This window comes from Schistocerca gregaria, chromosome 3 (assembly GCF_023897955.1).
Source record: "Schistocerca gregaria isolate iqSchGreg1 chromosome 3, iqSchGreg1.2, whole genome shotgun sequence".
NCBI lineage: Eukaryota > Metazoa > Arthropoda > Insecta > Orthoptera > Acrididae > Schistocerca > Schistocerca gregaria.
In genome coordinates, this window is record NC_064922.1 from 852,642,475 (window position 1) to 852,786,653 (window position 144,179).

General features: G+C 42.5%; 1 protein-coding gene across 2 annotated transcripts; it reads left to right on the forward strand.

Moving 5' to 3' along the window:
* Positions 1-8,661: 8,661 nt before the first annotated feature.
* LOC126354800 (uncharacterized) lies at positions 8,662-97,577 on the forward strand. 2 transcript variants are annotated; one of them, XM_050004716.1, is made up of 3 exons: positions 8,662-8,722; positions 76,102-76,271; positions 96,099-97,577. In XM_050004716.1, exons 2-3 carry the CDS (start codon positions 76,110-76,112, stop codon positions 97,056-97,058), a joined length of 1,122 nt encoding a protein of 373 aa, XP_049860673.1. In that variant the 5' UTR covers positions 8,662-8,722; positions 76,102-76,109; the 3' UTR covers positions 97,059-97,577. The 2 variants fall into 2 exon arrangements, with proteins under 2 accessions (XP_049860673.1, XP_049860672.1); XM_050004715.1 differs by having other exon boundaries at positions 8,696-8,722; positions 76,008-76,271.
* Positions 97,578-144,179: the final 46,602 nt, after the last annotated feature.

Here is a 144,179-nt window from a genome sequence, read left to right on the forward strand (position 1 = left end):
AATTTTTTTGTTTTGTTCTTTAATCTCACGCATTTGTCTCGTGGTTTCCGCATTCTGAATTTTAATTTGTTTCGCAACTTCTTTATTTTGCCTTGTCATGGTTTCCGTAATTTGTTGTAATAATTCTGCCAGATTGGTGGGTCCTATTGCGTTTTCTTCCGACGTCCTACGCTTTGTGTTTTCGCCCAAGTGTTGGTTCGCAACCGATTGCATTGACCTCTGCTGTGACACGTTTCTGCTCGCATTCCTTGTACTCTGTGGTGAGGGAGCTCTGATTACTTGTACTATGGGTTCTACATATTCAAGATGCAAGTTAGAATCCTCATCGACTGTCTCTCTACTTTCCTGCTCCTCTGTCGTATGCTGACCTAGATTTTCTGTGCCTTGGCGTACATTATCCTCGTTATGGTGCGTTATATGTCCTATTTCTCGCGATGCTGCATCGTCTGTTGTACTGTCCTCTATCCTCTGTCCATTTTCGAACTGGGTCTCTACCTCAATTCTGTAAAGGTCACGATCTGCCATTGTTAAACTTTCCGGATCCCTTATTTTCTGTTTTAAAAGCAATTCACGCGCCCTACTTCGCGTCAAAATGCGCTCATACGATCTCACGCGTTTCATCTATTTTTTTTTTTTTTTTTTCACAAGACTTGACACTACCAAGACTGACAATCCATTCACTTACTTGTTGGCTCAGAACCAACTTGTCAACGATGTATCCGCCACCTGCGCGCTTGCATTGGATAGAAACCTTAATTCTAACAATTTTCAAAATTCATAACTTAATTATGCTATTGTCTCTGCTAGACTAATTTCTGTTTAATACTTTTACTATCCATCGGTGCAGCTACTGTTTTTGACTATGTATAATTTAGAAAATTTTTTTTTACTACGAAAATTTTTTTAGCAGGATTTTTTTCTGACCTAGTTAGGTATGTGGTCGACCTACAATCATGGTATTTTACCATCCTGGTAGGGTCGCCATTTTCTAAACATTCATGGTGGTGTCTAATTGTACTATATCGTGTCTCCCTACCACTTTCGCGCAACGACGCTCTGAGCGTGTTTTTTTTAGGGCATTAACTAGTGTGAACCTGGGACCTGTTGCTGGTAAGGAGACGCCAGACCACACATGACATGTAGAATTCAGAAGAGTTCAGTGAGACTAGCGATGATATAACCAAATACTAAATGATCTCAGCATCAGCTCCACTGCACTCCCTGTAAAAGAATCTTAATACTAACTAAATTTAGTGGAAAGGGTTCAAGGCTTTCCTATGTTTAGTTAACTGGTAAAATAATGTCGATAAAGCAGTTAAGTTTACCATTGGAAATTTATTCTAATCACAAAACATCGTTTATAAATTGCACTATTGATAAAAGGAAATGTTTTAATACAGGATGGTAAAAACCAACTGCGTTCAACAAAAATGTGAACGAATATTCCCTGAATGGGTTTCCAAGTTCTACAATCGATCGAAGGATGATCTATGCCATATCACATCTATAATATAGGTTTAAATTAAGTTTCACGAAAGAGAAAACTATCAAAATGGTCTACAGTGACCCTCAATTATCTTTAATTACTTATCTAACCTGTCGTAAATTACAGTGGCTGATGTGGCTTTTCAATAACTATAAAATAGAAAAATCATCGCGTTTCAGATCTTTACTTCAAGTAGCAAATGTGAACACCATGAGTTTTAATTACGATCGACACTAGTATTACGCAAAAAGGATTTGTATCAGATGAGACTTCTGCAGTTCTGAGTGAAGCCTTATGCGCTCAAAAATGCGGCATCGCGTGCGTTCATTACCTTGTCGATGTTTAAGCAGCGTCAGGGCGGCAGCGGCCGGCGCTGCAGCCATTCAGCCCGCCGTCTCGGAACCAACTCTTCCTAACTTCTCCTTACTACAATCTACCGAAGTTAGTTTTAAAAAAACTATCTTGCTGTGTTTTTATCTGACCAATCAGGGTCTCAATGTTAACCTTAAGCTCCGCCTACAAAAATTCTGTCCATCCAATGAGAAACGTTATACTTTTCGTGGTGGGGCAATGTTTTTAAAGTTTGCAACGTAACAGAGACGCTAAAAAGTCTCACGCTAAAACGTGCGGGTGGTGAGCCCTAGTGGTTAGTTGGAGACGTGGGTGTCCATCCGTTATCGTAGGGCCTTCTAGCTTAACACGGTTCTGCTCTCGGCTTCTGTCCTCGTTTCTCCCCTCGGAACTGCGTCTGCCTCACAGTGGGAAGGTACGACATGCATTTAGGCATTCTTGTGTTAGTCTGTGGTATTCCATTTGCTCACTCGTTACTCGTATTACTTTGGTTAATTTAATGTCACGATTTATTCGGAGCTATGTTACATACTAGTAGATTTGCTTATTATGTCAGGGTTTTCATGGAAGGTGTTGGATTTGCCTGACACCTTACAAAGTAAAGAAACTTTCAATTTTTTGTGAGTCGTTTAGTGATCAAAACAAGAACTACTCTGTGTTTAGACTGCTACACTAGATTGTACATGTTTTCATGGAAGGTGTTGGATTTGCCTGACACCTTACAAAGTAAAGAAACTTTCAATTTTTTGTGTGTCGTTTAGTGATCAAAACAAGAACTACTCTGTGTTTAGACTGCTACACTAGATTGTACATAACACCAAACGACTAGATACAGTAAAAAAGCTTTTTCCAAGAAGGGGATATTCGTATTTAGAATGCGATAAAAACATGGGTTTAGTTAACCAGAAGTCTGTGGTTGAAGTTCCGTTTGAGTGGGACGAAGTTCTCCGAAACTCGAGAAACAAACCAAGATCATTTAAAGTCATTTCTTGTGACAATCAAGAAATATTCATATCGTATCCACCTTTCTTTCCCCCCCATATATAAAACAATGTACCTTTGAAACACGTCCAGCGAGGAAACTATCATTTAATGGACCTATACCTGCTCCAAAAGCAAAGTTTGATGACCTTCAGCACCTGAAAAAATTTTGTTCTGTCAAAACCCAAACATTTTATGCACTACTCCCTAATTTGTGAAGTATAATGTGTATTTAAGAAGCCTAGTATAAGTTTCAGGTAACGATGTAGGCCAATTTATATCAAGTGACATTTTAAGTGTTTCATAAATTACCACACAAACAATATATTCATAGATTTCACAACAAATGAATGATCAGTCATCCTTTTTGGCTACATTTTTGTGACATGAATCAATTATAAAGTTATTTTTATGTACTACATTAACGCAAAAAGTCTATCTACATAATTAAAATATGCCAGATACGTTATTTATCAGTGTAATATCACAATAATTATTGTTTTTGTTTAGGATTTAGTTGTTTCGTTTTAAAATTAAAAGCGCTGTTTTGTCAAAATTTTGTTTACTGGACCCTCATCCTTTTTCCCCTGGACTCTTCACACACACACACACACAAACACACACACACACACACACACACACACACACACACACACATACACATATATATACAGGGTGTTTCAAAAATGACCGGTATATTTGAAACGGCAATAAAAACTAAACGAGCAGCGATAGAAATACACCGTTTGTTGCAATATGCTTGGGACAACAGTACATTTTCAGGCGGACAAACTTTCGAAATTACAGTAGTTACAATTTTCAACAACAGATGGCGCTGCAAGTGATGTGAAAGATATAGAAGACAACGCAGTCTGTGGGTGCGCCATTCTGTACGTCGTCTTCCTGCTGTAAGCGTGTGCTGTTCACAACGTGCAAGTGTGCTGTGGACAACATAGTTTATTCCTTAGAACAGAGGATTTTCTGGTGTTGGAATTCCACCGCCTAGAACACAGTGTTGTTGCAACAAGACGAAGTTTTCAACGGAAGTTTAATGTAACCAAAGGACCGAAAAGCGATACAATAAAGGAACTGTTTGAAAAATTTCAACGGACTGGAAACGTGATGGATGAACGTGCTGAAAAGGTAGGGCGACCGCGTATGGCAACCACAGAGGGCAACGCGCAACTAGTACAGCAGGTGATCCAACAGCGGCCTCGGGTTTCTGTTCGCCGTGTTGCAGCTGCGGTCCAAATGACGCCAACGTCCACGTATCGTCTCATGCGCCAGAGTTTACACCTCTATCCATACAAAATTCAAACGCTGCAACCCCTCAGCGCCGCTACCATTGCTGCACGAGAGACATTCGCTAACGATAGAGTGCACAGGATTGATGACGGCGATATGCATGTGGGCAGCATTTGGTTTACTGACGAAGCTTATTTTTACCTGGACGGCTTCGTCAATAAACAGAACTGGCGCATATGGGGAACCGAAAAGCCCCATGTTGCAGTCCCATCGTCCCTGCATCCTCAAAAAGTACTGGACTGGGCCGCCATTTCTTCCAAGGGAATCATTGGCCCATTTTTCAGATACGAAACGATTACTGCATCACGCTATCTGGACATTCTTCGTGAATTTGTGGCGGTACAAATTGCCTTAGACGACACTGCGAACACCTCGTGGTTTATGCAAGATGGTGCCCGGCCACATCGCACGGCCGACGTCTTTAATTTCCTGAACGAATATTTCGATGATCGTGTGATTGCTTTGGGCTATCCGAAACATACAGGAGGCGGCGTGGATTGGCCTCCCTATTCGCCAGACATGAACCCCTGTGACTTCTTTCTGTGGGGACACTTGAAAGACCAGGTGTACCGCCAGAATCCAGAAACAATTGAACAGCTGAAGCAGTACATCTCATCTGCATGTGAAGCCATTCCGCCAGACACGTTGTCAAAGGTTTCGGGTAATTTCATTCAGAGACTACGCCATATTATTGCTACGCATGGCGGATATGTGGAAAATATCGTACTATAGAGTTTCCCAGACCGTAGCGCCATCTGTTGTTGACAATTGTAACTACTGTAATTTCGAAAGTTTGTCTGCCTAAAAATATACTGTTGTCCCAAGCATATTGCAACAAACGGTGTATTTCTATCGCTGCTCGTTTTGTTTGTATTGCCGTTTCAAATATACCGGTCATTTTTGAAACACCCTATATATATATATATATATATATATATATATATATATATATATATATATATATATATATTACGTTTCAATGAAAATGAGTGTATTACTATATGTGATTCATTTATAAGAAACCTGAGTATATTAATATATTTAAATAGAATATTAGTATGCTTACCGGATTGTTACTAGCAGCTTTTCTTCAGGATCTATACGTGAACGCAAGTTTGTTGTCATTCCAGTGGAAGAAAGATGTCGACGTTCTGGGGTAGTTAAAAAACTTATCCTCGTATTTTCTTAACTCCTCGTACAATGCGACGAAAGTTCCGCTGGTATTTCTTTTCCACAGGCAAAGGTGCATCCAGTATATGTGTTTTCTGCTTCTGCAGTGTGTTTCCTTCTTTAAACGGCGTACCCTGATCCAAATGGCCGCAGCACCTTCGAGAGGCACTTCCACATTGGTTTATTGTTTCCTTCAATCCGAATATACAAACACCGTCCGCCCGCCGTATTCAGATCGGAACGACTAGCAGAGCAAGTGAACTGAACAAACGGTGATTCCAGGTAAGTGGCCTAAAAGACATAGCACAAAATACAGTTAAATGAGACGAAATTTAATACATATACAGTTTAAAGTTTTGTTGAAAAATGTTGGTGACGGTTCGTATGGCATTCTTGGGGACTGGAGCACAAACAATACTGTTATGAAGCAGCTACGTGTTTGTATTTTTTTATTTCTCTGGAAACAAAGGGTGTGTAGTTTCTACATTTCTAAAACTATTAGAGTCTGATTCAGATGATGCAAAAACAATTGTTGAAGCTGTGAAAGCTGTATTAACTGACTCTGAACTGAATTTGTAGGAAATGCGTGTATAGGCACAGCTAACACATCTGTCGGCAAAGATAATGGCATTTATATGCTACTTAGTGGGAAATTCCACATCTAATCCTCATGCCACGTTCTTGTCACTCCATTCAGTTGGCCCGTTTGGTTTCACTGCTCCTCGATTAGGCAGGACGCCTATAATGATCTGCGTAATACATTCTCTGATGAGGATAGCTTGAAGATACTACAAAGCAATGGAACATGATAAATCACAATTGAGCCCGTCTGTGAACGCGTACTTGACCAGTGGGAGGCTATAACAGAGTACTTCAGGGAAGCTTCAATGAATGAAAAGTGCTACACCGCTCTGACACTATACAAAATGTATAAAGACAATAACAACAATTTTTTCGTATTTCTACGACCAGTTGCGCGAATTTGCAGTAAGGTGCTCCAGTCTAGATCTGCTGACCTTTCCAAGCTGCGGCAAGATCTCACCATTTTAATCAAAACACTTGTCCAAATAGTAAAAGTTTGTCAACAAGATCTGGTTTTTGTATATGCTAAGAATTTCCTTCATCCCAAGCCACATTTGGTTTCATCGTTTGAAAAGCAAGTAGTAACTTTGTGCAGCAGCGGCAGAATGACTGTGGATACTGAAATAGGAAATAACAAAATTTGCAGTAACTTTATTCTTCGCCTTGTCAGTGAGATCCGGTCCCGTCTTCCGAGGAATGTTTCAGTTCTCTGCAGTGTATCACCTATAGCATCAGAAAAGTATTTACGAAGAGTAAAGGACAATATTACATCATTACCTTTGTATGTCGTGGAACCCCAGTTGCGGGAAATCAAGTTTGTGGAGTGGGAGAATGTGACAGTCAAGGCTTTGTTTTGGTCTGAAGTATCAAAATATGCGGATTCAAGTAGACTGAAGCCCTTTGGTGAATTATCCAAATTCGGTAAGGTACTTCTAATGCTGCCTTGATCAAATGCAGATGTAGAGAGGTGCTTCAGTGAAATAAATATTGCCAAACGTTCGTGTAGGAGCAGAATGGGTAAGGCCATGCTCAATACTACTCTGATGATTCATGCTTGACTTCGGCGCCTCGGAATGTGCTGTCACGAATTTCAACTTGCAGATGCAGCTCTGAAGAAAATAGGTAAGACTCAAAATAATTGAATAACCATATAAATGTATAAATAGTTCGAGTTTTCTACATTATCATGCTAAAACTAAAACTAAACTACGCCTGAACTGGCGATAAAGTCCCAACGGTCCCGACCGGCCGCCGTGTCATCCTCAACCGACAGGCGTCATTAGATGCGGATTTGGAGGGGTCAGCACACCACTCTCCCGGCCGTATGTCTGTTTACGAGACTGGAGCAGCTACTTCTTAAGCCTCATAAGCACACCGCTTGTCAACAGCAGTCGGCAGTTTGGATGGTCACCCATCCAAATGCTAGCCCGGTCCCACAGCGCTTAAATTTGGTGATCTGACGGGAACCAATATTACCACTGCGGCAAGGTCTTTGGCAGATTACCATGCTTCACAAAATAAATATTGATTGTTTCATAGGCACCATTCAAGCCTACGACAAGATTAGTGGTGTTGGTGATGATAACATAGGACACTCAACATTAACGCTATTCGTGGAAGAAGTGGATGACCCTGCAGTATCTGTTCTACATATAAGTGAATTTAATATTTTTTCCTGGCCGATTTCTAGGAGATTTTTACAGTTGGGTAGCGAAATACGTGTCACAAAGTTGACAACACTGGTTCAAACACCGCATTTATCACTATGGTACAGGCCAGCCCCAGACGCGAAGCTACGAGGACCTCGCTCCAGATCACGATTATGTCAGATTCGCGTAGCCGCTAATTTGGGCAGTAGCCGTCACATTTTGGACAGGTAGTTAAGACTGTGCCCACCTCTGAGGTCCCTGTGATATTCTTCTCTAGCAAGAAGCTGAGCTATCTCAATACAGATAGTGTTCGATTCTTGCCCAGGCCATCAAGTTCTCCTGATTTCTCACCCACTGAAAAGTCTAGTCATGGGTTCCCGAGGGATTCGCACGCCGCCATTCACCAGCCGACTCTAGCGTAGAATTGTAGCACTATTGAATGACATACCTCCACCTGTCATTAAAGCTTTATGTCCAAACATGTTAAAGATGTCGTTGCCTCCACACTTTCCAGGTCTGTGTACAAAAAAAAAAAAAAAAAATGGTTCAAATAGCCCTGAGCACTATGGGACTTAACTTCTGAGGTCATCAGTCCACTAGAACTTAGAACTACTTAAACCTAACTAACCTAAGGACATCACACACATCCATTCCAGAGGCAGGATTCGAACCTGCGACCGTAGCGGTCGCTCGGTTCCAGACTGTAGCGCCTAGAACCGCTCGGCCACCCCTGTCGGCTCTCTGTGTACAAAAGTTGGCACCCTGTACACCACCAACGCTTCCAACTACGCTCCAAAAGCGCATGAACCAATGTTGTTTCCTATCCTCCCTGGCTTGGCACTTTTGATGGCAAGCAGTATATTGTTTGGGCAATAGCTACCAGCAATTCCTCTCGCAAATGCCGGTTAGAAGTGTTTTCGCGTGAACGAAGGCCGACACCAGATAAAAAAGTAATCCTCTTATGTTTACAACTCGTCTACAGGAGGGCGAGAAGATCACACAATTGACGGATCGGTTGAGATTGTGACAGCTCGATACGGAACTACACGTGCGTCAGCCGACGCGTGACACGCCACAAACTATGCGCAGATCTCCGTGTGCTGATAAGATACACCGGTCAATCAGTGCGTAACAGGACGGACAGATCGAGTGGCCAGTACTGCCTTCCGCTCTGGACCGTGCTGAGCTGTGACCAGAGGTAGGTACCAGCGGGTGGTACGTCTCCATGTCGTCAACGTTTCTGAATAACAACTCTACCTCGCGAGTTTGGACCACCAGGTATGCCGTGGAGAGACATGGTCGACCCTCGTTTTCAAGCGAATTCTATGTCCAGTGCCCAAAGATACAAACTGGATCTTCTTACGTGTGGCCATAAACATTTACTCAGTCTGTACCGTTTGCCATTGTCTGGCAGAGCAGGTTGGATAACATTTTCACCACAAAAGGGAAATATCATTTGGCGCCCCCACCCGTCAGGCATTACGGCATTAAAATGTCGAATCAAAACACCTTCAGCCGTCTAAATTTCCATTTATTTTATTTTATTTGAGCAACCAGTTTCAGCGCTACATTACGCCTTCTTCAGATCCCCTGACCGACTTGTAGGAAGAATCCCACCTCTGGTCCAGTCAGAATAGGGGCCAGCATTCAGTCACTGGTATCCGTAGATTTCTTCTTAACACAGCGATCCCTGAAGATGGAACTTTAGGGGTTGGGTTGCGTTGTTTGGGGAAGGAGACCAGACAGCGATGTCATGGGTCTCATCGGATTAGGGAAGGAAGTCGGCCGTGCCCTTTCAGAGGAACCAGCCCGGCATTTGCCTGGATTGATTGTGGCAAATCACGGAAAGCCTAAATCAGGATGACCGGACGCAGGATTGAAGCGTCGTTCTCCCGAATGCGAGTCCAGTGTCTAACCACTGTGCCACCTCGCTCGGTGGAAATATAGGCGGTTGAAGGTGTTTCAATTTTACATTTTGTACTGAACACTCAACGTCCCGCAGCCATGTGTATAGAAGTGGACTTAGAGGTTAGGGCATTAGTTCCTTTTTACATCTATACCTGCATACGTACTCCGCAAGCCACAGTATGGTGCGTGGCGGAGGGTACCCTGTACCCGCCACTAGACATTTCCTTTCCTGTTCCATTCCGAAATAGAGCGGGGAAAAACGACTGTCTTATGCCCTAATTTCTCTACCTTATCTCCGTGGCTCTTACCCGTAATGTATACTGGTAGCAGTAGAACCGTTCTACAGTCAGCTTCAAATGCCGGTTGTCTAAATTTTCTCAACGCTGCTCCACCAAAGGTTGTCGTCTTCCCTTCAGGGATTCCCAGCTGAGTTCATGAACTATCTCCGCAACACTCGTGTGTTGGTCGAACCTACCGGTAACGAATCTAGCAGCCTGCTTCTCAACTGCTGCTTCCTTTAACACGATCTGGTGGGGATCCCAAACACTCGAGCAGTACTCAAGAATAGGGACGCACTAGTGTTCCAAACACGGCCTCCTTTACAGATGAACAACACTTTTCTAAAATTCCCCAACCAAACGAAGTCGACCCTACTACGGACCTAAGTGTTTGTTCCACTTCATATAGCTTCGCAACGCTACGCGTAGATAACTAATCGACGTGACTACGTAAAGCCGAACATTACTAGTGCTATACTCGAACTTGACGGGATTTGTTTTCTGCTTGTCTGCATCAACACACACTTTTCCACATTTAGAGCTGGCTATCATTAACTAGAAACTTGTCTACGTCATCTTATATCCTCCTACAGTCACTCAACAACGAGACCTTCCCTTACACCACAGCTTCATCGGCAAACAGCGGCATATTGCTGCCCACCCTGTCCGTCAGGTCATTTATGTATATACGGAATAAGAGCGGTTCTATCACACTACCCTGAAGCACTTTTGATGACTCACTTACCTCCGTACCTCCATGAGATTCATAGCGCCGTAAACAACGGCGCTTAGGTTGACGCCGTGTTCCTTGACCAAAGGAAGGCGTTAGACACTTTCCCCCCGTGGCACTTAGAAAAGAAAAGTACGAGCTTGCCTACTAGATCTGCGAGTGGATTTAACAGTTCCTTGCAGACAGAACTCAATACGCCGCTCCTAACGGGACAAAATGGACAGATTCAAAGGTAATTTCGGGAGTTCCACAAGGAAGTATGATAGGACCATTTCTGTTTTCAGTGTGTTTACGTAATCTAGTAGAAAGCGTCGGAAACTTTTAAAGACTGCTCGGATATGATGCGGTTGTCTAAAAGAAAGTACCGACGCCACAAGACAGCATCGATTTGCAAAATGACCTACCGAAGACTGACGAATGGTACAGTCTCTGGTAGTTGACGCTCAACGTACATAGGAAAAGAAAGCCACTTCCGCACAACTAAACTATTGATGACAAACTACTGGAGACAGTAACTACTGTAAGGGCGACCTTAAGTGGAATGACCACACAAGCCGGCCGCGGTGGTCTCGCGGTTCTAGGCGCTCAGTCCGGAACCTCGCGACTGTTACAGTCGCAGGTTCGAATCCTGCCTTGGGCATGGATGTGTGTGATGTCCTTAGGTTAGTTAGGTTTAAGTAGTTCTAAGTTCTAGGGGACTGATGACCACAGCAGTTGAGTCACATAGTGCTCAGAGCCATTTGAACCATTTTTTTTTTTTTACCACACAAAATAAGTAGTAGGAAAAGCAGATGCCAATCTGAGATTCATAGGAAGAACCTAAGGAAATGTGACTCGTCAACGGACGAAGTGGCTTACGATGCACTTGTTCGACCGATTCTTGAGTATGGTTCGTCAGTCTGGTACCTTACCAGGTAGCACTGATAGAAGAGGTAGAGAAGATCCAACGAAGAGCGGCGCGTTACGTCACGGGATCGTTCAGTCGGCGTGAGAGCGTTATAGAAATGCTCAAACTCCTGAGGCAGACCGTACAAGAGAGACGCCGTGCATTAAGGAGTGGTTTAGCACTGAAATTTCGAGAGAGCACTTTCCGGATGGAGTCGGACAAAATATTATTTCCTCCCACATAGTGCGGCTGTCTCCGTCGGAGGTGTGTTGTCCTTAGCGTAAGTTAGTTTAAGTTAGATTAAGTAGTGTGTAAGCCTAGGGACCGACGACGTCAGCAGTTTGGTCCCATAGGAACTTACCACAAATTTACCTTCCACATACGTCTCAGGAAGCGACCAAGACAGGAAAATTCGAGAAATTAGAACTAATACAGAGGCTACCGACAATCATTTTCCCCTTCCACCATTGTGAGTGAATAGGGAAGGGGAGATCAGTTAGTGGGATTAATTTTCATGTAAGGTAATTCCTCAGAACTTTGAAAACATTCACTGACAACAGAAAGAACTAGACAACTGTTCTAGGTTCAGTAAGAACATGCTGTCTATTAAAATGAATGGTAGTATAAAATTTATGTGATTTTTCTTGTTTAATAACGGATTTTGTTAATTATGTAATTTAAGAACTACTCCACTTTCCATCGGAAGAAGTGTGACAAAAACAATAAATTCATATAATTTTATATTGACATGGTAAACATAAGACACTGTTTGACTGCATAACTGTTACATGTGAAGAAAACTTAACAGTAACTACTTAAATTTTAGCACATTTGCCTTGAAAGCAGTTGAAAATGATTCATAATAGCAAGTGGTTGCTGACTTCCTGCGTGTTTAAAATAAGTGCAATGGCTGCCGTGTTATAACTACAACTGGTATTCACTAATCATGTTGCTTGAGAGATATAGATTTGGTATATATATTTTGTCCTGAGACGTACATTTCACAATAACCCAACTCGCTCTGTCCGTCCAAGAAATCCAAAAATAAGTAGATACCAGTGTCCAGGTACACACCATGTTCCTTGCCTTTCCAAAGGCGATCGAAAGAGGTCCGCTCTGCCGCCTAATGAAAAGAATATAATAGCGAACGGAATATCAGATCAGTTGCAATGACTAGCTTACGAGTTTCTAGCAAACTGGACACAGCATGTCATTTTGATCGGAAAGAAGTATTCAGACGCAAAAGTAACTTCAGGCATGTCCCAGGGGAGAGGACCATTAAAAAAAAATGGTTCAAATGGCTCTGAGCACTATGGGACTCAACTGCTGCGGTCATTAGTCCCCTAGAACTTAGAACTACTTAAACCTAACTAACCTAAGGACATCACACACATCCATGCCCGAGGCAGGATTCGAACCTGCGACCGTAGCAGTCGCACGGTTCCGGACTGCGCGCCTAGAACCGCGAGACCACCGCGGCCGGCAGAGGACCATTACTTTTCGCAATATATGCAAGTGACCTAGCAGAAAACATCAGAAGTTCCGCTAGGCTTTTCACAAATGATACTGCTGTATACAGAGAAATGGCGCCGCTAGATAATTGTAGCGAAATGCAGGAAGATTTTCAGAGGAAGGTGCAGGAAGCGGCAATTGACCCTCTAAATAAAATAATTAAACGCATTGCGAATACGCACACAGAAAGACCCTTTATCGTATGATTACAAAATTTCACATCAGTCACTGGAAACAGTTACTTCCGTAGAATATCTTGGAGCATGTTCACTTCATGATTTGAAGCGGAACGACGACGCAAAATTAACCACGAGTAAAGCAGATGACAGACTGAGTTTCATCCGAAGAATCCTCCATCAACAAAGGAGATAATTTACAAAACACTCGTTCGACCAATACCTGAATATTGATCATCCGTCTGGGGTCCGTACGAGATAGGATTGATGGAGAAAATGGGAAAGATCCGGAGAAGAGTAGCGCGTTGCGTTACAGGTTCACTTAGTAAGTGCGAAAACGTTATCAGATGTTCATCCAAGTCTAGCAGCATACGCTGCAAGAGAGGTGTTCTGCATCGACAGCTGGTTTCGTGTTAAAGTGTTGAGAGCGTATGTTCCTAGAAGAAGCAACTAATATATCACTTTCTCCTCCCCGTGAACGTGAACTCAACAGATATCTTTCTTCCCGCGAAGTACTCGCGACTGGATCAAGCTCAGGGAAAGCTAACAATTGTACACAAAGAACTCCCCGCGACACAGCGTAAGTTAACTTGCGAAGTACGAGATGTACGGGGGTTGGACAGAACTAGGCAAACAATAATTGAATATAAATGCAGTTGCTAGCCAACGTGGGCAGATTGCTGGTGCGCGTATGGTGGGTCTTTGCGTAAGCAAGGGAGCCGACGTGTCTGGTGTTTGAATAGGCACCGTATTGAAGATCTGCAACGCATACACCGAAAGCAGAAAAACATCATCCGATAAGTCACAGCGCGGACGAAAATGTGTGTTGACTGATGGGGCGGAAAGTCACTGACGCGAACCCTGTCAGCGTCAAAACAACACGGAGCAGGCTCCATAAAGAGGGAACTGCAGGGCGAGTTGGAATTATTGTAAAATCACTCATCAGTGATGCAAATGCCTGTAACAGGAAAGTGTGCTGCCGAAGCCAATGAAACCTGGGCTATGCAGCAATGGAAGGAAGTAATTTGGCCGGGTGAGTGTTGTTTCACGCTGTTTCCCACTCCTGGCAGACTTTACGTCCCAAGAGTGAAACATGGCGAGATTCGATGAAGATTTGGGCATACACACCCTGGTATTCTATGCACCCCATTATTATAGTGCAAAGTATCACTACTGCCAAGAATCATGTGATAATTTTGGCCCGCTGTGGCCGGGCGGTTCTAGGCGCTTCAGTCTGGAACCACTCGACAACTACGGTCGCAGGTTCGAATCCTGCCTCGGGCATGGATGTGTGTGATGTCCTTAGGTTAGTTAGGTTTAAGTAGTTCTAAGTTCTAGGGGACTGATGACCTCAGATGTTATGTCCCGTTGTACTCGGAGCCATTTGAACCATATGAGCCACTTCGCCCGTCATGTCCGTGCCATGGTACAATGTTTGTTCCCCAGTGGGTGACGCTTTATTGGAAGACGATAAGACCCATCTTCTCACAGCTTGTATGGTCCAGGACTAGTTTTGTGAGCACGGGGATGAATTGCGTACATCACATCGATACTCTGCAAATAACATTTAAGTGCCTGGCAGAGGGTTTATCGAACCACCTTCACAATAATTCTTTATTATTCCATTCTCGCACAGCGCGCGGAAAAAACGAACATCTATATCTTTCCGTGCTATCTCTGATTTCCCTTATTTTATTATGGCGGTCGTATTTTGCTATCTAGGTCAGCTTAAACTAAATATTTTCGCATTCAGAGGAGAAAGTTGGTGATTGAAATTTCGTAAGAGGATTCTGTCGCAACGAAAAACGCCTCGTTTTAATTATGTCCACCCCAAATCCTATATCATTTCAGTGACTCTCTCTCCCATATTTCGCGGTAATATGAAACTTGCTGTCCCTCTTCGAACTTTGTCGATGTACTCAGTCAATCCTACCTGGTAAGGACCCCACACGGAGCAGAAGTATTCTAAAAGAGGACGGACTAGCGTAGCGTAGACAGTCTCTTTAACAGATCTGTTGCATTTTGTGAGTGTCCTGCCAATAAAACGCAGTATTTGGTTAGCCTTCCTCAGAACATTTTCTGTGTGTTACTTCCAGTTTAAGTTGTTCGTAACTATAATTCATAGGCATTTAGCTGAATTTACGGCCTTTAGATTTGACTGACTTATCTTGTAATTTCAGTTTAACAGATTCTTTTTAGCACTCATGTGCATGACCTCGCACTTTTCGTTATTTACTGTCAACTGCCAACTTTCGCACCATACAGATATCTTTTGTAAATCGTTTTAATTTTGTTTTGATCCTCTAATGACTTTACTGGTGGATAAACGACAGCGGCATTTGCAAACAACCTAAGACGGCTGCTCAAATTGTCTCCCAAATAAAAAAAAATTTAAAAAAATGGCTCAAATGGCTCTGAGCACTATGGGACTCAACTGCTGAGGTCATAAGTCCCCTAGAACTTAGAACTACTTAAACCTAACTAACCTAAGGACAACACACACATTCATGCCTGAGGCAGGATTTGAACCTGCGTCCGTAGCGGTCGCGCGGTTACAGACTGTAGCGCCAGAACCGCTCGGCCACCAGCGGCCGGCTTTTCCTAAATCGTATATGTAGATAAGGAACAGGAAAGGGCCTGTAACACAACCTTGGGGAACGCGCGAAATCACATCTGTTTTACTCGATAACTTTCCGTCAGTTACTACGAACTGTGACCTCTCTGACAGGAAGTCACGAATCCAGTAACATAACTGAGACGATATTCCGTAAGCAAGCAATTCCACTACAAGCCGCTTGTGTGGTACAGTGTGAAAAACCTTCTGAGAATCTAGAAATTCGGAGTCAGTTGGGAACCCTTTTCAACAGCACTCAACAGTTCGTGTGATTAAAGAGCTAGTTGTGTTTCACAAGGGCAATGTTTTCTGAACCCGTGTTAAATGTGTGTCTTCGAGGTAATCCATAATGTTCGAACACAATACATGTTCCAAAATCCTGGTGCATATCGACGTTAATGATATAGGCGTGTAATTTAGTGGATCACTCCTACTACCTTTCTTGAATATCAGAGTGACATGTGCAACTTTCCAGTCTTTGGATGCGGATCTTTCGTTGAGCGAACGGTTTTCATCATTGTTAAGTATGCAACTATTACATCAGCATACTCTGAAAGGAACCTAACATGTGTACAGTGTGGACCGGAAGACTTGCTTCTGTTAAGTGATTTAAGTAGCCTTATTACTCCGAGGATATCTACTTCTCCCCTCGCCACCAGTCACTAGACCTCAGTATTACTGAGCCAATATTATTGGTGTGCTTTGGACAGAAGGGTGCTAATCGTTACTCACCTTTATCGTCGTTTGCTGAACTTGCCACTATTTTTCAGGAAGAATAGTGCAATATTCCCTTGAAAACTACAGAGGACATTGCGAGACGACTGGAAGCTGGTTCGAATGTCAGTGGGTTCTCTGTACCGTATTGCAGATGGTAACGTGCGGTGTTTTTGAGGTTTCCGTATTTCCATCTAATCCCTGTAGATGAACTGCGGGACAGAGTTTCTGTTCAGCATGACGCGGCCAAACGTCGCGACACGGAAGAGAGTAGTCTCCAGGAGACGGTAACGAAGAGTACGTTCAACCAATCTTGAAATATGTCCGCGGCTCGTGGTCTTGCGGTAGCGGGGTCCAGGGCTCGATTCCCGGCGGAGTCGGGGATTTTCTCTGCCTCGATATGACTGGGTGTTGTGTGTCTTTCATCATAATTTCATCCTCATTCACTCGCAAGTCGCCGTAGTGGCGTTAAAGAACTTGTGGAGCGGCGGCCGAACCGCCCCGTTAGGGGTCTCCCGGCCACCAATGCAGTACGCTCATTATCTTGAAGTATTATGTCTTTGCGTGCACATCCTCTTGCAATGATATGTCACACGAAAGCATCCAGTCTGCACGTGCTCACGTTTCCCGAAAAATTCCGCGACACGGCACTCGTACTCGAAAGTCAATGATGATTATAAGGTCCCATACTCCGAGGAGCGCAGGGGGCGATGCGAAAGACCCGCACCGCTAACTTGCCAAGGTCTTAGCGGAGGTGGTTTGCCATTGTCTTCCTAGGACCGTAATGGGGATGACATACCTATTTATATAACAACTCTCCCACTTATTCCAGAGCCGCGCGGGATTAGCCGAGCGGTCTATGGCGCTGCAGTCATGGACTGTGCGGCTGCTCCCGGCTGAGGTTCGAGTCCTCCCTCGGGCATAGGTGTGTGTGTGTGTGTGTGTGTGTGTGTGTGTGTGTGTGTGTGTGTGTGTCCTTAGGATGATTTAGGTTAAGTAGCGCGTAAGCTTAAGGTCTGATGACTTTAGCATTTAAGTTGCATAAGATTTCACACACATTCGAACATTTTGAACTTATTCCAGATGGAGGACATGTCTCCAATATCTCGATGTATTATTGTTCAGCAACACTGAAACCGTTTGGAAACCATTTTGCTGTTCACTAAGCACAGTCCATTAACACGTCCGAGAAGGAGTATGTCCCATCACTTAGCGGTGTAGATGAGTAGTTTGACACTCGAGGCGCACCACACACACACACACACACACACACACACACACACACACACACACACCAACGCCGCAGAACCACAATTTTTTTTTGGGAAGAGGCCGCCTGCTTAGCTGCGAGGTAACGTGCTTGCCTACCATGCAGCGGGCCCAGGTTCGATTAATGGCCGTGTAGGAGTTTTTCTCCACCCGTGGACTGTGCGGCGTGTTGTCCCCATCATCCTATCGTCGTCACCGAAGCGCAAGTCGCCCAGTGTGGCGTCACCTACAATAACACTTACAGCACTCGGCGGCCGAACTTCTACATCTACATCTACGCACATACTCAGCAATCCAACATACGGTGCCTGGCGGAGGGTACCTCGTACCACCACTAACATCTTCTCTCCCTGTTCCACTCCCAAACAGAACGAGGGAAAAATGACTGCCTATATGCCTCTGTACGAGCCCTAATCTCTCTTATCTTATTTTTGTGGTCTTTCCGCAAAATGTAAGTTGGCGGCAGTAAAATTGTACTGCAGTCAGCCTCAAAAACTGGTTCTCTAAATTTCCTCAGTACCGATTCACGAAAAGAACGCCTCCTTTCCTCCAGAGACTCCCACCCGAGTTCCTGAAGCATTTCCGTAACACTTGCGTTGTGATCAAACCTACCAGTAACAGATCTAGCAGCCCGCCTCTGAATCGCTCCTATGTCCTCCCTCAATCCGACCTGATAGGGATCCCAAACGCTAGAGCAGTACTCAAGAATAGGTCATATTAGTGTTTTCTGTGCGTTCTCCTTTACAGATGAACCACATCTTCCCAAAATTCTACCAATGAACCGAAGACGACTATCCGCCTTCCCCACAACTGTCATTACATGCTTGTCCCACTTCATATCGCTCTGCCATGTTACGCCCAAATATTTAATCGACGTGACTGTGTCAAGCGCTACACTACTAATGGAGTATTCAAACATTACGAGATTCTCTTTCCTATTCATCTGCATTAATTTATATTTATCTATATTTAGAGTTAGCTGCCATTCTTTACACCAATCACAAATCCTGTCCAAGTCATCTCGTATCCTCCTACAGTCACTCAACGACTACACCTTCCCGTACACCACAGCACCATCAGCAAACAGCCGCACATTGGTATCCACCCTATCCAAAAGATCGTTTATGTAGATAGAAAACAACAGCGGGCCTACCACACTTCCCTGGGGCACTCCAGACGATACCCTCACCTCCGATGAACACTCACCATAAAGGACAACGTACTGGGTTCTATTACTTAAGAAGTCTTCGAGGCACTCACATATTTGGGAACCAATCCCATATGCCCGTACCTTAGTTAAGAGTCTGTAGTGGGGCACCGAGTCAAACGCTTTCCAGAAGTCAAGGAATATGGCATCCGTCTGATACCCTTCATCCATGGTTCGCAAGATATCATCGGAGCCCAGTTCGAAGCGGAACTCATCACTGTAGACAGTTCTATCGAGGCAATGCATTGCAGGGTGAAGACGTGTGTGGAGAAGCTATGGGCCGTAGTCAAGTAACAACCTGGCTGTTGCCCGCCATACGGCCCCACAACCAAAAGTCTGCGGTGCCATTTCATTTCAAAGCAGGAACCCTTTGGTTGTCATCCGCGACACCTTTATAGCACACCAGTACGCCGACGATATTCTACGCGCCATTTTGATGCTCTTCATGGGAAGCCATCGCAGGCTTACGTTTCAGCAAGATAATGCCCGCCCCCACACGGCTAGTATTTCTACTGCCTGCCTTCGTGCTTGCCAAAGCCTAGTTTGGCCAGCAACGTCGTCGGTTCACTCTACAACTGAGAATGTCTGGAGCATTATAGGCAGGGCCCTCCGATCAGGTTGGGATTTTGACAATATAACGTGGAAATTTCACAGAATTTGTGCACGATATCTCTCTGCAGGACGTCCACACCTTTACCAATCGACGCCAAGCCGAACAACTGCTTGCAAAAGGGCCAGAGGTGGACCAACGCGTTGACTTGCTCAATCTCTGAAGCTTTTCCTTTTCTGAAACTGTAATCATTTGTTTGTCTGTACATCTACATCACATCTACCGATTGCCGGCCGGGGTGCTCTCGCGGTTCTAGGCGCGCAGTCCGGAACCGCGCGACTGTTACGGTCGCAGGGTTTGAATCCTGCCTCGGGCATGGATGTGTGTTATGTCTTTAGGTTAGTTAGATTTAAGTAATTCTAAGTTCTAGGGGACTGATGACCATGTATGTTAAGTCCCATAGCGCTCAGAACCATTTGAACCATTTTTTGAACCATCTACCGATTTGCATCCTATTCGGATAGTTTCTTTTGGGGAATATAGAATAAGTTCCTTACCAGCTTCTTTTTTGTCTTAGATTGTATGTACACCAAATGTGTCTCGCCAGCCTGTAGTGGTGATCTAAATGCCGTCTTATTCTGATACTTTTCTGTTTTGTGGAAAGCATAGAAATACTAGCTGGATCAAAATTGAGTTCATGCATTTGAGAAACTTCGTGTAGTCGATAACCGAGCACAGACTTTCTGTTAACCATCTCCAACCATTTTGAGCTCTAGCCGCTTTTGGGGAATATACACTGAAGCGCCAAAGAAACTGGTACAGGCATGCGTATTCAAACACAGAGATATGTAAACTGGCAGAATACGGTGCTGCTGTCGGCAACGCCTATATAAGACAAGTGTCTGACGCAGTTCTTAGCACGGTCCCTGGCGCTTCAATGGCAGGTTATCCAGATTTAAGTGAGTTTGAACGTGCTGTTATAGTCGGCGCACGAGCGATGGGATGCAGTATCTCCGAGGTAGCGATGAAGCGGGGATTTTCCCATGCTACTATTTCACGAGTGTCCCGTGATTATCAGGAATCTGATAAAACATCAAATCTCCGACATCGCTGCGGCCGGAGAAAGATCCTGCAAGGACGGAGCCAACGACGACTGAAGTGAATCGTTCACCGTGGCTGTAGTGCAACCCTTCAGCAAATTGCTGCAGCTTTCGATGCTGGACCGTCAGCAAGTCTCAGCGAGCGAATCATTCAACGAAACATCATCGATATGGACTTTCGGAGCAGAAGGCCCGCTCGCGTATCCTCGATGACTAAACGACACAAAGCTCTATGCCTCGCCTGGGGCCGTCGATACCGACATACGACTGTTGTTTACTCGAAAGATGTTGCCTGGTCGGACGAATGTCGTTTCAGATTGTATCGAGTGGATGGACATGTATGGGTACGGAGACAACCTTATGAATCCATGGACCCTGCTTGTAAGCAGGAGACTGTTCAAGCTGATGGAGGCTCTGTAATGGTGTGGGACGTGTGCAGCTGGAGTGGTATGGGACCACTGATACGTCTAGATATGACTCTGACAGGTGACACGTACGTAAGTGTCCTGTCTGATCGCTTGCATTCATTCATGTCCATTGTGCATTCCGACGGAATTGGGGAATTGAAGTAGGGCAATGCGACGCCCCACACGTCCAGAATTGCTACAGAATGACTCCAGGAACACTCTTCTGAGTTTCAACACTTCCGCTGCCCACCAAACTCCCCAGACATGTACATTATTGAGCATATCTGCGATGCCTTGCAACGTGCTGTTGAGAAGAGATCTCCACCCCTTCATACTCTTACAGATTTATCGACAGCCCTGCAGGATTCATGGTGTCAATTCCCTCCAGCACTACTTTAGACATTATTCAAGTCCATAGCACGTCGTGTTGCAACAATTCTGTGTGCTCGCGGGGGCCCTACACGATATTAGGCAGGTGTACCAGTTTCTTTGGATCTTCAGTGTAGAATAACAGCTAATCTGCTAATCAGCTTAAAAAATTGAAATATCTCTACAAAATCAGAAGGTAAAGAGGAACAGAGAAATCCTTAAAAGGCTTATTAATACAGTATGTTTCGTGGGATAACAAGAGTCGGTATTTCGAGAACATGATGAAACAACAAATTCATTTAATCAGGGAAACTATGTGAAGCTGTTGAGGTACGCTGGAGAGTATGACCTTCTTTTAGCGGAGCACATAGATACCTTTGCTGTTTCTAAAAAAATTCTAGCCGAATTCAAAGTAATCTAATACAAGTCGTAGGCTCGACCGTTTATCTCTGTATACGAAAGGTAAGACCCCAACTGACTGACGTATCATCGCCCAGCCGCAACAGCTAAGGACAGAAACTTGAAAGTTGGAGAGCGAGTTCATCTTATACTGCATGCATAATTTTACAAGGGATTTTTCGAAATTCCACTCATAGGGGGAGGGGTGATAGGCGCTCAGTCAGGAACCGCGCGACTGCTGCGGTCGCAGGTTCGAATCTTGCCTCGGGCATGGATGTGTGTGGTGTCGTTAGGTTAGTTAGGTTTAAGTAATTCTAAGTTCTAAGGGACTTATGACCAGAGATGAGTCCCATAGTGCTCAGAGCCATTTGAACCATTTTTTGGAGGGGTGATAGGGGATGAAAGATTTTTTGGAAAAAATGTCGCTATTAATGCAATTTTGAAGCTAGAACTACGAAAATTAGTATCTGTGTCTCGGTGAGAAATCGAGAAATGCGTGTTTCAGCGTTTTTGGTAGTTTAATCGTCACAGTAGGTGAAAGATTTTTTTTTGAAAACGAGATATCATTAAACAACTACTAAAGCGTTTTTAAAGCTACGAAAATTTGTATTTGACTTCCTGGTTAGAAATAAAAGAATATGTATTTCAGAGTTTTTGGGAATTCAATCCCAAAGGAACTGAGATAGGGGATGAAAAGTTGTACGAAAATATTATGAAAGCATTTTTAAAGCCAAAGCTAAGAAAATTTGTATTTGACTTCCTGATTAGAAATAAAAGAATATGTATTTCAGAGGTTTTAGGAATTCAATCCCTAAGCAAGTGAGAGAGGGGATGAAAAGTTTTACAAAAATATAATGAAAGCATTTTTAATGGTAAAGCTAAGAAAATTTGTATTTGGTTTCTAGGTTAGAAAGAAAGAAATATGGGTCAGGAGTTGAAAATTTATATGTAAGTATCACCACAAGAACTCAAAAGGCCGGAGTAACAAAAATCTCCAGGTCCAGGTATCAGAACCGCACTTTGGTCAGAAGTAAATTTCGATAAGACTGCTTCTACGGCCTTAATCAGTTTCAGAAGTTCGGGAAGTGTGGCAATTTGTAAACTAAATTGAAGAAAGCTATTTAACAGTCACAACGACAAATCGGTTATTTCGGAATTCCACAGCAAAAGAATCGGCTCTTTAGGACATTAATTTTTCAGTGGGCCTAACATAAGTTGGTACTATTATTGTTGTTGTAATTACAACGCAAACACGAGCGAAGCTACGGGTGCTAAACTAGTCATCTACAAAGCGGTAAATTGCGGATGTAGCTTCTGTAGCCGTCATAGTTGACGAAACTGGTGTGCTGCGTTATGCACATGAAACAGAGATAAAGGAAAGATTCTTGTGGTTCTGTGATAAAAGTAACAACAAACACGACCGGGATACTGCAGAGCTAATGCGGCGCTTCTTATCAGACTTCGGAAATAACGAAAATTTGATTGCACAAACGTTCGTCGGTGCGGCGACTATAGCGGATTTCTGAATGGAGTTCAAGCATTAATCAAAGTCACACGTCCTGAAGACAAATTTTTCATTCCCATGTAGTAAGGCTCGTTTTGAATTTTTAGTTCGTTAATGAACTTGCGGCCTGTTTTTTTTTTTTCAGAAATGTGTGCGAAATCTTATGGGACTTAATTGCTAAGGTCATCAGTCCCTCAGCTTACACACTACTTAATCTAAATTATCCTAAGGACGAACACACACACACCCATGCCCGAGGGAGGACTCGAACCTCCGCCGGGACCAGCCGCACAGTGCATGACTGCAGCGCCCTAGACCGCCTGGCTAATCCCGAGCGGCTTTTTTTTCTTCGAGTTATCATAAACGTGTTACATTTTGGATAAATTCTTTCAACATCGTTTTCCAAACCTATGCCCGATGAGATGGAATTAGTGTGCCGGACCGAGACTCGAACTCGGGACCTTTGCCTTTCGCGGGAAAGTGCTCTACCAACTGAGCTGCCCAAGCACTCCTCACGACCCGTCCTCACAGCTTTAATTCCGCCAGTACCTCGTCTCCTACCTTCCAAACTTCGCAGAAGCTCTCTTGCATACCTTGCAGAACTAGCACTCCTGGAAGAAAGGATATGGCGGAGACATGGCTTAGCCACAACCTGAGGGATGTTTCCAGAGTGAAATTTTCACTCTGCGAAGTTTGGAAGGTAGGAGACGAGGTACTGACGGAATTAAAGCTGTGAGGAGGGGTCGTGAGTCGTGCTTGGGTAGCTCAGTTGCCCGAGAAAGGCAAAGGTCCCGACTTCGAGTCTCTGTCCGTTACAGAGTTTTAATCTGCCAGGAAGTTTCATATCAGCGCAAACTCCGCTGCAGAGTGAAAATTTCACTCTGGAAACATCCCCCAGGCTGTGGCTAAGCTTCTGTGAAGTTTCGAAGGTAGGAGACGATGTACTGGCCGAATTAAAGCTGTGAGGACGGGGCGTGAGTCGTGCTTGGGTAGCTCAGATGGTAGAGCACTTGCCCGCGAAAGGCAAAGGTCCCGAGTTCGACTCTCGGCCCGCCACGCAGTTTTAATCAGCCAGGAAGTTTCATATGACAGCACACTCCGCTGCAGGGTGAAAATTTCATCCTGGAGATGGAATTACTTATCAACATTAATACACACTGCGTTCAGGAACAGAATTAATCTTTGTGATGTGTTTAGCGCCATGCTAAACGTCCCCAAGAAACTAATTCAAATATTTTAGCACCAATTAATGACTTTCTAGCACTTTCACAACATTTCAAATTTTTTTCTTGAACGATTTTAACAAAATACACTGATTGAAAAAAAATCGCAACACCAAGAAGGAGTTGTTTGACATAAACGAAAGTTAGTAGGCATGATTCTACATCTGATGTCTATTCAGATTTCAAACCAGTCGCGTAAGAGAAAAGTTAGTAGCGCCACTATCATGATGAAAATCAGGTTTGCTTTAAGTACACGCCGAAATGGTCGAGAGCTTTGAGATTGGAGGCGGTGAGTTGATGTTAGTCAAGAATGCCTTTAACGTGACAAAGACGCCATTATCAACACCTCACTGAGTTTGAACGAGGTCGTTTAATATGGCTGCGAGACGCTCGACGTTCCTTCTGCGATACTGCAGAAAGACTGGGCAGGAATGTAGCCACCGTACATGATTGCTGGCAGCGGTGGTCACGACAATGTACGGACGCAAAAAAAAAGTTATGGTCTGAGGTGCGATTTCGTGTGTCAGCAGGAGCACTCCCTTGGTTATCCTATGACCCCTGACTGCCACTCTGTACCTCAGTCTGGTGATTGAACCTGTTGAAATGCCATTCATGAACAGGATTCCAGTTGGTGTTTTCCAACAGGATAACGCTCGTCCACATACGGCTGTTGTGACCCATTATACTCTAGAATGTCGACATGTTGCCTTAGGCTACTCGATCACCAGATCTGTCTCCAATCGCACACATACGGGACATCATCCAACCATAACTCCAGAGTTACCCACAAACAGCATTAATCGTCCCTGTCTCGAAGACCAGGTGCCACAGGCATGAAACTCCACCCCACAAACTGACATAGGTTATCGGTACAGCACAATGTATGCACATTAGCATGCTTGCAATCAACATGCCGGCGTTTACACCGGTTATTAATGTATCAGCATTTCATATTTTCAATGGCTTGTGATCTTCCAGTCTTAATCACTTAAATATATTACCTAGACAATTCCATCCGCGAAATTTCGTTAGCTTTGGCACTGATATTTTTTAAAGTAAGTGTATTTATCTTCAGCAATGTCCTGTACAGCATTCTATACAAGCAAGGAAGTGCTATTTCGTACTGTGAACAGATGATCCAGGAAACTTGCAGCTCACTAGCCGCGCCACTTGACAACTGTGAAAAAGTAGATTAGATCAGATTAGATTAGTACTTGTTCCATAGATCATGAATACGACACTTAGTAATGATGTGGAACGTGTCAGGTTAATAAAAGGTGTCTATACAAGATGTTACATTAGACAAAATATTACATGACACTCAATTTTTCTTTTTTTTCTTTTTTTTTTTTTTTTTTTGGAGGTTGGGAAATTAACCACTTACTGTATCCAAAAATTCATCTAATGAGTAGAAGGAGTTGGCATTAAGAAATTCTTTTAATTTCCTTTTTAATGCTATATGGCTATCTGTCAGACTTTTGATGCTATTAAGTAAGTGACCAAAGACTTTTGTGGCAGCATAATTTATCCCCTTCTGAGCCAAAGTTAGATTTAACCTTGAGTAGTGAAGATCATCCTTTCTTCTAGTGTTGTAGCCATGTACACTGCTATTACTTTTGAATTCGTTCGGATTGATAATAACAAATTTCATAAGTGAATATATATATATATATATATATATATATATATATATATATATATATATATATATATATATATATATATATTTGTGAGGCTACAGTAAAGATTTCTAGCTCTTTAAATAAGTGTCTGCGGGATGATCTTGGATGAGCTCTGGCAATTATTCTGATTACACGCTTTTGTGCAATGAACAATCTTTTACTCAATGATGAGTTACCCCAGAATATGATGCCATACGAAAGCAGAGAATGAAAATAGGCGTGGTAAGCTAATTTACTCAGATGTATATCGCCAAAATTTGCAATGACCCTAATAGCATAAGTAGCTGAACTCAAACGTTCCAGCAGATCCTCAGTGTGTTTGTTCCAGTTCAATCCCTCATCAATGCATACACCTAGAAATTTTGAATATTCTACCTTAGCTACCGATTTCTGATCGAAGTCTATATTTATTAGTGGGGTCATTCCATTTACTGTGTGGAACTGTATATACTGTGTTTTGTCAAAGTTTAATGAGAGCCCATTTGCATAGAACCACTTAATGATTTTCTGAAAAACATCGTTTACAATTTCACCAGTTAATTCTTTTCTGTCGGGTGTGATAGCTATACTTGTATCATCGGCAAAAAGTACCAGCTTTGGATCTTCGTGAATATAGAATGGCAAGCCATTAATATATATTAAGAACAGCAGAGGACCCAAGACCGAACCTTGCGGCACCCCATTCTTTATTGTTCCCCAGTTTGAGAAATCACCAGTTTTTTGCATATTGTGTGAACTGCTTACTTCAACTTTCTGCACTCTTCCATTTAGGTATGATTTAAACCATTTGACACTGTCCCACTCATACCACAATACTTGAACTTATCTAGAAGTATTCCATGATTTACACAATCAAAAGCCTTTGATAGATCACAAAAAATCCCAACGGATGACTTCCGGTTACTCAGAGCATTTAAAAATTCATTAGTGAAAGTATATATAGCATTGACATCAGACGTCTTCCAGGAAGCCGTGTCTCAAGTTCAAAAATGGTTCAAATGGCTCTGAGCACTATGTGACGTTAAGTCTGAGATCATCAGTCGCTTAGAACTAATTAAACCTAACTAACCTAAGGACATCAAACACATCCATGCCCGAGGCAGGATTCGAACCTGCGTCCGTAGCGGTCGCTCGGCTCCAGACTGTAGCGCCTAGAACCGCAAGCCCACTCCGGCCGGCGTCTCAAGTAGTAGGAGGAAAAATATCGACTATAAACGTGTCTGCTGCGAAGTGTCTGATAACATTGATAGCCACTTGGTTTTAAGATTTCAAGATTATTCTAAATTGAAATTTTCAAATTTATCGTGTCATGACGACAATCGACAGTATTCTAACCAGTTTCCCGCAAGCAGCTCGCAAAGTCATTCAAATGTGTATGGGAATTTCATCGACGCAATTCGATTGAAAATGAGCCGACTGTAGTTTAGTACTGAACAGCTTAGAGATAAAACCATGGGTGAACTTGCAACATTACTGAGTTCAAACTCAAAAATAAAAGTCTATAGCGGTTTATATGTTAGTGTCATTACTGTATGCAATTCCTGTGAGTATGCAGTAGAAAAAGTAGTTGTGGAAGAGAAACAAAAGCTACTCTCTAAATTCTACCGGAGAATAGAGGCTGTCGCAGCTTGGAATTAGTTCAGTTGATGGGTGCCTACTATGAGAACGCAGAAAGAAGGTACATTTCTTTGAGGAGGTGGTCACCAAAAAAGCCAGAAAATACACTGAGGACGCAAACAAACTGGAACACCTGCCTAATATCGTGTAGGGCCCCCGCTAGCACGCACAAGTATAGCAACAGGACTTGTCATGAACTCGACTAATGTCGTATGTAGTGCTGGAGGGAACTGACACCACATATCCTGCAGGGTTGTCCTCAAATTCTGAACAGCATTATGCCAAGCATTATGGAATGCATTATGCCAAGCCTGCTCGATCTGTTCACTTAGGTAGAGTAGCAAGAGTCACTTCTCGTTCCCTCATATCTCACAAGCGCGCGACTGGAAACAAGTTCAGAGATTATGCTGGCCACGGAAGCCGTCGTACGTCTTGCAGACCACGTTGAGTTTCACAGACAGTGTGTGGGTGAGCATTATCGTGTTGGAAGAAAACACAATTTCTCTGTAGCAAGAACAGCAAAAGAACGGGGTAACGTATTACTATATTGACGACGTTTCTCATCGAGCCATACAAGTTATCTCGCATTTCTAGCTGCTTCTCTCACAGAAATAATGATAAAAATTCAGAAATTCAGGGTCGCCACCAGCCCAAGCTCTTCCTAACCATTTAGAAAAAACGAAGCTGGAAAATTATTAGTTCAATTACTTTAATAATTTAATTACAAGTATGCAAATTTCTTTAAGGAGCCAGATAAACAGCACTCCATGTCGCGCATGAAGCAACTCGATTAATTCAGGATTGCAAATCGGAGTAAGTGGGTAAGATCAACACCACAGAATTTATCATTCACGTACATTATTTATTGTATCTAAGTATTTGGTTGCATATCCTAACTACACATAACTGGTGCCTGACTAGAAATATTTAAGTAAGAATTTCGTGAGAATATAAGGGAGCACACTTTAACTACAGCAAGAAGAAACACAGAGAACGGGGGTGGGAGACAATGATACTATCATCTCCTTTGCACTCATACCATAAAAATATCTCAGTGAGATTCGCATCACGATTCTACGCATGCACTATTCTGGACAGAGGTTAACCAATGCAGGAGGTTATGCGATAATTATTCAACATACTACTGCGTCTGCTGATTGCAAACGGCCGAACTGGAGCACGTGGTGCATTCAGAATCAAACTTTTGTGCTGATTTGTAGAAAGCGCACGAAAGAAGAGATATTCTTGCGCAAATTATAGCTCATTAAACAAGGAAACTGTTAAAATAAAGCCTATTGCGGTACCATGGTGGACCAGAAGGGTCATTGATTACCAAACACGTGGCACAAAATCGACACACAAAGACGAAAGCAACTTCCACAAAATATAAGATTAAAAATCGTACTCGCTTCGACACAGTATTACACTCACGTACGGTTGAAGTGATCCTAACCAGCTTTTCATCATCAGATTTACCGTTTGAAATTCTACTTCATCGTTGTTCAAAATGAACAAAGTAACTTCCACACTTTGAATTCAAACACCCAAAAATCGCCTATTTAAAACAATATAATTACGGCACATTCAGAAAAATAACTCGCTTCACACGCTTCAGTTAAGCTGAAGTTCTTAAGTACTTCAACAGTTAAACATAACGAAGTCCTAACTCAACTTGCTTCCTATCACCTGAAACCCCCATAAAGAGCTACGACCCGTACTCATCAAGTGTTCACCGAAGAGTGCCTCTTTCTCTTTCGAGATTACCTAGCTCCCCGTGCAGCGGAAGCTACCAGAGGGGTAGCCCTCCGTCACCAACCTCACACACAAAAACAGCCTTTGACACAACCTTCGACTAAGATGGGTAAACCTCTCTGTTCAGGTATTGGAAACCTAAGTTGGTCATCCTGTGCTCTCCTTCGAACGAGATGCAACTTCGTCTGCTTCCAGCAGACTATGACCAACTCAGCGTTTCCCACAAAACAAAACCGAAACCCCACATTAAAACACACTTGTAATAATCATTAGGCCTTATCTGAGTGCTCAGTCTTTCTGGAAGAGTTCATGAATTGAGCTAAATCAGGTAGTAAGGTGAATAAATAGTACCAAATTCGACAAGCGTCTTATAAAACGACTTCAGAGACGTTTCAACGGGTCTAAAAAACATTCTGCACGCACCAAGCGCTGGTAGGTGTCGCCTCCAAGAACACCATACAGTCCAGGCTGGGGCAGTGTGTCTTGGACGAATGCACTCTACAAGACAACACTCAGCAAGTCTACGTCATATGCTCAAACGGCCATTACTTGGATGGGCAGAATCTGCTTTCATCACTGAAGACCATGGTGCGCAATTCCATCTTCCAAGCGATTCTCTGACGGCTCCAGCCAAACCATGCACTTTGATGCTTTGGGGTGAATGGAAGACGGGCATGCCGTAGTCCCATTGCTAATAGCCGGTTACAGTTCGTGTAGAGACATCTACATCCACAAGCCCTTTTATCTGTGCTGTGGTTGCTGTACGATCTACCATTGCTGCCTTACAATACGACGCCCCTCGCGGGAATCTGTGTTGCGTGTACGTCCACAACCTCATCTACGGGTGAGAGAATGTTCACGTGACCACTGATACGAGCAACGTTGCACTACTGATGCAGCACGTCCAACTTGTGTGGCAGTTCACTGAGTGGACCATCCCGCCACTCGTAAGGTCACAATTCGACTCCCTTCAAACTCACTCATTTAGCTGTAGTAAGCGCGTTGCATGGTTGCCTGCTTGCTTCACATGTCTGCGTCACACTGAAAGCATTCCCTATTAAAGGGTAGACACAGATGGTGCTCTGGTAACGTCGTCTGGAAAGACGACCAGAATAACTGCTCGCATGTGGCGCAGAGGTGGCCCAACGGGTTACTGACTTGCTCAATTTGTGACGGTCTTTCTCTTGAACAGATCACCCAATTTTTCTGAGATTGTAACCATTTGTTTGTCTTTACATGTACATCACATGGGCGTAGTGTGCATTGAACCGGGGACCTAGAAACGACGGAGAGATTCTAGATCTACATTTACACTCCGCAAGCCACCCAACGGTGTGTGGCGGAGGGCACTTTACGTGCCACTGTCATTACCTCCCTTTCCTGTTCCAGTCGCGTACGGTTCACGGGAAGAACGACTGCCGGAAAGCCTCCGTGCGCGCTCGAATCTCTCTAATTTTACATTCGTGATCTCCTGGGGAGGTATAAGTAGGGGGAAGCAATATATTCTATACCTCATCCAGAAACGCACCCTCCCGAAACCTGGACAGCAAGCAACACCGCAATGCAGAGCGCCTCTCTTGCAGAGTCTGCCACTCGAGTTTGCTGAACATCTCCGTAACGCTATCACGCTTACCAAACAACCCTGTGACGATACGCGCCGGTCTTCTTTGGGTCTTCTCTATCTCCTCCGTCAACCCGATCTGGTACGGATCCCACACTAATGAGCAATACTCAAGTATAGGTCGAAAGAGTGTTTTGTAAGCCACCTCCTTTGTTGATGGACTACATTTTCTAAGGACTCTCCCAATGAATCTCAACCTGGTACCCGCCTTACCAAGAATTAATTTTATATGATCATTCCACTTCAAATCGTTTCACACGCATACTCCCAGATATTTTACAGAAGTGACTGCTACCAGTGTTTGTTCCGCTATCATATAATCATACAATAAAGGATCCTTCTTTCTATGTTTTCGCATTACATTTGTCTATTTTAAGGGTCAGTTGCCACTCCCTGCACCAAGTGCCTATCCGCTGCAAATCTTCCTGCATTTCGTTACAATTTTCTAATGCTGCAACTTCTCTGTATACTACAGCATCATCCGCGAAAAGCCGCACGGAACTTCCAACACTAACTACTAGGTCATTTATGTATATTTCGTCCCGTCGTAGCCCTCAGTAGTTTACAACCCCACAACAGACCACAGTAGTTCACCCACCCCACTGCCACCCCACACCGAATCCAGGGTTATTGTGCGGTTCAGCCCCCAGTGGACCCTCGTGGGAACGTCTCACACCAGACGAGTGTAACCCCAAATGTTTGCGTGGTAGAGTAATGATAGTGTACGCGTACATGGAGAAACCGTTTGCGCAGCACTCGCCAACATAGTGTAACTGAGGCGGAATAAGGGGAATCAGCCTGCAATCGCCGAGGCACTGGAAAACCACCGTACAAAAAACACCCACAAACTGGCCGTCACACTGGACTCCGACACTAATCCGTCGTGCGGATTCTTGCCCGGGACGTGCACGCCTTCCCGTTCGGGAAGCAGCGCGTTAGACCGCGCGGCTAGCCGGGCGGGCCTACATCACATATACTGATTTACGTCGCATTGGGATAATTGCTTCGTGGTGCATCTTTTTTTTATTTCTTAAAGTGTATTACTGTGAAAATATCTAATCTACATCTGTATACGCATAGATACTCTGCAAATCACATTTAAGTGCCCGGCAGAGGGTTCATCGAATCACCTTCACAATAATTCTCTATTATTCCAATCTCGTTCAACACGCAAAAAAAACGAACACCGATTTCTTTCCGTGGGAGTTCTGACTTCCCTTATTTTACTATGATCGTTTCACCATATGTAGGTCGGTGCCAATAAAATATTTTCTCATTCGGAGGAAAAAAGTCGTGACTGAAATTTCGAGAGAAGATTCTGCTCCAATGAAAAACTCATTTGTTTTAAGGGTGTCCACCCACAATCCTGTATCATTTCAGTGACACTCTATCCTCTATTTCGCGATAATACACTCCTGGAAATTGAAATAAGAACACCGTGAATTCATTGTCCCAGGAAGGGGAAACTTTATTGACACATTCCTGGGGCAGATACAGACCTAAATTACAGACTAGCTTTCAAAGGAAATCACAAACGGAATTATAATAGACCAGTTTATGTGGAACAGAGAGGCTATGGCTAACAAGTTCACAACGCAACCCAGCAAGTGGCACTAACCAATACAGCAATTGGTGGGAACCGACAGCAAACAGACCATCCGGCAGTCTCCCACCTGGCATTTACGATCAACGGAATAGCAATTATGTATCCAGTGAGGGTCAAGGCCACGGAGAATTTAATTCCAGGGCAATACAGGACACGAACTGGCGAGGTCAGACCTACAACGTCCAGCTAGTTGAAGCCACTCACAATGAAGAGCCTAGCTCACCGACCAATCAGGAAAACTCGAACAGGTGGCGATAAGCCCCTTTCCGCCGACCAGTAAAAGAAGTAGGGCATGTAATTTATTAGAAATTACCTTCTCAGATATGACCAAGGAGTAGACACGAAAGAAGAACTGTGTCGCGAAGATGTAAATACACTCCTGGAAATTGAAATAAGAACACCATGAATTCATTGTCCCAGGAAGGGGAAACTTTATTGACACATTCCTGGGGTCAGATACATCACATGATCACACTGACAGAACCACAGGCACATAGACACAGGCAACAGAGCATGCACTATGTCGGCACTAGTACAGTGTATATCCTCCACCTTTAGCACCAATGCAGGCTGCTATTCTCCCATGGAGACGATCGTAGAGATGCTGGATGTAGTCCTGTGGAACGGCTTGCCATGCCATTTCCACCTGGCGCCTCAGTTGGACCAGCGTTCGTGCTGGACGTGCAGACCGCGTGAGACGACGCTTCATCCAGTCCCAAACATGCTCAATGGGGGACAGATCCGGAGATCTTGCTGGCCAGGGTAGTTGACTTACACCTTCTAGAGCACGTTGGGTGGCAAGGGATACATGCGGACGTGCATTGTCCCGTTGGAACAGCAAGTTCCCTTGCCGGTCTAGGAATGGTAGAACGATGGGTTCGATGACGGTTTGGATGTACCATGCACTATTCAGTGTCCCCTCGACGATCACCAGAGGTGTACGGCCAGTGTAGGAGATCGCTCCCACACCATGATGCCGGGTGTTGGCCCTGTGTGCCTCGGTCATATGCAGTCCTGATTGTGGCGCTCACCTGCACGGCGCCAAACACGCATACGACCATCATTGGCACCAAGGCAGAAGCGACTCTCATCGCTGAAGACGACACGTCTCCATTCGTCCCTCCATTCACGCCTGTCGCGACACCACTGGAGGCGGGCTGCACGATGTTGGGGCGTGAGCGGAAGACGGCCTAACGGTGTGTGGGACCGTAGCCCAGCTTCATGGAGACGGTTGCGAATGGTCCTCGCCGATACCCCAGGAGCAACAGTGTCCCTAATTTGCTGGGAAGTGGCGGTGCGGTCCCCTACGGCACTGCGTAGGATCCTACGGTCTTGGCGTGCATCCGTGCGTCGCTGCGGTCCGGTCCCAGGTCGACGGGCACGTGCACCTTCCGCCGACCACTGGCGACAACATCGATGTACTGTGGAGACCTCACGCCCCACGTGTTGAGCAATTCGGCGGTACGTCCACCCGGCCTCCCGCATACCCACTATACGCCCTCGCTCAAAGTCCGTCAACTGCACATACGGTTCACGTCCACGCTGTCGCGACATGCTACCAGTGTTAAAGACTGCGATGGAGCTCCGTATGCCACGGCAAACTGGCTGACACTGACGGCGGCGGTGCACAAATGCTGCGCAGCTAGCGCCATTCGACGGCCAACACCGCGGTTCCTGGTGTGTCCGCTGTGCCGTGCGTGTGATCATTGCTTGTACAGCCCTCTCGCAGTGTCCGGAGCAAGTATGGTGGGTCTGACACACCGGTGTCAATGTGTTCTTTTTTCCATTTCCAGGAGTGTACAAGACGTGCTGCCCTTCTTCGAACTTTGTTGATGTACTCCGTCAGTCCTATCTGATAAGGATCCCACACCGCGCAGCAGTATTCTGAAATAGATGGACAAGCAAAGTGTAGGCAGTTTCTTTAGTAGATCTGTTACATTATGTAAGTGTCCTGCCAAAAAAATGCAGTCTTTGGTTATCCTTCCTTACAACATTTTTTATGTGTTCCATGAAATTTAAGCTGTTCACAATTGTAATTTCTAGATATTTCGTTGATTATACGGCCTTTAGATTTGACTGATTTATCGTGTAATCGTGTGGATGACCTCACGCTTTTCATTATTTAGGGTCAATTGCAAATTTTCGCACCATACCGATATCTTTTCTAAATCGTTTTGCATTTTGTTTTGATCCTATGATGACTACTAGTCGATAAACGACAGCGTCATCTGCAAACAACCTAAGACGGCTGCTCAGATTGTCTCCTAAATCGTTTATATAGATAAGGAACAGCAAAGGGCCGAAAACACTACCCTGGGGAACGCCAGAAATCACTTGTTTTACTCTATGACTTTCCGTCAATTACTGTCGTGGCGTCTCTGGCAGGAAATCACGAATCCAGTTACATAACTGAGCCTATATTCCATAAGCAGGCTATTTCACTACAAGTCGCCTGTGTGATACAGTGTCATAAGTCTTCTGGGAATCTAGAAATACGGAATCAATTTGAAATCCCTTGTCAATAGCAGTCAATACTTCATGTGCATAAAGAGCTAGTTGTGTTTCACAGGAACGATGTTTTCTAAAGGCGTGCTGACTGTGTGTCAATAAAACCTTCTCTTCAATTCATATTGTTCGAACACAATATATGTTCCAAAATCCTACTGCATATCGACGTTAATGATATGCGCATGTTATTTAGTGGATTTCTCCTAAATCACTCCTAAATTTACTGACTTTTGAACCAACTTGGGTCGTTCTGATGTTGGCTGTCCATGTTTAATTATCTCCTGTTTTTCTGAGAAAGAATGTGTAGAAAACAGTGTCGACAAAAGGTCTTTTGTAATCCGCATATAGTTCTGTATTATATGGGTAGATGCTGTCTAACACCTTTGTGCACTTTCATGCACATTTGTCCATCCCGTATACTGGGCAATACAATACTTGCTGTTACTGATACAATCTGTTACTCTGTATTATATGCCCGTCCGACGCTAGTATCGGTTGTGGCAGAAAAGCACGCAAATGGCTCGTGGTCTTCAGAGATACGCGCGCAACTGCCTGTTTGTTCCGGTATGTGCAGGACGATTGCTCCGGCTCGGCACACAATGCTCGGTCAGTAATGTGACGTTATGAACGTATTAGTGATACGTCTTTCGAAGAAATGTGACGGTTTTATCTACAGGTATGACTGAAGTTACATAATACATCGTTACAGCTGTTGTTACCGAGGCAGTGCTTCAGTTGTGTCCCCTCAATACACTTCGCAGCTGTATATGCACTTTTGATATTGACTGAGCTTCATCGTTCGTGGTGCAAGGTCAGCGTCTTGTCTGCAGCCTTCTCTCCAGACATTTTCCCCTTCTTCTTTATAGTTTTCCTTATTTCCCACTGGAATGCCCATCTTGTCACATGCGCCCCTCATCAACATGATAATTTATAATTTCTCTTGTCTTTCAGAAAGGCATTTAGGCCTCTTATCTTAGCGATGTGTATTCCAAAGCTGTTACCAAGACATTGTCAATACTTTTGTGAATGACTATCTTCTAAGCCAACACTCCGTAAACACAAAAAACGTAAAAATGATTACAAAATGGTTAAGACTTAACTGGTAACTTCTTGACAAATTGCCTGTCGCATCCGTCTCGAGTTCTTCAATGCCAGCAACTCTTGCCGGTCAGAAAAATTATCAAACAAACGTCGGTCGAATGACTCCGAGATAAAAGGTAACAAGCAATTTGTCATAAAAATGATTGATCACGCAATGAAGACAATAAAGTTTGAGCAAGAATCTATTCCTCAGTGGCATCGATAATCGATTTAAAGCAGAGATACAAAGGCTTGACAGCTTGATAGTGAACAATCCATCGCGTGTCTCAAAGTTTGACACCAACGTTTTTCGGAAGTATCGTCGATCTGTCTGTGGAGGGTGAGTAGAACACGTTAACAGATCCTCAGGGATCCCCAAAAAAAGTCGCGCACAATGGAATTGTTGCAAAAGCGTGTAATCTGCACAGACTGAGAGACTGGCCTACATAGGGCACAAAAATTGTTGTACTTTTGTCCTCGGCAAATTATTATATACACACCATCCTGTTCAATATCTTGTGTTATGCTAATGGCTTTCTTCCCAGAGTGCTGAAAAGAGCCTAGAAATGATTCCTTTACTTCTGCTTCTCAGTCTTCAAAAACGGAACTCTTATGTGATAGCGTTGTTGTCCGTCCATCCGTTTGTCTGTCCGACTGTTAGAAACTCTTTTCCTCCAACGTATGAAGTTGAAATTTATAGCAAGTATTAAAGTCTGTGGTCCCTTGAAAATGTAAATATTTTTAGCTTCTACAAGGTGCGACAATAAAGTAATGAGACTGATTATCTTCGCAAGATGTGGCAACCCTGCAGGTTTGCGTAGGCACAATATCTTTGACCTTGGTCTATAAGCTGCTTCTAGTCCAAGTGTCACATCGATGGAACTGCTCAGTCGTGCGTTGTGCTGCAATAAGTTAAAACATGTTTGTGTCTCTCGTCACAGAAATGGAACCGCATAATATTGAGTTACAGTATGCCATTTCTTTTTGCGATAAATTGGGTAAAACGAGACGACAATTTACGGTAAGCTTCAGAAGGCTTTTGGATAGGAGGTTGTGTCAAGAAATCAAATTTTTCATTGGCATAAAATGTTTAGTGAAGGCAGAACGAATGATGAAGATGAAGACTGCAAGTGAAGTGAAATGCATGCTTTTGTCCTTCTTTGATTCCAAGGGAATTGTTCATAAAGAGCGGGTGCCTCCTGGACAAACAGTTAACCAATATCACTACAAAGAAATTTTAGAAAGACTTCGTAAAAGATTTCTTAGTGTCCGTGCCAACATTGCTGATAATTGGATTCTGCATTACGATAATGCGCCATCCCATAGTGTTCTGTCAGTACAGCGATTTTTAACCTCAAAACAAATATCAGTATTACTGCAGCCACCTTATTTCCCAGATATCCTCCCGTGCGACTCTTTTCTATTTCCAAGAGTCAAAGATTCAAAACGGCGGTCAAGGGACACCATTGTCAAACAACACAAGATGTCCAAAACGCTGTGACGAGGGTCTTGGAGAATATTACAGAAGATGAGTTCCAGAAATGTTACCATCAATGACAGAAGCGCTGTAAAAAGAGTGTGCCATCAGAAAGGAACTACTTTGAAGGCGACAACACTAAACTTGACTAAAACGGTAAGCAATATTTTTTTTCACGTCAGTCTCATTACTTTATTGTCGCACCTCGGAAGTCAGATCAATCAAAAGATGCGGCAACATAAAACTCACTCATCAAAACCTGTAGCGTACTTTCCGTTGACCTAGAATCATGAAATTTGGCAAGAAGCGGGGTTTCACATACAAGTGAAAAGAAAAATCAGAAATCGTTGATTTTTAATTATATGCACGAGAAAAATATTTCTTTTGTCATTTGTTATCCCTCTTCAAACTTGAAATTAAAACATTCTCGAAAGTCTTGGAATCTCTGCGACGATATCTTGCCTGTATCAATGTCGATAATAGGCAAAAATCGTCAATATCGGCGATTCCTGCAATGGACCAACTGTCTACATACATAATTGAGTTTGTACGGAACCCTCAGTGCGTGAGTCCTACACACGCCTGGAAATTTTTCTGGATTTGGTCTGCGTGCGAGATGTCCGGCGTGCTATCGAAGATGATACAAAAATACTTAAAATTTGTTTAAGGGTGTATCACTTAAAATGTTTCCTTAACTGTTCCGCCTTAAAAGTGAGACAAATTCATTTAGTGTCGTGGGGAATAATTACCTGTAAACCTTTTTCCCGACCGTGACTAACTGTATGTTCTTGCTAGACGAAGTGTCCTCTTAGTACAGCATCATATTTTAAACGACAATCTAATCAGGTACAGAAAATTTCTTTGTTTTCCGCCAGAATATGCTCTATGTGGGCATTGAATGGAAAACATTGTTCCATCAAAAACATAGTGACCTACAACAGTCGTTTCAAAATATCTCTCCACTTCCTCTTTTGTGTTTCAGATATTGTGAGGGTAACATTATCAACCGTTCTATTGATAATTACACTTGTTCTTAATGTTTTCCATTTTTCAAAACAACGTTGATGTTTTCTGAGGTTTCATGATTGTATAGAGTCTCTATACATTTGTATAGAGTCTCTGCTGTTTTCTAATGGTCCATTTGTATAGTCTCTATACATTTGGATAGAGTCTCTATACAAATGGACCATTAGGAAACTTAAAAGTCAACAAAATGAAGCAGACTCACACACACTGACAACATCAAAAGAAATGTCTTAATACACACCAAAAAACGCACTTGAAAATGGGAATTATTTCTCGAACGCGTCGTGCGAATAGTAAAATAAAGAAAAAATCGTGACTGGTAGCTGAAGAGCTATTTATTTATAAACAAACCTATTGTATCTACAGTCGCAGGCTTTCAAAAACCATTTATAATGGATCGAATCAGATAGGGACGGTTAATGCTGTCTGTGCATGGCGCTAGAGTTGTCGCCCAATGATGCCCTGTATGTCCTCGATTGGAGATAAATGTGATGATCGAGCAGACCAAGGAAACATGTCGACACTCTGTAGAGCATGTTGGGTTACATCAGCGGTATGTGTGCTGATGTTATAACCGACCCCACCCCCCTCCCCTAGAATGCTGTTCATGAATAGAAGCACAAGAGACCGAACTACCAGACTGATGTACAAATATGCAACCAGGGTGTTTGGCACAACCGCTAGAGTGCTCCTGCTGTCAAACGAAATCGCACCCCGGACCATAGTGCCAGGTGTACGTCCAGTGTGTCTAGCACGCAGACAGGTTTTTTGCATGAGCTCAACTGGACTCCTTCTCATCAACACACGGCCATCAGTGGCACCGAATCAGAACCAGCATCCGAAAGGAAACACAACAGAGCTCCACCCTGCCCTCCAATGGGCTCTCTCCTGACACCGCAGATGCTGGTGGCTTAGCTTCAGTGGAATGCAAGCTACAGGGCGTCGGGCTAGATTAGATTAATACTTGTTCCATAGGTCATGAATACGACACTTCGTAATGATGTGGAACGTCTCAGGTTAATAAAAGGTGTCTATACAAGATTTACATTACACAAAATATTGCATGACACTAATGTTTAAGTTGGTTTCTATCTCCTTAATTTATATCTAAAAATTCAGCCAATGAGTAGAGGGAGTTGTCATCTAGAAATTCTTTTAATTTATTTTTAAATGTTAGTTGGCTATCTGTCAGCTTTTGATGCTGTTTGGTGGGTGACCAAAGACTTTTGGGGCAGCATAATTTACCCCCTTCTGTGCCAAAGTCAGATTTAACCCTGCATAGTGAAGATAATCCTTTCTCCTGGTGTTATAGCTATGCACACTGCTATTACTTTTGAACAGGGCTGGATTATTAACAACAAATTTCATAAGTGAATATATATACTGTGAGGTTACTGTGAGGATCCCTAGATCCTTAAATAGATGTCTGCAGGATGACCGTGGGTGGGCTCCAGCAATTACTCTGATTACACGTTTTTGAGCAATGAATACTTTTCTACTCAACGATGAATTGCCCCAGAATATGATGCCATACGAAAGCAGTGAATGAAAGTAGGCATAGTAAGCTAATTTACTGAGATTCTTATCACCAAAATTTGCAATAACCCTAATAACATACGTAGCTGAACTGAGAAGTTTCAGCAGAACACCAATGTGTTGCTTCCAGTTTAACCTCTCATCAATGGACACACCTAAAAATTTTGAAAATTAGCTACAGATTTCTGTTCAAAGTCTATATTTATTACTGGAGTTGTGACATTTACTGTACGGAACTGTATATACTGTGCTTTATCAAAATTTAAAGAGAGTCCGTTTGCTGAAAACCACTTAATAATTTTGTGAAAAACATCATTTACAATTATATCACTTAGTTCTTGGTTTTTGGATGTTATTACTATACTTGTATCATCAGCAAAAAGAACTAACTTTGCATCTTCAACAATGTGAAATGGTAAGTCTTTAATGTATATCAAGAACAGTAAAGGACCTAAGACCGAATCCTGTGCGACCCCGTACTTGATAGCCCGCCAGTTTGAGGAATCAACTGTTCTTTTAACATTACATGAACCACTTATTTCAACTTTCTGCATTCTCCCAGTTAAGTATGGATTAAACCATTTGTGCACTGCCCCCCTCAAACCATATTGATTTAGCTTATCTAAAAGAATTCCATGATTTACACAATCAAAGGCCTTTGAGAGATCACAAAAAATACCAATGGGTGATGTCCGGTTATTCAGAGCATTTAATATCTGATCAGTGAAAGCGTATATAACGTTTTCTGTTGAAAAGCCTTTCTGAAAACCAGACTGACATTTTGTTAGTACTTCATTTTTACAAATGTGGGAGGCTACTTTTGAATACATTACTTTCTCAAAAATTTTGATAAGAGCTGTCAGAAGAGAGATTGGGCGGTAGTTGTTGACATCCGACGTATTCCCCTTTTTATGCAATGGTTTTTCAATGGCATATTTCAGTCTTTCAGGGAAAACACCCTGCTCCAAAGAGCTATTACATACGTGGCTGAGAATCCTACTTATCTGTGGGGAACAAGCTTTAAGTACCTTGCTGGAAATGCCATCAATTCCATAAGAGCTTTTACTTTTCGGTGAGTTTATTATTTTACTGATTTCAGAGGGAGAAGTTGGTGGAATTACAGTTGTTTCACACTGCACAGGTATGGCCTCTTCTATTAGTAGCCTTGCCTCTTCTAGTGAAGATCTAGAACCAATTTTCTCCACAACATTTAAAAAATGATTATTGTAAATACTTTCAATTTCTGATTGTTTGTTAGTACACTTGTCATTCAGTTTTATGGCACTAAAGTCTTCCTGTGCTCTTGGTTGCCCCGTTTCCCTTTCAATAATATTCTAAATTGCTTTAATTTTATTACCGAGTTACGGATCTCAGCTCGAAGCTATTGTTGAAGGAACCTATTTGTAACAGTTCGTTGTGTCACTGTGGTGCCAACTTCTGCTGAAACTGCAGCTGCAGATGCAGTACGATGTGCCAGAACCGTACACCGAACATCATGGTCTTCTTTCCTGTCTGTCGTGGGCGATTCGCCGTCCGGATCCCTATCTTATTGCGACCGTAAATTCGAATGACCATCACTGCCACCAGTGACTTACAGAGACTATATTCCTGTCAAGTGTTGCTGCAATATCGCAGAACGAACATCTAGCTTCTCGTAACCCTGTTACACGAATTCAGTGAGGTGTTAATAATAGCACTTTTGTCGCCATTCTTGGATAACATCCACACACCACATCGAATCTCAAACGTAACCAACCCTCACGACTGTTACAGCGTATATTTAAGGCGAACCCGATCTTCATCCTCATAGTGGCGCTCTATCGCCACACTTACGCGACTGTCGCGAAATTGGAATAGCCTCATCTTTCCTTCTTGGTGATGCGATTTTTTTTCGTCAGTCTATTTCTCGTCCACGTTTGATTTCCACAGGAGCATACATTCGCAACAACTACTATTGCAGCCGGCCGAAGTGGCCGGGCGGTTCTAGGCGCTTCAGTCTGGAACCGCGCGACTTCTACAGTCGCAGGTTCGAATCCTGCCTCGGGCATGGATGAGTGTGATGTCCTTAGGTTAGTTTTGTTTAAATAGTTCTAAGTTCTAGGGGACTGATGACCTCAGGTGTTGAGTCCCCTAGTGCTCAGAGCCATTTGAACCATTTTGAACTACTATTGCAAACGACTACGACTTACATTTATATTGCCAATACATTTCTCTCTTTAAGAACAGCTCCTTCTCTTGTTGCCAATGTCCATTTTTAACCTCTTTATTGCCGACGGCAGACTGTATTGTGGTGTCCAAAAGACAAAACTCGCACATTATCCTTTGCGAATCATTTCTCAATTCATTTCTTCCAATATCACCTGGTTTAAGTGGTCTACACCCCGTTGGCTTTCTTTTGTTGATTTTCCGCTTATAAACTCTTTTCGAAACACAATACATTCCGCTTAACTATTCTTCCAAGTCCTTACCGTCTCTGACCATACCGTCGTTTGTCTCTTAAGCTGTCAGATTTGTTTCCCAGCAGTAGATAACCTTTGGATCCCTGTATCTTATCCCTGATAACTTTAGAGTATTAAAGGGTTTAATACAGTCAACATTATCTACATCTACAAATGCTATAAATGTGATTGCCTCTGATCTCTCAGGTTTTCTCGGCATGATTGATTGGTAGTGAGCTCTCAGGTGTTCTGTCAAGTTGTTGTTCCCATTTTGTGCAAAATATTTCCACAGCTGATCTAGCCGTCTTCTTCGGTTGCTACCAGTTGTGCTGTTAAGTGTAGTCGTTCTCTGGACTCCAACAAGGCAGCGAGCTACGCAAGTCCCCGCTGTTTATAGCCGAGATCGGTTCCCAATGCGCCCCACTCCTTTTGGTGCTCTTTTTTTTGTTTTTCAGAGTTTTCATTGATACCACAGCCTTACGTAACAGTTTTTTGTTCGCCAAGCGCCTAGCAAGTGACTCTTCTGAGTATTCTATCGAATGAGAGCGAGTACAACAATTTATATTGATGTGTACCATAATCTTTACGATAGAGAGCGTACGTAGTGCCACAAAAATCGGCAATATGATACCACATTTGTCATTCTTTAGTTTCCTAAGTACCCTGGGAGGTATAAAACAGTACATTACAGGATAATACAGGGTGTTACAAAAAGGTACGGCCAAACTTTCAGGAAACATTCCTCACACACAAATAAAGAAAAGGTGTTATGTGGACGTGTGTCCGGAACGCTTAATTTCCATGTTAGAGCTCATTTTAGTTTCGTCAGTATGTACTGTACTTCCTCTATTCACCGCCATGATTTCATACTGGATACTCTACCAGTGCTGGTAGAACATGTGCCTTTACATGTACGACAGAACATGTGGTTCTAGCACGATGGAGTTCCTGCACATTTCAGTCGAAGTGTTCGTACGCTTCTCACAACAGATTCGGTGACCAATGTATTGGTAGGGACGGACAAATTCCATGGCCTCCACGCTCTCCTGACCTCAACCATCTTGACTTTCATTTATGGGGCCATTTGAAAGCTCTTGTCTGCGCAACCCCGGTACCAAATGTAGAGACTCTTCGTGCTCGTATTGTGGACGGCTGTGATACAATACGCCATTCTCCAGGGCTGCATCAGCGCATCAGGGATTCCATGCGACGGAGGGTGGATGCATGTATCCTCGCTAACGGAGGCCGTTTTGAACATTTCCTGTAACAAAGTGTTTGAAGTCACGCTGGTATTTTCTGTTGCTCTGTGTTTCCATTCCATGATTAATGTGATTTGAAGAGAAGTAATAAAATGAGCTCTAACATGGAAAGTAAGCGTTTCAGGACACATGTCCACATAACATATTTTCTTTCTTTGTGTGTGAGGAATGTTTCCTGAAAGTTTGGCCGTACCTTTTTGTAACACCGTGTATATTTACGATTCTCATACAGATATTTACTGAAGGGTGTCATTTTCCTAAACATTGCTAGCAAACATCAGAAGGACGGAGCTTTTGCAGAAATACGTCGCATATCTACCTAACAACGCGAAATCTTGTTCACTACACTTTCTGCCAAATCAGCGAATGTGGAATGAAGGGGTGAATGTGGAACGAAGGGGATATACCAAAACACACGCAGCTGAAGGGGAAGCCACGTAGGCGTGATAAAAACACGCCAAGAGCAATAAAACAGTTTCCCAACACAGATGAAACCAATCCCACAACTGTTACTACATCTGAGTCACAATCGGCAAGAATCTGTGGGAACGTAGAATCACTGGCTCTACCCCCCCCCCCCCCACCCGCCTATAATATCACTGCCCTACCGCAGGAAGAACAATTGTACCTTTGCCACATTAGTTCTCTGTAATACGCGCTCTATGCCAAACGCATAGAGTAAATATCTCTGGAGTGAGCATTCACATGCGTAGAACAGATTTTGTGTTGTAAACATACATTGCCGGCCTGGTCACGTGATCTCGGGACGTCGTGTGTTTCTACGTATAGCGCCCTGTATATTTAGAATGTCACTACATCCCTAGTGCAGACGGATTCTTTTCGTACGTGTCGTGAATTATTTATATATGTTGCGCAGACATTTTAACAGTATCCATTTGATACCGGGAATAAACCAGCTACGTAACTTTTAAGGGCAAGTGATATTACATTCTGCTTCTTTGCGATAGGTGTCACAGTTCAGATGCACTCGATTTTTGGTAGTTTTCGGTATGATACGGCACTTTATAGTATTACAGAACCTGGCGTACATTTTTGCAGTGATAGTCCTGCAAAACGACTTGACAGTACGCTAGTACTTTTGCAAGTGTCCGAAAAACACCGAATTTGCCACACACTAGCGGTTATATCCCTGCTAATTCGTCCTTTTTTCTTGTATTTCTGCGTATTTATTTTCTCGTTTTTGCGACCTAAAGCACAATTTTACTTACTGGTGGCACTTTGAGTTATTTATTTAACGCATTTTAAGTACTTGCTCCCAGTTTATTAAGTAAATAGTAGACTGAGTAATCTATATATATATATATATATATATATATATATATATATATATATATATATATATATATATATAATCGACAAGTCACTGATAAATGCATGGAGGATAGTATTTACTGAAACCACTAACCATTCCCTTTCCTGTTCCACTAGCAAATTTACAAGAGGAAGCGATTGTTTGTAAGCTTTTGTACGAGCTGTAATATCTGTTATGTAGTCATAAAATCGTGGCATAACAGGTCTACAGAATCAAGCCTTAATTATAAGGCGTCTCGAAATTTTTAAATATATACCGTGTCTCTTACTCGTATGATAACTATAATTAGAGCTACATGGTTTGTATCCATGAAAAGTTACTATCTCTCCTTTCACATATTTTTCTTTCATTCGTAGTAACCACAGTAATTCACCCTCGCTATTACACTATCAACAAACGGTGAAACACAACAAAAACTCTTGATGTTATAAACTTCAAACGCTGCAGAAAGCACACACGCACAACGAAGTCCCGATAACACGTGACAATTCTGGTTTAATGTTGACAACATACGCAGAACGCAATGCTCACTCCAGAGATATTTACTCTATGGCCAAAGGCTGCGAGAATGAAAGTATTCATAATTAGTGACGGGATAGCGAGTGATTATTTATCGTCGCAATTACCACGCCTGCGCTCCGCTATAGACAAATCTTCAACACATTCGCTTTTGAAGCAAAGTTAATTACATATACAATAATCTTCGTACATTAGAAAGTCGAATGATACGTAAGAATGGGTTAATCATCAGATCCACAAAAATTTTTACTTGACGAGGGAAGTGGCTATCGTAATAACAACAGGCAGCAACAGAAACATATGCTCCTCAGCATGAAATATGTGTTTATATTCTCTTCTTTTCAGCGGAGTAAGTTGCGACTATACACATTTACGAAAGTACGTCTTCATGAATAAGTTGTAGCGTATGTCACTGGTCAGTGAGATTCGGCTGTTTTCATAGTTATTTCACGATAACTCATGTCTCTTGGTACTTTATTATTGCATAGAACGCAGAAAAGTAACAATTATTTTGTTAATTAAGTAGTAAAATAATTACAAACATACAATATCCTTAGGACATATGTGACTGCCTGATTTCTCACCGCTTGGAGCGCTACTGTAACTATAGCTGTCAAACGATAACAACTTTTGCTCCAGATAGTGTCGTGACTGTATCTAAACTACTGGCCATTAAAATTGCTACACCACGAACATGACGTGCTACAGACGCGAAATTTAATCGACAGGAAGAAGATGCTGTGATACGCAAATGATTAGCTTTTCAGAGCATTCGCACAAGGTTGGCGCCGGTGGCGATAACCTACAACGTGCTGACATGAGGAAAGTTTCAACCGATTTCTCATACACAAACAGCAGTTGACCGGCGTTTGCCTGGTGAAATGTTGTTGTGATGCCTCGTGTAAGGAGGAGAAATGCGTACCTTCACATTTCCGACTTTGATAAAGGTCGGATTGTAGCCTTTCGCGATTGCGGTTTATCGTATCGCGACATTGCTGCTCGCGTTGGTCGAGATCCAATGAGTGTTAGCAGAATATGGAATCGGTGGGTTCAGGAGGGTAATAAGGAACGCCGTACTGGATCCCAACGGCCTCGTATCACTAGCAGTCGAGATGTCAGATATCATATCCTCATGGCTGTAACGGATCGTACAGTCACGTCTCGATCCCTAAGTCAACAGATGGGAACGTTTGCAAGACAACAAACATCTGCACGAACAGTTCGACGACGTTTGAGGCAGCATGGACTATTAGCTCGGAGACCATGGCTGTTTTTACCCTTGATGCTGCATCACAGACAGGAGCGCCTGCGATGGTGTACTCAACGAAGAACCTGGGCGCACAAATGGCAAAACATCATTATTTCGGGTGAATCCAGGTTCTGTTTACAGCATCATGATGGTCACATCGGTGTTTGGCGTCATCGCGGTGAACGCACATTGGAAGCGTGTATTCGTCATCGCCATACTGTCGTATCACGCGGTTTGTTTACACGTCTCGGTCACCTCTTGTTCGCATTGACGGCACTTTGAACAGTGGACGTTACATTTCAGATGTGTTACGACCCGTGGCTCTACTCTTCATTCGATCCCTGCGAAACCTTGCATTTCAACAAGACCGCATGTTGCAGGTCCTGCATGGGCCTTTCTGGATACAGAAAATGTTCGGCTGCTGCCCTGGCGAGCACATTCTCCAGATCTCTCACCAACTGAAAACGTCTGGTCAATGGTGGCCGAACAACTGGCTCGTCACTATACGTCAGTCACTGCTCTTGATGAACTGTGGTATCGCGTTGAAGCTTCATGGGCAGCTGTATCTGTACACGCCATCCAAGTTTTGTTTGACTCAATATCCAGGAGTATCAAGACTGTTATTACGGCCAGAGGTGGTTGTTCTGGGTACTGATTTCTCAGGATCTATGCACTCAAATTTCGTGAAAATGTAATCACATGTCAGTTCTAGTATAATACACTCCTGGAAATGGAAAAAAGAACACATTGACACCGGTGTGTCAGACCCACCATACTTGCTCCGGACACTGCGAGAGGGCTGTACAAGCAATGATCACACGCACGGCACAGCGGACACACCAGGAACCGCGGTGTTGGCCGTCGAATGGCGCTAGCTGCGCAGCATTTGTGCACCGCCGCCGTCAGTGTCAGCCAGTTTGCCGTGGCATACGGAGCTCCATCGCAGTCTTTAACACTGGTAGCATGCCGCGACAGCGTGGACGTGGACCGTATCTGCAGTTGACGGACTTTGAGCGAGGGCGTATGGTGGGCATGCGGGAGGCCGGGTGGACGTACCGCCGAATTGCTCAACACGTGGGGCGTGAGGTCTCCACAGTACATCGATGTTGTCGCCAGTGGTCGGCGGAAGGTGCACGTGCCCGTCGACCTGGAACCGGACCGCAGCGACGCACGGATGCACGCCAAGACCGTAGGATCCTACGCAGTGCCGTAGGGGACCGCACCGCCACTTCCCAGCAAATTAGGGACACTGTTGCTCCTGGGGTATCGGCGAGGACCATTCGCAACCGTCTCCATGAAGCTGGGCTACGGTCCCGCACACCGTTAGGCCGTCTTCCGCTCACGCCCCAACATCGTGCAGCCCGCCTCCAGTGGTGTCGCGACAGGCGTGAATGGAGGGACGAATGGAGACGTGTCGTCTTCAGCGATGAGAGTCGCTTCTGCCTTGGTGCCAATGATGGTCGTATGCGTGTTTGGCGCCGTGTAGGTGAGCGCCACAATCAGGCCTGCATACGACCGTGGCACACAGAGCCAACACCCGGCATCATTGTGTGGGGAGCGATCTCCTACACTGGCCGTACACATTGATGATCGTCGAGGGGACACTGAATGGTGCACGGTACATCCAAACCGTCATCGAACCCATCGTTCTACCATTCCTAGACCGGCAAGGGAACTTGCTGTTCCAACAGGACAATGCACGTCCGCATGTATCCCGTGCCACCCAACGAGCTCTAGAAGGCGTAGGTCAACTATCCTGGCCAGCAAGATCTCCGGATCTGTCCCCCATTGAGCATGTTTGGGACTGGATGAAGCGTCGTCTCACGCGGTCTGCACGTCCAGCACGAACGCTGGTCCAACTGAGGCGCCAGGTGGAAATGGCATGTCAAGCCATTCCACAGGACTACATCCAGCATCTCTACGATCGTCTCCATGGGAGAATAGCAGCCTGCATTGCTGCGAAAGGTGGATATACACTGTACTAGTGCCGACATTGTGCATGCTCTGTTGCCTGTGTCTATGTGCCTGTGGTTTTGTCAGTGTGATCATATGATGTATCTTACCCTAGGAATGTGTCAATAAAGTTTCCCCTTCCTGGGACAATGAATTCACGGTGTTCTTATTTCAATTTCCAGGAGTGTATATTTGTCCAATGAATACACGTTTATCATCTGCATTTCTTCTTGGTGTAGAAAGTTTAGTGGCCAGTAGTGTATATTAGACTGTCATTATACTCCGTGTAACGCAAACTCTTTGGGAGTTTTTCAAGAGTTATTTAAATTGATACCGCCGCACCTGTTCATCATGTTTTCAGGCATGTTTATTGTGGTGGACCCCTTAAATGACGTGTGGCTACGGTCTCCCGTCGGGTAAACCGGTCGCCTGATGCAAGTCTTGTTAGTTGACGCCACTTCGGCCACTTGAGTGTCGATGGGGATGAAATGATGATGAAGACAATACAACGCACAACCCCTAGCGGAGAAAATTTCCGACCAGCTGGGAATCGACCGCGGGCCTCTTTGCATGGCATTCTGCTGCGCTGACCACTCAGCTATCGAGGCATACGACCCCTTAATTACTATGGTAGAAACTTGACGTTTGCAATACGATATTGGCCTCATCGTATTTTAATTCATATAATATTCGGAGCACTGCGCGGTGACAGCTGGCTTGCATGTTTGCTTTAGCCGGAACTTTGTCCACAAACTTTTTCTACGCTTACATTTTACTTAGTGTGCATCGTCTCCTTCGAAATACTCCCCCCCCCCCCCCCCCCCCCCCCCGCCAGTTGATACACTGCTCCCAACGCCGTTTCCACTTTCGGAAGCAGTCTTAAATTACGCCTCTAGCTGGTTAGGACGAAGCGCCATCTGCGAATTTTCTTTTATCTCGTCTATCGTTGCAAATATTAGTCCTTTCAACGGGGTTTTCAACTCTGGAAACAAAAAAAATCCTCAGGTTCCAGGCCTGGACAGTGCGCAGGATGCGGCAGCACAATGATTTCGTTTGATTTGCAATAGTCGGGCACCAACAGGGATGAATGTGTGGGTGAGTTATTGTGATTCAAGAGCTATGAATTCAGGCCGTTTGCTTCTCTCAGGATTTCACGATATGATCTAACTGAAATGTTATATTCTTCTGGAATGTCTCGGACAGTCAGCCTTCGACATGAGTGTCTTCGGTAGACGTCCGAGGGTGTCCTGAACGAGTGTCATCCTTAAGTCCGATCCGGCCATTTTTGAAACGTGTGAACCATTCGTAACACAGAGTACGGCTATAGAACTCATCATTGTACGCTTCCTGCATCACTGAGTGTGTCTCTGTAAAGGTTTTCTTGAGTTTCACGCAAAATTTAATGCAGAAGCGTTGCTCCTCTAACTCTGCCATTTCGATATTCGTAAATTGTGCGACACCACGTTCTACTCAATACGGCACTGAACAGTAACTAACAGACATACAACAAAGAAACTCCCGGAAGTTACATATTAAACATGGTCGCGTGCAGGCATCCCAACGGCATGTCGCTCCACCCCACCACTGACGCGAAGTTATGAATGTTCCGGAATTTTTTGAACGGATCTCGTACACGCCACATTCGCATGGAGTGTGATACACACCCGACTTTCGGAGACCTAGATCGTCTTTAACATTACAAAGATTACATTTTATCTTCGTAGAAGGAAGCGAAATACGCTGGATCCCATGTTCCCGTAAGAGTCTACCGAACTTACCGTGCATTGGGCCAGCGTAAGGCAGATAAGCGATTCTCTTCCTAGGTCTCAGTCGCAGCCTCTTTCTCAGACGTTCTTAATGTTGACTGCATCTTTAACTTCTCTCCCTATTAAATTGAAGTTAAATTATTACATATGAATAATATCTGGTTACTTGCATGGAAACTTTGGACGAGAGAAATTGCTTCGTCAATATTTTTTACACCAATGTGTCACTTGCTCCCGGTTATTAATTTAATTCCTGTCTGAATTCTCAAGTTTATAAAGTAAAATGATTAACGGTTTGTAAAGGGCAATTAGAGTTCGTAATCATACTCCGTCTGTCTCTCGACGTCGGAGTCAGCACCTGGAATAAAATTTCTATGGCTCTGCACAATTCCGGGGGTTGTCGATTCTGAAAATTCTTAAAATAGTCAGAGGCACAATCGTACGCCGTGGGGGAGCCGTCTTGGGTGCCACGACGTACTCACTCTGCAGCGTGAGAATCAGTGTCCAGGTTGTGTATTGATTTCTACAAAAGTCCAGAAATTAATCTCTCAAAATAGAGCATACACGATCGTGGTACAGGGTTTACTGATTTCCCAAGATACAAAGCTCCGTACGAGTTACGACACACTAAATAATGTTCCGAGCCACAGATAAGGGAGAACTTAAAATAACCAAAGAATTAAACGTACCTTTTCCATTCATGAAATTATATTTTTCCATAAATGATCCTCATAGCTGCATTTCAGGATATATCATCCTCTTGTATGCCATGAAATGTTATCGTAATTAATCAAATCACATTCCGTATTCAAATGGCATCTTCCAACAACGTCGCTAATTACAGTTCAGCTGCGATGATACCATCCGATTCCTCTCCACAGCTCCTAAATCAGAAGTACGTAAGTTCATAGTACACGTAATGTTTTACACGAAGTTTTTATATCACGAGTCAGAAATAATCTCTCTCTCTCTCTCTCTCTCTCTCTTGCAGTCGTAATGAGTCTGATCTATATACACCGCTTGTACAGTTAAGACTAAACATTTGCGCTAAAGGTGAAAAAGTGACAGGACCGTTCAATTTGATGATCTGAGTAACCATTTCTTCGGAACATTATTCGTGGGCTGTTGCAAATCTTCGGCGAAGCTCTCTTTGTCTAACAGTGCCATTAGCGCCGATTTTTATTTATTTATTTATTTTTTTTTTTTTTTTTTTTTTTTTTTTTTTTTTTTTTTTTTTTGTGATGCGTGGTCACGGCTTGAAACGTGAAAATGGAAGCAACTCGTCTGAATACCTGAAAGCTCACTACATATCAACGACGCCGAGAACTAGCTGAGACATCACATCGCATCACTCTACACAAGTTGGGTAAGCTCCGCCAACAGAAAGGCTGACATAGAACGTCGACCTTCCTAAAAAGATGTCGAGACGAACAAGTTGTACTTATGCTCACTAAAGGCAAATACGAGTATTATATTGAAATGTCGGTGGCAAATAGGATTATGCACGGTGCAAACCGGGCTCCAGTGTGAGAGGGAATTGGTGACACTCAATGGTTGCTAGATGTTACTTCAAAAGAGCTTCTTCATGCCAATCCTTACATGTAGGCTAAATTGTCTGCAGGCTCTTCGGAATGAGTTGACAATACGATCTGGTCACAAAGAGAGTCAAAGCAATTGAAGATGTGTGCTCGCCAGAAAGCGAATACGATCATCTGTTCAAAAATGCGGGAGAAGATGTAAGGAGGAGTATTGTAATTAACCTCAATGACAAACACGTGGAAGAGGATGCAGTTACGAACACTGCCAAAGGGCTGAATTGCATGCCCGCTCCAAAAACGCTACCAGTAGCAGATTATCTCAGCTCCATGGAGCATGTTGTAGCTTCTCTCCAGCCACGAAACCTGCAGAGCACTTACCAAGGCGCCAATTTTAGGATCAAGTAGACAACGAGAAGCATTGAGAAGTCTACGGTAGAACAAGGAAACGGGAGTTCTGACAGCCAACATGGGCACTCTGTGGTCCTAACGTCCTACAATAGGAAGGTTTTCGATTTTTCGAATGACGTTGCGTACAGACACATAGATGTCCTCCTACGAATAACATCGAGAGGAAGATGATGGCTCTTCTCAGTGAGTCAGGCTTGCCACGTAATGCTATTAAGGGTCTTAAAACACGGGCAGCGGTGACGGCATGAGTATATAGCCGTTCTAAATTACACAAGGACAGAATTCCTGTAAGACCCATAGTTAATAATATTGACGCACCCACATACCAGCTGGCATAATACTTGAAATGCATTCTCAGTGAATATGGGGGAAGTGTGAACAACACGTCCGCAAGTACGCTGGGTCTGTACACCGCCTCAGTCAACAGCAGCTCCAGGATACGGATATTTGGTCATTTTCGATGTACCGTCCCTCTTCCACTTTCTGATTCCTTGCAGCTAATAGCAGAAAAGTTTCACCGTTCTTTCGCGGAACTTTATAGGCCCCTCCTGTTCGATGCAATATATTGTGCACAAATCGATGGCGTGGCGACGGTAGACTGTTTTCACCTGTCGTGGCGAACCGATAAATGGAACACTTTGAAGCAAGGACACAAGAATCCGCCAAGTTGAAACCAACGTATTTCCATCGATAATGGATGATACTATTGTGGTTTTGCACCATCGGGAGGAAGGGCTCCAACAGTTTGTAGAACATTTAAACCCGATCCAATGCAATACAAAATTCGGGGTACAAAAGCTCCAAAAGAACCTGGAACATTAAAACCCGATCCAATGCAATATAAAATTCATAACTCAGCTCGACAAGAGGGCCAACTGCCATTCGTAGACACGTTTGTTAAGAGAAGGACGACCAGACCTCTGGGTCACAGCGTATCTTCACTACCACTTAACATTGATGTGAACACCACCCATGTTTACGCCAACATGCAATAACCACTCACAGACGGCAGGTAGCAGCATTAGCAATGGAGGGTACACAAAGTGAATCGGACCGCGGACGGGGAGGGGAGGGGGAGGGAGGGACACGCGGAAAACAGTGCAGTCGTCGGAACGTGGAACCAGCGATTTATCTAGTGGCGGGGCGGGGTTGGTGCGCTTCTTTGTGATTTATTTATTGATGTCCACCTACCTCAGTATAGCGTTTATTCACCACCCCTTGCTCTGCATTCGCAGTGGCTATGTAGACGATGAGAAAAGCAGCGTTGAAGAAAACCACCGTCCACACTTACGATTACAAGGACCGCGTAACTCAAGTAACAAGATAAACCTGTAAATCTCTATTAATAACGGGCAAAGTGGGTGCTTCCTCCCTTCATTGAAAATGTTTGTTTGTAGATACTGATGTTTTATTACGATCCTCAACTCAAGTAACAAGTAACAAGATAAACCTGTAAATCTCTATTAATAACAGGCAAAGTGGGTGCTTCCTCCCTTCATTGAAAATGTTTGTTTGTAGATACTGATGTTTTATTACGATCCTCAACTCAAGTAACAAGTAACAAGATAAACCTGTAAATCTCTATTAATAACGGGCAAAGTGGGTGCTTCCTCCCTTCATTGAAAATGTTTGTTTGTAGATACTGATGTTTTATTACGATCCTCAACTCAAGTAACAAGTAACAAGATAAACCTGTAAATCTCTATTAATAACAGGCAAAGTGGGTGCTTCCTCCCTTCATTGAAAATGTTTGTTTGTAGATACTGATGTTTTATTACGATCCTCAACTCAAGTAACAAGTAACAAGATAAACCTGTAAATCTCTATTAATAACGGGCAAAGTGGGTGCTTCCTCCCTTCATTGAAAATGTTTGTTTGTAGATACTGATGTTTTATTACGATCCTCAACTCAAGTAACAAGTAACAAGATAAACCTGTAAATCTCTATTAATAACAGGCAAAGTGGGTGCTTCCTCCCTTCATTGAAAATGTTTGTTTGTAGATACTGATGTTTTATTACGATCCTCAACTCAAGTAACAAGTAACAAGATAAACCTGTAAATCTCTATTAATAACAAACAAAGTGGGTGCTTCCTCCCTTCATTGAAAATGTTTGTTTGTAGATACTGATGTTTTATTACGATCCTCAACTCAAGTAACAAGTAACAAGATAAACCTGTAAATCTCTATTAATAACGGGCAAAGTGGGCGGTTCCTCCCTTCATTGAAAATGTTTGTTTGTAGATACTGATGTTTTATTACGATCCTCAACTCAAGTAACAAGTAACAAGATAAACCTGTAAATCTCTATTAATAACGGGCAAAGTGGGTGCTTCCTCCCTTCATTGAAAATGTTTGTTTGTAGATACTGATGTTTTATTACGATCCTCAACTCAAGTAACAAGTAACAAGATAAACCTGTAAATCTCTATTAATAACGGGCAAAGTGGGCGGTTCCTCCCTTCATTGAAAATGTTTGTTTGTAGATACTGATGTTTTATTACGATTCTCAACTCAAGTAACAAGTAACAAGATAAACCTGTAAATCTCTATTAATAACGGGCAAAGTGGGTGCTTCCTCCCTTCATTGAAAATGTTTGTTTGTAGATAGTGATGTTTTATTACGATCCTCAACTCAAGTAACAAGTAACAAGATAAACCTGTAAATCTCTATTAATAACGGGCAAAGTTGGTGCTTCCTCCCTTCATTGAAAATGTTTGTTTGTAGATACTGATGTTTTATTACGATCCTCAACTCAAGTAACAAGATAAACCTGTAAATCTCTATTAATAACGGGCAAAGTGGGTGCTTCCTCCCTTCATTGAAAATATTTGTTTGTAGATACTGATGTTTTATTACGATCCTTTTCATTTATTGTGTCACCAATCCCACATTTACATTGGTAGTACTTCTACTACTTGTTCATGCAGCTGTATCACATGAAGACAGTCAGAAATGAGCTAAGTCCAACCCGAAATATTGCGAGATTCACACAGGCAATACACTGTTACAAAACGAGTTCACATTTGGTCCTTTTTAGTGGATTCTTCGAAAGAAGATGCTCGCCGAAATGTTCTGTAGATGCGTACGGAACACACCACGCAGAATTATACACAAACGGCGACAGTTTCACATGCAGTTTTTTCTGCAACTAACGTTCCAAAACCTCTCAAAACTTCACCGAAATGTCCATAATTGCATCTGCTAGCACGTCGATATAAACCGAGCGCGATTTAACCGTCTTTTCTTCACCTTACAAATAATGTTTTCGGACACATTTAGCATGACCTTCTCGTCCGACGTCGAGTTCACGACTGACTGAATGCCGTCGCTCACAGGGCAAATAACTCATTCAATTATCCGGAAAGACTTCTCTCCCACAGGTTAATCAATTCCTTTTGGGGCCGGCCGAGGTGGCCGAGCGGCTCTAGGCGTTACAGTCTGTAACCGTGCGACCGCTACGGTCGCAGGTTCGAATCCCGCCTCGGACATGGATGTGGGTGATGTCCTTAGGGTGGTTAGGTTTGAGTAGTTCTAAGTTCTAGGGGACTGATGACCTCAGAAGTTAAGTCCCATAGTGCTCAGAGCCATTTGAACCAATTCCTTTTGTGGCTGTATTAACGATCATGTCTACATATCCTCAACGCCAAGAATAATGGAACAGCTCACAGAATGCATCAATGCTTCCGCGACGACCATTATGATGTTTCTACATAAGATGTTGATCCATCTTGGCCACCGCTTCGACGAGTGACATGTGATCTGATGGGCGCTCATAGAAAATTCGTAGAGAGCAATATTCAAACTTGGTGATTTTGTTATTCTATTCATGCATCAATCATATTTTTGCATGTAATACTTTGAAAGATATAGAGTTTTGAAAAAGAATGAATCATTTGTGCAGGTACTATAGTTCTGGAGCACGCTGTTCAGTGTACATTGTTGAAGAGGGGCTGCGCAGTAGACAACTCCTGTGTGTTCCCTTGCTGACCTAACGACATCGTCAACTACGATTGTAGTGGATACGGAAGATCGAGATAGGACCATGGATCATTTAAAACTTGTCGCCTAGTCGGATGAATCGTATGTCCTGTTACATCATTATCGAGACCCTGCATGAGTGAAAACATCTCACCTGCTCGTATGTACCATATTTATTGTTACACCGAGTTGATGGTGTGACCATGCATCAATGAATATATCTCCCCTGGTCGGGTGAATCATATTTCTTGTAACACCAGGTTATGACCAGGATCATAGGTCAAAGAAAACGTCTCGCCTGGTTAGATGAAACGTATTTTTTGTTGATGGCAAGGACCATGGATCAATGAAAACATCTCGATCGGTCGGATGAATCGTATTTCTTGTTACGCCATATTGGTGGCCTGGACCGTGGATCAATGGAAACATCTCGCCTGGACGGATGAATTATGTTTCTTCATAGAATGAATGCTTTCAGACCGGATGACGTTGCTGCTGGTAAACCTTTCAGAGTAGAAGGTCGCTCTCTCTCTCTCTCTCCCTCCCTCCCTTTCGCTCCCTCCCCCCTTTGCGGATGCGTATGCCGAACATGGCGTGATAGGAACTGAATCAGAGGTTTCAAGAACTACTGAGTCTAGGTGAGAGTACCGCAATGCTGTGACTTAGTGGGAAACGCGGTTCGCAAAAAGCTGTCAACATTTGAAATGTGGCGCTGCAGGAGGATGTTTATCGTTAAGTGGGCAGCTAAAACACAAAGAGCGTTGGGACTAGAGGCACTTGAAGACGAAATCTCCTGTGAGATGAGGGGACAGGTCACTGAGATATCTCCTGAGGCTTCCAGGAATAGCATATGTTAGGAAACTAATATGCAGGCGCCGTAAAAAAGTAAGGATACTAAAGTATTCATGTCATACATGCAGAGATACGTGGTAACATCGAACTAGATAGACAGTTTTGACTTGAAAAACAAATTGCTTGTGAGGGAACTTTAGTGAAAGACTGTAAAGATGCGTTATAGAAACTCCTAAGAAAGTAATTAAAATTAATGAACTTGTGTTTTGCTTCACATAACTTTTGATTCTTGTTACAGACTCGAGTAGACCTGTAGCGGAAAATCACATTGCTGGCACTTAACTTTTGACTATTGAGCTGGGAACGGGTGGTGATGATCTGTTCGCTTCATTTCAAGAAAGATAAGCGAGAATATTTAGCATGTAGAATCTCCTACGAGCGCTCTATCAAATGATGAAAGGTGCTTTTCATTCGTAATGAAATTTCGATTTAATTAAGCAGTATTTATTCATTACAGACTTGTCTGAAATACACACAGAACTATGCGGTACAGGAAACCTCAAACTGAATCGAACAAAGGCTGGCTGTGTCGTCATATTGTTTACATATACATAATAATGAAGGTATTTCATAACACTGTTTCAGTTCACAGCTCATCAGACATATAATTAAAATCACGTTACAAAACTTTAAGTACAATACTATGTTACTTTAAAGGATTAAAAATATCTGACATAAGCAACTTTAAAGGATTAAAAATATCTGACATAAGCAAAACTTCGGAGCAAGATATTTTCCTGTACAAATTTGTCGAACAAACGGTTTTTAAACAATTCATTCCAAATAACAGTAAATTTCGTACTAATTACAAAATTATTTCAACTGCTACCATTTTCATAAGATCCCATGTAGGAATTGCACATTTTAGTTTAATTAGTTTCAAACCACACTGTGAAATGTTCTGTCAAAAAGAATTTATATTACGTCGTTTTTGAAACATCAGGTTTTCGTGACGTTAGCTATGGTGCGAAACATTGAGATAATTATATTTTTAACTTAAATGGCGAATATACACTCATAAAATATTAAATAACGAATGACGAAAAGCTAACTGTAGCCGAAAAGCATTCCCATAATCTCGATCTCGTATCGGGTGCTGCACTACTCGAGTGTATCGAGTGGTAAACCAAAGGCATCTCTGTCCGGTTCATTACAATTCGTTTCTAGGCGAACATTTTTCCCAACATTTGCTCAACTTCCCTTGTTCCCAACACATGCACAGCGATCTCATCTTTACAGAAATTTATGAAAATTATTCTGTCAGTTCCAGATGAAGGTAGACAACTTGTTAGTAGACAGGTCAGACACAGCACTCAAGCTCCTGATTGCCACATAATGGCGCCAAGTATTGTCTATAAGCTTTTCAAGAAACGGAAACAAACGTGACTTTCATTCAGCTCTATGGAGCGCTGGAGCAGGAGATGTGCACTGGCTTGCGATCGTGTTGCGATTTGATACCATACCTACCTCAGTCCTTTTTGTTTCTGTCTCTGCAGATCATTTGCCAAGCGCGAGTTGTAATGAACTGAGGACAAAGCATGGAAACTGAGGTGTGTTTCCACAAAGTGAGGATGTCTAGACATCTTAATTTAATTATTAAAGCTCTAATGGGAGATCTGCATTGTTGTGCCGTTGGATGATGGAGGTTGAGGTATATGTGAGAGATCGATGATAGTAAAAAAGAGCAGTGTCACTTTCCAGTTCTCGCCTAGGGCAGCAAAATACCTTGCAACGGTCCTGATACAGCACTCCTACTAGATGTGAAGAAACATGTTGCTTGGTAGTGTATGTCACAGTGATTGAAAGCACACATGCGAATGCATAAGGCAGGTGGCAATGTTCTGCTGTACTAATGTTTTAGTTTCACACTCAAGAGGGCAGTGCCCAGTGGCGGTTCGTAGGTATACATTCTGCTGGGTGTCCACAAATTTTTAAATTCAGATAAATATGAGAATGCAAAATTAATAGCACTGCTGTATAACAGCTATGCTTATCCACATATTTATACAACTTCAGCTACTATCAGTAATAATAATAATAATAATAATAATAATAGTAATAATAATATGAATAACTTATCTGAAAAAAGAAGAATTGTGTTGGTGGAATTTTGAGATGGTTCAAATGACTCTGAGCACTATGGGACTTAACATCTGAGGTCATCAGTCCCGTAGAACTTACAACTACTTAAGCCCAACAAACCTAAGGACATCACACACATCCATGCCCGAGGCAGGATTCGAACCTGCGACAGTAGCACAGTCGCGCTGTTTCGAACTGAAGAACCGCTCGGCCACAGCAGCCGGAGTGGAATTTTCATGTTTAGTAGATAATTAAGTACAGCTTATGCCAAGAACGAAATAATGTTTACGCTTCTGCTATTTCCGTTTCGCATTTCTGGTAAGTGAGAGTGTCCGTGCTTTTTTTCTTTTTTACTTTTGGACAAATGCACGAAGTCCCTAAGTCATGTTGCAGTTAACGAATTAACTTCTAGGCAGAAAATCAAGCATTCTTACGTTGCACTCACACAACTTACGCTTATCATTCACTTACATGTTACATATTCGCTTGTAGTCACACTTATATGATTTCGTCACTTTCTCAGTCAGCAAATCTGGTCTGGGAGGCCCTAGTTCCTTTGCGGCTAATTTTTCCTGCTAATTTTCCTTTCTGTAAATGCCTCCCTTGGACCGGAAGATCATGTGCCCACATTATCTTCTCTGTCCGCCCGGATAGCTGAGTGGTCAGCGTGTACGGTTGGTGTCCGACGGGTCCGGGTTCGATTCCCGGCTACGTCGGGGATTTTCTCCGGTCAGAGATAGGGTGTTGTGCTGTCTTCATAATCATTTCTTCCCCCTCCGGCGCGCACGTCGGCCAATGTAAATCTCTATTAATAACAGGCAAAGTGGGTGCTTCCTCCCTTCATTGAAAATGTTTGTTTGTAGATACTGATGTTTTATTACGATCCACAACTCAAGTAACAAGTAACAACTCAAGTAACAAGATAAACCTATAAATCTCTATTAATAACGGGCAAAGTGGTTGCTTTCTCCCTTCATTGAAAATGTTTGTTTGTAGATACTGATATTTTATTTCGATCCTCAACTCAAGTAACAAGTAACAAGATAAACCTGTAAATCTCTATTAATAAAAGGCAAAGTGGGTGCTTCCACCCTTCATTGAAAATGTTTTTTTGTAGATACTGATGTTTTATTACGATCCTCAACTCAAGTAACAAGTAACAAGATAAACCTGTAAATCTCTATTAATAATGGGCAAAGTGGGTGCTTCTTCCCTTCATTGAAAATGTTTGTTTGTAGATACTGATATTTTATTACGATCCTCAACTCAAGTAACAAGTAATCAGATAAACCTGTAAAACTCTATTAATAACGGGCAAAGTTGGTGCTTCCTCCCTTCATTGAAAATGTTTGTTTGTAGATACTGATATTTTATTAAGATCCTCAACTCAAGTAACAAGTAACAAGATAAACCTGTAAATCTCTATTAATAATGGGCAAAGTTGGTGCTTCCTCCCTTCATTGAAAATGTTTGTTTCTAGATACTGATGTTTTATTACGATCCTCAACTCAAGTAACAAGTATCAACTCAAGTAACAAGATAAACCTGTAAATCTCTATCAATAACAGGCAAAGTGGGTGCTTCCTCCCTTCATTGAAAATGTTTGTTTGTAGATACTGATGTTTTATTACGATCCTCAACTCAAGTAACAAGTAACAACTCAAGTAACAAGATAAACCTGTAAATCTCTATTAATAACAAGCAAAGTGAGTACTTCCTCCCTTCATTGAAAATGTTTGTTTGTAGATACTGATGTTTTATTACCATCCTCAACTCAAGTAACAAGTAACAACTCAAGTAACAAGATAAACCTGTAAATCTGTATTAATAACAGGCAAAGTGGGTGCTTCCTCCGTTCATTGAAAATGTTTGTTTGTAGATACTGATGTTTTATTACGGTCCTCAACTCAAGTAACAAGATAAACCTGTAAATCTCTATTAATAACGCGTATAGTGGGTGCTTCCTCCCTTCATTGAAAATGTTTGTTTGTAGATACTGATGTTTTATTACGATCCCCAACTCAAGTAATAAGTAACAACTCAAGTAACAAGATAAACCTGTAAATCTCTATTAATAACAGGCAAAGTTGGTGCTTCCACCCTTCATTGAAAATGTTTGTTTATAGATACTGATGTTTTATTACAATCTCCAACTCAAGTAACAAGATAAACCTGTAAATCTCTATTAATAACGCGCAAAGTGGGTGCTTCCTCCCTTCATTGAAAATGTTTGTTTGTAGATACAGATGTTATATTACGATCCTCAACTCAAGTAACAAGTAACAACTCAAGTAACAAGATAAACCTGTAAATCTCTATCAATAACAGGCAAAGTGGGTGCTTCCTCCCTGCATTGAAAATGTTTGTTTGTAGATACAGATGTTTTATTACGATCCTCAACTCAAGTAACAAGTAACAACTCAAGTAACAAGATAAACCTGTAAATCTCTCTTAATAACAGGCAAAGTGGGTGCTTCCTCCCTTCATTGAAAATGTTTGTTTGTAGATACTGATATTTTATTACGATCCTCAACTCAAGTAACAAGATAAACCTGTAAATCTCTATTAATAACGCGCAAAGTGGGTGCTTCCTCCCTTCATTGAAAATGTATGTTTGTAGATACTGATGTTTTATTACGATCCTGAACTCAAGTGTCAGGTAAAAACTCAAGTAACAAGATAAACCTGTAAATCTCTATTAATAACAGGCAAAGTGGGTGCTTCCTCCCTGTATTGAAAATGTTTGTTTGTAGATACTGATGTTTTATTACGATCCTCAACTCAAGTAACAAGTAACAACTCAAATAACATGTAAAACCTGTAAATCTCTATTAATAACAGGCAAAGTGTGTGCTTCCTCCCTTCATTGAAAATGTTTGTTTGTAGATACTGATATTTTATTACGATCCTCAACTCAAGTAACAAGAAAAACCTGTAAAACTCTATTAATAACGGGCAAAGTGGGTGCTTCCTCCCTTCATTGAAAATGTTTGTTTGTAGATACTGATATTTTATTGCGATCCTCAACTCAAGTAATAAGTAACAAGATAAACCTGTAAATCTCTATTAATAACAGGCAAAGTGGGTGCTTCCACCCTTCATTGAAAATGTTTGTTTGTAGATACTGATGTTTTATTACGATCCTCAACTCAAGTAACAAGATAAACCTGTAAATCTCTATTAATAACGCGCAAAGTGGGTGCTTCCTCCCTTCATTGAAAATGTTTGTTTGTAGACGCTGATGTTTTATTACGATCCTCAACTCAAGTATCAAGTAACAACTCAAGTAACAAGATAAACCTGTAAATCTCTATTAATAACAGGCAAAGTGGGTGCTTCCTCCCTTCATTGAAAATGTTTGTTTGTAGATACTGATGTTTTATTACGATCCTCAACTGAAGTAAAATGTAACAACTCAAACAACATGTAAAGCCGGTAAATCTCTATTAATAACAGGCAAAGAGGGTGCTTCCTCCCTTCATTGAAAATGTTTGTTTGTAGATGCTGATGTTTTATAACGATCCTCAACTCAAGTAACAAGTAACAACTCTGTAACAAGATAAACCTGTAAATCTCTATTAATAACAGGCCAAATGGGTGCTTCCTCCCTTCATTGAAAATGTTTGTTTGTAGATACTGATGGTTTATTACGATCCTCAACCCAAGTAACAAGTAACAACTCAAGTAACAAGATAAACCTGTAAATCTCTATTAATAACGTGCAAAGTGGGTGCTTCCTCCCTTCTTTGAAAATGTTTGTTTGTAGATACTGATGTTTTATTACGATCCTCAACTCAAGTAACAAGTAACAAGATAAACCTGTAAATCTCTATTAAAAACAGGCAAAGTGGGTGCTTCCACCCTTCATTGAAAATGTTTTTTTGTAGATACTGATGTTTTATTACGATCCTCAACTCAAGTAACAAGTAACAAGATAAACCTGTGAATCTCTATTAATAACGGGCAAAGTGGGTGCATCTTCCCTTCATTGAAAATGTTTGTTTGTAGATACTGATATTTTATTACGATCCTCAACTCAAGTAACAAGTAATCACATAAACCTGTAAAACTCTATAAATAACGGGCAAAGTTGGTGCTTCCTCCCTTCATTGAAAATGTTTGTTTGTAGATACTGATATTTTATTAAGATCCTCAACTCAAGTAACAAGTAACAAGATAAACCTGTAAATCTCTACTAATAACGGGCAAAGTTGGTGCTTCCTCCCTTCATTGAAAATGTTTGTTTGTAGATACTGATGTTTTATTACGATCCTCAACGCAAGTAACAAGTAACAACTCAAGTAACAAGATAAACCTGTAAATCTCTATTAATAACGGGCAAAGTGGGTGCTTCCTCCCTTCATTGAAAATGTTTGTTTGTAGATAGTGATATTTTATTACGATCCTCAACTCAAGTAACAAGTAACATGGTAAATCTGTAAAACTTTATTAATAACGGGCATAGTGGGTGATTCCTCCCTTCATTGAAAATGTTTGTTTGTAGATAATGATGTTTTATTACGATCCTCACCTCAAGTAACAACTCAGGTAACAAGATAAACCTGTAAATCTCTATTAACAACGGGTAAAGTGGGTGCTTCCTCCCTTCATTGAAAATGTTTGTTTGTAGATAGTGATATTTTATTACGATCCTCAACTCAAGTAACAAGTAACAAGATAAACCTGTAAAACTCTATTAATAACGTGCAAAGTGGGTGCTTCCTCCCTTCATTGAAAATGTTTGTTTCTCCATACTGATGTTTTATTACGATCCTCAACTCAAGTAACAAGTATCAACTCAAGTAACAAGATAAACCTGTAAATCTCTATCAATAACAGGCAAAGTGGGTGCTTCCTCCCTTCATTGAAAATGTTTGTTTGTAGATACTGATGTTTTATTACGATCCTCAACTCAAGTAACAAGTAACAACTCAAGTAACAAGATAAACCTGTAAATCTCTATTAATAACAAGCAAAGTGGGTGCTTCCCCCCTTCATTGAAAATGTTTGTTTGTAGATACTGATGTTTTATTACGATCCTCAACTCAAGTAATAACTCAAGTAACAAGATAAACCTGTAAATCTCTATTAATAACGGGCAAAGTGTGTGCTTCCTCCCTTCATTGAAAATGTTTGTTTGTAGATACTGATATTTTATTAAGATCCTCAACTCAAGTAACAAGTAACAAGATAAACCTGTAAATCTCTATTAATAACGGGCAAAGTTGGTGCTTCCTCCCTTCATTGAAAATGTTTGTTTGTAGATACTGATGTTTTATTACGATTCTCAACTCAAGTAACAAGTAACAACTCAAGTAGCAAGATAAACCTGTAAATCTCTATTAATAACGTGCAAAGTGGGTGCTTCCTCCCTTCATTGAAAATGTTTGTTTGTAGATAGTGATATTTTATTACGATCCTCAAGTCAAGTAACAAGTAACAAGATAAACCTGTAAATCTCTATTAAAAACAGGCAAAGTGGGTGCTTCCACCCTTCATTGAAAATGTTTTTTTGTAGATACTGATGTTTTATTACGATCCTCAACTCAAGTAACAAGTAACAAGATAAACCTGTAAATCTCTATTAATAACGGGCAAAGTGGGTGCATCTTCCCTTCATTGAAAATGTTTGTTTGTAGATACTCATATTTTATTACGATCCTCAACTCAAGTAACAAGTAATCAGATAAACCTGTAAAACTCTATTAATAACGGGCAAAGTTGGTGCTTCCTCCCTTCATTGAAAATGTTTGTTTGTAGATACTGATATTTTATTACGATCCTCAACTCAAGTAACAAGTAACAAGATAAACCTGTAAATCTCTATTAATAACGGGCAAAGTTGGTGCTTCCTCCCTTCATTGAAAATGTTTGTTTGTAGATACTGATGTTTTATTACGATCCTCAACGCAATTAACAAGTAACAACTCAAGTAACAAGATAAACCTGTAAATCTCTATTAATAACGGGCAAAGTGGGTGCTTCCTCCCTTCATTGAAAATGTTTGTTTGTAGATAGTGATATTTTATTACGATCCTCAACTCAAGTAACAAGTAACATGGTAAATCTGTAAAACTTTATTAATAACGGGCAAAGTGGGTGCTTCCTCCCTTCATTGAAAATGTTTGTTTGTAGATAATGATGTTTTATTACGATCCTCACCTCAAGTAACAACTCAGGTAACAAGATAAACCTATAAATCTCTATTAACTACGGGCAAAGTGGGTGCTTCCTCCCTTCATTGAAAATGTTTGTTTGTAGATAGTGATATTTTATTATGATCCTCAACTCAAGTAACAAGTAACAAGATAAACCTGTAAAACTCTATTAATAACGTGCAAAGTGGGTGCTTCCTCCCTTCATTGAAAATGTTTGTTTGTAGATACTGATGTTTTATTACGATCCTCAACTCAAGTAACAAGTATCAACTTAAGTAACAAGATAAACCTGTAAATCTCTATCAATAACAGGCAAAGTGGGTGCTTCCTCCCTTCATTGAAAATGTTTGTTTGTAGATACTGATGTTTTATTACGATCCTCAACTCAAGTAACAAGTAACTACTCAAGTAACAAGATAAACCTGTAAATCTCTATTAATAACAAGCAAAGTGGGTGCTTCCTCCCTTCATTGAAAATGTTTGTTTGTAGATACTGATGTTTTATTACCATCCTCAACTCAAGTAACAAGTAACAACTCAAGTAACAAGATAAACCTGTAAATCTGTATTAATAACAGGCAAAGTGGGTGCTTCCTCCCTTCATTGAAAATGTTTGTTTGTAGATACTGATGTTTTATTACGATCCTCAACTCAAGTAATAACTCAAGTAACAAGATAAACCTGTAAATCTCTATTAATAACGGGCAAAGTGGGTGCTTCCTCCCTTCATTGAAAATGTTTGTTTGTAGATACTGATATTTTATTAATATCCTCAACTCAAGTAACAAGTAACAAGATAAACCTGTAAATCTCTATTAATAACGGGCAAAGTTGGTGCTTCCTCCCTTCGTTGAAAATGTTTGTTTGTAGATACTGATGTTTTATTACGATTCTCAACTCAAGTAACAAGTAACAACTCAAGTAACAAGATAAACCTGTAAATCTCTATTAATAACGTGCAAAGTTGGTGCTTCCTCCCTTCATTGAAAATGTTTGTTTGTAGATACTGATATTTTATTACGATCCTCAACTCAAGTAACAAGTAACAAGATAAACCTGTAAATCTCTATTAATAACAGGCAAAGTGGGTGCTTCCACCCTTCATTGAAAATGTTTTTTGTAGATACTGATGTTTTATTACGATCCTCAACTCAAGTAACAAGTAACAAGATAAACCTGTAAATCTCTATTAATAACGGGCAAAGTGGGTGCTTCTTCCCTTCATTGAAAATGTTTGTTTGTACATACTGATATTTTATTACGATCCTCAACTCAAGTAACAAGTAATCAGATAAACCTGTAAAACTCTATTAATAACGGGCAAAGTTGGTGCTTCCTCCCTTCATTGAAAATGTTTGTTTGTAGATACTGATATTTTATTAAGATCCTCAACTCAAGTAACAAGTAACAAGATAAACCTGTAAATCTCTATTAATAACGGGCAAAGTTGGTGCTTCCTCCCTTCATTGAAAATGTTTGTTTCTAGATACTGATGTTTTATTACGATCCTCAACTCAAGTAACAAGTATCAACTCAAGTAACAAGATAAACCTGTAAATCTCTATCAATAACAGGCAAAGTGGGTGCTTCCTCCCTTCATTGAAAATGTTTGTTTGTAGATACTGATGTTTTATTACGATCCTCAACTCAAGTAACAAGTAACAACTCAAGTAACAAGATAAACCTGTAAATCTCTATTAATAACAAGCAAAGTGGGTGCTTCCTCCCTTCATTGAAAATGTTTGTTTGTAGATACTGATGTTTTATTACCATCCTCAACTCAAGTAACAAGTAACAACTCAAGTAACAAGATAAACCTGTAAATCTCTATTAATAACAGGCAAAGTGGGTGCTTCCTCCCTTCATTGAAAATGTTTGTTTGTAGATACTGATGTTTTATTACGATCCTCAACTCAAGTAATAACTCAAGTAACAAGATAAACCTGTAAATCTCTATTAATAACGGGCAAAGTGTGTGCTTCCTCCCTTCATTGAAAATGTTTGTTTGTAGATACTGATATTTTATTAATATCCTCAACTCAAGTAACAAGTAACAAGATAAACCTGTAAATCTCTATTAATAACGGGCAAAGTTGGTGCTTCCTCCCTTCGTTGAAAATGTTTGTTTGTAGATACTGATGTTTTATTACGATTCTCAACTCAAGTAACAAGTAACAACTCAAGTAACAAGATAAACCTGTAAATCTCTATTAATAACGTGCAAAGTGGGTGCTTCCTCCCTTCATTGAAAATGTTTGTTTGTAGATACTGATATTTTATTACGATCCTCAACTCAAGTAACAAGTAACAAGATAAACCTGTAAATCTCTATTAATAACAGGCAAAGTGGGTGCTTCCACCCTTCATTGAAAATGTTTTTTGTAGATACTGATGTTTTATTACGATCCTCAACTCAAGTAACAAGTAACAAGATAAACCTGTAAATCTCTATTAATAACGGGCAAAGTGGGTGCTTCTTCCCTTCATTGAAAATGTTTGTTTGTACATACTGATATTTTATTACGATCCTCAACTCAAGTAACAAGTAATCAGATAAACCTGTAAAACTCTATTAATAACGGGCAAAGTTGGTGCTTCCTCCCTTCATTGAAAATGTTTGTTTGTAGATACTGATATTTTATTAAGATCCTCAACTCAAGTAACAAGTAACAAGATAAACCTGTAAATCTCTATTAATAACGGGCAAAGTTGGTGCTTCCTCCCTTCATTGAAAATGTTTGTTTCTAGATACTGATGTTTTATTACGATCCTCAACTCAAGTAACAAGTATCAACTCAAGTAACAAGATAAACCTGTAAATCTCTATCAATAACAGGCAAAGTGGGTGCTTCCTCCCTTCATTGAAAATGTTTGTTTGTAGATACTGATGTTTTATTACGATCCTCAACTCAAGTAACAAGTAACAACTCAAGTAACAAGATAAACCTGTAAATCTCTATTAATAACAAGCAAAGTGGGTGCTTCCTCCCTTCATTGAAAATGTTTGTTTGTAGATACTGATGTTTTATTACCATCCTCAACTCAAGTAACAAGTAACAACTCAAGTAACAAGATAAACCTGTAAATCTCTATTAATAACAGGCAAAGTGGGTGCTTCCTCCCTTCATTGAAAATGTTTGTTTGTAGATACTGATGTTTTATTACGATCCTCAACTCAAGTAACAAGTAACAACTCAAGTAACAAGATAAACCTGTAAATCTCTATTAATAACGGGCAAAGTGGGTGGTTCCTCCCTTCATTGAAAATGTTTGTTTGTAGATACTGATGTTTTATTACGATCCTTTTCATTTATTGTGTCACCAATCCCACATTTACATTGGTAGTATTTCTACTACTAGTTCGTGCAGCTGTATCACACGAAGACAGTCAGAAATGAGCTAAGTCCAACCCGAAATATTGCGAGATTCACACAGGCAATACACTGTTACAAAACGAGTTCATATTCGGTCCTTTTTAGTGGATTCTGCGAAAGAAGATGCTCGCCGAAATGTTCTGTACACGCATACGGAACACACCACGCAGAAGTATACACAAACGGCGACAGTTTCACATCCAGTTTTTTTGCAACTAACGTTCCGAAACCTCTCAAAACTTCACCGAAATGTCCATAATTGCTTCTGCTAGCACGTCGATATAAACCGAGCGCGATTAACCGTCTTTTCTTCATCTTACAAATAATGTTTTCGGACATATTTAGCATTACCTTCTCGTCCAACTTCGAGTCCACGACTGACTGAATGCCGTCGCTCACAGGGCATAGAACTCATTCAATTATCCGGAAAGACTTCTCTCCCACTGGTTAATCAATTCCTTTTGGGCGCGGCCGGAGTGGCCGAGCGGCTCTAGGCGTTACAGTCTGTAACCGTGCGACCGCTACGGTTGCAGGTTCGAATCCCTCCTCAGGCATGGATGTGGGTGATGTCCTTAGGGTGGTTAGGTTTGAGTAGTTCTAAGTTCTAAGGGACTGATGACCTCAGAAGTTAAGTCCCATAGTGCTCAGAGCCATTTGAACCAATTCCTTTTGTGGCTGTATTAACGATCATGTTTACATATCCTCAACGCCAAGAATAATGGAACAGCTCACAGAATGCATCAATGCTTCCGCGACGATCATTATGATGTTGCTACATAAGATGTTGATCCACCTTGCCACCGCTTCGACGAGTGACATGTGACCGGAGGGGCGCTCATAGAAAATTCGTAGAGAGCAAAATTCAAACTTGGTGATTTTGTTACGCTATTCATGCATCAATCATATTTTTGCATGTAATACTTTGAAAGATATAGAGTTTTGAAAAAGAATGAATCATTTGTGCAGGTACTATAGTTCTGGAGCACGCTGTTCAGTGTACATTGTTGAAGAGGGGCTGCGCAGTAGACAACTCCTGTGTGTTCCCTTGCTGACCTAACGACATCGTCAACTACGATTGTAGTGGATACGGAAGATCGAGATAGGACCATGGATCATTTAAAACTTGTCGCCTAGTCGGATGAATCGTATGTCCTGTTACATCATTATCGAGACCCTGCATGAGTGAAAACATCTCACCTGCTCGTATGTACCATATTTATTGTTACACCGAGTTGATGGTGTGACCATGCATCAATGAATATATCTCCCCTGGTCGGGTGAATCATATTTCTTGTAACACCAGGTTATGACCAGGATCATAGGTCAAAGAAAACGTCTCGCCTGGTTAGATGAAACGTATTTTTTGTTGATGGCAAGGACCATGGATCAATGAAAACATCTCGATCGGTCGGATGAATCGTATTTCTTGTTACGCCATATTGGTGGCCTGGACCATGGATCAATGAAAACATCTCGCCTGGACGAATGAATTATGTTTCTTCATAGAATGAATGCTTTCAGACCGGATGACGTTGCTGCTGGTAAACCTTTGAGAGTAGAAGGTCGCTCTCTCTCTCTCTCTCCCTCCCTCCCTTTCGCTCCCTCCCCCCTTTGCGGATGCGTATGCCGAACATGGCGTGATAGGAACTGAATCAGAGGTTTCAAGAACTACTGAGTCTAGGTCAGAGTACCGCAATGCTGTGACTTAGTGGGAAACGCGGTTCGCAAAAAGCTGTCAACATTTGAAATGTGGCGCTGCAGGAGGATGTTTATCGTTAAGTGGGCAGCTAAAACACAAAGAGCGTTGGGACTAGAGGCACTTGAAGACGAAATCTCCTGTGAGATGAGGGGACAGGTCACTGAGATATCTCCTGAGGCTTCCAGGAATAGCATATGTTAGGAAACTAATATGCAGGCGCCGTAAAAAAGTAAGGATACTAAAGTATTCATGTCATACATGCAGAGATACGTGGTAACATCGAACTAGATAGACAGTTTTGACTTGAAAAACAAATTGCTTGTGAGGGAACTTTAGTGAAAGACTGTAAAGATGCGTTATAGAAACTCCTAAGAAAGTAATTAAAATTAATGAACTTGTGTTTTGCTTCACATAACTTTTGATTCTTGTTACAGACTCGAGTAGACCTGTAGCGGAAAATCACATTGCTGGCACTTAACTTTTGACTATTGAGCTGGGAACGGGTGGTGATGATCTGTTCGCTTCATTTCAAGAAAGATAAGCGAGAATATTTAGCATGTAGAATCTCCTACGAGCGCTCTATCAAATGATGAAAGGTGCTTTTCATTCGTAATGAAATTTCGATTTAATTAAGCAGTATTTATTCATTACAGACTTGTCTGAAATACACACAGAACTATGCGGTACAGGAAACCTCAAACTGAATCGAACAAAGGCTGGCTGTGTCGTCATATTGTTTACATATACATAATAATGAAGGTATTTCATAACACTGTTTCAGTTCACAGCTCATCAGACATATAATTAAAATCACGTTACAAAACTTTAAGTACAATACTATGTTACTTTAAAGGATTAAAAATATCTGACATAAGCAACTTTAAAGGATTAAAAATATCTGACATAAGCAAAACTTCGGAGCAAGATATTTTCCTGTACAAATTTGTCGAACAAACGGTTTTTAAACAATTCATTCCAAATAACAGTAAATTTCGTACTAATTACAAAATTATTTCAACTGCTACCATTTTCATAAGATCCCATGTAGGAATTGCACATTTTAGTTTAATTAGTTTCAAACCACACTGTGAAATGTACTGTCAAAAAGAATTTATATTACGTCGTTTTTGAAACATCAGGTTTTCGTGACGTTAGCTATGGTGTGAAACATTGAGATAATTATATTTTTAACTTAAATGGCGAATATACACTCATAAAATATTAAATAACGAATGACGAAAAGCTAACTGTAGCCGAAAAGCATTCCCATAATCTCGATCTCGTATCGGGTGCTGCACTACTCGAGTGTATCGTGTGGTAAACCAAAGGAATCTCTGTCCGGTTCATTACAATTCGTTTCTAGACGAACATTTTTCCCAACATTTGCTCAACTTCCCTTGCTCCCAACACATGCACAGCGATCTCATCTTTACAGAAATTTATGAAAATTATTCTGTCAGTTCCAGATGAAGGTAGACAACTTGTTAGTAGACAGGTCAGACACAGCACACAAGCTCCTGATTGCCACATAATGGCGCCAAGTATTGTCTATAAGCTTTTCAAGAAACGGAGACAAACATGACTTTCATTCACCTCTATGGAGCGCTGGAGCAGGTGATGTGCACTGGCTTGCGATCGTGTTGCGATTTGATACCATACCTCCCTCAGTCCTTTTTGTTTCTGTCTCTGCAGATCATTTGCCAAGCGCGAGTTGTAATGAACTGAGGACAAAGCATGGAAACTGAGGTGTGTTTCCACAAAGTGAGGATGTCTAGACATCTTAATTTAATTATTAAAGCTCTAATGGGAGATCTGCATTGTTGTGCCGTTGGATGATGGAGGTTGAGGTATATGTGAGAGATCGATGATAGTAAAAAAGAGCAGTGTCACTTTCCAGTTCTCGCCTAGGGCAGCAAAATACCTTGCAACGGTCCTGATACAGCACTCCTACTAGATGTGAAGAAACATGTTGCTTGGTAGTGTATGTCACAGTGATTGAAAGCACACATGCGAATGCATAAGGCAGGTGGCAATGTTCTGCTGTACTAATGTTTTAGTTTCACACTCAAGAGGGCAGTGCCCAGTGGCGGTTCGTAGGTATACATTCTGCTGGGTGTCCACAAATTTTTAAATTCAGATAAATATGAGAGTGCAAAATTAATAGCACTGCTGTATAACAGCTATGCTTATCCACATATTTATACAACTTCAGCTACTATCAGTAATAATAATAATAATAATAATAATAATAATAATAGTAATAATAATATGCATAACTTATCTGAAAAAAGAAGAATTGTGTTGGTGGAAATTTGAGATGGTTCAAATGACTCTGAGCACTATGGGACTTAACATCTGAGGTCATCAGTCCCGTAGAACTTACAACTACTTAAGCCCAACAAACCTAAGGACATCACACACATCCATGCCCGAGGCAGGATTCGAACCTGCGACCGTAGCACAGTCGCGCGGTTTCGAACTGAAGAACCGCTCGGCCACAGCAGCCGGAGTGGAATTTTCATGTTTAGTAGATAATTAAGTACAGCTTATGCCAAGAACGAAATAATGTTTACGCTTCTGCTATTTCCGTTTCGCATTTCTGGTAAGTGAGAGTGTCCGTGCTTTTTTTCTTTTTTACTTTTGGACAAATGCACGAAGTCCCTAAGTCATGTTGCAGTTAACGAATTAACTTCTAGGCAGAAAATCAAGCATTCTTACGTTGCACTCACACAACTTACGCTTATCATTCACTTACATGTTACATATTCGCTTGTAGTCACACTTATTTGATTTCGTCACTTTCTCAGTCAGCAAATCTGGTCTGGGAGGCCCTAGTTCCTTTGCGGCTAATTTTTCCTGCTAATTTTCCTTTCTGTAAATGCCTCCCTTGGACCGGAAGATCATGTGCCCACATTATCTTCTCTGTCCGCCCGGATAGCTGAGTGGTCAGCGTGTACGGTTGGTGTCCGACGGGCCCGGGTTCGATTCCCGGCTAGGTCGGGGATTTTCTCCGGTCAGAGATAGGGTGTTGTGCTGTCTTCATAATCATTTCTTCCCCCTCCGGCGCGCACGTCGCCCAATGTGGCGTCGAATGTAAGAAGACCTGCACCAAGGCGGCCGGACTTGCCCCGCAAGGGACCTCCAGGCCAATGTCGCCAAACGCTCAATTACATTTCCATTACCTTTTCTGCCCCTTATCCTACCAGGGACCGCAGCCTGCAGTTTGTACTCATGCAGCTAAACCACCCTGTGATTTAGCTCGGTTTTATGCAATGCTCAACGTCTTTAATGTCATATGCAACATTTTCATAATCCCTCGCTCGCCACACACTAACTATCAGTCCTACAGAAAAAATGAACACGACCATTTTGTAGTAAATTTAAAGTGGGCTAGTTAAATTTTATACTGGCATACGTTTACGCTATAGGCTTTAGTTTTCGAATTATCCAAGATAAACGTACAAAAGTGACCTTTAAACGGCTTTTTCACCAATAACTTGAAAACTGTGGCCTCTAGCGACAACGTATCCAAGTACGCTATTGGACATTAAAATTGCTACACCAAAAAGAAATGCAGATGATAAACGGATATTCATTGGACAAATCTATTATACTATAACTGACATGTGACTACATTTTCAAGCAATTTGGGCACACAGATCGTGAGAAATTAGTACACAGAACAACCATCTCTGGTCGTAATAACGGCCTTGATACGCCTGGGTATTGAGTCAAACAGAGCTTGGATGGCGTGTACAGGTACAGCTCCCCATGCAGCTTCAACACGATACCACAGTTCATCAAGAGTAGTGACTGGCGTATTGTGACGAGCCAGTCGCTCGGCCACCATTGACCAGACGTTTTCAGTTGGTGAGAGATCTGAAGAATTTGCTGGTCAGGGCAGCAGTCGAACATTTTATCTATCCAGAAAGGCCCGTACAGGACCTGCAACATGTGGTCGTGCATTATCCTGCTGGAATGTAGCGTTTCGCAGGGATAGAATGAACGGTAGAGCCACGGGTCGTGACACATCTGAAATGTAACGTCCACTGTTCAAAGTGCCGTCAATGCGGACAAGAAGTGACCGAGGCGTGTAACCAATGGCACCCCATAACACCACGCCGCGTGATACGACAGTATGCAGATGACGAATACACGCTTCCAATGTGCGTTCACCGCGATGTCGCTAAACGCGGATGCGACCTTCATGATGCTGTAAACAGAACCTGGATTCATCCGAAAAAATGACGTCTTGCCATTCGTGCACCCAGGTTCGTCTTTGAGTACACCATCGCAGGCGCTCCCGTCTGTGAAGCAGCGTCAAGGGTAACCGCAGCCATGGTCTCCGAGCTGATAGTCCATGCTGCTGCAAACGTCGTCGAACTGTTCATGCAGATGGTTGTTGTCTTGCAAACGTTCCCATCTGTTGACTTAGGGATCGAGACGTGACTGCACGATCCGTTACAGCCATGCGGATAAGATGCCTGTCATCTCGACTGCTAGTGTTACGAGGCCGTTGGGATCCAGCACGGCGTTCCGTATTACCCTCCTGAACCCACCGATTCCACATTCTGCTAACAATTGGATCTAGACCAACGCGAGCAGCAATGTCGCGATACGATAAATCGCAATCGCGATAGGCTACAATCCGACCTTTATCAAACTCGGTAACGTGATGGCTCGCATTTCTCCTCCTTACACGAGGCATCACGACAACGTTTCACCAGGCAACGCCGGTCAACTGCTGTTTGTGTTTGCGAAATCGGTTGGAAACTTTCCTCATGTCAGTACGTTGTGGGTGTCGCCACCGGCGCCAACATTGTGTGAATGCTCTGAAAAGCTAATCATTTGCATATCACAGCATCTTCTTCCTGTCGGTTAAATTTCGCGTCTGTAGCATTTTATCTTCGTGGTGTAGCAATTTCAATGGCCAGTAGTTTGTAAAACTTAGCTACATTCAATTTTCTACTAAAAGGTCCTGTTCATTTTTTTTTTCAATACAACTAACAGTTCATGTGTAGTGAATGTGCTAAAATCTCGCAGTGGTTTTTGAAGGCATTGCGGGAAGCATAAAATCCAAGCTTAGGGGCAACAGAGCCGTCCTGTGTATAAAATGTCGCAGGTTTTCCGAGTACCGGGCTGAAGTGAGGCGCAGTTCTCGCGTCCAGAAGCTGCTGTCCCGGTCAACTGGCTGACCCGCCGGAACTCTGTTCCAGACGTCGACATGAGGGGGCTGGTGACACTCCTGATGCTGCTGGTAGGCGGTGCGATGGACGCGGTGGCCCTGCCCGCCAGATCTCCAGCGTCCGACAGTCACCAGATGCTGTCGCTGGCGCTTCATGGGAGACATCACCAGGAGCCCTACAACAGTCTACATCTGCCGAAGGTGAGGTGCGAGTGCAAACTAGCGACAGAGAAGTGTCGAAGCCTGGGTAGAAAATTTACAGGTGCTACAAAAATGTGGTTCTGATGTTGTTGTGCACTTCCGACATGTTATTGTATCTAATTGCACAATGATGAGTCAAAACATTACGATCAGCTGCTTAATAAGGTGTTGGCCCATCTATAGACGCAATACAAGGGCGATTCTGCGTGAAGTTTCGACAAATCCTCCGGAGGTATGTGGCACCAGATGCTTGAGTATGTTGTTTGTTGTTGTGGTCTTCAGTCTGAAGATTGGTTTGATGCAGCTCTCCATGCTACTCTATGCTACGCAAGCCTCTTCATCTCCGAATAACTTCTGCAACTTACATCCTTCTGAATCTGCTTAGTGTATTCATCTCTTGGTCTCCCTCTGCACTCATTTTTATTCCCCGCGCCCCCCTCCAGTACTAAATGGGTTATGCCAGGATGTCTCAGAATGTGACCTATCAAACGACCCCTTCTTCTAGTCTAGTTGCGTCACAAATTTCTTTTCTCTCCAGTTCTGTTCAGTGCCTCATCATTAGCGAACGTGACCTACCCATCCAGTCTTTAACATTCTTCTGTAGCACCACATTTCAAAAGCTTTTATTCTCTTCATGTCTGAACTGTTTATCGTCCACGTTTGGCGGGCCGGAGTGGCCGATTGGTTCTAGGCGCTACAGTCTGGAACCGCGCGACCGCTACGGTCGCAGGTTCGAGTCCTGCCTCGGGCATGAATATGTGTGTTGTCCTTAGGTTGGTTAGGTTTAAGTAGTTCTAAGTTCTGGGGGACTGATGACCTCAGAAATTAAGTTCTATAATGCTCAGAGTCATTTGAACCATTTTATCGTCCGCGTTTTACTTCTATACATAGTTACATTCCATACAAACACTTTCAGAAAAGATTTCATCTCTCTTAAATTGTCAGAAACGCTTCTCTTGACATTTCCAGTCTACATTTTATATCCTCTCTACTTCGACCATCATCAGTTATTTTCCTCCTCAAATAGCAAAACTCATCTACTGCTTTATGTGTCTCATTTCCTAATCTAATTCCCTCAGCATCACATGATTTAATTCGCCTACATTGCATTATCCTTGTTTTGCTTTTGTTGATGCTCCCTTATATCCTCCCTTTAAGACAATCTCCATTCCCTCCAACTGCTCTTTCAAGTCGTTCACTGTCTCTGACAGAATTCAAGCGTTGTCGGCAAACCTCAAGTTTTTTATTTATTCTCCATCAATTTTAAATCCTACTCCAAATCTTTCTTTTGTTTCCTTTACCGCTTGCTCAATATACAGGCTGAACAATATCGGGGATAGGCTGCAGCCCTGTCTCACTCCCTTCCCAACCACTGCTTCCCTTTCATGCCCCTCGACTCTTATAACTGTCATCTGGTTTCTGTACAAATTGTAAATAGCGTTTTGCTCCCTGTATTTTACCCCTGCCACCTTCAGAATCTGAGAGAGATTATTCCAGTTGACAATGTCAAAAGTTTTCTCTAGACTACAAGTGCTGTAACAGTAGCTTTTCTATTCTTTAACCAGTCTTCTGAGATCTGTCGTAGAGTCGGTATCACTTCTCGTGTTCCTAAATTTGTCCAGAGTCCAAATTGATCTTCCCTGAGGTCGGCTTCCACCAGTTTCTCCATTGCTCTTCAATGAATTGGTGCTAGCGTTTTGCAACTGTTGCTTATTAAACTCACAGTTCGATAATATTCACACCTGTCACCATCTGGTTTCTTTGGAATTCGAATTACTACGATCTTCTTGAGGTCTATGCGAGACTAACCCTTCATATGGGCTTAAATAGCGTGCTGAGATCACCCCTAGCAGTGATAAAGTAAAACAATTTGTGACACACAGAAATTGTTGTCGTCTTGTATTATAATATACTCCTGGAAAATTGAAAAAAGAACACCGTGAATTCATTGTCCAAGGAAGGGGAAACTTTATTGACACATTCCTGGGGTCAGATACATCACATGATCACACTGACAGAACCACAGGCACATAGACACAGGCAACAGAGCATGCACTATGTCGGCACTAGTACAGTGTATATCCACCTTTCGCAGCAATGTAGGCTGCTATTCTCCCATGGAGACGATCGTAGAGATGCTGGATGTAGTCCTGTGGAACGGCTTGACATGCCATTTTCGACTGGCGCCTCAGTTGGACCAGCGTTCGTGCTGGACGTGCAGACGGCGTGAGACGACGCTTCATCCAGTCCCAAACATGCTCAATGGGGGACACATCCGGAGATCTTGCTGGCCAGGGTAGTTGACTTACACCTTCTAGAGCACGTTGGGTGGCACGGGATACATGCGGACGTGCATTGTCCTGTTGGAACAGCAAGTTCCCTTGCCGGTCTAGGAATGGTAGAACGATGGGTTCGATGACGGTTTGGATGTACCGTGCACTATTCAGTGTCCCCTCGACGATCACCAGAGGTGTACGGCCAGTGTAAGAGATCGCTCCCCACACCATGATGCCGGGTGTTGGCCCTGTGTGCCTTGGTCGTATGCAGTCCTGATTGTGGCGCTCACCTGCACGGCGCCAAACACGCATACGACCATCACTGGCACCAAGGCAGAAGCGACTCTCGCCGCTGAAGACCACACGTCTCCATTCGTCCCTCCATTCACGCCTGTCGCGACACCACTGGAGGCGGGCTGCACGATGTTGGGGCGTGAGCGGAAGACGGCCTAACGGTGTGCAGGACCGTAGCCCAGCTTCATGGAGACGGTTGCGAATCGTCGTCGCCGATACCCCAGGAGCAACAGTGTCCCTAATTTGCTGGGAAGTTGCGGTGCGGTCCCCTACGGCACTGCGTAGGATCCTACGGTCTTGGCGTGCATCCGTGCGTCTTTGTGGTCCGGTCCCAGGTCGACGGGCACGTGCACCTTCCGCCGACCACTGGCGACAACATCGATGTACTGTGGAGACCTCACGCCCCACGTGTTGAGCAATTCGGCGGTACGTCCACCCGGCCTCCCGCATGCCCACTATACGCCCTCGCTCAAAGTCCGTCAACTGCACATACGGTTCACGTCCACGCTGTCGCGGCATGCTACCAGTGTTAAAGACTGCGATGGAGCTCCGTATGCCACGGCAAACTGGCTGACACTGACGGCGGCGGTGCACAAATGCTGCGCAGCTAGTGCCATTCGACGGCCAACACCGCGGTTCCTGGTGTGTCCGCTGTGCCGAGCGTGTGATCTTTGTTTGTACAGCCCTCTCGTAGTGTCCGGAGCAAGTATGGTGGGTCTGACACACCGGTATCAATGTGTTCTTTTTTCCATTTCCAGGAGTGTACATCTATTCATACATTTACGTAGAAAACATTTGAGTAAATTTACTAAAACGGCTAATCTGGAAGGACTAAAAAGCCTTCTACTCATTGTTGTGAGGACGCGGTTGCCATGGATTATAAAGTGTATATCGGGCGCCCTCTAGTCTGTGTAGCGAGGACACCGTCGTCATGGTAGCAGCTGGTGTCTTCGTATTGTGTTATCTTTGCCCATATCCTCAAGTTTTTTACCTCTTGTGGCTTTTGCCGCTTCCTCAGGTGTGCCGTACTTTATGTTGGACAACCTCAAGATTGTTGTTTTTGGAACATTAAACACTTTACTGGCCTTCTTCCAAACCATCTTCTTTTTCCGAACTGCGTCAATAGCTTTAGTCATTTTAGAGGAACTCCACTTTCTTTGGTCAACCTTCCCCGTTATCCTCTTGGAATCTGAAACACAATTCCAAGAGAATAAGAGTGTGCACAAATACAGGTAGACTTCAAACATGAAAGTATAAGGGGTCCCGTTTAGACAATCAAGTGGGGTCCAGTTTTTGCAACTATAGCCTACATCCTTTTAATGGCACCCGTTTTTAACCAAACGTCTAAATGAACCGATTTAGTGATAAACAAAGACCTTGAACCTTACCACTTAAGAATATATACAAGTCGAAACGCTTACCTTCCTATATCTTGGAGAAATAATGAAAAATGTGGCACGATGCGAAAACTTCAATCACTGTCAGAATACGTAATAGCGCACAGACGAACAATGAGTGAAGTGGGCGACTGGTGCACTCCACTACAGACGGGTAGAAGCGTAACCTAGTGTTTACACTTGGTTCCGCTAGAGTTCAGGAGACTACAGAGCCAGGAAACTAGGGGGTCCACTTTAGGAGAGGGGTAAGCTTTCGGGAACTTTCCTCTACCCTCCACCTCACACCATTAGTGGCTTGCGGGGTATGATGTAGATGTACATACATGAGTTCAGCTGGCTGCTAACACCTTAGTGTTAAGTACTGAACATAATAAAATGGCTCTGAGCACTATGAGACTTAACTTCTGAGGTCATCAGTCCCCTATAACTTAGAACTACTTTAACCTAACTAACCTAACGACATCACACACATCCATTCCTAAGGCAGGACTCGAACCTGCGACTGTAGCGGTTGCGCGGTTCCAGACTGTAGCGCCTAGAACCCTAGAACCGCTCGGCCACACCGGCCGGCCTGAACATAATATCTTGTACATCATCTTCAATATTCACTAGATAGTGAACAGTTCCTCAAGGATATTGGTCGTAAAAGAACACTACATGAATAATATGTGAAGGAATATACTGGGTGAGCAGCAGAACTCTGCAAAGCTTGTAAGGGTGTTTCAGGGGAGATAGTTGTGAGAAATAATTGTTAAGAAAAAAATTCGATACTCTGCGGCATTTGTGGGTTATCTGACATTGAAGTTAGCCAATCACAGTGTTGCGTGTGCAGATTCAATAAGTCTGCCAAAGACAGATTCGCCAAGCATGTTCCTCGTTTCGCTTCTGCTCGTCTAGTATAAATTTATCACTAACAAAAAAGGCACATTTTAACTGGTAATGAACATTAGAACAAGTGGTAACTCGCAGATCCACAGATGTCTGTGCATTGCCGCTATTTAGCGGGCGCAAGTGCTTGAATTTACGCGTTCGACGACCCAATTGGCTAGTTTCAACGCTAAATAACTTGGAATCAGCGCACACCCTCACTGCAACTACCACGTTACTAGCTTTTCAGGCTGTTTCTGACCATCCTCAATAATAGAGAAAATAGCTTTAAAAATATCCATATCTTTACCAAAATCTATCTCTGCTTTATATAGTTTCATGGTACAGTTAGTCAGATGTTCTACCATTCTTGGTACAGTCATTAACATATAATCTCTGGACAACAGGGATTCATTTAGAAAAAGGGCACCAATTCACCATTCCGAGCCCTAATGGCGTATTTGCTCTGTCCGAAGTGCCAGTTGCCAAGCTCTTTGCGTTGGTCCTTCCTGATAGCTCGGGTCTGTCACTGATTTCCGCTGGCGGCTGCTGCTTCAGACGGGAACACCAATCCTGTGTGCCACCTTGACGCTTCTGCAACCACCATGATGCACTAGCAGCTACCGCTGCCATGTGCCATTCCGCCGCTCTCTAGTGAGAACCGGACTTTGCACAAATGGCGAAATCTCAGCGACAAATATCAAATGAGCGAAAAAAAAAAATGACAAACATCAGCTGTCTCATTGCTAAGTCGCCAGTGTTGGCAGGTCGAGATATTTTATCCAGCTAGTCTACCTACTGTATAGTGCGTGCAAAATGCCATGGCCTTTGGATGCGAAGTCGATTGTGGTAGCGCGGGGAGAGAAGCAAGGGTGGCGGGTGGGGGGGGGGGGGGGGGGGGAGAGAGGGGGCCCCAGAGCGCTGTAAATTAAGTGGGGCCACTCCACTTCAACACTTGCGGAGTGACCATTCAAAACGATTTACTTATTACCTCCGCCTTCGTTAGTATCAAAAAAGAATTACGCCGAAAAAGCAGCGATTTATTTTCACCTGGCTTGTTAACCTATTGCAACTTTAAGTAAGCGTCGTGAGTGACGAATTTTAGGTAAAACCTACACGTTTCTCCGGTTGCCATGTCAAAATTTGCTTCTTATGCCGAAACTCAGTGGAGTTTACACTGTCTCCTCTCACTAATACTTGCAGACACAATTGCGGGGCAATTCTGAACCGGTGGTTTGTTAGGTTTATTAAGTAATGAACTGAGGAAAAGTAAAGCCAGTAGCTAATTAAAGGCACATCCTAGGTACAAAAAACGAGTAACGTCTTCACGTCATTACAAAATCCATAGCATTTCTCGTTTCACAGCTATCGATAGCCATTAGAAATTACATTCTTTCACCGAAAAAATCTGTAGTTATTGGAATAAAGAAGTTTTAGATAATAACGATATGATAAAATACTCTCCTCTTTGCATGCTATCATTTGCCCAAAATCTCATTTCGATATCTGAAACCGTTTCTGAAATATGAAAAATGTTGTGGATATTTCACTCCGGCTTTATCGCTGGCGCGGCGAGATAGCAAATGGGTGTTCTACATCTGATCCATTTTCTCGAGATTGGTGACGGATAGATACCTCTACCCATATCTAAAGAAAAATTCAATATGTGAGCTAAATTTCATACACAACAACATACACTATTGGCCATTAAAATTGCTACACGACGGAGATGACGTGCTACAGATGCGAAATTGAACCGACAGGAAGAAGATGCTGTGATATGCAAATGATTAGCTTTTCAGAGCATTCACACAAGGTTGGCGCCTGTGGCGACACCTACAACGTGCTGACATGAGGATAGTTTCCAATCGATTTCTCATACACAAACAGCAGTTGACCGGAGTTGCCTGGTGAAACGTTGCTATGATGCCTCGTGTAAAGAAGAGAAATGCGTTCCATCACGTTTCCGACTTTGCTAAAGGTCGGATTGTAGGCTATCGAGATTTCGGTTTATCGTGTCGCGACATTGCTGTTCGCGTTGGTCGATATCAAATGACTGTTAGCAGAATATGGAATCGGTGGGTTCAGGAGGGTAATACGAAACGCCGTCCTGGATCCCAACGGCCTCGTGTCACTAGCAGTCGAAATGACAGGCATCTTATCTGCATGGCTGTCTCGACCCCTGAGTCAACAGATGGAGACGTTTGCAAGACAACAACCATCTGCACGAACAGTTCGACAACGTTTACAGCAGCATGGACTATCAGCTCGGAGACCATGGCTGCGGTTGCCCTTGACGTTGCATCACAGACAGGAGCACCTGCGATGGTGTACTCAACGACGAACCAGGGTGCACGAATGGCAAAACGTCGTTTTTTCACATGAATCCAGGTTCTGTTTACAGCATCATGATGGTCGCATCCGTGTCTGGCGACATCGCGGTGAACGCACATTGGAAGCGTGTATTCGTCATCGCCATACTGGCGTATCACCTGGCGTCATGGTATGGGGTGCCATTGGTTACACGTCTCGGTCACCTCTTGTTCGCTTTCACGGCGCTTTGAACAGTGGACGTTACATTTCAGATGTGTTACTAATCGTGGCTCTACCCATCATTCGATTCCTGCGTAACCCTGCATTTCGGCAGGATGATGCACGAACCGCATGTTGCAGGTCCTGTACGGGCCTTTCTGGATACAGAAAAGGTTCGACTGCTGCTCTGGCCAGCACATTCTCCAGATCTCTCACCAACTGAAAACGACTGGTCAATGGTGGCCGAGCAACTGGCTCGTCACAATACGCCAGTCACTACTCTTGATGATCTATGGTATCGTGTTGAAGCTGCATGGACAGCTGTACCTGTTCACGCCATCCAAGCTGTGTTTGACTCAATACCCAGGCGTATCAAGGCCGTTATTACGGCCATAGGTGGCTGTTCTGGGTACTGATTTCTCAGGATCTATGCACCCAAATTGCGTGAAAATATAATCACATGTCAGTTCTAGTATAATATATTTGTCCAATGAATACCCGTTCATCATATGCATTTGTTCTTGGTGGAGCAATTTTAATGGCCAGTAGCGTACTACGTATTATGCACCAAACACAAAGTCATAGCGACCTCTATTTTTGAGTGCACACTTTTCCGAATTTCGCAAGTGTCTTACTTACACGTAAATACCACGGTAACTATGGCCATTAAGGAAATGATGGCACATCATCATTAGCAAAAATTAAATTTCTTTACCGAATAGTTTCTGTAAAGTCGTTTGAGGGGTGCACACCTCGATTCTGGAAAACACTTATCGGCCTCCCCGTCCAAACAAACTACTGAACTCGTTCAGCACCTTGGTCGAAAACTGGTCACTGCGCATCATCCACCGTATCCTACGCAAGCTACACAAGCTGCTGGGATTTCTCCTGGTGCACCTGTACAGCACTACATCCACACCTGCAACTGCTATCGGCAAGCCACAATTTAGTGTATGGAGACAACATATGGTGCAATAGCATCATTTTTCCCGTTCATATTCCGTTTGAAAGTATTCTTTTTTAAATGTAGTAATACTCGTATAATTGTGAAACTAGATGGTAAAATATGCAAAGTTAATAACTGAGAAATGTTGACTGAAAATATCTGAAGCTTATTTGAGATGGAAATACGTGACCCTCATGCTGTTGTTGTTGTTGTGGTCTTCAGTCCAGAGACTGGTTTGATGCAGCTCTCCATGCTACTCTATCCTGTGCAGGCTTCATCATCTTCCAGTACCTACTGCAGCCTACATCCTTCTGAATCTGCTTAGTGTATTCATCTCTTGGTCTCCCTCTACGATTTTTACCCTCCACGCTACCCTCCAGTACTAAATTGGTGATCCCTTGATACCTCAGAACATGTCCTACCAACCGATCCCTTCTTCTTGTCAAGTTGTGCCACAAAATACTCTTCTCCCCAATTCTATTCAATACCTCCTCATTAGTTACGTGATCTATCCATCTAATCTTCAGCATTCTTCTGTAGCACCACATTTAGAAAGCTTCTATTCTCTTCTTGTATAAACTATTCATCGTCCACGTTTCATCCATACATGGCTACACTCCATACAAATACTTTCAGAAACGACTTCCTGACACCTTAATCTATACTAGATGTTAACAAATTTCTCTTCTTCAGAAGCGCTTTCCTTGCCATTGCCAGTCTACATTTGATATCCTCTCTACTTCGACCATCGTCAGTTATTTTGCTCCCCAAATAGCAAAACTCCTTTACTACTTTAAGTGCCTCATTTCCTAATCTAATTCCCTCGGAATCACCCGACTTAATTCGACTACATACCATTATCCTTGTTTTGCTTTTGTTGATGTTCATCTTATACCCTCCTTTCAAGACACTGTCCATTCCGTTCAACTGCTCTTCCAAGTCCTTTGCTGTCTCTGACAGAATTACAAGTTTTATTTCTTCTCCATGGATTTTAATACCTACTCCGAACTTTTCTTTTGTTTCCTTTACTGCTTGCTCAATATACAGCTTGAATAGCATCGGGGAGAGGCTACAGCCCTGTCTCACTCCCTTCCCAACCACTGCTTTCTCTTTCATGACTCTCTACTCTTATAACTGCCATCTGCTTTCTGTACAAATTGTAAATCGCTCCCTCTATTTTACCCTTGCCACCTATGCGATTGGAAATCCAGAGTAACCAGTCTATGAAACAATACGACTGCGAGAAAGAAATCCATTCTCAATCACATTTCGTACGCCACCTGACTCTGTAACAAAATGACTTTGTATTAAATGTTTACTCTGAATACAGCGAATATTTATTAATTTAGAAAGCAATTGCTGTACTAGGACTACTAACGCAATTACACAACAAATGATCACTGAATAAAACGCGTTTGACTTTATCTGATAAATCTGTGTGAAATCAGAGTGTAGCACTTTCATAAAACGTTTCACTCGACATAAACCTTGCAACTTTTACTGATATTATTCTCTTAAATGCACTCAGACATTATGAAAACTTACTTTGCGTTCTGCCTTACAGCAGGCCTTGTCATGGGGGAAGCCTCGTCAGAGGTCCACCGCATGAGCATCTGGGGAAGTGATTCCAGTGGTGAATTCCCTTTCCTTTCCACTGACGATGATGAAATAGTGATGAGGACAACACAACACCCAGTCCCTGAGTGGAGAAAATCTCCGATCCAGCCGGGAATCGAACCCGTGCCCCCTGGCGTGACAGACCGCCGCGCTGACCACTCAGCTATCGGGGCGGACTGATAATATGAACTACAATGATAATGAAATTTATGGCTTCCTTTTGCGCAATGGATCGCTCGTCTGCTCTGCGATCATGTTTATTTTTTATTTTTTATGTATATAAAATAGTGGCCTGACTGTTAGAATTAAGTTTCGCCCTAATGGCGTTGTGCAGTGCGAGACGTGATTTCGTCAATACTCAGAAATGTTACTCAGCACACCACTCGCGATATGCAATGCGAGTGTGCAGTCAAAACTAAGACAGCAAATGAAAAATCGGGTACGAATCTCGGCGACAAAGAAATAATTAAATTGGCGCTTTAAGTTTCAACTGAGCTTCGTTACGTCATTCCAACAACACAATTTTCCACACTTTGCATACACGGACTAATTCGTAAAATGTCTCTTTAGCATTTATCACTGCAGTGGAAGACGGAACCATATAACTTCATTACAAAATACCTTACAGAAAATCTAAACCATAAGCACTGTTATAACAATGAGCGAACTATAGTTAATTAGAAATATGGCAAACCACGTTACCTTTAAATGTTACATTTTCTCATTCATTCAATATTATAATTCTTTTGCCTCAATATCTGTCTTTAAACGTCATATTACAAAAATTGCTCCAAATAATGTTACCTTCGCTGCAGGACAGACCAGCTTCAGTCCATTTCATACCAAGTACATTACCACACTGTTGCTACTAGCACACTATGCGTCTACTCTGACAAAGTAAAACTAACCTCTCTGTCCAACATCTCTTGTCTTGAACACAGTTCGAAAGTGTCTACACTGATCAGCCAAGACATTAAAAATACATGCTTGTTTGTCCGTCTTTGCAAATAACTATATCACTGAGTCTGCGTATCAGGGATCCGACAGTTTTTTGGTAGGTTTGCGGAGGTATATGGCAACAGATGAATACGCACTGGTCAAGTAATTCGTGTAAATAACGGGCAGCTGATTTGCGTACGCTGTGATGGCGCCCGAAAACTATCCAAATGGGTTCCATAGGATTCACATCAGGTGAATGTGGTCGCCGAGATATCAGCGTGAGTTCACTATAACGCTCCTCAAACCATTGTAACACGATTCTGGCCCCGCAACACGAGCAGTTATACTGCTGAAAGAAGACATCGCCGTCCGTGAAGACATCAAGTATACAGGGAAATTAGAATTATATGAATTCCTTCAGCTGCTGACGGGCGTGAAAATGTGTGCCCCGACCGGGACTCGAACCCGAGATCTCCTGCTTAGATGGCAGACGCTCTATACATCTGAGCCACCGAGGGAACGGAGGATAGTGCAACTGCAGGGACTATCTCGCGCACGCCTCCCGCGAGAACCACATTCTCACCATATATGTCCACACACTACATTCGTAGTGTCCCTACCCAACCGAGCGGTTTAAGGCGCTGCAGTCATTGTCTGTGCGGCTGGTCCCGGCGGAGGTTCGAGTCCTCCCTCGGGCATGGGTATTTCACACCCATTTGAGCATTTTGTCCCTACCCAACATACTCATTACTCGTGGAAGTCCCATAAGAGCTCGGGTAATATGTGTGCACCCGCACAGAAGAAGAAGGTCATGGCCGGTATTGCCAGAACTATATACTTATATGGATATGGTGTCTGTTCTTTCGGTCATGTCCGAAAGAACAGCCCCCGTATCCATGTAAGTATATAGTTCTGGCAATATACTTATATGGATATGGTGTCTGTTCTTTTGTGCGGATACACACATATTCCCCGAACTCTTACAGAAGTCCCGAAAGAACAGACACCATATCCATATAAGTATCAAGTCTGAAGGGATGCAAGTGGTTCGCAACTGTCAGCAGGTTTTCGGCTGCTACCCATGCAAGAGCAGGAGAATGTCTCTCATAGTATAATACTGCTCCCACCAAACTGCGTTCGTGACGCGCTGCACGTTTCGAGCCGCCGTTCACCTCGACGACGGCGTTTGTGAAGACGACCATCGATCTAGTATGTCAAAAGTGTGATTCCCTCGAAGAGCCGACACGTTTCCATTGATCAACGGTCGAATCACGAAGGCCCCGTGACTTGGCGATGTCGTTGCCTCAACGTGTGAACACGTAGGGGTGGTCTGCTGCAGAGCTCCGTGTTCAACAGTGTACAATGAACGGTGTGCTCCGAAACAATTATGCGATGCACCAGCATAATGCTCTTTCTGCAAATATGCCACGGATGACCACCCGTCCTACTTTACAGGGCAGACAAGCCTTCAAACCCGACGTTCTGTGAAGAGTCGTGGACGTCCAGCCATTTAGCGCCTAGCGGTTGTCCTTGTACCTCTATCTGTAGATGCTCGCGGCAGTAGCACGTGAACACTCGACCAGCTTCGCCGTTTTCGAGATCCTCATTCACAGGCTCTGCGTAATAATAACCTGCCCTTTATCAAAGTTGCTTACCTCAATGTATTTCCCCATTTGCAGCCAACATGTCTACAAGGGTGATTCCCCATCCGTGACTGCCCTGCTTACATACTTTTGCTACCGCAACGCCACCAGACAGCACCCAACGTCGGAGTGGGCAGAGGTCACAATGTTTTGGCTTATCAGTGTAATTACAAAGGCATTGTTAAAGCGGTAATACAAGGTACGAAAACATTTACCAGATTTACAAATTAACTCACATTTATGGGCCATGACATACTCAGAATTATCATAGCTAGTAGGTCAGCCACCTTTCACGATACTGGATGGTACACAGGAAGAAAAAACATCGGTACCCTACCTTGTCAGTCCGAAGTTCTCCAGTTTTATCGTTGTATTCTTTACGAGAGATGTGTGTTGGAGGAAGTGCTTCCTTTCTTGACTCCTTTTCAATAGTGAATTCTCGTAAGTTTGTTGGTAAGGCTAGTCGCGAAGCGCAGCATCTTTCAAGTGAAGTCTTCCACTACAGGTTGTGGAGCATTTCGCTGACCTAACAAAGTCGCGAACTTCTGCGTTCTCTTGTGTTAATGCTACGGAAACCAACCTAGTAAGGGTCCCAGACGGGCGAACAATACTCAAGAATTACTGGAGCGAGTATATCGCAAGCAATCTCTTCCATGAGTGTGTTACACTCCATTCTGATTCTTCTAATCAACCTCAGTCTGCCTTCCCTACGATCAAATTTATTCATTAATTGCACCTTAAACTACCTGAAATGATTCTTCTAGGTGCGAGAAGGTCATGACTGATATCCTGTCTCGCAGTCGCATCTTTTCGTCCCTCCACTAGCATTGCATTACATTTGCTTACGCTGAGGGTCAGCTGTCAATCTGTGAACTATACGAGGATAGTTTGAAAAGTCCCTGCAAAAATAAAAACTACTTACGTGTTTTGGGGTAAACCTTTTTTATATTTCAACATAGTCTCGCTTTAGACTTATAGACTTTGTCCAACGCTGTTCTAATTTGTTGATGCCTCCCGAATAATAGGAATTGTCCAAGTCTGCAAAATACCTGCAATAGTAGCTGCAATCACCTCCTCGTCCCGCCAGCCATTTCTTCAAATTGGGGAGCAAATAGTAGTCCGAGGGAGCCAAGGATGTGAAACGAGTTGGAATCCTATTTCCATTAATTTTGCGTCCACAGCTGCTGAGAAGTGAGGTGATGCATTTTCGTGATGGAAAAGGACTTTTTGCGGTCCAATCGTCGGCGTTTTTCTTGCAGCTCGGTTTTCAAACGGTCCAATAATGATAAATAATGTTCATCTATAATAGTTTTACCCTTTTCCAGATAGTCGATGAGGATTATCCCTTGCGAATCCCAAAAGACAGCCGCCATAATCTTTCCGGGCCAAGGAATGGTCTTCAGCTTTTTTGGTGCAGATTCTCCCTTGTTAACCCATTGTTGTTTGGTCTCAGGAGTATAGTAATGTATCCATGTTTCATCCACAGTGACGAAATGACTCTTAAAGTCCTGCGGATTCTTCCTGAACAGCTGCAAACCATCCTCGCAATACTTCACACGATTCCGTTTTTGGTCAAGCGTGAGCAATCGAAGAACCCATCTTGCGGATAGCTTTCTCAAGTCCAAAAGTTCATGCAAAATACACTCCTGGAAATTGAAATAAGAACACCGTGAATTCATTGTCCCAGGAAGGGGAAACTTTATTGACACATTCCTGGGGTCAGATATATCAGATGATCACACTGACAGAACCGCACATAGACACAGGCAACAGAGCATGCACAATGTCGGCACTAGTACAGTGTATATCCTCCACCTTTCGCACCAATGCAGGCTGCTATTCTCCCATGGAGACGATCGTAGAGATGCTGGATGTAGTCCTGTGGAACGGCTTGCCATGCCATTTCCACCTGGCGCCTCAGTTGGACCAGCGTTCGTGCTGGACGTGCAGACGGCGTGAGACGACGCTTCATCCAGTCCCAAACATGCTCAATGGGGGACACATCCGGAGATCTTGCTGGCCAGGGTAGTTGACTTACACCTTCTAGAGCACGTTGGGTGGCATGGGATACATGCGGACGTGCATTGTTCTGTTGGAACAGCAAGTTCCCTTGCCGGTCTAGGAATGGTAGAACGATGGGTTCGATGACGGTTTGGATGTAGCGTGCACTATTCAGTGTCCCCTCGACGATCACCAGAGATGTACGGCCAGTGTAAGAGATCGCTCCCCACACCATGATGCCGGGTGTTGGCCCTGTGTGCCTCGGTCGTATGCAGTCCTGATTGTGGCGCTCACCTGCACGGCGCCAAACACGCATACGACCATCATTGGCACCAAGGCAGAAGCGACTCTCATCGCTGAAGACGACATGTCTCCATTCGTCCCTCCATTCACGCATGTCGCGACACCACTGGAGGCGGGCTGCACGATGTTGGGGCGTGAGCGGAAGACGGCCTAACGGTGTGCGGGACCGTAGCCCAGCTTCATGGAGACGGTTGCGAATGGTCCTCGCCGATACCCCAGGAACAACATTGTCCCTAATTTGCTGGGAAGTGGCGGTGCGGTCCCCTACGGCACTGCGTAGGATCCTACGGTCTTGGCGTGCATCCGTGCGTCGCTGCGGTCCGATCCCAGGTCGACGAGCACGTGCACCTTCCGCTGACCACTGGCGACAACATCGATGTACTGTGGAGACCTCACGCCCCACGTGTTGAGCAATTCGGCGGTACGTCCACCCGGCCTCTCGCATGCCCACTATTCGCCCTTGCTCAAAGTCCGTCAACTGCACATAGGTTCACGTCCACGCTGTCGCGGCATGCTACCAGTGTTAAAGACTGCGATGGAGCTCCGTATGCCACGGCAAACTGGCTGACACTGACGGCGGCGGTGCACAAATGCTGCGTAGCCAACACCGCGGTTCCTGGTGTGTCCGCTGTGCCGTGCGTGTGATCATTGCTTGTACAGCCCTCTCGCAGTGTCCGGAGCAAGTATGGTGGGACTGACACACCGGTGTCAATGTGTTCTTTTTTTCCATTTCCAGGAGTGTATTATGTACTCATTCATTCGAGTTTCCCACAGCACTAGCAATCTCACGCACCTTAACTCTTCTGTCATCCATCACCATATCATGGATTTTATCAATGATTTCTGGAGTCGTAACCTCCACAGGGCGTCCGGAATGTTCAGGATCACTTTTGCCCGTGTGGCCTCTTTGAAAATTTTGAAACTACTTATAAACCGTTCTAATCGAAGATGCAGAGTCACCATAATGTTTATCAAGCTTCTCTTTAGTCTGCTGAGGCGTTTAGCCTTTCATAAAGTAATGTTTAATCTCTACACGAAATTCTTTTTCGTCCATTTTTTGACAATCACTTCCTTGATTCATACGAATGCCAAACACAAAAAAATAGACCAATATGGATGAAACTTGGTGTGCGTTCTTTCCAAACATGCTACTAACTAAACATGACCTCGATACGCGTCGCTGGTGCCATCTATCAGACTTTGCACGGACTTTTCAAACGCCGCTCGTACTCTGTTCATCCCAACAATAAACCTGATGTAAACATGACGCCATGTATTCTTCCGCGTTTGTTTGAATCTAATTGGATTTCGGCTCACGTGGAGCGGAAGCCATGTTGTGACAGGTACAGTCAAGAACGATCACAAAGATAAGTTTTACACTGTATTACACGCACATATATTGAGCGATAATGTGCGGGACAACAGCTTTACCGGCGCATTGAATTTGGGCGACACTGGCCAACCAGCAATCCAATAAGCCTGCAATGATGTGAGCAGTTACAGTCAGACGTAAAAAGAAACAATATAGCTTCGAATGTCATTTAAAAAGAAACAATATAGGTTCGAATGTCATTTAATTTTTAAACAGAATGAAATAACATTCGGCAAAGCTCTAGCACTACCGCTTCCTTTTTAGGTGACCGGACGGAAAGCATAAAATGTTCTAGTTCTCACCTGAAATAGTATTCTAATTACAAACAAGAGTGATGAAAATTTCTAACTTAAACACGGGGTAATTTTTCTGAGCGAGCAATGTGTGATGCAAAAGCATACTGCAGGGATTTCACCGCACTATTGAATATTGAAGCCTCTGAAAGTACGAGTAATTTTAATCAGGCGTCTGGTAACCACACACCTCCTTCCTCATCCCAATCCGAGAAATACATTTCAGTACTGGAACTGTCATCTGCCACGTTGATAACGAATCGATAAACAATAGAATCCACGAAGCCACCCAGGCGCCGCATTTTCTCCTCTTCTTTTATGACGTTCCATTCTACATCCCGGCCAACGTTCGGCAGTAACATGTGAAAAAGCTGCGTGCGTCAGTCCCAGCACGTCTGGCAGCTTAACAGTATTGTTATTTCTCGAGCCAAATCCCTTAACTTGGCTCCTGATAAGTTCTGTCGGGTTCACATTGTAATGATACAGTGGCAAGTGTAAAAATGAAGCATTTGTATGGTGTGGTCGATACTGTGAAAATGATTTTTTTTCCATGTTTCTACGACACATATCGACACTTTTCTACAATTGTGGTATAAAACAATGTATATATCCCAAATAAAGAGTATCAGTTTTTCGTTTTTGCGATAAAAATAATTGTCATGTTTTATTAATATAAGCAACCTTAATTAAGTCTTTCATAAAATATCGATAAATGAGAATTTATTTTTGAAATTAAAACAGGAATTTCGAGTGCAATATGTAATTGGAAGCAAGAAGACGTGCATTATTCATAAAAAATGATGATTAATTTTACAATCACGAGTGGTAGGTAATTCAAAATGAACGATAAAAAACTTCGCTCTGCGACACTTGAATCAGCTCCTACGCTACCGATTACGCTGTTCACTAATGTGTAAGTTCATTGCAACTGTATGTAATATAGTCCGTCGGAAAACTTCAAAGCCAATTAATTACCTGTGTAAATTTATGACAAACATTAAGAAAAACCTATTTCTCGGCACTTTTTAACCGCGTTCCACACGCGTGTTTCACTACAGAACGGGAAGCAGCCTCACCATTTTCGTACTGCGTATTAACAGCGCCGACAATCAGAGAACAACAGTACAGAGGCTGTGACTATACACGATTTTTGAAATAAAAACTGCATAACTAAAGCGTGGTTAAGAAAAACGTTGATGGATGGCTGCTAATACATTTGAATGTCTTAAAGCTTCATTTTACGTTACTTAGTAATAATATACCGGGTGATCAAAAAGTCTGTATAAATTTGAAAACTTAATAAACCACGGAATAATGTAGATAGAGAGGTAAAAATTGACACACATGCTTGGAATGACATGGGATTTTATTAGAACAAAAAAAAAAGTTCACAAAATGTCCGACAGATGGCGCTGGACAGCAAAACGTCAGTGGCTCAGTGGCTGCGCATAACAATCGTGTATAAAAGGAGCTGTAATGAGAGAGAGAATCAGATTCAGTCGCAGCATGTTGACGATACCTGAAAAGGCGCTTTTAGTGATGCTGTATTATCAGAATGGGGAATGTGCTAGTGCACCGTTATGATCCTATCGCCATAGGAAGGGGATTCGAACGGGTATAGGTCCGTTGACAAATGCAGCTGTGGCGAGAATGATTTCGAAGTTCGAAGCCACGGGTTGTTTAGACGACAGACCGCGTAGTGGCCGACCGAGCACAGTTCAGGAAGAAATGGAGACTAGCGGGTTCGTCTATGCCCGGGGAAGTCAGCGCTCGTGCAGTCGCACATCGCACCAGCATTCCATACACTACTGTTTGGTTGGCACTGAGGCGTACCCTCCTATGCTATCCGTACAAAATCTATCGGCATCATGAACTGTAACCTGGCGATTTAGTGAAGCGGACGGCATTTGCGGTGTGGGCGTTTCAAAAGATGGCGGAATATGATGATTGGTTGAGTAACGTGTTGTGGACCGACGAAACTCATTTCACGCTCCGAGGGTCTGTCTACGCCCACAACTGCAGAATTTGGGCTACCGAAAATCCTAGAACTGTCGTGGAAACTCCACTGCACGACGAGAAAGTCACGGATTGGGTTGGATTTACCACATCTACCGTTATCGGACCTTTTTCCTTCGAGGAAATGCGTGATTATGGCTTTGTAACTGCTACCGTGACGATGTGAGGTACGCCGATATGTTACAGAATCGCGTAATTCCCAGCCTGGCTGATAAACACCAGCTGAAACGTTCGATGTTTATGCAGGATGGCGCTCCACCCCATATTGCTAGACGCGTGAAAGATCTGTTGCGCACGTCGTTTGGTGGTGATCGTGTGCTCAGTTGCCACTTTTGTCATGCTTGGCCTCCCAGGTCCCCAGACCTCAGTCCGTGCGATTATTGGCTTTGGCGTTACCTGAGGTAGCAAGTGTATCGTGATCGACCGACATCTCTAGGGATGCTGAAAGACAAAATCCGACTCCAATGCCTCACCATAACCCCGTACATGCTTTACAGTGCTGTTGACAACATTATTCTTCGACTACGGCTATTGTTGAGGAATGATGGCGGACATATTGAGCATTTCCTGTAAAGAACATCATCTTTGCTTTGTCTTACTTTGTTATGCTAATTATTGCTATTCTGATAAGATGAAGGGCCATCTGTCGGACATTTGTTGAACTTTTGTATTTTTGTTGTTCACTCCAAGCATATGTGTCAAATTTGTACCTCTCTATCTACATTATTCCGTGATTTACTCAGTTTTCAAATTTATACTGACTTTTTGATCACCCAGTAGCTAATACATAAGTAGGAACTACTTCCAAGAGCGTAACAAAACCAGTGTATGTACTACGGAATATGACCAATAATCGCGTTTGTGTTTTTTTTAATTTTTTTTTTTTTTTTTTTTTTTACATCAGGTTTATTCTTACGATGAACGGAGTATAGATGCTGATCATCTGCAAGTCGTTATTCTGACAAGTTTCTAACGATGTCACTTCTCGGTGCACAACTGTGTCCTCTGCGAACAGGCTCATTGAGCTACATTTACACTTCTATACGTCTCGTGTGTAGCCGTGGCCCTTGAGATACGCTAGACGCTATCGTAGTTTCCGACAGTGCTTGTCTGTACAGAACAGCATAACGAACTGTTTGCCAACGCATCAGAAACATATCTCTTCTTTTAGTGAGCTGACCTATCTTTCACCCGACAAGGCTACACAACTTTACCCTCCCATGTTTTGAGCTATCTTTCACCCGACAAGGCTATACAACTTTACCCACCCATGTTTCGAAAAGGACAGCTGTGCATGAACTGGTGATTCAAAAGTTCCTTTCTCTTGGCAGAGTCGACGTACTTCCGAGCTGATCGAGACGATGGTGTTGATGGCGGCAACAGCAGAGCATGCAGATACAAATAAGAGACCAGCAGAGAAGTTGGCGACTCCTGGAGATGTGTCGAGAACATATATGGCCACAGCAGAACCGATGCAAGATACTGCAGTTTCAATAGACACAACACCAATGGAAACGGTAGCGCCTACGGAAACGACAGAAGAGCCTATAGGTACAGCTGACTCAACGGCTACTGAAGCTACATCGGAAATAAGTACAACGGGACTGACAACTGATGAGACAACAATACTGGATTCGACAACGGCGGAAGATACAACATGGACGGTAGATACGACCATGACAACATTAATACCAACGACAACTGGTCTTCCATCGGAGTCTACATCAAAAGTGACGACGACGACGGCGACGGCAACACCGGCAACAACAACAACAACAACAACACAACACCCATCTTCCGCACCACCACCAGAATCCACATCGACAACGACAACCACAACCACAACAACGCAGTACCCATCTACAGTTCTACCGCCGGAGCCTTCAACAACAACAACAGAGCATCCGCCCACTGCACCACCACCAGAATCTACATCGACAACGACTACCACAACAACGCAGCACCCATCTACAGTTCTACCGCCGGAGTCTACATCCACAACAACAACAACAACAGAGCATCCGCCCACTGCACCACCACCAGAATCTACATCGACAACGACTACCACAACAACGCAGCACCCATCTACAGTCCTACCGCCAGAGTCTACATCCACAACAACAACAACAACAGAGCATCCGCCCACTGCATCACCACCAGAGTCTACATCCGCAGCAGGCACGACGAGCACGACGACGGCGCATCCGCTGCCGCCAGTGGACTCCCCGACGTCGACCTCGACCTTGACTTCCACAACTACGACCACTGCCAGAGTTCCTGTTGTGTCGTAAACCATACAGGCGACTCCAGTTCATTCAGTGTAATTTACAGGTCAGCTTCCACTTTGCCCATTTACTCATAACTGTACACAACCCACGCCGACAATCAGACGAGTGTTACTTGCCGTTATGTACCGGAAACTTTACAACCATAGTGTGCCAAAGACCGTCCGCAAGACTTTTTACTTACGGATCGTCAGAAGAGCGAAATATCACGTTATGTGACCTGTATTATATGTGTTATTCTACAGTTCTTCCAAGCTGTGATGCTGCATATGATACAAAAGCAGTATAAAGCATTGCTTTTCCTTTCACTTTTTTTTATGTTGGGAGTTACAAAAAGAATTCTGTGAAAATGACTTCCCCCACACCACACCACGAAATTAAATATTGAGCAAATAGGGTGCTTAATATGTTTTTTGCGATATATATATATATATATATATATATATATATATACCTGGTCTCTAGGCCTTTGCCAGCGCTCAGGAATAACATCTACAACATCATTATTGTATAAAGAAATTTATTGGTCCAACCTTACAATATTTAAATTATCACTAACATTTTATATATATATATATATATATATATATATATATATATATATATATATATATATATTCCACAACAAGTTTCTGCATATTCGTTACGCGATCGCCACACCTCTCTCTGCGGTCTTGTTCATGTGACTGACTCCAGAAATACGTTTTTGGTGTAATAATATCTACTTCAATGTTGTGAACCATCTTCCTGGTCTCTAGGCCTTTGCCAGCGCTCAGTAATAACATCTACAACATCATTATTGTATAAAGAAATTTATTGGTCCAACCTTACAATATTTAAATTATCACTAACATTGTTTTTTGTGTTTGGTTATTAGCCACTCTAGTTTTCAGCCATTTGCGATATTATGCTCAGCAATTGACCAATTTTTGAACAGAACAACGTATGTTTTCTGTTCAAACTTCTGTCCTCTCACACCACAAGTTCTGACGTAAATAATCATCGACTGGAAAAAATTTAATTGTGTTATTATAACACGGTACAATAATTTTTGTAAACTAAAACACATCAAATGTGGAAATTATGTCTCGAGGAATGAACATTTAGGCAGCACATAGATATGCAAAGACCTCCAAGTGCAACAAATTTTTTAAGTATATTTCTTTCACAATAACACTAAGATGATAACAGCCATAGAAAAAAATGTATTATTACGAAAAAACTTTATTTTTTAGTATTAAGATGAGCCAGAGAAGTGTCTAACTGAAATATATTCTAGTAAGTTGATAAAATGGGATTCCTCCTGAATTTAAAACTTGTGATGTATGAGAGACTTGTAATATCAGCTTAGATACATCAATAATAGCGACTTTTTCCTTTGCTGTTTCTTACTCACTCACCGCTGATGTCATGTAAAAACTGCAAAAATAACGCAAATGGAAATAAATGTTATTATTCCAACACATAGTTAGTGTGTTATTTAACCAAATGTAAAACAGAGTGACACAAGAATGTGCACGCTAAAAGGAAGCTAAAACTGAACAAGTTTCGAGCCTCTGATCCATAAATGAAGCATAAATCAAATGAAATATATTATTATAACGTCTTGTCATTTCCTGAATATCACTGCTTATTCTTTTCAATAGGTCCCTGTAGATGACATCAGCAGGTTAGCCAGTCGGCGTTAGGGACATTGGAGAAACATCTTACTCAGTAGAAGGAATGTTAACAACTGTACCCTTGAGTTGATCGCCTCTCTACGTCCTCTCAAGAGCAACATCTTTCCATAAAACTCGAAGAAATTTGTTTCATATCAAGCGAGAACGCAGATTCAGTTTTCCAGTCAGTACCTTCAGAACTGCTCCACTAGATGTCTCATGGTGTTGCAGCAGTTTTGTTAAACCCACTCGATAACTTGAATGGAGACAGTATCACAATGTTCACCTTGACATCCAGCCACTCTCCCTTCCCACCAGCTACCACACATCCAGATGCCTAACCTATCATCACCCAACATGCCAACACCAAACCACTACTCAAACATACACACCCACCAATAAAATGTAGAAACAGAAAGAGTAAACCTCAACACCAAACAACTGGACTCTACCGAATTTGATCTCATCCACTCATGGTACACTCCATCCAGGGAACTCCCAGCCAGATCTGCTACAACCATATTGATAACCCAAGGTACAGCCCAAAAATAACATTACGCAGTACCATAAACCCAGACATTGTCTAACCTAGCTTCACCCAACATACCAATACCAAAAGACAGATTGTCCAGACAGGCACCTCCCAATCGTTCATTGACCAAACAGCAATCTTCTAACCTAGCAACTGACCAAACAGAAGAAGTAAACCTCAAATCCATACACCAGGATTCTACTGAACCTGATTCCATTCAGCTACAACACCCACAACCAAATTGATAATCCCAGGCACTGTCCAACAATAATATTACACACTACCACACACTCATTCATTGTTTAAACTATCATCGCCCAACATACCAACACCAGAGAACAGACTGCCCAAACAGCACCTCCCAATTAGTCAACCCCAAACAATACTCTGCTCAGCTAGAAACTGACCAAACATCAGAAGTAAACCTCAACAACATAAACCAACTGTATATCGAACCTAAGCCCATCCACTCATGGAGAACACCATACAGGAAGCAACCAGCCACATCCTTCACAACCACATTGATAACCCCAGCCACTGTCCAACAGTATCATTACACACTACCATACAACCAGATATTGTCTACTCTACCATCGCCCAGCTTAGGAACACCAGGCCACACAATGCCCAAACAGGCACTGCCCGATTAGTTATTCCCCAAACAATACTCTGCTCACCTATAAACTGTGCACATCCCCTACGACCAGAAATCGCCCAAACCACTACACTACTCGCACTCTTGCAGCCCAACCAGTCACCGTCCAACCAGTCACTGGCACTCCTTTCTGTTGTTATCAGGCCAAGGTGCCAGCCTACAGACTGCTGTTAGCAATCACTTCCATCAGAATCACAAAATTCAGATTTCCACATGGACTAGCGCTGAAAAGGTAGCCAACAAACCACAGTAATGAAGTTTCGACAGTGTCTCCTGACAATGAAAAACTATGTGTACCAACTTGCGTCACGTTAAGACCCCACTTGTGGCAGAAAAGGCCACTGACCGTTTGTGCTGAGAAGTCATTGTGACTACTGTGTCACGTATTGTGCATAGTTCTCATAACATAGTGGGCGTCAGCAGTTTATTCACAGCCAGGAAAAAAGGAAAGCAAGCAAATTGGGAGGAGGAGACGAAATGGAACTTCACGATTTGACAGAGTGTGTGATCCTATTTCAATGATCACAAAATGGAGTGAAATTCACGAAGACCGTGGCCTCTTCAGTCCACTCATCAGTATGACGCTACACCGCTCTTGCCTGAATATAAGTCATGTTTCGTGTGGAAGGGGTATCACAAAGCGCTTATGATCAACGGAAGTGTCCGATTCCACCCGTCTACTTTAATCCTCGATGCACGGAACCGTGCTGCTGCAACCGTCGCAGGTTTGAATCCTGCCTCGGGCATGGATGTGTGTGAAGTCCTTAGGTTAGTTAGGTTTAAGTGGTTCTAAGTGTAGGAGACTGATGACCTCATATGTTAAATCCCATAGTGCTTAGAGCCATTTGAACCATTTGTATTGTTGCATTTGATGGTGCCCTCTGGCGGTGAATGTGGAAGTGCTGAGTTTAACGTGTGGTATTGGGTTCATTTGAATTTTGGTTGTCATTGTGCTAACGTAGTTTTGAGTTTGGGTAATTGATGCGGTAATGTGGCTTGTGGAAGTGTCTTCAGTGAGTTATCAAGTTTTTTTTTTGTTTATGTGTTTGGCGTTTATGTCAGGTCTTATTAATTTTGTGTGTGTGTGTGTGTGTGTGTGTGCCGGAAACTTTTGTTGGTAATTTTTGTTTCGGTTTTATTCTGTAGAAATTTTAATGTTTTGTGTGTGTTTGTATTTATGGTAGGGCGGTTGTGTCGACTCCTGTGGTATTTTTGGTGTAGCAGAATGTTGTAATTTAAATTTTTTTGGATATTAATTGTTTTGGGATGATGTGGTGTCCTTTCATTGTTGTATATTTAGCTTGTCCTTGCCTCAAACCCCCAGATTTCTTTGGTTGCCTCGTTAGTTTCGTTTTATTTTTGGAGACAGACGTTATTGCGTCATTTATATTTTTGTTCTCGTTTTTTGACATGTGTATGTAGTGATATCATTGTCGTCATTTTCTATAAGCTGGAAGAATCAGTTTCCACCATATTGATGACGTCATGAGTCAAAGCAGACGTGTGGACTCGGACGCTTCTTTAATGCCAAGAAATGTTAGAGACCCCGTCATATTTTCCGTCGCCTTATTGAAAGTTTAGCCTGTTTCCGGGTATTACATTGATAACAGTGAGATTGCATAGATGTTCATTCATGGGTAAAAAAATTTCTATATCAAGGGGAAATATTTTACATGGCATTACTAGTGAGTTCATGACACTTATGTGCTCGATTAAGATGAGACAGGTACGAACGTTGCCCAGAAAGTAATGCACCGAATTCTTTCTCTTCAACAATTTTTTATTGAACGTAATGAGTATTACATACACGAAACAATGGTGTTTTATCTACGCACCCTATTCTTCCACGCAACCTCAATCCCGTTCCATGGCCTTCGTCCAGTGCGAAGCAATGGCGTGTGTTCCCTGTCGGTACCAATCCTTGTCCTGGTGGCAGAGCCAATGTTTCACTGTGTGAACTTCCTTTGCTGATTGACAGGTGCAGCGCCAACTGTCTTTCCTCGCGAATGACATCAGCTCGCTGCAACATGTCAGGTGTGACAGCCGTGGACTGTTCAAATAGTTCAAATGGCTCTGAACACTATGGGACTTAACATCTGAGATCATCAGTCCCCTACTTAAACCTAACTAACCTAAGGACATCTCACACATCCATGCCCGAGGCAGGATTCGAACCTGCGACCGTAGCGCTCGCGCGGTTCCAGACTGAAGCGCCTAGAACCGCTCGGTCACACTAACCGGCCCGTGGACTGCCTCCCAGAACGCTGCAAATCGTGGAGCCGAACCGAACCGGCTTCTGACGACCTCACCCTCCGTGCCCAGCGACTAACTGTACTTCTGTCGACAGCAGATGCTCCATAGACTTTGTGCAAGCGTTTGTGAATTTTCCCCACAGTTTCTTTCTCTGCAGTGAGAAATCCAATGACGGCACGTTGGTAGTAACGTACATCACCTACAGACGCCATTTTTAAACTGTCCTGCAGCTACACTATCTGTCGGAAGTGACGGAAACTTGGCGTGCTCTCTCAGGAGACTTCACATAATACATACGTAACGTTTCGCATTCATAGCATTGTTTTCGGCTGAGAGAAAAAATGCGGTCCATTACTTTCTGGGCAACTTGTAATATTTCTGGCTTATTCAGCCATCATATTAGGCTCCTGGAAGCTATTCCCTAGGCAGTGGTGATGCAAGAAGCATAGAGATGACGCAATGTGGGATGAGGTACCGGTGACAGATGCTAGATACGGTACCATTCCCGTGAGAAAGACCGCCTGCATGATGCTGCTGCTCTGTGATTGGCTGCTGTGTTCGGCGGTAGGGCGGCAAAACGTTAAACTTTAGTTGCTATTATTAATTAAACCTGTCATCCAAATTACTTCATTTTTTAAAATAAACATCTCTCAACAGCCAGCCATCAATCAGTCATTTCAAAATTATTAAAATCAAAGTATAACTAAAACAAAAGACTTACGATATTACTGCCGATGCACTTCGGTGGCGTTCGGGTCACGCTTTGCTGGATTGGCGCGCGAAGTGTCTCGGGCAGTCCGGCTCTCCAGTTCTGACCGTTCCAGTAGACAGACATGTTGTCTGTTATAGTAGTATTTGTTTCATGCAGTTTTATTTACTACAGTTCCGACCGTCGCTAGGTACAGACATGTTGTCGGTAATAGTAGTATTTGATTCATGTAATTTTATTCTCCAGTTCTGACGGTTCCAGTAGCTAGGTACAGATATGTTGTCGGTAATAGTAGTATTTGATTCATGTCATTTTATTCTCCAATTCTGACGGTTCCAGTAGACAGACATGTTGTCTGTGGCAGGATGTATTTCATGTTATTTTAGCCAGATATAATTACTGTGGAGAGATATATTCAATACGTTGTGATCAAGAATAGTTTCTCGTGTCTATATCAATGAATACGTGAGTGACATCCCAAATGAGTTATAGTTTATTCGTAGCAGCAGTTACTTGCGAAGTTAATTTCAGCCTCAAGAAAAAGAATCCACGACCTGCGTGCTGTTTTCTGCGCTGGGGACATCATCATCATGAAGACAGCAGGTTAGTGAAGTGTACAAGAACTTACGTGTTCCACACAGGGCAGTGGAAACAACTAGGCACCTCACGCGTACTTCATGCACAGTACAAATGTGCTCAGTGACACGTCATCTGCAGCAATGCAGAGGAGGTAAAGAAGGATGAAAGTATTAACACTATCTCACCTTTATTCCTTTTTTGTTGCCGTAAACCCTCGTAGTAAGCGGCTTTTAGTCTCTTCTCCCATGAGATACAGAGAACTGCAGACAATGTTGTTCAGTGTGACGCTGCGCCCCTTGACATGCGGGAGGTATTCGATAGAGTTACGCAGTGTCAGTTAGTGTCAGAGTATCGGAGCAGATTTCTGACTGGATTCCTAGCAGAAAGAACTCAACAGTTCGTTCTTAACGGGACTAAATCGTCTGGCGTAAAAGTAACTTCTGGACTACCCTAAGGGAATGTTATGCGGCCGCCACAGTTCTCAATACATACTAGTGATCCAGCGCATAATATCGTCAACTCAATGACACTGCTGGTGGACGATACTGTTATGTAGGGCAATGAAGTATGGCAGGGCCAGAATACTGCAGCAAAATCCAGGTGGCTCTGGAAAGCAGCGGCGATTGGTGCGTCTGCTGAACATCAATGTTACGTATTCAGCGTAAAGAAGTGGGTAGTCCTTTTGCTGTTCGATTAAACTACTTTAGATAAATCACTGTAAACATAACAGCGATGAAATGTCTAGGAGTAACAGTCCGGAACAACCATATGGAATGACCACACAGGTCTAGTTGTATGAAAAGCAGATGTCAGACTACATGAAAAAGGCACTGGGAGAATGCTAAGTCAGCGTAATTCATACAAAAAGGAAGTGCTTTGCGAATCCCTACTTCAACCTATTCTTGAGAACTGCTTATCACTCTGGGTCCCTTAGCTGGTTGGACTCACAGCAAAGAGAGAGAGAGAGAGAGAGAGAGAGAGAGAGAGAGAGAAAGCTTTACCAGCTCATGGAGTGGTTCGCTACGCGTGCCGTCACTTTGCGAGACAGGTCAGCTGTACGCAGAGGTCAATTTCTGAGTCAAATCAACCGTGCACAGAGGGAAGCACAAGTGAAGTTGTCCCTTAGGCATTCTCCTTCCCGTTTTCAGCGACTTAGGACTCTCTTTGCTGAGTTAGATTATTCATAATGGGACAGTCGTCAACGTATTTAACTAGACATGGCATCTATTTACATTCCTTATCATTACGCACTTAAGTCCCAAAAAAACTGGTATAGGCATTCTAAGTAGGCTGTTTAGGTTTTTTATATTGGTAACGCCACGTAGCGCTCTGATGAAAATCACTGGCTGTGCTGTGTGCAGTCAGTGGCTGGTTGGCATTGTTGTAATACTCGCCATTGTAGTGTTGGGCAGCTGGATGTTAACAGCGCGTAGTGTTGCGCAGTTGGAGGTGAGCCGCCAGCAGTGGTGGATGTGGGGAGAGAAATGGCAGAGTTTTGAAATTTGTAAGACTGGATGTCATGAACTGCTATATATATTATCACTTTTGAACATTATTGAGGTAAATACATTGTTTGTTCTCTATCAAAATCTTTCATTTGCTAACTGTGCCTATCAGTAGTTAGTACCCTCAGTAGTTTGAATCTTTTATTTAGCTGGCAGTAGTGGCACTCGCTGTATTGCAGTAGTTCGAGTAACGAAGATTTTTGTGAGGTAAATGATTTGTGAAACGTATAGGTTAATTTAGTCAGGGCCATTCTCTTGTAGGGATTACTGAAAGTCAGATTGCGTTGCGCTAAAAAAATATTGTGTGTCAGTTTAAGCACAGTCATGTATAAATTTTTCTAAGGGGACGTTTCAGCATGTGTATTCAAATACAGAGATATCTAAACAGGTATAAGACAACAACTGTCTGGTGCAGTTGTTAGATCGATTACTGCTCTTACAATGAGAGGTTATCAATATTTAAGTGAGTTTGAACGTGGTGTTATAGTCGGCGCATGAGAGATGGGACACAGCATCTCCGAGGTAGAAATGAAGTGGGGATTTTCCCGTACGACAATTTCCCGAGTGTACCGTGAACATCAGGAATTCGGTAAAACATCAAATCTCCGACATCGTTGCCGCCGGAAAGAGATCCTGCAAGAACGGGACCAACGACGACTGAAGAGAATCGTTCAACCTTTTTATAGACTTTCGGAGCCGAAGGCCCATTCATGTACCCTTGACGACTGCACGACACAAAGCTCTACGTTTCGCCTGGGCCCGTCAGCATCAACATCGGACTGTTGAAAACTGGAAATATGTTGCCCTGCTGGACGAGTCTCGTTTCAAATTGTATCGAACGGATGGATGTATGCAAGTATGAAGACGACTTCATGAATCCATGGGCCCTCCATGTCAGCAGGGGACTTTTCAAGTTGCTGGAGGCTATAGATGGCGTCGGGCGCGTTCAGTTGGAGTAATATGGGACTCCTGATACGTCTAGATACGACCCTCAGAGGTGACATGTACGTAAGCATCCTGTTTGATCACCTGCATCCATTCATATAGATTGTGCATTCCGATGGACTTGGGCAATTCCAGCAGCACAATGCGACATCCCACACGTTCAAAATTCCTACAGAGTTGCTCTTGGAACACTATTCTGAGCTTAAACACTGTCGCTGGCCACCAAACTCTCCAGACTTGAACATTATTTAGTGTGCCTGGGATGCCTTGCAACGTGCTGTATAGAAGAGATCTCCAGCCCCTCGTGCTCTTAGGGATTTATGCACAGCCCTGTAGGATTCATCGTGTCAATTCCCTCCAGCACTACTTCAGGCATTAGTCGAGTCCATGCCACGTCGTGTAGCGGCACTTCTGCGTGCTCGCGGGGGCCCTAAACAATATTGTGCAGGTGTACCAGTTTCTTTGGCTCCTCAGTGTAATAGAATATGCTTTTTAAAAATGCAAACGTGTCTTAGTTGTATTTCTGTACTTACAATCAAATACTATATACACTGCACATATATGTTAGATCGGTGTGGTCTATCTGCATTGTTCATTTTAATGTAGTAGTTTGTCTCAGTTTGAACTACAGCGCCAACAAAATTACATATTTATGCGGATGTACACTCTGAAAATTAAAGTAGAAAGCCCTATGAAATGCCTCACAAGCATTGGTTGTACTTTGAGAACTTGTAGTACTGGAAGCCCAAATTTCGGGAGGAAACCCACATTCTACGATGTTCGTTGTCAAATAATCTGCGGAACAGGAAAGACTTTCACTTTCGAGTTTAATAAAGTCTTCAGAAAAAGCAACCCAAACTTCACCTGGAGGGAGAAAAGCCAAGCTAAAGATGCGGTGTAACCATTTACCTATATCTGTGATTTTTTTTTCGTTTACAAACGGGAGATAACTAACACCTGACTTTTCTTCCACTATGCCTACGTTAAATGAAATCTACATCCTACTAATGATGAAAATGGCCACACGTAAGTAACTGCTTTGTGTACAGCTAGTAGAAATTAGTCACAATAATTGACGGTTAGAATATTCATATCTTCACGAGCATTTACGATTTCAGTTAACACTTTTTCGCATGTAACTGGCAGTCCTGTTAGGTAATGAATAAAATACTAAGAAGAATGTACTGACTTTTGTTTGAAACTTGAACTGCAAATAACAAAAAAAAAAAAACTCTGCAGCAGTAGTCGAAGGTACAGACTACAAAAATTTTGTGACTGTCACAAAGCAGTCGTAAATTACTTTCAGTGGAAAACACTACAGCATTAAACTGGGGTTACAGCTGCTACAGGTCAGGTTGAAACGCTTCAACGGGAAAAAATTAGTACACCAGGAAAGACGACGTCGATTTTGATCCGATGATGGCATATGCAACTGGGGAGGGGGGGGGGGGGGGGGGGTAGTAGATGTACTGGTAACAGTTTCACGTCGTCCGCCAACAGATAGCGTAGTGACATAGCTACAAGAGCACCATCTTTGTCTACCCTTTAATAGTGAATGCTGACAGCCGGAAGGTTCAGTGTGGTTCAAACGTGTGAAGCAGGCAGGCAACCATGCCACACAGATGCGATCGTGCTTCTTACAGCCAATTGAGCAACTTTGAAAGACGTCAAACTGTGTCCTTCCGAGTGGCAGGATGATCCTTACGGGGAATTGCCGCACAAGTTGGAAGTGCTGCGTGAGCTGTGGAATGATGCTGGTATCAGTGGTCACATGAACATTCTCACACCCGTAGACGAGGCTCTGGACGCGAACACAGCACAGGCGTCCGCCAGGATTGTCGTATTGAAATGGCAGCAGTAAATTATTCAGGTAGTGAAGGGAGACGAAAATTTAATAGTCATGGGTGACTGCAATTCGTCAGTAGGAAAAGGGAGAGAAGGAAACATAGTGGGTGAATATGGATTGGGGCTAAGAAATGAAAGAGGAAGCCGTCTGGTAGAATTTTGCACAGAGCATAACTTAATCATAGCTAACACTTGGTTCAAGAATCATAAAAGAAGGTTGTATACATGGAAGAATCCTGGAGATACTAAAAGGTATCAGATAGATTATATAATGGTAAGATAGAGATTTAGGAATCAGGTTTTAAATTGTAGGACATTTCCAGGGGCAGATGTGGACTCTGACCACAATCTATTGGTTATGAACTGTAGATTAAAACTGAAGAAACTGCAAAAAGGTGGAAATTTAAGGAGATGGGACTGGATAAACTGAAAGAACCAGAGGTTGTACAGAGTTTCAGGGAGAGCATAAGGGAACACTTGACAGAAATGGGGGAAAGAAATACAGTAGACGAAGAATAGGTAGCTTTGAGGGATGAAGTAGTGAAGGCAGCAGAAGATCAAGTTGGTAAAAAGACGAGGGCTAGTAGAAATCCTTGGGTAACAAACAACTTGTATGAATATCAAGAGCTCAGATGGAAACCCAGTTCTAAGCAAAGAAGGGAAGGCAGAAAGGTGGAAGGAGTTTATAGAGGGTTTATACAAGGGCTATGTACTTGAGGACAATATTATGGAAACGGAAGAGGATGTAGATGAAGACGAAATGGGAGATAAGATACTGCGTGAAGAGATTGACAGAGCAGTGAAAGACCTGAGTCGAAACAAGGCCCCGGGAGTAGACAACATTCCATTAGAACTACTGACGGCCTTGGGAGAGGCAGTCATGACAAAACTCTACCAGCTGGTGAGCAAGATGTATGAGACAGGCGAAATACCCTCAGACTTCAGGAAGAATATAATAATTCCAATCCCAAAGAAAGCAGATGTTGACAGATGTGAAAATTACCGAACTATCAGTTTAATAAGTCACAGCTGCAAAATATTAAAGCGAATTCTTTACAGACGAATGGAAAAACTGGTAGATGCGGACCTCGGGGAGGATCAGTTTGGATTCCGTAGAAATGTTGGAACACGTGAGGCAATACTGACCTTACGACTTATCTTAGAAGAAAGATTAAGAAAAGGCAAACCTATCTTTCTAGCATTTGTAGACTTGGAGAAAGCTTTTGACAATGTTAACTGGAATACTCTCTTTCAAATTCTGAAGGTGGCATGGGTAAAATACAGGGAGCGAAAGGCTATTTACATTTTGTACAGAAACCAGATGGCAGTCATAAGAGTCGAGGGGCATGAAAGAGAAGCAGTGGTTGGGAAAGGAGTGAGACAGGGTTGTAGCCTCTCCCCGATGTTACTCAACCTGTATATTGAGCAAGCAGTAAAGGAAACAAAAGTAAAATTCAGAGTAGGTATTAAAATTCATGGAGAAGAAGTAAAAACTTTGAGGTTCGCCGATGACATTGTAATTCTGTCAGAGACAACAAAGGACCTATAAGAGCAGTTAAACGGAATGGACAGTGTCTTGAAAGGATGATATAAGATGAACATCAACAAAAGCAAAACGAGGATAATGGAATGTAGTCAAATTAAATCGGGTGATGCTGAGGGAATTAGATTAGGAAATGAGACACTTAAAGTAGTAAAGGAGTTTTGCTATTTAGGAAGTAAAATAACTGATGATGGTCGATGTAGAGAGGATATAAAATGTAGACTGGCAATGGCAAGGAAAGCATTTCTGAAGAAGAGAAATTTTGTAACATCGAGTATAGATTTATGTATCAGGAAGTCGTTTCTGAAAGTATTTGTATGGAGTGTAGCCATGTATGGAAGTGAAACATGGACGATAACTAGTTTGGACAAGAAGAGAATAGAAGCTTTCGAAATGTGGTGCTACAGAAGAATGCTGAAGATAAGGTGGATAGAACTAATGAGGAGGTATTGAATAGGATTGGGGAGAAGTTTGTGGCACAACTTGACTAGAAGAAGGGATCGGTTGGTAGGACATGTTTTGAGGCATCAAGGGATCACAAATTTAGCATTGGAGGACAGCGTGGAGGGTAAAAATCGTAGAGGGAGACCAAGAGATGAATACACTAAGCAGATTCAGAAGGATGTAGGCTGCAGTAGTTACTGGGAGACGAAGAACCTTGCACAGGACAGAGTAGGATGGAGAGCTGCATCAAACCAGTCTCAGGACTGAAGACCACAACAACAGCAGGCAGTACAGGGTGTTTCTAAATGAACATCGGGTTTTAACGGCTCATAATATTTATTACATTAAACTTACAGTTATAAATCATAAGTCAAATGAAAGAGCAACTCAGACAGTTTTACCAAGAACCTTATAAATGTTCAATGTGAACATCATCTGTCACACGTCACACATCAAGTCTATAGCGGAGTTCTGCTGGATAGGCCGCAAGGGGCCCAATGACAGGGCTTGCTTTGCATGGCCTCCACGTTCACCCGACCTAACACCATGCGATTTTTTCCTTTGGGGCTTCATCAAGGATCGTGTGTACGTGCCTTCGCTACCAGCAGACCTTCCTGAATTAAGAAACCGGATTGAAGCAGCTGTTGTTACAATCACTGAAGACACACTTATCAACGTCTGGGGAGAACTCAGCTATAGACTTGATGTGTGCCGTGTGACTAATGGTGCTCACATTGAACATTTCTAAGGTTCTTGGTAAAACTGAGTTGCTCTTTCACTTGACATATCATTTACAACTGTAAGTTTAATATATTAAATATTATAAAGCGTTAAAACGCCGAAATTCATTTATAAACACCCTGTATATCTACCACAGTATAGCGTCTTGGAACTAAGGCTCGTTTACCTATATACGGGTATATGTTTAATTTTTTTCTGTCTATTTTTATCCATTAATTCGCCTAAGTAGTTTACTGCAAAGATTAAAACGCTGTATGTCCGCAGCAATTTTAAGCGTATGGAGCTAGCGAGAAAGATGAAGAATATTAGTTTTCTTATGTTTGTAAAAATCTTATCGGGTGTTTCTTCGATGTTGTACAGTCTGTATTTCTCCGTCCATGACAGAGAGAGGGCGTGGATTTCTGTTTAGTTCTCTAATAAAGCGAAATATGTTAATTCTTAAAGTGTGAAGTCAGCTTCATTTACTAGTTCCTTATTTCACCCATCTGCGTTGCCGGTACCTGTAATACTACGGAGAAGCAAGAAATTTTAGCAGAGCAAGCTGGACGGCGTAACATTGTCTTCAAACAAGAAGAGGAGGTAAATAACTTCAAGGCTGGAAGAACTGTCACCTAATAATCCAATATCACATGTCACAGATTTTCCGTGTGTACGACAACTCATAAGCCTGACTGTCTGTAGTGTTTGTCGCTGATCGTAAATTAGCTGAAACACACGCTTCAGAGTGAACTCACTATCACTGCGTCTCTTGTGCGACGCCAGTAAATTTCCGTCGTAATTATTACTCTTAAAATTGGAAACAAACCAGTAGGACTGACGACCGTTCCCTGGTCGGTGCCAGGTAGAGTAGACACGTGCAACAGTGAAATGATATAAAATATGTTGTGTAACATTCTATTGTACTAATTGTTTTTTATTCACTTTGTTCCATGATTGGAATAACATTGCCGAGAGAAAACCAAGGGCAAGCACCACGTGTAATGCGTACATTGCTAATGGTTAACCGGACGAATTGTACCAACAACATTTGAGAAGATCGTCTGTACGGCAGGAAAGAGTTCCACCTTATAGCTCGCATGACTGCACTTGGTAATGCCTCGATCAAAAGTAGTATCAGTACCTTACCCTGTTCTGTCATAAATCTGAAGCATTTTTTGTAAGCAGTAGAGATTTGTGATAACATTTTTTATATTTTGCAATCTGGACACAAAAACTGTAAACGGCAACAATAAGCTCCAACACTAGCGTAGAGTACGTCATATACTTACACCGAAAAGTCGATCATACCGACAACAGACGGGAATATTACAGAAATTCAGTTTATGCTGGTGACAAAAATGTCTCACTACCATGCTAACAGTAGACGAGACTAATTCCCAAATCTCACGGAGAAGCATGTTGTCGCACAAAGCCAGTAAAAGACGCGCCAGAGCGGAATCAGTAAATTTCAGTTTCTCCATGTCACTAGAACTTGTTTCAAATGTGACGGTACAAGACACGGTAGATACACAAGAAACTAATGCGTCATCAGTGCAGTCAATGCTGGACATCTATAAATGTCTCAGTGACCCAATGAAGAATTTATTTAATAATTTTTCTACACAACAAATCGAAAAACTTGATCAAAAATTTTGTGATTTTAAAAAGAACAAAAACAAACATTTGATGGCTTTAGGAATGACCTATCACAGAGGTTCGTTAATTTAGGTCAAAATCTACGCACTGGCCTCTCTAATAATTTAACATGCAAACCTTCAGGTATGCGGAAGAAATTAAAAGTAGAATTATTCACTGGTTTGCCTCAGGGGTTAAACAAACTAGATCGAAAAATATCTATAGGCCAGGTACAAGAGACAATGGCAGACTCAGATAAAAGAGGCTCAGTCATTAATTTGCAAAAATTTAGACACTATGACAGGTGCTGTTAATGAGTTGCAATCTTTATATAAAGAATTGCCAGAACAAGTGCAGGAGCTGTCGGTAAAATTGAAAGCGCAAGAAAAAATCAAAAAGTAGGTGAAGAATTTAGAGGACAGAGCCGAAGTGGGAATGGTAAGTAAGGATATGACCTGCCGCGCGGGATTAGCCGAGCGGTCTATGGCGCTGCAGTCATGGGCTGTGCGGCTGGTCCCGGCGGAGGTTCGAATCCTCTCTCGGACATGGGTGTGTGTGTTTGTCCTTAGGATAATTTAGGTTAACTAGCGTGTAAGCTTAGGGACTGATGACCTTAGCAATTAAGTCCTATGAGATTTCACACACATTTGAACATTTTTTGGATATGACCCTCGCCACAGAAGGTCGTACAAGAGCATAAGACCTACGTCGAAACAGTTGAACAGGTAGTAAAGGAAAGGGTTGACGAATTGATTGCTAGGATTGAGCTAGACGTAAAGGCACCGGAAGAGAAATTGCAGAGCAGTCCAGTTAACATTGCGGATGTCACAACAGAGACGCCATGGCAACAATCAGGTGTAGTCGGACAGAATAGATAGCGGCAACATGTATCAAGCATTTGCTACCAGTCTCTCAGACGGAGAAGGAAGGAATTACAGCCACTGCCAATGTCAATACCACTTGCGCCAACATATCCAGAGTATAATACTGTACATCAGAACAATGCCATGGCGGCAACAAACAATACTGCATGTTTGTATACTCGTATACTTTATTAGAGAGGGTCAGCTCCATCATAGGCAGTTTCTGTTTCTTTCAACAAAGGGTAAGAGAACGAACCCAATAATGTTTATCAGACCTTTTCGCAACGTATTCCCCGCAACTGGACAGAAGCGCAGAAGATCGGTCGTGGGGTGCACACAGGACGATGTTTTAGTGTGGGCAACAGAAATGGCTGCGAGATGCCATGCCTATGATCAATTTTATGGACTTTCTTGGACAAACATTGGTCCACAGCAATCCAAGAGAGGCTACGTCGAGAGGTTTTCGACCCCTCACCATACATTAGTAAACATGGAATACTGATGAAGTATTTCGAAAAACAAAATCAGATTTTGGACAAACCCAGTCTCCCATGTGAGTGTCTTGAAAATACGGAAAAGTCGCATGTCCGCCCGTATCAGGGAAAATTTGATCACCAGACCTGACTGTCGTTGTAGCTAGGCTCAATACCGTTTCTTCCAAATCCACCAGAAACAAATTCATAATAATTTTATTTAAAAAAGCGGATAAAGTGTCACTAGAAGCCTTCCTAAGAGACAATCTCCATTCCTCCCGAACTAACTATGCAAATGTAGACGAAATGTGGCTAAAATTCAAAGATATACTAGCAACAGCAATTGAGAGAATCATACCTCATAAATTGGTGAGAGATGGAACTGATCCCCCATGGTACACAAAACAGGTCCGAACGCTGTTGCAGAGGCAACGGAAAAAGCATGCGAAGCTCAGAAGAACGCGAAATCTCGAAGATTGGCTAAAATTTACAGACGCGCGAAATTTGGCATGGACTTCAATGCGAGAGGCCTTTAATAGGTTCCACAACGAAACATTGTCTCGAAATTTTACAGAAAATCCGAAGAAATTCTGGTCGTATGTAATCCTTCACCAGGGAAGAGGGAAGACGAATGGAATATTCCAGAATTTGAAACACGAACAGCTGCTAGCATGAGTTTCTTAGAAGTAGATACCTTAGGGGTTGTGAAGCAATTCAAATCGCTTGATAAAGGCAAGTCTTCAGGTCCAGATTGTATACCGATTAGGTTCCTTTAAGATTACGCTGATACAATAACTCCCTACTTAGCAATCACATACAACCGCTCGCTCACCAATAGATCTGTACCTACAGATTGGAAAATTGCGCAGGTCGCACCAGTGTTTCAGAAGGGTAGTAGGAGTGATTCATCGAACTACTGACCTATATTATTGACGTCGGTTTGCAGTCCAACTTTCTCTTCCGAATGCGAAAATATTTTGTTGAGCCCAACCTACATAGGTAGGAATGATCATCAAAACAAAATAAGAGAAATCAGAGCTCGAACTCAAAGGTTTAAGTGTTCGTTTTTACCGCGCGCTGTTCGGGAGTGGAATGGTAGGGAGATAGTATGGTTGTGGTTCGATGAACTCTCTACCAAGCACTTAAATGTGAATTGCAGAGTACTCATGTAGATGTAGAAAATGGTACTGGGTATTTCTTATTCGTGCTCAGCTCGATTGACCTAATATATGAAAAGGGGCCGTCGCAACCACAGAACATTAATACGCAATGTGCGCCTCCGCAAAATAGTCAACAGCAGAATGGCAACGGTGGCGATAACCAACACGATTGACACCCGTACGTCCCGAGCAAGAACAATAACACAAGCAAAACCTAAATTACAGACTAGCTTTCAAAGGAAATCACAAACGGAATTATAATAGACCAGTTTATGTGGAACAGAGAGGCTATGGCTAACAAGTTCACAACGCAACCCAGCAAGTGGCACTAACCAATACAGCAATTGGTGGGAACCGACAGCAAACAGACCATCCGGCAGTCTCCCACCTGGCATTTACGATCAACGGAATAGCAATTATGTATCCAGTGAGGGTCAAGGTCACGGAGAATTTAATTCCAGGGCAATACAGGACACGAACTGGCGAGGTCAGACCTACAACGTCCAGCTAGTTGAAGCCACTCACAATGAAGAGCCTAGCTCACCGACCAATCAGGAAAACTCGAACAGGTGGCGATAAGCCCCTTTTCGCCGACCAGTAAAAGAAGTAGGGCATGTAATTTATTAGAATTACCTTCTCAGATATGACCAAGGAGTAGACACGAAAGAAGAACTGTGTCGCGAAGATGTAAATACACTCCTGGAAATTGAAATAAGAACACCGTGAATTCATTGTCCCAGGAAGGGGAAACTTTATTGACACATTCCTGGGGTCAGATACATCACATGATCACACTGACAGAACCACAGGCACATAGACACAGGCAACAGAGCATGCACTATGTCGGCACTAGTACAGTGTATATCCTCCACCTTTCGCAGCAATGCAGGCTGCTATTCTCCCATGGAGACGATCGTAGAGATGCTGGATGTAGTCCTGTGGAACGGCTTGCCATGCCATTTCCACCTGGCGCCTCAGTTGGACCAGCGTTCGTGCTGGACGTGCAGACTGCGTGAGACGACGCTTCATCCAGTCCCAAACATGCTCAATGGGGGACAGATACGGAGATGTTGCTGGCCAGGGTAGTTGACTTACACCTTCTAGAGCACGTTGGGTGGCACGGGATACATGCGGACGTGCATTGTCTTGTTGGAACAGCAAGTTCCCTTGCCGGTCTAGGAATGGTAGAACGATGGGTTCGATGACGGTTTGGATGTAGCGTGCACTATTCAGTGTCCCCTCGACGATCACCATAGGTGTACGGCCAGTGTAGGAGATCGCTCCCCACACCATGATGCCGGGTGTTGGCCCTGTGTGCCTCGGTCGTATGCAGTCCTGATTGTGGCGCTCACCTGCACGGGGCCAAACACGCACACGACCATCATTGGCACCAAGGCAGAAGCGACTCTCATCGCTGAAGACGACACGTCTCCATTCGTCCCTCCATTCACGCCTGTCGCGACACCACTGGAGGCGGGCTGCACGATGTTGGGGCGTGAGCGGAAGACGGCCTAACGGTGTGTGGGACCGTAGCCCAGCTTCATGGAGACGGTTGCGAATGGTCCTCGCCGATACGCCAGGAGCAACAGTGTCCCTAATTTGCTGGGAAGTGGCGGTGCGGTCCCCTACGGCACTGCGTAGGATCCTACGGTCTAGCGTGCATCCGTGAGTCGCTGCGGTCCGGTCCCAGGTCGACGGGCACTGGCGACAACATCGATGTACTGTGGAGACCTCACGCCCCACGTGTTGAGCAATTCGGCGGTACGTCCACCCGGCCTCCCGCATGCCCACTATACGCCCTTGCTCAAAGTCCGTCAACTGCACATACGGTTCACATCCACGCTGTCGCGGCATGCTACCAGTGTTCAAGACTGCGATGGAGCTCCGTATGCCACGGCAAACTGGCTGACACTGACGGCGGCGGTGCACAAATGCTGCGCAGCTAGCGCCATTCGACGGCCAACACCGCGGTTCCTGGTGTGTCCGCTGTGCCGTGCGTGTGATCATTGCTTGTACAGCCCTCTCGCAGTGTCCGGAGAAAGTATGGTGGGTCTGACACACCGGTGTCAATGTGTTCTTTTTTCCATTTCCAGGAGTGTAATATAGACAAGGATATGAGGAGTCAGTGCAAGCTGTAATTAATGTCCAGATATGTAACCTCGTGTTACCTATTTTGCTTGACACGGGTGCATAGACAAATCTAATATCGGAAGGGCTGTTTAACGAGCTGCAAAGACGAGGTTATACACTAAGTTTTCCGGTACACAATTATCGTATTTTGACCTCATTGAGGAGCAAATAAAAAGGAGTTCAACTTCAGGCATTCAAATATTAGTATCCATTACAACAGCAATTTTGCTCTAAAGTGTATTTTTCTTGTAGTGGAAAAACTTGTAGAAACTCATTGGAACGGATACCTTCGGACACTACAAAGTACAGATTGACATACAGCAAGGAAAATTTTTCTTTACAATCAACAAACAGAGGTTATCAGTAAATTTAATTAAAACTAGCACAACTGAAAATACACTCAAACCGATTACTGATATCAGAGTACAGTTATAATATCCAAACATACTGTTTTGAGCAGCTGTCTGAAGGAAACATGAACACGGAGGCTGTATAAACCAAGGTAAGTGAATCTGCTTGTTTGTCAGAAGAACAGAAGGAGGAGTTACAAGACTTTGGTACGCGCAAGTATTTAGAAGGTGCCCTGGCGTAGTAAAGGATGACGAGTATAAAGTGGTCGTTTACCCACAAGAGACATTTTGCTTTTATTCATATCCAATTCCCTGGGCAAAAAAAAGAAGTTGTGAGGAAAGAAATTGAAAGGATGGTAAATTGGAAGATCATACAGCCCTCCTGTTCCCCATATTGTAGTCCTATTTTAGCTGTCACCAAACCCGATGGTATCATCAGGCTTGTGTCTCACGCCCGAAGTACAAACAAAATCATTGTTCTTGTCAGGACACGCCTTTGACAACCTTGAAAAGCATTTATTGAAATTCACTATGTTAAATACCTAATTATAATTGATTTAAAAATGTCGTCTTGGCGCCAGCCGGAGTGGCCGAGAGGTTCTAGGGGTTTCAGTCCGGAACCGCGCGACCGCTACGGTCGCAGGTTCGAATCCTGCCTTGGGCATGGATGTGTGTGATGTCGTTAGTTTAGTTAGGTTTAAGTAGTTCTAAGTTCCCGGGGACTGATGACCTCAGATTTTAATTCCCATGGTGCTCAGAGCCATTTGAACCATTTTTTGTCGTCTTTACATGAAGATAGCGAAGTACACAGCCATTGTATGTGGAGGCAGGAGCTTTGAATTTTGTGTTTTGGTGTTCGGCTTGAACATGAGTGTGGGTATTTTTATTTCCACGTTAGACAAGCCTTTGGGACCAGAACCCCCCAGTAGAGTCACTCTCTATGTTGATGACCTGCCAACAGCTACTCCCACATGGGAAGAACATGTGAGGCTTGTGGTACAGGTATTATACCGATTTTCAAAATATGGGGCACAGCTAATTTAGCAAATTCGGAGTTTAACAAAGAAAAGGTCAAATTCCTGTGTCATACTATCACGGCATTTCCTGGATCAGACATCTGCCACCAACGAAAAATAAAAAGCAACTCAAGGTATATTTGGGATTGGTTTCATTTTTTAGGCAGTCCATTCCAGATCAGTTACTGAATAGTGACGCATTGCTGAATATTTTGAGGACAAACAATCCATAGATGTGGACCATTCAATGTCAAACAGACTTCAACAAAATAAAGGAACCCTTACTACGTGCAAACATACCACATTACCCTGACGTGTCACAGGATTTTTGCTTGAGTACAGGTGCATTTTCACAGGGACTAGTTAGCACGCTTATTTCAAATCACTGAGACGATGGGGAACCGACACCCAAGATAATCTGTTTTGCTAGTCGAACACTTTCTGAATCAGAGCAATAATACTCCGTGACAGACCTCGAAGCTCTTGGGGTTACATGGGCATTTAGGAAATTTAAGTACTACTTATGGATCAAGCACGCCAAATTCTCTTGTGACCATTAAGCGCTTTCTTTCCTGTTGACATGCAAATTATTACAATGAAGGTTATCCAGGTGGAGCAGGAGTTCAGTTCACATACATGAAGGGTAAACAAAACATAATCACATATGGCTTTTCAAGATCACCTCAAGAGATCCATAAATTCTTCGAAATCATGGAACATAATCCTGAAATTAGGATTCTGCTTATGCAAAACAAGACACAACAACACAACAACCACATTATGTGAAGACGTATAAGATTTTGGAGCAATTGCAAGAGGCAGACCTGTGATGGAGAAAGGTAAGGTAGAAACTGTCAGAAAGTAACGACAAAAATTTGAATAAATTCTATACTATATACAAGAGAGTGCTTCTTCAACTGCATACACCGAATCAAGAACAGTGGTGTGTGCGTTTACCGGAAAGTTAAGTAGGTGATTTCATTTTGTGCACTCGCAACGTATGTGGTCACTACGAGCTTTCCAAATGCACAAACAAGATAAGTATGTACTACTGTTTTGCCAACTTGCAGAGAAGAGTTTTCCAAGTAATTCGGCAGTGCATTACTTGCGAAAAGACGAAATTCTCAAACAAGTCCAAGTCGATTGAACTATATCCTATACTGCACACAAAATCCTTAGAATTAGTGTCCTTGGTTGCTGCTGGACCCTATCAACAAAGGAAGGGAGGTGTCAGATGTGTTATTGCCCTGTATGATGTTTTCACAAAATGTGTTAAATATGATAAGTTGTATGCAGTGCGGTTTGTGACTGCAGGTTCTATTATTAGGAGGATTATGGAAGATTATTTCCCGAGACTGTGGAAGCCACAAGTATTGTTAACGGACAATGCATCGCACTTTGTAGGCAACAGATGGAAGTAATTTACTAACACAAACAAGATAAAACGAATACTGGTATCCGGTTTTCACCCGAAGGTAATCCCAATAGCAAGGATAGCCAAAGAATTTAACAGATTTATATGCACCTATGCACCCCAGAAGCACACAAGTTTGTCTCACCATTTCAACAAATCTTTAACAACTTACCACACACTTCAACCTGTTTCACACCTACAGAATTGATGCTAAAAAGATGTCGACAAGTGGGAAAAACCATAGGGGAGAGATGTCAGTTTAAAAAAAAGTAAGCCAGGCCTTGATCGACATGAAGCAAAGGGCTGAGAAGAGGAAAATGTCGTACGACAAAAGATTAGGGCGCACTGTACAATTTCAGGCAGGACAAGAGGTGTTACTACAGATGCATCCTAAATCTACGAAATATGGGAAGCTCAGTCGTAAATGGCAGTTTTGTGCACTAGGCCATTTGTAGTTACTAAAAATTCCACATCTAGGAGCATACAGATTAGTCTACCCTAATAGTGGCATGGACAAGGGACTTACTCCACTCACTCAAGGATCTAAGATGATTGGACAAAGGTCAAACCTCACTTGAAGTACTGTACATGAACAACTTAAATATTTCAATACAATACATATATAACAACTGTTCGCTTAGTTTTATTTTATTTATTTATATGTTTTAAATGGAAGCAAGGTACGTTACAGTAGTTTAAGATTCTGTTTGATGTCAAGAAGCTATATAGCCTGAAAAGCAAACATAGTTGCAATGATGCCGATTCATTCCACAATACGTACATTTCCCAAATACAATATGATAATGCAATTAAGAAGTAAACACGTGAAGTAGCATTACAGGCCAGAGAGGACACCCAGACATAGTAGCAGCTAACAAATAGGCCAGTAACCTCATTGCAAGCGCCGGATGGAACAGAAGCTGTATTATTGAGGATTTAATAGAAGTTAATGACTATTAAAATAAAGGTGTCTACACTATAAGGGTAATACAGTAAGGAGGTATAAAAATTTACAGATGAATAAAAAATAACTAACTACAGGAACCTACGTACATAATACACTAATATTTACAGTAATTTCAAATTTACACGGTTGTTGTGTACACAATGAACAAAACACTACAACTAAAGTATCCATGTACAACGAAAAAAAAAATTGTAGAATTATGGTCACATTCTAGATAAAATATACGAGGTATGAGGTTGTGCCCGTCTACAACACTTATTTATTGCAGGTGTAATCGTAACGCGAATGTGAAAGTACTGAAATAGTAGAAACGACGGACATGCTCTGAATATTTGCGCTCTTATAAAAGAACTGGTTTTGACAACTGAAAAGGAATTGATGAATTTCCTCGTCCAAGTACTTAAAGTAAAAAGTTGTGTGTGTGTGAGGGGGAAAATGGTAAGTTAGTTAGCCAAGGAGCGACTACGTTCTTAGTTTATAAGTTATTGTTAAGTTTCTTTTCCAAGTAACGATACAAGGGCACGCCCTGGTAAAGGTAGGAAGGAGAATTTAGGTAGCTGATATAAAAAAAAACGGCCCTCACCACATTATGAGTAATTATATGTATATAAATATGAGTATGAATGTGTATGTGAAGAGATTACCGTTCGTAGAATGTTGGTAAATGATGTTTAGGTCTGGTACTACCAAGGGAAAAACGGGGTTAGACCACATATTAATAAAACCGCAAACTACTGATGTGAACGCCAAATACGAGTATTCATGATGCATTTACACAGGATGACGACTTATCTGAAAGTTCTTCTACAATATTTTCTAGGCACAACCTACGTAGTTGTATATTTAAGTATATTATATACACAAGGTGCTATCCTGAAGATATGGATATAAGCTGGCAGAACAAGTACTTTCAAACAAGTTATATTGATAACTGATATGACACTGTACTGTTAGTTCAGCAAACAGTAAATAAGTAGTTTCACAAAGATGCAACGAAGTGTGCACAAACAGTTTACTCAATTATTCTATGGTATTTAGGCGATGGTTTTCAGCAGCAGTTAAAAAAAATCTTCTTTCCATTCCCTGTCACGATTTCCTGTAGATCAGTAAACGCATTCCTAGTAGACTTGGGAGGGTGGGGCTAAGCGTAACTATGTTTGTGTTGGTTAATGTGTAATGAAGATTTCTTCTCTTTATCATTCTGGATTTACAGGCACGAGTCAGACGAAATGTGAGAACAGTGGTTTATTCATATCACTCGCATGTATATTGCCCTTTCAACCCTGAAATTGAAAAAAAGAATTTTTATTGTTATTTTGTGTAAGGTACTACTATTGCATGATCTCAGAAATTAAGAGAGTTACTTGTTCAAAATTATAAGAGACAAGTAGCCTTTGATTGGTCAGAGAAGATGCAAGTATTGTGTATTTAAAATGCCATCAGATGTTATTGTACATACGTGTCCCGATTTCGAAAATTAAATCTTAAAAGACATGCAGTGCTATTGTTGTTTTCTGCACAAGTTATAAATGTTATAATAAATTTGGATGCGAATATGTATAAAGTGTACCATATATGTATCCAACGTTTCAGCACGACGTAGATATAGATTTATGTATGCTCAGGTTAAATCAAATGACGTTGAACTGTTATGCTTATATATGTTATGTGAATCAATGTATGTATTGACAAAACAGTCGTCAAGAAGAACTATCCAATTGTCAAATGCTTGGCGTGTGCTGTAAAAAGGTTACACTGACGTGTATCATAGTGAGTGGAAATTCAAGTGCCCACAATGGGCCAAACGTTTTCGGTTCGTTTGTAGCGGCGAGGAATGGTAGACGTTGCTTCAAGGGAAAATATAAGGTGAAAACGTATATGAATTTACCTGACATTTGACGAGATCTCGACGTGATGCTGAATGAATGGGCTGGCCTTGGACACTGAAATACATGACGCACCACGTGGTTCCAGTACCATAGATCGGAAACAACGGGGCTTTCCGTTCCAGTATCGGAAACTCTCACTCACGCACTCGCCTGTTCATTCTATACTGCGCAACAGTTCTATGGACATTTTGACGACATGAGATTCGTTGTTATCTAAAAACTGTGAAAACAATGTGTACCGCCTAGCCATGTTGCAACAATGGATTTACGAGGAGCGTGCACAACAAACATCGCTTAACGTGTGTGAGCGTAGCCCTGCAAGAGCCGTGTAGCGGTTACTTCGCAATAATGCAGCCACGGACTGTACCGCGGCATGGCCTTGGAAAATTAAACTTTGAGAATACTTATATAAAACAGTAAAACAAGAGAAAATGGTACGTCTAGGGTATACACTAATATAAGACTGGCCATCAATAAAGTTATATTAAACACCCGATAAGGCCAAACATACAATACGAGTTATAACTGAAAATAAATTTTAATATGTTATGATTGTATGTACATTCATGCTCATAAATTAAGGATAATTGCAGAATGTGGTGCCATACAACGTGGCACTACACAAAACTGCCGCTAATAGCATAGGCACATACGGAACCCACACGAGACAGGTCTGTAAGTACACGGCATTGGTGATAAGTTGAGAAAACCGTACCGAAACACATGTGCTACAAAACGAAACTGTTTCCTGCGCATGTACCCCGAAATAAATATGGGATATGATCACCATGCACACGTACACAGGCCGCACAACGGGTTGGCATACTCTGGATCAGGTGGTCGAGCAACTGCTGGGGTATAGCCTCCCTTCTTGCACCAGTGCCTCTCGGAGCTCCTGAAGTGTCGTAGTGAAGACGTGCAGCGATACGTCGACCGAGAGCATCCCAGACGTGCTCGATGGGGTTTAGGTCTGGAGAACAGGCGGACATACTGGTGCAAAATGACGTCCCGATACACCTTTTGTTTTGAACGGCCAGTGTCGGTTGGCCAGTCAGTGTGCTCCCTGCCGCCGTTGGATAAGCAGCTGCTGCAGCAAGTCGTATAACCCTAGCTTACTTATTTGTTAGATAGTTTAATTAATTTCTTTGCGTGTTTTTGGGTACTTGCATTGTTTAATTCATATATTTCGGGCGTACTATAGTATTTGAGGGTTGTAGCATCGCGCCTTAGTACCTGAATAGTGCAAATTCGCGTAGTCGTCTGTCTTCTGTTTTTGTTGTGAACGGCCAGTGTCGGTTGGCCAGTCAGTGTGCTCCCTGCCGCCGTTGGATAAGCAGCTGCTGCAGCAAGTCGTATAACCCTAGCTTACTTATTTGTTAGATAGTTTAATTAATTTCTTTGCGTGTTTTTGGGTACTTGCATTGTTTAATTCATATATTTCGGGCGTATTGTAGTATTTGACAGTTGTAGCATCGCGCTTTAGTGTTTACTTCGCAGATTCTTATTTAAATTGCGTGTGAGTTTCGTATAGGAGGTGCAATTTCGAGTTTTAGTTACTGTAATCGTAAATTCAGCAGATTGTAGCGCAGTCGTTAGGCATTTGTACATTCTTTGTACATTCTTTGTGTGTTCCGCTTGCGTTATCTAGGCACGGACTCGTGTTTCAGTAACTGTTGTTAAACATCAATTAGAATGGACAGGGACTGCGATTGCTGTGTTCGGATGAGGGCTGACTTGGCATCCCTTCGCTCACAGCTGCAATCGGCGCTGACTTCGGTCGCGCAGCTTGAGGCTGTTGCCAATGGGCACCACTGTGGGGAGCCGGACTCGGGTATTACGGGGATGTCAACCTCATCCCGTCTGTCCCCAGATCGGTCTGCCGCTGTGGTTGCCCCGGTTGCTGCCCGCAGTGGGGCTGAGCCCTCGCCTGTGGTTGATTGGGAGGTCGTTCCAAGGCGTGGCAGGCAGCGAAAGGCGTCCCCGGAGGCTGATCAGAAAGCCTCCCCGGTGCGTCTGACAAACCGGTTTCAGGCACTGTCTCTGGCTGAGCCAGATGCAGCCGCCTGCCCTGTTTCAGAGGATCATTCTCAGCCTTCAAGGTCCGGGCAATCGCAGAGGGTGGGCTTACTGGTAGTTGGGAGCTCCAATGTTAGGCGCGTAATGGGGCCCCTTAGGGATATGGCGGCTAAGGAGGGGAAGAAATCCAGTGTGCACTCCGTGTGCATTCCGGGAGGAGTCATTCCTGATGTGGAAAGGGTCCTTCCGGATGCCATGAAGAGCACAGGGTGCAGCCAGCTGCAGGTGGTGGCACATGTCGGCACTAATGACGTGTGTCGCTTTGGATCTGAGGAAATTCTCTCTGGATTCCAGCGGCTATCTGATTTGGTGAAGGCTGCCGGTCTTGCTTACGAGATGAAGGCAGAGCTCACCATCTGCAGCATCGTTGACAGAACCGACTGCGGACCTTTGGTGCAGAGCCGGGTGGAGGGTCTGAATCAGAGGCTCAGACGGTTTTGCGACCGTATTGGCTGCAGATTCCTTGACTTGCGCCATAGGGTGGTGGGGTTTCGGGTTCCGCTGAATAGGTCAGGAGTTCACTACACTCAGCTGGCGGCTACACGGGTAGCGGAGGCTGTGTGGCATGGACTGGGCGGTTTTTTTAGGTTAGAAGGCCTCGGGAAAGTGCGGGATGGGCTGCAATGTCAAAGGGTGCTTGGCAATTACAGGACGTGCTTGGATCAAGGAACAGTCGGAATTATAGTTGTAAACTGTTGTAGTTGCGCTGGAAAAGTCCCTGAGCTCCAAGCGCTAATAGAAAGCACAGAAGCTGATATCGTTATAGGTACAGAAAGCTGGCTAAAGCCTGAAATAAGTTCTGCAGAAATTTTTACGAAGTCTCAGACGGTGTTCAGGAAAGATAGATTAGGCAGAATTGGTGGTGGAGTGTTGGTGTCTGTCAGTAGTGGTTTATCTTGTAGTGAAGTCGAAGTAGATACTCCGTGCGAATTGGTGTGGGTGGAGGTTATACTTAACAGCCGAATTAAGTTAATAATTGGCTCCTTCTACCGACCCCCAGACTCCGATGATACAGTTGCGGAACAGTTCAGAGAAAGTTTGAGTCTCGTAACAAATAAATACCCCACTCATACGGTTATAGTTGGTGGGGACTTCAACCTACCCTCGGTATGTTGGCAAAAATACTTGTTCAAAACCAGTGGTAGGCAGAAAACGTCTTCCGAGATTGTCCTAAATGCATTCTCCGAAAATTATTTAGAGCAGTTAGTCCACGAACCCACGCGAATTGTAAATGGTTGCGAAAACACACTTGACCTCTTGGCCACAAACAATCCAGAGCTGATAGAGAGCATCATGACTGATACAGGGATTAGTGATCACAAGGTCATTGTAGCTAGGCTCAATACCATTTCTTCCAAATCCATCAGAAACAAACGCAAAATAATTTTATTTAAAAAAGCGGATAAAGTGCCACTAGAAGCCTTCCTAAAAGACAATTTCCATTCCTTCCGAACTGACTATGCGAATGTAGACGAGATGTGGCTCAAATTCAAAGATATAGTAGCAACAGCAATTGAGATATTCATACCTCATAAATTGGTAAGAGATGGAACGGATCCCCCGTGGTACACAAAAAAGGTCCGAACGCTGTTGCAGAGGCAACGGAAAAAGCATGCGAAGTTCAGAAGAACGCGAAATCCTGAAGATGGGCTAAAATTTACAGACGCGCGAAATTTGGCACGTACTTCGATGCGAGATGCCTTTAATAGGTTCCACAACGAAACATTGTCTCAAAATTTGGTAGAAAATCCGAAGAAATTCTGGTCGTATGTAAAGTACACAAGCGGCAAGACGCAGTCAATACCTTCGCTGCGCAGTGCCGATGGTACTGTTATCGACGACTGTGCCGCTAAAGCGGAGTTATTGAACGCAGTTTTCCGAAATTCCTTCACCAGGGAAGACGAATGGAATATTCCAGAATTTGAAACACGAACATCCGCTAGCATGAGTTTCTTAGAAGTAGATACCTTAGGGGTTGCGAAGCAAATCAAATCGCTTGATACGGGCAAGTCTTCAGGTCCAGATTGTATACCGATTAGGTTCCTTTCAGATTACGCTGATACTATAGCTCCCTACTTAGCACTCATATACAACCGCTCGCTCACCGATAGATCTGTACCTACAGATTGGAAAATTGCGCAGGTCGCACCAGTGTTCAAGAAGGGTAGTAGGAGTAATCCATTTAACTACAGACCTATATCATTGACGTCGGTTTGCAGTAGGGTTTTGGAGCATATACTGTATTCAAACATTATGAATCACCTCGAAGGGAACGATCTATTGACACGTAATCAGCATGGCTTCAGAAAACATCGCTCTTGTGCAACGCAGCTAGCTCTTTATTCGTACGAAGTAATGGCCGCTATCGACAGGGGATCTCAAGTTGATTCCGTATTTCTAGATTTCCGGAAAGCTTTTGACACCGTTCCTCACAAGCGACTTCTAATCAAGCTGCGGAGCTATGGGGTATCGTTTCAGTTGTGCGACTGGATTCGTGATTTCCTGTCAGGAAGGTCGCAGTTCGTAGTAATAGACGGCAAATCATCGAGTAAAACTGAAGTGATATCAGGTGTTCCCCAGGGAAGCGTCCTGGGACCTCTGCTGTTCCTGATCTATATAAATGACCTGGGTGACAATCTAAGTAGTTCTCTTAGGTTGTTCGCAGATGATGCTGTAATTTACCGTCTAGTAAGGTCATCCGAAGACCAGTATCAGCTGCAAAGCGATTTAGAAAAGTTTGCTGTATGGTGTGTCAGGTGGCAGTTGACGCTAAATAACGAAAAGTGTGAGATGATCCACATGAGTTCCAAAAGAAATCCGTTGGAATTCGATTACTCGATAAATAGTACAATTCTCAAGGCTGTCAATTCAACTAAGTACCTGGGTGTTAAAATTACGAACAACTTCAGTTGGAAGGACCACATAGATAATATTGTCGGGAAGGCGAGCCAAAGGTTGCGTTTCATTGGCAGGACACTTAGAAGATGCAACAAGTCCACTAAAGAGACAGCTTACACTACACTCGTTCGTCCTCTGTTAGAATATTGTTGCGCGGTGTGGGATCCTTACCAGGTGGGATTGACGGAGGACATCGAGAGGGTGCAAAGAAGCGCAGCTCGTTTTGTAATATCGCGTTATAGGGGAGAGAGTGTGGCAGATATGATACACGAGTTGGGATGGAAGTCATTACAGCATAGACGTTTTTCGTCGCGGCGAGAGCTTTTTACGAAATTTCAGTCACCAACTTTCTCTTCCGAATGCGAAAATATTTTGTTGAGCCCAACCTACATAGGTAGGAATGATCATCAAAATAAAATAAGAGAAATCAGAGCTCGAACAGAAAGGTTTAGGTGTTCGTTTTTCCCGCTCGCTGTTCGGGAGTGGAATAGTAGAGAGATAGTATGATTGTGGTTCGATGAACCCTCTGCCAAGCACTTAAATGTGAATTGCAGAGTAGTCATGTAGATGTAGATCCTTCGCCTGACGTCTTTATGTTTCAAGGTACTCCTCCACGTTGGCAGCTCGGTGGGGCCGTGCGTTTTCATCCATCAGGAGGAAGGTGGGACCCACTGCACCCCTGAAAAGGCGGACATACTGGTGCAAAATGACGTCCTGATACACCTGACCTGTTACAGTTCCTCTGTCAAAGATATGCAGGGGTGTACATGCACCAATCATATGATTCAAATGGCTCTGAGCACTATGGGATTCAACTTCTGAGGCCATCAGTCCCCTAGAACTTAGAACTACTTAAACCTAACTAACCTAAGGACATCACACACATCCATGCCCGAGGCAGGATTCGAACCCGCGGCCGTAGCGGTCTCGCGGTTCCAGACTGTAGCGCCTAGAACCGCACGGCCACTGCGGCCGGCGCACCAATCATATAATCCCACCCCACACCATCAAAGCACGAGCTCCATACAGGTCCCTTTCAAGGACATTAAGGAGTTGGTATCTGGTTCCTGATTCATGACTGATGAAAACCCGGCGAGAATCACTGTTCAGACTATACCTGGACTCGTCCGTGAACATAACCTGGGCCCACTGTTCCAATAATAATGTACTGTGTTCTTGACACTAGGCTTTACGGGCTCTCCTCTGACGAGGAGTCAGTGGAATGCACCTTGCAGGTCTCCAGGCAAATAAACCATGTCTGTTCAGTCGTCTGTTGACTGTGTTTCTGGAGACAACTGTTCCATTGGCTGCAGTAAGGTCCCGAGCAAGGCTACCTGCAGTACTCCGTGGCCGTCTGTGGGCACTGATGGTGAGACATCGGTCTTCTTGTGGTGTTGTACACTGTGGACGTCCCGTATTGTAGCGCCTGGACACGTTTCCTGTCTGCTGGAATCGTTGCCATAATCTTGAGATCACACTTTGTGGCACACAGAGGGCCCGTGCTTATGACCTGCTGTGTTTGACCAGCCTCCAGTTGCCCTAGTATTCTACCCCTCATAACGTCTTCAATATGGTTCTTTGGGCCATTTTCAACACACAGTCACAATTAGCACGTCTGAAAGCGTCTGCGCACTTACTCGCTGCACCGTACTTTTCACATGAACCAACACACCTCTGAGTATGTGGACTGCTGCCAGCGCCACCGTGCGACGACCGCAGGTCAAATGCACCTCATGGCCATACGACGAGGCGATTTAAACCCGCAAACCGCCCACCAGAGCATTGTTTCACCATGTATCAGCATTATCCTTAATTTATGAGCATGAGTGTAGAAAGAGCACTGCTACTGTATACTTCCGTTCAGTAACCTGGGAACACGCCAGTATACAGTAGGGGGGGGGGGGGCATTTGCACTATAACTTATGCTGATTTACACATACAGGTACATGTTTTATTTTTTCCGTCTATTTTTATCCACTCTTTCGCCTAAGTAGTTTACGGTAAAAATTAAAATGCGGTATGCCCACAGCAATGCAGCCTGTGGAGTTAGCCAGAAAAGATAAAGAACATTGAGGATCTTATGTTTGTAAAAACTCCTAGCGGATATTTCATCAAGTTTTTGTTGGTTTTATCTCCCAGTTCATGATAGAGGGAGGACGTGAATTTCTGTTTAGTTTACTAGTAACGTAAAATACATCAATTCTTGTAGTACTAGTTACTTATTTCCCCTGATCTATCTATCTGCGTTGCCAGTGCCTGTAGTAATACACTACTGGCCATTAAAATTGCTACACCACGAAGGTGACGTGCTAGAGACGCGAAATGTAACGGACAGGAAGAAGATGCAGTGATATGCAAATGATTAGCTTTTCAGAGCATTCACACAAGGTAGGCGCCGGTGGCGAAACCTACAACGTGCTCGCATGAGGAAAGTTTCCAACCGATTTTGCAAACACAAACAGCAGATGACTAGCGTTGCCTGGTGAAACGTTGTTGTGATGCCTCGTTTAAGGAGGAGAAATGCGTACCATGACGTTTCCTACTTTGATAAAGGTCGGATTGTAGCCTATCGCGAGTCTGGTTTATCGTATCACGACATTGCTGCTCGCGTTGGTCGATATCTAATGACTGACAGCAGAATATGGAATCGGTGGGTTCAACAGGGAACGCCGTGCTGGCTCCCAACGGCCTCGTATCACTAGCAGTCGAGATGACAGGCATCTTATCTGCATGACTGTAACTGATCGTGCAGCCACGTCTCGATCCCTGAGTCAACAGATGGGGACGTTTGCAAGATAACCACCATCTGCTCGGACAGTTCGACGACGTATGCAGCAGCATGGACTATCAGCTCGGAGACCATGACTGCGGTTACCCTTGACGCTGCATCACAGACAGGAACGCTTGCGATGGTGTACTCAACAACGAACCTGGGTGCACGAATGGCAAAACGTCGTTTTTTCGGATGAATCCAGGTTCTGTTTACAGCATGATGATGGTCACATCCGTGTTTGGCGACATCGCGGTGAACACACGTTGGAAGCGTGTATTCGTCATCGCCATACTGGCGTATCACCCAGCGTTATAGTATGGGGTGCCATTGGTTACACGTTTCGGTCACCTCTTGTTCGCATTGACGGCACTCTGAACAGTGGACGTTAGATTTCAAATGTGTTACTAATCGTGGCTCTACCCATCATTCGATTCCTGCGTAACCCTGCATTTCGGCAGGATGATGCACGAACCGCATGTTGCAGGTCCTGTACGGGCCTTTCTGGATACAGACAATGTTCGACTGCTGCCCTGGCCCACACATTCTCCGATTCTCTCACCGATTGAAAACGTCTGGTAAATGGTGGCTCGCCACAATACGCCAGTCACTGCTCTTGATGAACTATGGTATCGCGTTGAAGCTGCATGGGCAGCTGTACCTGTATACGCCATCCAAGCTCTGTTTGACTCAATTCCCAGGCGTATCAAGGCCGTTATTACGACCAGAGGTGGTTGTTCTGGGTACTGATTTCTCAGGATCTGTGCACCCAAATTGCTTGAAAATGTAATCACATGTCAGTTCTGGTATAATATATATGTCCAATGAATACCCGTTTATCATCTGCATTTCGTCTTGGTGTAGCAGTTTTAATGGCCAGTAGTGTACTTCGGAGAAGCAAGAAATTTAAGCACAGCAACCTGGACGCCGTAACATTATCTTAAACGAAAAAGACGGGATAAATAATTACAAGGCTCGAAGAACTATCATCTCAGAATCCATCGTAATTATTATTCTTAAAACTATTAATTAACCAGTAGAACAGATAAGAGGTCTTGAGAGCTTAGACTTGTCAACAAGAGCTCTTGTAATCAGGTTATTAGCAATGGGACTGCGGGCACGCACACCTCTAGCCGCTCTTCCACTCACATTGCATCAATGACGTGCACGGCTCCACTTGTGCCGTCAGAGGATCTCTTGAAAGATGGAATGGCGCAGCGTGGTCTTCAGCAATGAAATCAGATTCCGCGTGTGTGTACGACGTACATCTGTTGAGTACTATCTGGTAGAGTAAATTTGTCCAAATCACACCGGCTTCAGCCTAGGGCTGAACGGGAACGGTAAACTGCAACTCTCGTCCACTTTGGTGTTTCCGGGGGGGGGGGGGGGGGGGGGGGGGGGGCACTAAGCAGCCCTCGGTATGTGCAGCCCCATTCTTTTGGTGTGTTGTTCCAGCAGGAGAACGCTCGCCCACACATTTCCCGTGAAACTCCACGTGCTCTGCAAGGCGTACAGTAACTTCACTGGCCAGCACAGTATCCAGATCTGTCTCCAAAAGAGCACAGGTGGGATACGATGGGACGAGAAGTGACTCGTGCGACTCATCAGGAAACAACTCTTGGAGAACTACGCGAACAGGTCCAGAAGCTATGGCATAACGTATCCCAGGACAGTATTCGCCATCTATACGATCGACTGGATGGAAGAGTCAGAGCCTGCATTGCCACCTGAGGAGGCACTAATATGTATCGCTACCTGGTACTTAAGAACCGCTTGTGCTGTTGATCTGTAAATGTAATCACTTCATGTACACCACATGCACTGTAGCAATAATAAATCTTGAGTGAATTGGAAAACTCTGAAAGGGTGTACTAGTTTTTTCCTACAGTGTAGTATGTCATCATATGATACAGTATCCTTTTGTTTTGTTATTTCATTTTTTTTAATCTGGCATGTACATGTTTTCATTATTTCTTTGCTAGTGATGATCAGCTGTAATATTTTGGTAAACGTTTCATCTGAGCAGTTGCAAAGAATATTACAAATTTTGTAAAGTAGACGCACTGGTAATGTCACGGACATTTCAATATAAAGAATCAGAGATGGTGTAGATGATGCTTAGGATCTGTGGTGTACGAGGGATCAAGTGGACAGTTAGAAATCACCAGTGAATTATATTTTTGCAACGTAGCTGCGAGAAAAGGCTCCAAAAAGTGGGTGTCTGTGTTCACGGTATGCTGGCAATGTGTGCGGCAGCGTGGCAAGGTGTGAGGGGCATGTAATCCTGTAGACTACAGTATAGTGCTAATTAATGAAGCGGCTTCAAGAGGACTGTAAATGGTGAGCACGGTGTAGCTAAAACACATTCGCAAATTATCCGCAGCTGTAAGATGAGCCAGAGCAGGTATAACTGTTGCCACTAAACTAACACACCGCGCCACCATTCTAACCTCAAGTAACACTGTACCATTTCAGACGACTAGTGCTGTAAAAGACTTGACAGTGTTGTAAAGTTTTCTTCGGACAATAAAATGATGAGTGTGTGAAACTTAGTCATAATCCTATAAATAATTAATTACCCAAGTCATTATTGCCATAAGAAGAGTTCATATCCTACCATCCTAACAACCACATATCACATAGTAAAAAAGAGAAATGTTACAATCTAAAGACAGATAGATGTGCCAGAAAATAAAGCTAAAAGTTGTCTCAGATTAAAAGAGCAATCCTTGTAGATAAAATCATTAAGTAAATTCTGAACCCTAGTAATATTAAGTTTTTCAAAGTAATATTCATTAAATGTTCATGTTATTGAATCTGGTAGACGATAAAGATTTTCATTGTTTTATTCAGATATATTACTTAGTTCTGTGAGTTTAATTTCGTGTATCGATCTCGTGGCCAACGCATTTAAGCGCTACCTTAGAGTGTTGCTGTTATTTCTGACGTCATTTATGTTTAAATGTCAAATTTTCGGTAACGAATTTTGACTGTTTGTAAGAGGTCGTTAGTTGTCCTCAGTGACAGTGGATATTACTTTGGAATCACGCAACGTAGTTATTACCATGTCGTGAGAGACAATAAGTCCGTCAATTATGAATGCAAATAATCCTAGAGTGATGAAATTAGTAGTAAATGACCAACTAGATTTATGTGATCACTTTGTAATCTTATCCTCCCACATCATTCTCTGTCTTTGCACAAATTTTGAAAACTTCGAGAGGCGTAAGATATACAAAAGAATAACTTTTTACTTATCTTCATTATCTCTTTGTTGTTGTCAATGACTGAAAGTCTTGTCTAGGGGAACATTCTTGCAGCTGAAATTTCGATTTTGTAGGTTCTTTATGACTAAATAACTGATGAACATTTGTCTATATTATTCTTGAATTTGATTCTTTGTCACATCTTTCAACATCCCACCGCTTTTACATTTTCCACATTCAAAAAAACCTATAATTACATATTTGATGACAAATTTAGGAAACGTCTACTTCCATCAGAAGCAAGCCCACCACTATTTACATTCTGCGGTACTCACATTATTCCAAAGAGTTTACAAAGCAAAAGAGTTTACAAACTTTCTATAAGAAAGACGAATCTTCACCAAATTGTATCATTATTTTATAAATAAATCCAGGAATAAATTTAATAGTTAGAGTTACATTGCACAATTAATAATATGAATTTTAAGTGTACCAGAAATTTCGTAATTTCAAATATTTTTGAAAGTACATATCAATTGTAACACATTAATTTCTTTTTTATACAATGTAGCCTGAAATATAGTTAATACATCGTACTCAAAATCATATGAATTCTTTTAATGAAACAACTGAGATAATTTTAACCTATGCAAAAATCGTTAGTATACATGGTATCAGTTATCTCTATAGAAAAAAGGTGATATTAGAGGAGGGTGATTCATTATAACTTGCATATTCAATCCAGCTCGCACGTAAGTAATGGCCGTCATCATTCACGCACGTATCATTAGTTGTAATTTATATAAGTTCAGATTCAATGTAATCCAATTAATAGCAAAATTGTTGTGGACTTAAGGACTGACGACCGTATTATTTGCATCTGTAATTGAATTTTCTGTTAACTGCGGTTTATTAACCAGTAACAAAATTCAACTAACTGATCAAAATTAACCGTGACGCATATTTATACTCATTCATTATTAGGACAAAATTCTGTGTGTCATAGTAACAAGCAGTTGTATACTTCCCACATCATTTCGGTTTATTTTCTTCAGAGCTGATGCCTTTTTCGGTAAATGGGTACACTTGAACACGGTCGACTGCAAGAATACCGAAGGCTGTGAGAGGGTTACGAGATGTTGTGAATCACATACAAAGTTAATGGTAAAAATTCCGAGGTAGTCCTTTACAAGAAGTCAGGCAAAATGTTACATCCTTCCAGATATATATCTGCAGTGGGAATATCAGAGATGTTAGTGCCAGTATAGAAGTTATCAGCATTTATTCTTCCCACACATCATTAGCGAGTCGGACAGGACTCCACCCAAAAATGACTTTAAAGTGTATATATAGATAGGTGCAACAGAAACAATGCGCCTACAAACGAGGTAGTGAGCAACCCAACTCACTTTTCTGTGTAGAGGTTTGCCGTTCTTCCAGGCGTTACGCATCGAGAGCTGTTGTTCGTGGTCAAGTCACAGGTAACGCAATGTATTTAACATAATAACCTCCGTTGCCTACAACAAACGACTACCAGTTGCAATGCACACAACTGAGTTCCGCATTGAAGGGAGACGTTTCCATTATCGTGTAGTGCGAAGTGGCTTAGTTAACGAAAGCTGTAGATATAAAAGTTACATTTTTCTCACCAATGAACATAACTTCAACAAGAAGATGACGACGAATACGTGTAACTTTAGGGAATTATGAAGCTATCTGTTAACTTCAGTTTACATATATGTTGTAACAACTATAAATTTAAAATCATTTGCAGTTAATGCTTCAGTTTGATGATATGACAATTTAATTTTGATAATTATTCATTTCCATTCTGGAAAATTGGCGTAATTTACCTCCTGTTTACAGATTTTCTGAATTACACCAACACACACTTAATTGATATACACCGTACCTTGTACGACTGAATAATTACTTCTTTCTTTGATGATTTTTGTCTGACTTGCGTGGGTTTATCAATTTTAGACGATATCTACTGCTGCTTTTACTACGACAGTAGAAGTTCAGTGGCGCTTTTGCTGAAGATGTAATGTTTTACCAGTTTTTCATTGGTGGTTCGTTGTTTAACATATTGATATTTTAGATTAGATTACATACCCTCTTCGACCCACAGAGCCATACAGGCGACATTCTCGACACGCGGAACACATCAGAAAATACAAAAACACATAGTAAAGTAATTATCTCAAAATATCTTATATATGAAACTATTCTCTAGGGCGTGGGAAAAATAAGAAAAAGAGTTTTACAATAGTAACATCAGTTAAAAATTACCACAGGTATACAGTTGTACGCATAAAAGTTTACAGAAATAATGGTTCAATTCTTTATTATACCATGACCGCTTTCGAAACGCCTAAAATCTCATCTATAAATGATATACTCTTTTAATGGGTGTTTGTAGCATTGTGGGGGTCGCATAGCGATGGCTGAATGGAAAAGATAAGCACTGGATGTGGAGGAGTGTCGGGAATAATTTACATCAGAAGATTCCAGATACCTCCTCACATTCAGTGGTTAATTCTTTCGCCATTCCTGTCTTGCTACAGATATACAACCCCTACAGTGCTACAAACAATCATTAAAAGTGTGTGCTATCTAAAGATGAATCGCTAGTCGATTCGAAACCGGTCATAGTATAGTAAAAATACTGAACCATCACAAAATCAAAAATTATCGCAGTTGTTTCTTTAAAAACCTTTATTCTTGACAGTTTCACATTCATAATCGATAAAAGTTTTAATTGTATTATTGATTTCAAGACTGATGTAGCCAAGCAACAACAAAAAGGAAAAAAAACGTTTCCTAGGCTTGCTTAAACAGACCTCTGTATTGCACTGAAGCAACGCCGACGTCACATTTGAGATATTAGAACAACGACTTGATCTGGTACGATATTCATCAGTGGAGTAGGAAAAGTAGGCTAGCAATAAAGGGCTCCTCTTAGTTTGTGTCCGCAGCTCGTGGTCGTGCGGTTGAGTTCTCGCTTCCCGCGCCCGGGTTCGATTCCCGACGGGGACAAGGATTATCTCTGCCTCTTGATGACTGGGTGTTGTGTGATGTCCTTAGGTTAATTAGGTTTAAGTAGTTCTAAGTTCTAGGGGACTGATGACCATAGAGGTTAAGTCCCATAGTGCTCGGAGCCATGTGAACCATTTTCTTAATTTGTATTCTGGCAGTAGTCAAATCATTTATGCGTGCTAGGAAGCTATTGAAAATACGTATTCCTGAATAAAGGAAGCCATTCGGGACCTAACAGAATGACTTTAAATCTTCATGAAGATTTTTGTTCTTGCTGGTAGTGATCCGTAACTAAGTCATTGGTTTGCGGGAGAGAAATACTGTATAATTACGTCATAATTCATTGAGGAATAAATAGAGCAAGAATCAGTAATTAGTTTAACCAATTTTAAAGAGGTTACTGCAAAATATTCTTGTATTTGCACTACAAATACGTGGAGACTTCAGAAAGAAAGTTACACGTGTCATCCCACGGCCACGACGCAATGAGAAAGGCGCATTGTCAGAAAAGAGTACATACCTTCTGTTCCACATTTCCTCCAAAACAGTTCTGTTGCATTACGGATAACAGGTGCATCGCAGTGTGCCACTGAAATTACGCGGAAACTAGAAACATCCTCCAAGATTTGAAGTACGTAGGACAGTACTATTCTCATGGGCAAAGTGTCTAAATTGGCAATCCGCGGTGGCCGTGCGGTTCTAGGCACTTCAGTCCGGGACCGCGTGACTACTACGGTCGCAGGTTCTAATGCTGCCTCGGGCATGGATGTGTGTGATGTCCTTAGGTTAGTTAGGTTTAAGTAGTTCTAAGTTCTACGGGACTGATGACCTCAGATGTTGAGTCCCATAGTGCTCAGAGCCATTTTGTCTAAATTGCACACTGATTTAACGTAAAATTTTGACAGTATAGGGAATGCAGTTCTAGGGGAAGAAGTAGAAAAAAGTTGACTGGGTACTATGGGCCTGGGACGAGGAAACAGAGAGGAGAAAGACTAACTGAGTTCTGTAATAAATTTTGGCTATTAATAGCGAAAACTCTGTTCAAGACTCAAAAGAGGAGGCATACTTGGAAAAGGCTGGGTGATACGGGAAGGTTTCAGTTAGATTACATCATGGTCAGACAGAGATTCAGAAATCAGGTACTGGATTGTAAGGCGTGCCCAGGAGCAGATATAGACTCAGACCACAATATAGTAGTGATGAAGAGTGGGCTGAAGTTTAAGACATTAGTCAGGAAGAATCAATATGCAAAGAAGTGGACACGGAAGTACTAAGGAATGACGAGATACGGTTGAAGTTCTCTAAGGCTATAGATACAGAAATAACGAATAGTTCAATAGGCAGTACAGTTGAAGAGGAATGGACGTCTCTAAAAAGGGCCATCAGAGAAGTTGGAAAGAAAAACAGAGGTGCAAAGAAGGTAACTGCGAAAACCCATGGGTAATAAAAGAAATACTTCAGCTGATCGATGAAAGAAGGAAGTACAAAAACGCTCAGGGAAATTCCGAAATACAAGTCGCTGAGAGGTGAAATTAATAGGAAGGGTAGAAAAACTAAGACGAAATGGCTGCAGGAAATATGTGAAGAAATCGAAAAAGAAATGATTGTCGGGAGGACAAATAGGAAAGTCAAAACAACTTTCGGTGGAATTAAAAGCAAGCGTGACAACATTAAGAGTGCAACGGGAATTCTACTGTTGAATGGAGACAGCGGATATTAGGCAACACAGTTGAAGAGGAATGGACGTCTCTAAAAAGGGCCATCACAGAAGCTGGGAAGGAAAACATACGTACAAAGAAGGTAGCTGCGAAGAAACCATGGGTAACAGAAGAAATACTTCAGTTGATTGATGAAAGGAGGAAGTACAAACATGTTCCGGGAAAATCAGGAATACAGAAATACAAGTCGCTGAGGAATGAAATAAATAGGAAGTGCAGGGAAGCAAAGACGAAATGGCTGCAGGAAAAATGTGAAGACATCGAAAAAGATATGATTGTCGGAAGGACAGACTCAGCATACAGGAAAGTCAAAACAACCTTTGGTGACATTAAAAGCAACGGTGGGAACATTAAGAGTGCAACGGGAATTCCACTGTTAAATGCAGAGGAGAGAGCAGATAGGTGGAAAGAATACATTGAAAGCCTCTGTGAGGAGGAAGATTTGTCTGATGTGCTAGAAGAAGAAACAGGAGTCGGTTTAAAAGAGATAGGGGATCCAGTATTAGAATCAGAATTTAAGAGAGCTTTGGAGGATTAAGATCAAATAAGGCAGAAACGATAGATAACATTCCATCAGAATTTCTAAAATCATTGGGGAAAGTGCCAACAAAACGACAATTCACGTTGGTGTTTGGAATGTATGAGTCTGGCCACATACCATCTGACATTTGGAAAAATGTCATCGCCGCGCGGTCTAAGGGCGCCTTGTCACGGCCTGCGCGGTTCCCCCCGTCGGAGGTTCGAGTCCTCCCTTGGGCATGTGTGTGTGTGTGTGTGTGTGTGTGTGTTGTCCTTAGCGTAATTTAGTTTAAGTTAGATTAAGCAGTGCGTAAGCTTAGGGACCGATGACCTCAGCAGTTTGGTCCCATAAGACATTACCACAAATTTCCAAATTTCCAAAAATATTATCAACACAATTCCGAGAACTGCAAGAGCTGACAGGTGTGACAATTATCGCATAACCAGCTTAACAGCTAATGCAGCCAAGTTGCAACAATACAGAATAATGGAAAAGAAAGTTGAGGATGTGTTATATGGCGATCAGTTTGGCTTTAGCAGAGGTAAAGGCACCGGACAGGCAATTCTCACGTTACGATTGATAATGGAAGCAAGCCTAAAGAAAAATTAAGACAAGTACATAGGACTTGTCAAACTAGGAAAAAGCGTTCGACAGTGTAAACTGGGGCAATTCTGTGAAAAATATGGGAAAGCTATAGGAACAGATGGGTAATGTACAACATGTGTCAGAGCCAAGAGGGAACAATAAGAGTGGACGACCATGGACGAAGTGCTTGGATTGGAAAGGGTGTAAGATAAGGATTTAGTCTTTTGTCCCTACTGTTCAATCTGTACATCGAGAAAGCAATGATGGAAACAAAATAAACGTTCAGGAATGGGATTAAAATTCAAGGTGGGAGGATATCAGTGATGTGATCCGCTGAGGACTTTTCTCTCCTGAGTGAAAGTGAAGAATTACATTATCTGCTGAATGGAATGGACTATCTAATGAGTATAGAATACGGACTGAGAGTAAATCGAAGAAAGACCAAAGTAATGAGAAGTAGCAGAAATGAGAACGGCGAGAAAATTAACATCAGGATTGATGATCACAAAGCAGACGAAGTTAAGGAATTCTGCTACCTAGGCAGCAAAATAACTAATGATACGTTTATAGACTAATGACGGATGGAGCAAGGAGGACATCAGAAGCAGACTGGCACAGGCGAAAAGGGCATTATTGGCTGAGAGTACTAATATGAATCATATGCCTTAATTTGAGGAAGACATTTCTGAGACTGTACGTCTGGAGCACAGGATTGTACGGTATTGAAACACAGACTGTGAGAAAAGTGGAACAGAAGAGAATCGAAGCATTTGCGATGTGGTGCTACAGATTAATTTTTAAAATTAGGTGGACTGATAAGGTAAGGAATGAGAAGGTTCTGCACAGAATCAGAGAGGAAAGGAATATGTGGATAACACTGATAAGCAGAAGGGACAGGAGGATGGGACATGTGTTAAGACATGAGGGAATGACTTCCATGGTACTAAAGGGAGCCGTAGAGGGCAAAAACTGTAGAGGAAGACAGAGATTGGAATACATCCCGCAAATAACTGAGCATGTAAGTTGCAAGTGCTACTCTGAGATAAAAAGGTTAGCACAGGAGAGGAATTTGTGGCGGCCACATCAAACCAGTCAGAAGATTGATGGAAAAAAGGCTTTTTAAGGAGCTCTGAGCTGTTTTGTACAAAAGAGAAACATTTTATAATTACAATAATTCCAAATGAAACAAGTGGTCCATTTTTATATAAGGGTTATAAATGCCTACAGATGTTGCCAATTTGCAATTGGTCATAACACAGAATATATCATCATCATCATCATCATCATCATTTAACAGTTCCAGTATCCCAGGTACTGGTAATGAGACTCTTACACTTTGTCCTGTCCAGATACACCTGTTCATGGAGAATGTCATCCACTGTCCATCCTCTGGTCACTAGATCAGCCTTGATCACATCAATCCATCAGGTTTGAGGTCTTCCTTGAGGTCTTTTCCCATCCACCTGTCTTTCCAAATTTATTTTGGTTGTTCTAGTTGACTCCATTCTCATCACATGCCTGTGCCATCAAAGTCTGGATGCACCATTTTGATCTAATAGGGATGTCTTCACTCTGGCTTCTTTCCTCACCTCCTCATTCCTTACCTGGTCCATCTTGGTCTCCTGAATGGTGAATGCATGTTTCAATAGCACAGGTCAATATTGGTATGAAATAGCTATTAAACATCATCAGTTCTGCAGGTTTTGGGATCAAGTCATCCCATAAAAGTTATCTTACTTGTTGGTAGAATTCAGATCCTTTTTTCACTCTGTTGGTCATTCCATTTCTGACAAAGTTATCACCGGAAATTACACTTCCAAGGCAAGAAAAACTGTCCACACACTCTAGTTGGTGGTGTCCCAGTTGTACACTTGCCGGTTGCCCATCTCTGGTTGACTGCCATCACCATCTTGGTCTTGCTGATATTGAGGTTATATTTCTGGAACTGAGACTAACATACAATACAAACACCAGTAATCTGCCAAAAGAAAACAGCACAAGGTTCACTAATTTCTCTCAATCTGGGGCCGATTTGGTTGATTTTAAATTTATCTAGACTGCAATTTACTGTAGGTCTGAAGGGAAAAACCACATTATATGTAATGTCAACTTAAAAAAATATGGTAACATTTGACAAAGGACATTTTAAAGGTAACACACATGCAAAATTTGTTTCTTAAATATCTGCAATGAAACAATGGTAATAAAGTGAAACTTTGAAACATTTTATGTCAAAACACCTGATTCTCATCACAAATATTCAACCTTTCATAACTCACTCAAATTTAGAGATAGAAATCTACTTTTTTAATAGACTGTTCAGAATTTAATGTTGAAAATAAAAATTACAATAACTGAAAATACAAAATTCTCGACAAGTGATCCCTTATCGCTTTCCACCTTGCTAATACTTTGCTACCTGAAGGCTGTTATTTATTGTTTTACTATTGCCTTTATTAATATACTCCTCACATTTATTAACTGATATCCCGGCTTTTCTTTCAACTATTGTCCATACAGATTTAATTTTATTTTCTGAACTATTATTTTAGACATTATACAGAGACTGTTTGATGTTTTAATCGCTTTTCATAACAATGTAGTGTGTAACCAGACATATCCTCTGTTTATCCTTAACATTTCAAACAATTTCGTTTTCCTGGCACATAATATTTTGATTATTATGTAAACCAGGACTTTTTTGATAGTTTGCTAGTACCATACTTTATAGTTTTCTTGGGAAACTGATAGAAACCAATCTGAAAGTGCATAAAATTTGGAACTGACATCTGTTCCATTATAAATATCCCTCTAAATAGATTCCTGTTAGGCTACACTGAAATTTTGTTGTAAGCATGAAAACCACTCACCATTCTGACTGGCTAACTGCTGCCTACAACTCTGTATAAGGAATGGTGTATGGTCATGGGATTTGATCAAGCATACGTAAACCTCTACAGCCATTATTGCCAGTAGATGAGTCCTGATGACACTGCTACTTCTTTATTCAAACAGATCATCATTTGCCCTCATGAGGCCGATTAGACCGTGTTCCAGACTTCCATACCTCAGAAATCCAAAGAGGTGCTGGGAATCAAACCTTGGTTCTCCTGCACTGAAGACAGTGACTCTAATTATTTGTCTGCAGAGGCTATCAACTTTCCATTATCCTTTCATCAACTGTTCTATCTGTTTTCCATAATGCCACTTCACTGCAGTTAGATATATTGTTTAGTATTGCTAGTTGTGCATCACAGACAGAGAGGTCATTCACTGTTGGGTAAATAGTTAGATCACTCTGTAAGTGTTCACTTTCAAAAGTATCGTTTATTGCTTTCCTGTGTAATTCTGGTAGGAAAAATTAGAACACAACACATTTTTAAGCAAAATTTCTAATTTTTTACTTTTATCTCAGTCTCTCAGCGAATCTGCACAGATTATCATTTGTTCAAATTTTTGTAAGGATACTTGAAAGTTTCTCGGTGGTGATATATACACAGTAACAATTATAAATGGCGTTTTTGGTAGCAGCAATTCACGATCACACTTTTCCAATTGTTGATTATAGAGAAATTACTGCTATCAATAAAATTGAACTTGATTTTATTTTTACATACATGATAACTCCTTCTATCTCTAAATTTTGCTACAGAAATGGGCTACTAATTTATAGTCCTTTATGTTTAACATATGGACTCCTGTATTTGCATAGTACTCAGATAGACTTAAGATGTCAACTTATTTTTTGACATTCTAGATTTTGTGTTTTGGTAAGAAGGTCATTAATATTTCTTTTAGTTCTCTAACATTCTGATGTGTAATGGCAAGGTTATTCAAACAAGTTTCTTATGTGTTGTGTGACTCTCCTCCATCCCTGAAGTGACCTGAGAATGTTGTCCCCATATTACGCACATCACGGTTGCAGTATGAACTTTAATGTTTATCTGGGAACATGTCTTAAACACTACTAGTAACAAAAACTTTTAAACAATCTATAGCCAAAGTAGTAAATGTGTTCCTGCACCAGTACTTCAAACTTCTATTTCTTTCTGATTTCTTTTCTATGTCAATGACTAATGTATGAATGGTCTATTACAGGAATTTTCAAATATTACAGAAAGGCTCATGCAAAGTGGAATGAGAGTGAATGTTGCAGATCATAATGGCAGAACACCACTACATTATGCAGCTAAAGTAGGAAGTTGGAATGTATAAAATGACTAATACATCTAGAAGTTGCTACGATAAATTGTATTATGAAAGTGATCGATTGCTACTCACCATATACGGGAGACATTGAGTTGCAGACAGACACAACAAAAAGTTTGCTATACATTTTATCTTTTGCCCAAAAGACCTTCTTCTGAAGTAGAAAACACATACACATTCACACAAGCACAACTCACACACACATGAGACTCTCTCTGACTGCTGTGGCTGCACACTGCATAATAATGGTAAAATATGAGGTAGCTGGGCATGTGTGAATGAGTGTGCATGTTTTATACTTCAGAAGAAGGCCTTTTGGTTGAAAGCTAAAATGAGTGGCAGCTTTTATTCCATCCTGGACTTTCCATCGTTTGAATGAATTATCTGAGATACACTGTATTCCATTTACCGACTTCTACATCTACATGACCACTCTGCAATTCACATTTAAGTGCTTGGCAGAGGGTTCATCGAACCACAATCATACTATCTCTCTACTATTCCACTCCCGAACAGCGAGCGGGAAAAACGAACATCTAAACCTTTCTGTTCGAGCTCTGATTTCTCTTATTTTATTTTGATGATCATTCCTACCTATGTAGGTTGGGCTCAACAAAATATTTTCGCATTCGGAACAGAAAGTTGGTGACTGAAATTTCGTAAAAAGGTCTCGCCGCGACGAAAAACGGCTATGCTGTAATGACTTCCATCCCAACTCGTGTATCATATCTGCCACACTCTCTCCCCTATAACATGATAATACAAAACGAGCTGCCCTTTTTTGCACCCTTCAGCAATTATTTGCATGGAAGTGTTGTGGT

Bases quoted from the DNA above. Each gene is read 5' to 3' on its own strand.
- LOC126354800 (XM_050004716.1), top strand. From the start codon at position 76,110: ATGAGGGGGCTGGTGACACTCCTGATGCTGCTGGTAGGCGGTGCGATG. The intron at 76,272-96,098 runs GTGAGGTGCGAG...TTCTCTTGGCAG, and splicing joins ACAGTCTACATCTGCCGAAG to AGTCGACGTACTTCCGAGCT.